Source organism: Drosophila grimshawi, unplaced genomic scaffold (assembly GCF_018153295.1).
Source record: "Drosophila grimshawi isolate 15287-2541.00 unplaced genomic scaffold, ASM1815329v1 contig_848, whole genome shotgun sequence".
Taxonomy (NCBI): Eukaryota; Metazoa; Arthropoda; class Insecta; order Diptera; family Drosophilidae; genus Drosophila; species Drosophila grimshawi.
In genome coordinates, this window is record NW_025063692.1 from 7,831,937 (window position 1) to 7,973,623 (window position 141,687).

General features: G+C 39.7%; 17 protein-coding genes across 24 annotated transcripts; 9 read left to right on the forward strand and 8 right to left on the reverse strand.

The window, feature by feature from the left end:
- Positions 1-9,416: 9,416 nt before the first annotated feature.
- LOC6565619 (open rectifier potassium channel protein 1) lies at positions 9,417-17,582 on the forward strand. The gene is given in 7 exon segments (XM_032738669.2): positions 9,417-9,804; positions 12,968-13,269; positions 13,680-13,931; positions 13,998-14,101; positions 14,250-14,376; positions 14,378-14,398; positions 15,350-17,582. Coding segments are annotated over 7 exon segments (3,069 nt in total). The 5' UTR covers positions 9,417-9,611; the 3' UTR covers positions 17,420-17,582.
- Positions 17,583-18,674: 1,092 nt separating this feature from the next.
- LOC6565621 (acid phosphatase type 7) lies at positions 18,675-29,205 on the forward strand. Of its 7 annotated transcripts, none has more exons than XM_001992234.3 (5): positions 18,675-18,817; positions 18,900-19,088; positions 19,954-20,129; positions 20,258-20,604; positions 20,677-21,941. In XM_001992234.3, the coding sequence occupies exons 2-5, from the start codon at positions 18,923-18,925 to the stop codon at positions 21,374-21,376; spliced, it is 1,389 nt and encodes a 462-aa protein (XP_001992270.2). In that variant the 5' UTR covers positions 18,675-18,817; positions 18,900-18,922; the 3' UTR covers positions 21,377-21,941. The 7 variants fall into 7 exon arrangements, with proteins under 7 accessions (XP_001992270.2, XP_032594753.1, XP_032594754.1 ...); XM_032738862.1 differs by lacking the exons at positions 19,954-20,129; positions 20,258-20,604; positions 20,677-21,941 and adding exons at positions 26,871-27,381; positions 27,456-28,017; positions 28,115-28,333 and having other exon boundaries at positions 18,678-18,817; positions 18,897-19,088; XM_032738863.1 differs by lacking the exons at positions 19,954-20,129; positions 20,258-20,604; positions 20,677-21,941 and adding exons at positions 26,871-27,381; positions 27,456-28,017; positions 28,115-28,333 and having other exon boundaries at positions 18,678-18,817.
- Positions 21,871-23,716, reverse strand: LOC6565622 (G2/mitotic-specific cyclin-B3). Its single transcript, XM_001992235.3, has one exon. It carries the CDS (start codon positions 23,519-23,521, stop codon positions 22,037-22,039), a length of 1,485 nt encoding a protein of 494 aa, XP_001992271.1. The 5' UTR covers positions 23,522-23,716; the 3' UTR covers positions 21,871-22,036.
- LOC6565624 (G2/mitotic-specific cyclin-B3) lies at positions 25,705-26,205 on the reverse strand. Its single transcript, XM_043216189.1, has one exon. The coding sequence runs from the start codon at positions 26,203-26,205 to the stop codon at positions 25,705-25,707; it is 501 nt and encodes a 166-aa protein (XP_043072124.1).
- Positions 29,206-32,441: 3,236 nt separating the features above from the next.
- LOC6565547 (glycine-rich protein DOT1) lies at positions 32,442-33,610 on the reverse strand. The gene is made up of 3 exons (XM_032738763.2): positions 33,510-33,610; positions 33,067-33,448; positions 32,442-32,936 (listed from the first exon to the last, which is right to left on the reverse strand). Exons 1-3 carry the CDS (start codon positions 33,519-33,521, stop codon positions 32,497-32,499), a joined length of 834 nt encoding a protein of 277 aa, XP_032594654.1. The 5' UTR covers positions 33,522-33,610; the 3' UTR covers positions 32,442-32,496.
- Positions 33,611-41,963: 8,353 nt separating this feature from the next.
- LOC6565548 (neurogenic protein mastermind) lies at positions 41,964-47,998 on the reverse strand. The gene is made up of 7 exons (XM_043216006.1): positions 47,657-47,998; positions 46,574-46,665; positions 45,870-46,505; positions 45,365-45,711; positions 43,607-45,298; positions 43,410-43,538; positions 41,964-43,164 (listed from the first exon to the last, which is right to left on the reverse strand). The coding sequence occupies exons 1-7, from the start codon at positions 47,668-47,670 to the stop codon at positions 42,193-42,195; spliced, it is 3,882 nt and encodes a 1,293-aa protein (XP_043071941.1). The 5' UTR covers positions 47,671-47,998; the 3' UTR covers positions 41,964-42,192.
- Positions 47,999-48,200: 202 nt separating this feature from the next.
- LOC6565549 (copper-transporting ATPase 2) lies at positions 48,201-58,490 on the forward strand. The gene is made up of 4 exons (XM_001992244.2): positions 48,201-49,642; positions 54,844-56,090; positions 56,147-56,929; positions 56,993-58,490. The coding sequence occupies exons 1-4, from the start codon at positions 48,658-48,660 to the stop codon at positions 57,746-57,748; spliced, it is 3,771 nt and encodes a 1,256-aa protein (XP_001992280.2). The 5' UTR covers positions 48,201-48,657; the 3' UTR covers positions 57,749-58,490.
- A 278-nt stretch (positions 58,491-58,768) lies between these two features.
- LOC6565550 (nardilysin) lies at positions 58,769-64,509 on the reverse strand. The gene is made up of 6 exons (XM_001992245.2): positions 64,454-64,509; positions 63,692-63,741; positions 63,367-63,627; positions 61,051-62,841; positions 60,658-60,942; positions 58,769-60,428 (listed from the first exon to the last, which is right to left on the reverse strand). The coding sequence occupies exons 3-6, from the start codon at positions 63,618-63,620 to the stop codon at positions 59,240-59,242; spliced, it is 3,519 nt and encodes a 1,172-aa protein (XP_001992281.2). The 5' UTR covers positions 63,621-63,627; positions 63,692-63,741; positions 64,454-64,509; the 3' UTR covers positions 58,769-59,239.
- LOC6565551 (myotubularin-related protein 10-B) lies at positions 64,190-68,228 on the forward strand. The gene is made up of 2 exons (XM_001992246.3): positions 64,190-64,333; positions 64,831-68,228. Exon 2 carries the CDS (start codon positions 65,105-65,107, stop codon positions 67,664-67,666), a length of 2,562 nt encoding a protein of 853 aa, XP_001992282.1. The 5' UTR covers positions 64,190-64,333; positions 64,831-65,104; the 3' UTR covers positions 67,667-68,228.
- A 248-nt stretch (positions 68,229-68,476) lies between these two features.
- Positions 68,477-68,973, forward strand: LOC6565552. Its single transcript, XM_001992247.3, has one exon. It carries the CDS (start codon positions 68,530-68,532, stop codon positions 68,860-68,862), a length of 333 nt encoding a protein of 110 aa, XP_001992283.1. The 5' UTR covers positions 68,477-68,529; the 3' UTR covers positions 68,863-68,973.
- On the reverse strand, positions 68,923-69,696 carry LOC6565553 (glutaredoxin-related protein 5, mitochondrial). The gene is made up of 2 exons (XM_001992248.3): positions 69,266-69,696; positions 68,923-69,182 (listed from the first exon to the last, which is right to left on the reverse strand). Exons 1-2 carry the CDS (start codon positions 69,585-69,587, stop codon positions 68,998-69,000), a joined length of 507 nt encoding a protein of 168 aa, XP_001992284.2. The 5' UTR covers positions 69,588-69,696; the 3' UTR covers positions 68,923-68,997.
- Positions 69,697-73,365: 3,669 nt separating this feature from the next.
- On the reverse strand, positions 73,366-88,904 carry LOC6565597 (1-phosphatidylinositol 4,5-bisphosphate phosphodiesterase). Of its 2 annotated transcripts, none has more exons than XM_032739051.2 (13): positions 88,595-88,904; positions 88,415-88,474; positions 82,625-82,771; positions 82,402-82,481; positions 78,939-79,175; positions 78,491-78,657; positions 78,110-78,414; positions 77,870-78,034; positions 77,449-77,812; positions 75,854-77,117; positions 75,631-75,787; positions 75,432-75,521; positions 73,366-74,173 (listed from the first exon to the last, which is right to left on the reverse strand). In XM_032739051.2, the coding sequence occupies exons 1-13, from the start codon at positions 88,772-88,774 to the stop codon at positions 74,105-74,107; spliced, it is 3,285 nt and encodes a 1,094-aa protein (XP_032594942.1). In that variant the 5' UTR covers positions 88,775-88,904; the 3' UTR covers positions 73,366-74,104. The 2 variants fall into 2 exon arrangements, with proteins under 2 accessions (XP_032594942.1, XP_001992285.1); XM_001992249.3 differs by lacking the exon at positions 82,402-82,481 and adding an exon at positions 81,895-81,974 and having other exon boundaries at positions 88,595-88,903.
- A 27,178-nt stretch (positions 88,905-116,082) lies between these two features.
- LOC6565598 (coiled-coil domain-containing protein 18) lies at positions 116,083-118,653 on the forward strand. Its single transcript, XM_001992250.2, has 5 exons — positions 116,083-116,118; positions 116,279-116,491; positions 116,879-117,235; positions 117,579-117,712; positions 118,095-118,653. Exons 2-5 carry the CDS (start codon positions 116,279-116,281, stop codon positions 118,360-118,362), a joined length of 972 nt encoding a protein of 323 aa, XP_001992286.2. The 5' UTR covers positions 116,083-116,118; the 3' UTR covers positions 118,363-118,653.
- A 6,631-nt stretch (positions 118,654-125,284) lies between these two features.
- On the forward strand, positions 125,285-125,755 carry LOC6565599 (39S ribosomal protein L33, mitochondrial). Its single transcript, XM_001992251.3, has 3 exons — positions 125,285-125,368; positions 125,427-125,530; positions 125,589-125,755. Exons 1-3 carry the CDS (start codon positions 125,328-125,330, stop codon positions 125,636-125,638), a joined length of 195 nt encoding a protein of 64 aa, XP_001992287.1. The 5' UTR covers positions 125,285-125,327; the 3' UTR covers positions 125,639-125,755.
- Positions 125,756-126,089: 334 nt separating this feature from the next.
- On the reverse strand, positions 126,090-128,582 carry LOC6565600 (bifunctional lysine-specific demethylase and histidyl-hydroxylase NO66). Its single transcript, XM_001992252.2, has one exon. The coding sequence runs from the start codon at positions 128,475-128,477 to the stop codon at positions 126,306-126,308; it is 2,172 nt and encodes a 723-aa protein (XP_001992288.1). The 5' UTR covers positions 128,478-128,582; the 3' UTR covers positions 126,090-126,305.
- Positions 128,583-128,774: 192 nt separating this feature from the next.
- On the forward strand, positions 128,775-133,280 carry LOC6565601 (DNA repair endonuclease XPF). The gene is made up of 7 exons (XM_001992253.2): positions 128,775-129,063; positions 129,122-129,283; positions 129,357-129,953; positions 130,028-130,182; positions 130,311-131,155; positions 131,453-132,441; positions 132,545-133,280. The coding sequence occupies exons 1-6, from the start codon at positions 128,822-128,824 to the stop codon at positions 132,416-132,418; spliced, it is 2,967 nt and encodes a 988-aa protein (XP_001992289.1). The 5' UTR covers positions 128,775-128,821; the 3' UTR covers positions 132,419-132,441; positions 132,545-133,280.
- A 4,313-nt stretch (positions 133,281-137,593) lies between these two features.
- On the forward strand, positions 137,594-137,989 carry LOC6565602. The gene has a single exon (XM_001992254.2). The coding sequence runs from the start codon at positions 137,610-137,612 to the stop codon at positions 137,859-137,861; it is 252 nt and encodes an 83-aa protein (XP_001992290.1). The 5' UTR covers positions 137,594-137,609; the 3' UTR covers positions 137,862-137,989.
- The last annotated feature ends 3,698 nt before the right edge of the window (positions 137,990-141,687 follow it).

The following is a 141,687-nucleotide window of genomic DNA, read 5'->3' on the forward strand; positions in this document are numbered from 1 at the left end:
TTGTGCAATTCTATTTTCGTCCTTTGGAAACTTCTTAATTAAAAAGTAAAAAGTATCTTACGATGCTTGAGGTAAAGGTTAATATTTACTGATTTATCACTGATCATATTCATGGTTTATTTGCCATCCATACGTCAAATGATTTTGATAACTTTTTGATTCGCCTACATTTGGGGGAAGTTCATCAATCAAAATAGAATATTTATCATATTATTGCGTTGGCCTGAAGGTTGTTCAAACAAGAACTAAATATGTATGCAAGTACTAAATGAATATGAAACACTGCCGCCTGGCGACCATCACGTTCTCGATCCCTCGATCGATCTATAAATCAGGTAAGTGACGCAGGTAACACTGAGTTGACATTTGTTCGTGGACATCAATTACAATTAATTTGAATTTATTTAAATACACTTGATTCGCTCTGGCAAGCTGGTTTTATTTGTTTATGTTTCTCTTTATTTTTTTTCATAACTGTTGATATCAACATCGATACATCAAAGTATCAAATGCACCTAATTCGATAGTAATTAATTAAACTTATCAATGATAAGACGAAAGAAATATGCGCGTAGTGCAAATGAATCACAATCCAAATCAGAATCGGATGTGAATATTTAAATTGAACCGAGTAATAAATATAAGCAGTTCGTCTCTCTTTCAAGATCACTGAAAATGTAAAGAGAGAACTGATCGCTATATTTATTTATCAGCTGATAATCGCATTCGAATTTTGATTGTTAATATTTCTGTTGAGCATTACAAAATTCTGAACTGTTTTAGTTCCATTTCAAGCTCTTCTCTTTTGTAATTTCTGTCTCTCTATAAATATATATATATATATATATATGTATATATCTCGCTCAATTTACTTATCTCCGTTTTGTTCTCAATGAAATTTCGCACTTCTTTTGTTGGCTGCACTGCATCTTTTAGCACCTAGATGAGTTATTTGCACGCTCTGATTTTGGCTTATCGGTTTTGTGCCCTCTTCTAAAACTAATACCGGACTACACACTACACGATCTGAATGTGAAGCTTGTAACACATATGTATATATGTACATACATATTATATACAACAATGCAGAACAAGCACGCATAAATATATATTTTTTCATTCGAGGATTTAGTATTTAAAAACATATTTTCAAGATTTCATTGGTTTATCTAAGAAAATTAAAAAAAAAAAGTACTTGTATGAATAAAAAACCAAATTAAAAAAAAACTGCGTAAAATTTTTGTTATTATTTCTAACACACTCTAGCGTTAATTACAAAAATCTCCGGATGAAAACCATAATGTTTGTTTTCAAAAATAGATACTACTTATTATTAGTTAATCATCTTTCTCTTATCATCTTCTGGGAGGGGACTTACAAAACTCGTATGTCAAATTCGTTGCCAAGCTGAAACTTTAAAGGCAACGGACAAAATTTCGTGGCATGCGTCAGATGGCACGTGATTTAAGTTTTTCAATTTAAATTTTGTTTCGGAATTACATTCATAGAAAGTACTTTTTTCTTAGGACTCATTTGACATAGATGTGGATTGCATTTAAAGGCCCGCTTCGCTTTCGTAGGGCATTTCTTGACTCCAGCTGACCAATTGCCATTGTCATGGTCGGCAACGGCGGTCGTTTGCTCCACATTATTATGTATTTTGTATTTTTTTTTTTTGTTTGTGTGTGGTGGCTACCACTTAAGCGTGAGTTTTGTTTGTGATCACTAAGCTGAAGCTGGCGTCGCTGCAGGTGTTGGCAGCGACAGAAACGGCGGCAGCAGCAACGGCATCTCTTATCCAGTGCGAAAATGTGAATGCGTATGTAGGAATGATTTTCTCGAGTGTTTGTCATCAACACTATCTTTTGCTGTAGAAGTGCTGTTTGCTGTTGTTCTTGTTGTGGATATTGTAGTGATGCCAACAGCCGTGCTTGGAAAAATATAAATGGGACATATAAATATAAAATAAATTTGTAATAATACAAACAAGAAGATTTTGCAAAGTAAAGGGGATAGTGGGATTCAAAGCTGAGATCCTAACTTATTTTGAGCATTTACATTTCTCTTACAATTTGGAACTAAGGTTTTGGTATTTGCTCGAACTTTTTCTCTCCGTGTAAATTTATTTGTATATTGCTTACATTTAAAAGCTGACTCAACTGATTAGAGTCCTAAGTGGGGGGAGCAAAAAGGAAAAACAATGCGATAATTTAGCTCGAATAATCAGTGCCATCATATTATTGTAAGATGCACAGAGCAACAGGCACAGTGTCCGCAGATCTCAAAGAAATCAAGTGAATCCTGCAACATTACGCATGCGCCAGTCCTGCCAGATCATAGGAATCAGAAATACAATATCATGTGATATATGTTGACAAGGTGGGTTGCGTTGCTGTTTTGGGTGGGTCTTTAAAGTTTTGCGCCTCCGTCGTAAAGCACTAAATCCGCAGACAAAACATTTGTTGGTATTGTTGTGGGTGTGTTTGGGTTTGGCGTCAGCAACGGCAACGGCATCGGCCCCATTTGGGCGGGGGAGGCACCACATTGCCCCGTTGTACATTAATTTTGTATTGTGGCAGTAGTATTGGGTTTGAACGGAGACTCGTCTGTGTGTAAATGCGCTCACAAATTTGCTGCTACGCCAGTTAAAATACCAACAACAACAAAAACAGCAGCAACAACATCTAAAGAGCATAAGAACAATACACAGCCGAAATCAATGCTTTCCCGGGCACAGTGGTTATCTAGTTGTACGAAATGTAAACATTCATTTCAGCCCAAGTCTAAGGGAAAATGACAAACATAGATGGGTAAGAAAATTGATGGGTAAGAAAATTGCTCGATTCCACATCCTGCAGAGCTAAAACAATTGCATATTTGGGTTGATGATCACGAATTTTCGTTTAGGCTCACGAGTATTATACCACTGTGCGATCGTTGTACGGTGCCGTTCGTTGGTAGCAAAAACGTAAGCAATACTCTGCTGTCGATATTAATATGGGCCCAAGGGGGGTAAAGGAGATGGCTAAATAAAACGGTTCGCGATTTTCGTAGTTGTCTTTTGTCGATTGACGAATTTTTTTTATTTTTATTTTTTTAATGTATATGTGTAATAGTTAGTCGCAGTAGACACTGTAGACGAGTGCGCTAACTGAGTATGTTGAGTGGTTGTGTGTCTGTGTGTGTGTGTAGGAGGAGTGGGGGTAAAGGGAGATGTGGTGTCAGGTCGGCGTTCAGCTCATCGTCGCCGCTTTTGACACAAACCACTCACTCACTCAAAAGCGATTCGTCCCTCTTCTCACGAATCGCAGTTGTCGCATTCCCCAATCGAACGTCGAGCGAGTCGACGGAAAGACTCCGATCGGGGGTCTTGAGTTATTTCGGCTCAAAAGTGAGTGAGCTGCTTGGATTAACAATAAAATTTACAAAAAAATCAAAGACAGCAAAACAAAAATAGGCAACAAAATTTAAAAAATACGAAACTAACACATTTTTCTGAAAAGCGAGCGTGCGAGAGAGAGGGAAAGAGAGAGAGAGAGAGAAAGAGAGCAAGCAAGTGTGAGCGAGCTAAACGAAAACGAAAAATATCAAAGACGAAGACGATCGGCTTCGTCAAAGGAGTTGTGTGATGTGTTTTAGTCGGACTCGAGCTTTAGCTCCCCAGTCTTGTGATGAACGTATCGCGTATTGTAGCGGCATAGCGTGCGTCTGAGACCCGTATAACCGTAGCCGTTACCTTACAGTTTTACCGTTAAGCGCGCAATCGAAATTCTAATTTGTCATTTCGCTGGGCTGCGCAGCTGGCGCGAGCAGTGGCTGTGGAAGCAGAGACGTGAGCTTCCAAGCATTTTAATTTACAAATCAACGTCACCACACACATACACACACACAAACAAATACGCAAACACCTAGACACACACCCACACTTAAGCACTCAACAAAAAGTGTCAACACGTCGCCTGCAGCGCTTCAATTTCAATTCAATGCGCGCCGTGTAACGGTAACCGTCCTGATCGTCGCGTGATCACCGGCTCTGTGCATTTTATTTTTTATTTTTGGTCTCTCCTGCATCGCATCTTTCTTTTCATCTTCGCTTCGCGTGTGATTGTTCCTGTTTTGCAGCAGGCTCAAAGCCAAAAGGAAATTTTGTCAAAGTGCAGTGCGAATAATTTTTTTTTTTTGTTAGTTATTGGATTTGCTTAAAAGTTGGTATCGTACTATAATATTATTATTTATGCCAAAGCCGAACCGCACGTAAATTGTTTGTCCATCAGAAGAAACAAGTTAATTGTGTCAAGCGTATTAGATTTGAGTTCCTGTGCTTAAGGATCTGTTTTGCCAGTGTCAAGAACAAAATAAATAAATCAGTATTTATTATTAATCACAAAATCATAGATCTTGTGTTTAGGGATCTATATTTTCGTTAGACTTCTTACCTGTGCTGATAATACACAAAAGAAAAAAAAAAAAATAATAATTCACATCCAGTGAACGATTATTATTATTATTATTATTATTATTGTTAAACGCTTCACTATCAGATTTATGGTGAGGCTACCGAACTGTGATCCAGTACTGCAGTAAAGGCATAATTACGCAAATACATAAACATGCGCATAAGCAAGATCTATTGGATTCCTCCCTTGTTGACCGATACGAGTGTCGAAATTATATATGTATGTAGGTGTATTATCATCATTACTTACTTATATAAGTATAAGATTAAGTCTGCCTGTGTTTATGGTCACTTTCACCGGCTTATCAGAGGAACCGCTCCAGATCGCATACATACATACGTATGTATTTATGTATATGTATATACAAAAGTATATAGACTTACATTTGTAGATATTTGCGATTTTGATATTGCTGTCCCAAGAAAAAACCACAATCAGAGCGAATAATAACGTGGATCAATAAGGAAAGTTAATGCTTAAGGATATCATTTTGAAATTGGTTATTGACAGACTATGTGTTATCAATATTTCTTTCTAAAATTGCTAAAATTTCTTATCCTTCAAGCTGACTTCCAAGTGGAAAACAAACCATACTAAAATTATGCGGCTTGGCATTTTTTTTAAACTATAAATATATAATTAAATATATTTTTATGCATCTCGAAAAATAAATGGCCTCAAGAAACTCTTAAGATTCTATAAATGCAACAATAAATGTGTAAAACAAAATTAATAGTTCAATACATTTTGTCTTTTATAATTTCTAAAGAACTTAATGTCAACAAATTATTTTTATTTATTTTGATAATTGTCTTTTTAAAGATCCTCGCGCTTAGACTACAATTACGTATTGTTCCCTCACAATCGAAACGAAAGTGTATAGTCTGGACAATTCCATTATAATACAACAATTCTGCTAATTAAGCGCATTCTTCATTCACAAAATATCAGTCGATGTATAGAATGTATGAGTCTACGGAGGCTAAAGGCCTCAGCAGATTGATTACAGCTATATACATATGTATATAGATGCATATATATATATATATATAAATGCAGGTATATAATACATTCAAGCTGCACATAGACGTGCTGTCTGAACTAGAGCACAGTTCCACTTTAAAGATCGTTAAGATTGTTAAAAGAAAATAAAGAAAAAAAATCGAACTTGTCAGGAAATGAAACGTGCTAATAATGCAAATCAAGATTACTTGACGTAACATCAAGTCAAAAGTTTAGCTAAATTTTAAAGTCAAGTGGTTACGCTGACATTTATATTATTTAAGATTAGTTCTTATAGTATATATTTAAATCAGAGATGTTCAACTGTCATATTCTAATAAATATATTTCACAATTTACTTTTCAGAAATTCGAATATTTACATAATTTAAATTAGTTACTTTAACTTTTCGTCTTATCGCCTGTTTTTTGGCGCATTAGTTTGTCACCTGCTGCTGTTGCCATCTATCATGTTGCTAGCCATAAATATTGCCAGCCACAAATGTTGCCAACCACAAGTGTTGCCAGCCAGAAATGTTGCCAGCCAGAAATGTTGCTAGTCACAAATGTTGCCAGGAACATGTATGTATAAATGGGTTGCAATCCTTCAGCGATACAAACATATATACTATATATAATGTTGTAGTAGCAGACTCATTTATTAGATATTTAGGTCGATCGCTGTACTATATTATCGACATTCGATTGTCGTTGTCAGTTGGCGTTATTAATTGTCGTGTAACCTGGCTCTACGTCAGCTGACAGGCGGCATCAAAAGTTAAGCGTCGCTGGATTGTTTCTTATCACTGAAAGCAAAAGACAAACAACATGTGCGAGAAGACAGAAGGCAGAAGGCAGAAGACACGACTCGACTCGACTCCACTCGACTCAGAACGAGACATTGATAGATCGAAATGCAATTAATCATGCATGTGAAATGGTTTGTTCCATAATGTCAACATAATTAGCATTATTACGTATCTTCCCAGTAGCGGTGGTACAATGCATGCCATTTATTCCTCTACACGGATTCGGGGGCTAGTCACATCTTTCTTCCAAGCCAACTGGGTACGCCATGAGAACATGCTTTGGTATAACAACAAAACACTCTCTCGACATACTGGCAACGTCGTGATTATTTACTAAACGTGTTCATTTGCAATTTGTTGCTATTTATTATTGATTATGCGACTGTTTAGCGTACAGTATATGTAAATATTTTTTTATTCATTCATTTCTTTCTACACAATATACAAAAAAAGATATATATATAAAGTAAATACAACTAATAAGTGGGGTTATTTGGGTGTAAGTGAATACAAGTTACTACTCATCCAGGACACCTCGACAGGGGCTGTCAAAAGAGTAAAGCTATTTATGACTTACAACCAGTGTATTTGTATATCATTTATAGAGTTCAAGTTTGGGTCTGGCTGCAGGCGACACAGATAAGTCCAACGATATGATACCCTTACTCGCAATCTGTACGAATATAACCGTACATCTTTTGTTTCTAGTCAAAAACTGTACTTAAGTAGGTTGGCAAACTGAGGTCAGACAGCTCTAATCATTTGATACGATCGGTTTGATTGTTTTAGCTTGATCTTGTTTACATTTTTTTATGGGGAAGCGATTGCTTTGTTCTACAATGTACGTTGGCTATTAATTAGTAATCTTTATATGGCTATATTAAATGTTCTGTTGTTTTTCGCACTTAACAAATAAAATATTGTGTAAATTAATTTACATGATCATAGATTTGATCTTTGATTCTATTCGTCTTGGGTCGATTGAGGCCACTTGCTGTCATTTATTGCCGAAACAAATTTGTCCATCACAAGTGTTGGTAATATTCTTTTATGCTTAGTTTTCGAGACTTTAAATATTGCTTGCACAATTTTCCATTCCATAGAAAATGCGGCAAGCCCAAAAAAAAGAAAAAATCAAAGCATGGCAACAAATAGGGGTAATTAAAAGGTTTATTTGCTTAGACATACATTTGTATATATAAAATTAAAAAGTCAAATCAAATCAAAGTCGCGTCATACACAGAAACAAAAAAAGCAGCCAGTAAATGGCAAAATATAATCGTTTATTTATTTTTATTATTTTATTGTTAACAAAAATGCTTAGCCCAGTTTGTTGGCCATACGCAGTGGGCTTTTGACTTTCAACCAAAAACAACTACAGCAACAATAACAAACACAAACATGACGCGTAGATAATTTCAGAAAACATTCAAAACGCTCTTCCACTAATATAAAATTGATAATTATAATTGAAGAAATGATATTGTATTCACTGAAATATTATCAGTTCCAAACACTTGACTTCGCTGGAAACAAATACAACAATGGGGCACAATACAATAACATAAACTGTTGACTTTGTAGATGTCGCATGTAATACTTAAGTGTTAAGTTGTAAATAGCTGCAATTTTATTTATAAACACACACACACACACACAGAATAATGATATCAACCAGATATTTATGGAAAAAAAAATAGTACTTAAGAATTTAATTATAGTTTTTTAAAGTGGGGTTACCCTGAACCCTTTAAAAATGCATAACTCTGATCAACTGTATACATTTCTGGAAGATCAGTTATGAGACATGGGTTCATATTATAATACCAGACTTTAATTATTTATTATTTATGACTGAGTTCAAATAAAAAATAAAAAACTGAACTATGATTTAGATTATATTAAGCAGAACTACCTCAACATGATTTAATGATGGTGCAATTATCTTTATAGTTTAGCAAGAAGTATATTTGGCCATTATCATTATCGCCGCCCATATAAAAATAGTATTTCACAAAATAACCCAAATCGAAGTAAAAGTAACAAAGCGAGAATTAGTGACGTCCGATCCGGGGCCAAGCAGAGTTAGCTACCATCCATCTGCTAATTAGACCCGTTCGCTGTACATTTCCAAGAAGGCTGCCTTCGTTTGTCACCCAAGCAACCTAATCCCAAGCAGATAACAAGCCATGCCCATCGTCAGATGACAATTGTTTTCTACTGTTGTTGTTGCTGTTGGTGTTGCTGTAACCATTTGTTAACCGAAACACCGAAGAGAAGTACTACGTACAAATTAGCGGCAATACTCGGGCATTTACGCCTTGGGCGATATGATTAGATGTGTCAATATGTAAAGCCGACTGGCGCTTCTCTGTGCGTTCAAATGACGTCGCCTCTCCAAATTCTGAGCAATGCCCATAATGACGTCGCTAGACCCAATGAATTTTGGTGCTTGATCATAATCATAAAGCAACCATAACCCAAAGCAGCGCAAACATTCACAGGTTTCTTCCCGTACACTGTTACAAACATAGATTTTAATTGAAAATGGAATTGAATTGAAAATGTCTTTGAATTGAAACATATGTGATATATACGTTAATAGCAATAAAGAGAATTACTATATATACAGAATCAATAACTTTTCGATCATGTTTGCAATGAAATAAGACTGATAGACTTAAGAGAACTAAACCCATTTATGTTCGATTATTTACGCGTTTATATTTGTATTTTTGCCAATATTTGTATGCAACAAGAATTCTTAAATTCGAACAATACCTTTAGAAAATAAATTATGGTTCACATGTTTTTTTTTTTAGTGTGTAATGCCCATGCAGATGTATCTTTTTGATGGTTAGATGATCTAGGGTAACATGCTTCGAGCACTACCGCACTTATTACGGTACCCATGCTAGTAGCTAGTAGTCCGTTACTTATTGCCTAAGACCCACTGATTCACCTGTCCCATACTAAGGCCGAAGACAACGTGACTGACTTTACTGGTTAATACCCGAGACGACGAGCCCATAAGACTAACGACTTAGTGCGTAGCGTACTGCTGCCCCTAAAGAATTTCATAAGAGTATCTACATATATACATATGAACATATATATATATATATATATATATATACATATAAGACAGTTGGGCAATCGTAATCAAGCGCCGATTAACGTTGATACAACCATAGAGAACAACAATAACAAAACGGTCAAGATTCTGAAGTGCTTGCAGTTTCAACTAATCGAATGTGAGCAAACAATTTACAAGGTGTTGCGGCGGTAATCGAAACAAATCAACCGGCTCATTTGTTTGTTTGTTCGTTTTGTGTGTCTTTGCTATGTGTGCTTGCAGCCTATTTCTTAGTGTCAAAGGAAGCGACAGGAGGAGCATGTCGCCAAACCGTTGGATACTTTTGCTCCTCTTCTATATATCATACTTGTTATTTGGCGCCGCCATCTACTATCATATCGAGCATGGCGAGGAGAGAGAGACCCGCGCCGAACAACTCAAGGAACGCAATGAAATCTATGGTGGGTATTCCTTAATCTAAATCTATAACACTAACTAAGATCCCTAGCGGCAACCGGCATAAGAAAAACAATCAAAATACAAATCTATCACCTTATATTAATAAACCATTCATCTTAAAATATCATAGATATGAGTTCTTTTTATGATGTATTTATTGTAGGAGCAAAATATAAAACGAAACCACAGTTTTTTATATGGGGAGCACGTTATATCACACAACTAAACTGTCTGCCACGATTTTAACGCTACTTGCGTAGACCCAACCGCCCCCAACTTGGAACTAAAGATAGCTCAGCACATCATAGTCTACAGCTGCTCTTTTTCTTTTAAATGAGCTATCACAACTTTGTGATTGAATTAGTTACGATTCTTGGACTAAGTCTTGAACTGTATGAATACAGTCAACAACCATTCAAAGTAGAGCCAGCAACTTGCAAAATTTTAATAAGAATTTGTACATTTATTTTATTAATATTAAAGCACAACAATTTTGATTGATGAAATTTAAAAACAAAAACTACAAATTGTAAATTGTCTGTTGCAGTTCATAAATTTCGTCTGATGTGATATTTATATATACTTGGTTAGCCCCGATAGTGTAGAGCATACTTAGGTCGGTATGTGAGACATCGTCAATATTTACGTTGCTTTATTTCACTTTTGCAAAACGTGCGTAAATGTCGAGAAATGTGAGCTTTATGAGTTAGCAAGTGTGAGAATCTGATTTTGTGATTAATTGCATTAAGGCGAATGTGATTTACATACCTGTACGTGTCCGTCTATTCGTCTGTCTGTCTGTTTGTGGATATCATATCGCATAAATCTTTAGCGTATTTATTTTGAGGGTTATTCCACTATAATTGCAATAAAATGAACATTTAAATAGCACATCAAATGTGCTAATTATACAGATAAATAAACTATAAGCTCAAATCAGACACCGACAAACCAAGACATAAACATACAAATATGTACTAAACGATATGTGCGCCTGTGTGCTCAACACCAACAAATCAAAAGGGAAACAAGCATCGAGATAATCTCAAAAACCGATTCCATAAGTCGTACTAGTTCGTTTTGTTGTGTAAATGACATAAAAGAAAATCGCTGTTGAATGACTTTCTGGGTTAAATTAGTTAGCAGTGTTCATGAGTAACGTGCTCAAATGGGGATATACCCTCGGCTATGAGATACTTAACCGGTCAACTAGATAGCTTAACACACAGTGCCCTTGTGTTTGGAGGTCTTACCCCAACGTCTTAATTTTGAATCCTTCTCGCTCTTATCACAAAATAGAGCCTTGTTAAGGTAGTGATATTATTGCGAAATACCAATCAATATCAATATTAATCTATTGGGCTTCAAAAGCACTTCAATTGTGCATTCATAACACCATATGACTATAGATCATTTTCCACATTCTACACTCTGTGTGTGTGTGTGTGTGTTGTGTGCGCTGACAAACATGTGATTATAACATTTGTTGGTAATCACCGAAACAGCGCTCCCTGATAACAGGCAAAAACAACAATTACTTTGATCATCTTGTCTAGCCATCTAATGACTCTCTTTCGCTACATTCCCTTCCATTCCAACAGTTGAACTTCTCTAAATCGCTTCTGCTCAGCTTTTTAATCAACACTCAACTCTCTTAACCAATCGCTGTCTTTAAAAGATGTTGGTTAATTTTTCAATTGTTCCACGTTTTCTTTTATTTATAGTTTGGTTCGGGCTGGAGCTGAGACGCCTGGTTAACATTATAATTAAATAAACGTATCAATTTGTTTTGCCCCAAAACATTTCCGGCACACTTTAGATAAACCAAATTAACGACCAGAGCGGCAAATACTCTATAGCTAACTTGATTCAAGATTTACAAGAATTTGTGCTAATGATCGACGTCTATGAACAAATTGCCGCAATCAAAATCACAATCAGGGGAGACGAACAACAACAACAACAATAACAATAACAATATCATTTCTATGTTGTCCCGTTTATCAAGTGTTGTTGTCAGAGCAAATGGAGAGATTACGATTAGATCTATGCACACATTGTATATAGTGCAGTCTGGGATCGTTTAATATGGGAATTGTCGGCAATTGCGCACCACCCCCCATTATCCACACTCACCCGCTGAGTTCCTCTGCCGGGTCTCTGACGCTTTGGGGCCCCTTTTGGGATGCTCCGGACGCTTGAGCATTTATTGAATTATGCAATTCGTTAAAAGATTAGTGCTAAATAAAAACTGTCGTTCTCATTTTTGCACTTGATTGCCCATGCTTTAAGGTTTATTGAATGATTGCACTTCTTGTTAATCTCAATGAACGATGCACGCCAAAACTTAATTATAGACACTACAAAGTCAGCAATCACATTGTGAGTGGAGCTTAATCGTCAGATAAAACGCTGAATTTGCATTGTTTATTGTATACATTGTAATGACATTAGTTACTGAAGTGCTTATCAAAAGTAATGTTAGATTTAACAAGAAGTTCACATACAATTTACATATTCACATATATATATTAAAAAATCTACAAACATAAATAATCTGATTTATTAGTTAGGAAAACAGGCCTGATTAAAATTAGCTCATGGCAATCTTTTAGGATCTACAACGATAGGCTCTATATTCTTTAGACATTTATACTGCTCCATAAAACATATCTCAAGAGCTGTACATGTATGTCTATGTATATATATCACAGCACGAGTTTTCTGGCTGGCTAGTTTTCGTTACGATACACAATGTGGAGCGAATGTTAATCAGAGACGTAACCGGATCTTGATTGCGATCAGCAGATCCGATTGGTTGCAGTTCAACGTTCAACGTTCAACAATTGTCGGTCCGCTTGATCAGATGGCTCGAGCCAGGGTCAGGTCCCCTCAATGTTTTCCGCCCTGGATGTAGCCATCGTGTCACGTCACATCACGTTGACAGTTTACGGTTTCGTTAATGGCTTGTTGTTAATCGGAAAAGCGGAAGGTTAAACGGCGTTTGTAATGCGATCGGTTTGCTTCCGGAACACGTGTAATAGAACTAATTAAATTTGATTTGACTTTACGCTTCAATGAGCTTTTATCTCTCTATTCAGGTTGATTGTTTTTTATTTTTACCGTTGCTATATCTAATTTACTGTTGTTTGGCTTGTGTTGCAGAGTATCTAATAGATGAGTTGTCGGACAAGAATGCGAGCACACAGAATGAAATTCTGGAGAAGATCTCTGATTACTGTGGCAAGCCGGTGACAGATCATACGCAGGATGAGTATGAAATACCGTATACCTGGACATTCTATCACTCCTTCTTCTTTGCCTTCACCGTCTGCTCAACGGTGGGTTATGGCAACATATCGCCAACAACTTTTGCGGGTCGCATGATAATGATTGTCTATTCAGTAATCGGCATACCGGTCAATGGTATACTCTTTGCCGGCTTGGGAGAGTATTTTGGACGTACGGTATGTATTTTTTAGAATTACACATGGGCACTTCTCAATTCTCTTAATTCTTCACAAAATTACTTTTTTTTCGAATGTATTTTAAAATTTTCTTAAAAGTGTGTGCTGGCAAACAGATTAATCTATATTTTTACATTGTAAAAATCCCCTTTTTCTCAATTATTATATGCTTCAATGAAATCATTAAGGATAAATATGCCACACAAGGTTTGTTACGTCACTTGCCTTTCTGGTTTGATTTTATTAAAGATATTAAACTATTAGTATTCCAAATCATATATCAAATTCAAGTTAAATAAATTTATAATGACTTATAAAAGTCAAAATAAAATGAACAAACTGAAATCTCGGTGAAAAAAATATACCTATTAAAAGCTATAAAAATCTGAAATTGAACTTTCATCCCGCAGTTCAGTGCGATATATCGACGATATAAAAAGCACAAAATGTCCTCGAACGATCATTATGTGCCACCGCAGTTGGGTCTGATAACCATAGTGGTTATAGCACTGATACCGGGCATCGCATTGTTTCTACTGCTGCCGTCCTGGGTGTTTACCTACTTTGAGAGCTGGGACTATTCTATTTCGTTGTACTACAGCTATGTGACGATGTCGACAATTGGTTTCGGTGACTTTGTACCCACCTTTGGTCCCAATCAGGTGATTAACATTATTAACTTTTCGTTTCTTTTAAATAATCATTTGCTTTCTTGTTATGGAGCACAGCCTCGTGAATTTGGCGGCTGGTTTGTGGTTTATCAAATCTTTATCATTGTCTGGTTTATATTCTCCTTGGGCTATCTGGTCATGATAATGACATTTATCACCCGGTAAGCTTTAATTTTCGAAATTAATTGCATGATTTTTGGGTGTGTTTTGTTTGCATGAAAGCATGTCGCCCTAATACTTTCCGCAATTAAAACTTACATATTCTTCTAATTCCATCTCATAAATACATATAAACATCTAAACACACAGAGGATTGCAGAGCAAGAGACTGGCGCATCTGGAACAGCAGCTGTCATCGAATCTGAAGGCAACCCAAAATCGCATCTGGACGGGTGTTACCAAAGATGTTGGCTATCTGCGACGTCTTCTCAACGAAGCTCTACATACTCAAAGTGAAGGTAATGGCCAACAATCATATCATATTTGGGCCTATTGCAACGTAAAGTCCATAATAATCTAGAGTGGGGAATATTATTTGTGATATTACTTTGTATATAGTATTTATAACATTTGAGTTAGGCTGCCTTTATACGTATATTTAATATGCCAAAGTTATTAATTCAATAACCATAATACATAATCTGTTTAACCAAAAAAATGGAGCATTCCCAAATAAGAGTTGAATTTACCCACCTGAAGTGGTTCTTCCAGTAATAAAACATCATGAAATAACAAAATCGTACTAAAGTTCTGAAATAACAATAGAATAATGCTTAAAATAATTAAAAAAAAAGCGAAAAATTCTTCAAACATTCTTCTTAAAGGCATAATTCTTTTTGATCACCTATTGAAAGAAGCGTTGTGAGCAGAAATTATGAATAAATAATATCCAAACTAACAGTATGCACTAATACGGATCGAATATAGTGAGAAACAGCATTTTTGTATTTATTTATGTGTACATTTAAGTTTAATACAAAAAACAAACAATAATTTTGGGATACACATATTAACTAAATGTTTCGACTAAGCGGGCAACTATTAATCTCTCTGGTCCCGATAAGTGATCAAATTTTCTTTTTGTAGTTTTTTCGAAAGGAGAATAGAAAGTGCTCGAAGATTAAGGTTAAGAAGCGGCAGAAGAAGAGCAGGCGTAAGTAAATTGATAAGCACCAGGATAATACAAAGCAATAACAACAAAAAACAACAAGAACCACAACAACAACAACAGCAAAAACAACAGTTAACAACTTAAACTAATTCAATGCATTTCATGCGTTTTCTTTACATGTACAACAACCACAACAACAACAAAAAACAATAAACACACACGCACTCGATAACGATAACGATAACGATAACTGCACACGCGATATACATCGATTGCTTCCATTTTAAAAACCAATCAGCCCGTCTACACCGATACAGAATATGGGTATACGATGCCCCGGTCCGCCTCCTGCCCAGAGCTGAGCATGTACCGTGTGGAACCAGCTCCGATACCCAGTCGAAAACGTGCCTACTCCATTTGTGCCGATCTGGCAGCCGCCCAGCAGATGGTGCACGCCAACTCCGATACGGAACTGAGCAAATTCGATCGCGAGAAAACATTCGAAACAGCGGAAGCCTATCGCCAGACAACGGATTTGCTGGCCAAGGTGGTGACAGCACTGGCGACAGTACAACCACCGCCGCCGGAGGCTGAAGATCCGACGCTCTATGGTGGCTATCATGGGTTGTCGGACTCGCAAATCCTTGCCAGCGAGTGGTCGTTCTCCTCGCTCAACGAGTACTCGACGACGCCCCGACGTCCGCGTGGACGAGCCTGCTCCGATTTCAACATACAACCACCACGACGATCAGCGCCCAATGATTGGACCTGGAGTGGTGATAACGAACAGATCCAGGAGGCATTTAATAATCGTTACAAACGTCAAATTAATGGCGCCGTCAGCGACTCGCACGTGGTCCAGTTGGAGCAGGAACGTGAACAGGAGGAGCAGTTGAAGAAGAATGGGGGTCGCGTAAAGAAATTCTCGATGCCGGATGGACTCCGGAAGCTCTTCCATCGCAAGCGACCCTCACAGGATTTGGAACGGAAGCTATCGGTTGTGTCGGTGCCGGAGGGAATTACAGCGTTGCCTCGCTCCACGCTGGACTACTATAATAATACGGTGACAGAGGGTGCCAGTCAATCATATGTGCGAAATGGACGCATTCCACCGCCAGCTTTCGACTCCAATACGAGCCTGGCTTCTGGCAATGGCATGGGCAATGGTGGCGTCTCCAATCCGGCCTTCCAGCTGGATGACTCCGAGCAGGCGACCTTCAACTCCACGACGGCCTATCAGCGCAAATCTGCGGCTGGAGCTGCCGCCGCTGGCAGGCGACGTCGGGAGTCAATTTATACGCAGAATCCGGCGCTGGCCGCCAGACGTGGCAGCATGTATCCACCAACGACAGCTGCATCTCTCCAGATGCAGATGCAGCGACGCGGCTCCGGTTCGGCGGCAATGGCAGCTGTTGCCGCCCGAAGGGGTAGCCTTTTCCCTGCGATGGGTGGACAATCATCTAACTCGATGACGCCGCGTCGCTCAAGCATATTTTCGGTGACATCCGATAAAGATATGGATGTGCTGGAACAGACCACAATTGCGGATCTCATACGTGCGCTGGAGGTGGTGCACACCCATGCCGCACTCGATGAGCACCAACAGCAGACGGCGTCATCAAACTCCTCAAAGCTGAGCAAGAAGCAGCGCAAGTTGGGCAACGCTGGCCTGGATCCGCCCCAGCTGCCACCGATTCTGTCGCTCTTTGCGGGCGATCAAACGCGTTACTTGCAGGCAACGGCTGCGAATCGCTTATACGCCCGTCGCTCCACCATTGTGGGAACGATGTCGCCAACGGGCAGGCGGGGATCGGGTCTGCAAGTGCTGGAGCCGCCGCCCAGCTACACGGAGAGAGCGGTGCCCACTGGCACTGGTACCGGCCCCAGCACTGCCAGCGGTAGCAGCACAGCCGCGCCCACCACCAGCTCAACGCCAATTATGGCCCAGTCGAAGTTCAGGCGCCGTTTCAGCGTGCGTCCAACAGCGCTGCAGATCCCACCGGGAAAGGCGCCTCCCCCTGGTGTCTGTCTCAACGAGGAGCCCGTCTCGCTGCTGTCCAGCTCACAGACAGCGCTGCAGCGTCGCCTCTCACTGCGTCCCTCGCCCCTGGCACGCGAACAGCCGCCACCCACCTCACCACTAGCAGCAAGCGGCTCGAGTTCTGGCCAAGATGAGGCGGGCAACTCTGCAGCCAGATTGCTGCCCTCATCGCTGATGCGTCCGAGCACCAGCAGCACTCATTCCCCATTGTCGCGCATTGTGCAAATCTCACAGGCGCAGCGCAAGAGCAGCATGCCCGAAGGATTTCCGGGACGGAAGCAGAGCAGCAATACCGGAAGCGGAAGTGGTGCTGGCGCTGAAAACTAATGTCTCTCAAGTGTTTTCTAGTTTGTAGCTTCGTCTATATTATTGCCACTAAATTTGTATATTTATAATAGCCTCTACCTATTAACTATAGTTATATTATTATACAAATTATAATACAGTTATCGGTCAAAAATTGGCATCGCCAAAAATTCAAAACAAATATTTTTAATTATCATACAATGATTTTTTAAAAATTTGTTTTCCTTTTTTTTTTGTATGAAAAATTATCATTATCGACCGACTACTGTAAATATTTTATATATTTACGTTTAAAGCTAAGTACGCAATGTATTCCACTTAGTAAAGTGTGGCTAGATCTTAATATTTGCCAAATTGTTTGCCATCCAACAAATTGCATTAGTCCTTCCAAATTCCGAGCTATGCTTCACCTATATATATATATATATATATATATATATATATATATATATATATATATATATATATATATATATATATATATATATATTATTGATAATGTTGCTATTTTGATTTAATAGCAACTCGAGCGAGTATGAACAAAGATTCAACAACTGTCATAAACTATTTAAATGCAGTACAATTCCGTAGAAATTACCGTTAATATACGAATATAAAATAAATGCAAAGTATTACGAGCAGTATTCAATTTGGTTTATTAGTTGGTTACAATTTGTAAGAGATTTGATCGTCCTTTAGGATGCCGTTATTAGAACCTCGTCATTTGAGTGTTGTTCCATCAGAGCTGGTTCATTAATATTCGGCAAGGGGAACTCGTGGCGTTCCACAATTGGTACATCGAAAATGTTGGATGTTTCATAGGTCATTGCCACCTCTTCTATTTCGTCATTTTGTGTTTCCCCATCTTTGGCCTCCAGTCCCGCCAAGTAACTACGGTAGGAACGATAAATGAGAACACCGCAGTAAAGGCCCAATAATGTGGCGGCCGTTAAATAATTTCGCGGCTTCGGACTCTGCAATAGTGCACTGCATTGCTGAACACAATTCAACTGTGTCAATGTTACGAAGTCGTCAGAAAAACTGGCCATACCAAATCTATTTTTTAAATTTCACAAATAATGTTTTCTTATGTTGAGCCGAAAAAATGTTTAAAGATAATAATAAGCCACAGACAAATAACAATAAAGGCGACACAAGCTTGCTTGGTTTCTGCTTTTTTTAAATTTTGAAAGCAGATCAAGGTGCCCACTGCGTGCATGGTCACTCTACTAACTATCGTCTAAAAGTTCGGAATATCGAAACATCGATAAGAAGCAACAGCTCCTCTGCTTTACTAGTGGTTTGTTGTTCTATAAATTGCTGAACAATTCAATTTTTTCCACTCATAATTTTTTGCAGCTATCAGCCATAATTTGTATACAATCTTATTAAACGTGAAACACAACGAAGCGAAGCGATGTGAGTTAACTGTAGACTTTTTGTACTTCATACACAGATTTTTTAATGTCATTTCTCGTATCTAAAAATATATAAAAAGTAGTAGAAATACAAACAACAACAGCAATGTTAAATTTGACATTGTTGTTCCTCGGGCTGTCGCTCTACGTCGCCAGCTCATTTCAATGGAACCAGGCACAGGACAACGCTGTACAGCAGAAAATGCTGCAGGATAAACATGATGTAAACATTGTGCACTATCAGCCGGAGCAGGTGCACCTATCATTTGGAGGTATGTGCAACGCCATTTTATATTCATTTATTTTTGCACTTATTTTATATGTGTATGTGGTATATCTATGCAAGTATATGGGTTGTGAATTCAATTCTGTAACTACAAACATAAAGGTCAAACTGCACAAATGCAAGTTTGTTCACCTTTTAAACCCGTAAAAAAAAAATGTAAATAAAAAAAAGTGTATCTTTAAACCGGCATTTTTGCTTTAATAACTGTAAATTATCTGCATCAGCGCTTTGTTCAATTTATTTATTTATTTTTTTGTTTGATTTGTCATTGTCCCAAAGTGCTGCGCAATAGATATCGTGTGTCAATTCCTTTCCGCCCCCCATTTGTTTTTTTCTCTCTTTTGCCCACACATAGAAATTGCAGTTACAGTTGCAGTTATTCACACTGGGCCATAAAACCGCCAACGAAACACACACAAAACAACAATAACAACAACCAGTTATAAAATAATCATTGTACAAAGTCAGCCTCAAATTAGAGCAAAGGCTGATTTGCTGATAAATGTGGCGTACTATATATATGCGTCATATACATATATATATATATATATATATATATATATAAAACATATGCTAATAAGGCCACACAAACTAGAGTCTAATTAGAGCTTGTGTGTGTGTGTGTATGTGGATGTGCTAGAAGAGCGTGATAAGCAAACAAGGAGCAAAAAACAACAAATCGAAAAACATGCCATTAAATTTGACAAAAACTATTTGCATTCTTCTTTACATGCGATTTGCATTTGAAATTTGTACACTGATTATTTTTTTGTGTTTGGCTTTTAAACTCAAGAATTGTTTTTCTCTTTTGTATTTGTTTGTTTCTCTTCCTTTGCTGCCTGTTAATTTAGAACGCACCGCCAGCGAAATTGTTGTCACTTGGTCAACGCGCGGCTTGCCACCAACATCTGCCGACAGCGTTGTCGAATATGGACTGAGCGAAGATCTGACGCAGCGCGCCACAGGACAGCAGGCCATCAAGTTTGTCGATGGCGGTCGCAAGCAGATGACCCAATATATCCACAGGGTACGCAATACACAGACATTCGACACACACGCAAACGCACACACACACTCGCAAAAAAACACACACTAACAGCTATATATATATGAACAAAGATAACAGCTTCAAGGCACTCTACTTTTGGAATTTAGGTTACGCTTAGGGAGCTGAAAGCGAATAGTAGCTATATTTATCACTGCGGCAGTGAACTTGGCTGGTCAGCGAAATATGAATTCCGTACGGTGCCCAGCCCCGATGCCAACTGGTCACCGACTCTTGCCATCTATGGCGATATGGGTAATGAGAATGCTCAATCTTTGGCCCGACTGCAGCAGGAGACACAACTGGGCATGTACGATGCGATCATCCATGTGGGAGACTTTGCATACGATATGAATTCGAAGAATGCTCAAGTCGGGGATGAGTTTATGCGTCAAATTGAAACGGTCGCCGCTTATGTCCCCTATATGGTTGTGCCGGGCAATCACGAGGAGAAGTTGTAAGTTGTTTGTTGGCCACAGATTAGAAAAACAAAAAAAAAAACAGAAGATTTAATCAAGCTGCCTTGCAGCAACTTCTCAAATTATCGGGCCCGCTTCAGCATGCCGGGTGGCACAGAGAATCTGTTCTACAGCTTCGATTTGGGGCCGGTGCACTTCATTGGCATCTCCACGGAGGTCTACTACTTCCTCAACTATGGCATAAAGACGCTCATCTTTCAGTTCGAGTGGCTTCGGCGGGATCTGGAGGCGGCCAATCTGCCAGAGAATCGTGCGCAACGACCTTGGATTGTCCTCTATGGCCATCGGCCGATGTACTGCAGCAATGAGAACGACAACGATTGCACCCACTCGGAGACGCTGACGCGCGTCGGTTGGCCATTTTTGCACTTGTTTGGCCTGGAGCCGCTGCTCTATAAGTATGGAGTGGATGTGGCAATATGGGCGCATGAGCACTCCTACGAGCGCCTCTGGCCCATTTACGACTACAAGGTGCGCAACGGAACATTCGCCTCACCCTATGAGAATCCCCGGGCACCGGTGCATATAATCACTGGCTCCGCCGGTTGCAAGGAGGGTCGGGAGCCGTTCAAGGGCAAAATACCCGAGTGGAGCGCATTCCACAGCCAGGACTATGGCTATACGCGCTTGAAGGCCCACAATCGAACGCATTTGTACTTTGAGCAAGTGTCCGATGATAAGCAGGGCGCCATTATCGATCAATTCTGGCTTATTAAATCACAGCATGGCGCCTACAGTGATCCTTCATAGTAGCGTAGCTGGACAAAACCGAACAACAACAACAAATAGGCACAAACACACACACACAGACAGAAACACAAAGAAATATCCACAGTGATGCAACTAGCAGTATTACAAGCGCACATTCTATTAGCTCGTAAAGTATATAATTCCACACAGCAACTGTAACTGCAACTGTAACTGCAACTGTGACTGCAACTGCAACTGTAACTGCAACCCCAGTATATCTGATAACTGTAAACACTCCTTAAATTAGCAAATTTTATTATATGTAAGTGTTATCTGTTAACGAGCACAACACACACCCATTGGTGTGCCCCTGTGCCGACATCTCCAGCATGTATGCATATACATGCATTTTATAAGCAGTCTGCAACTGCAAAATCTTGCATTTTGTAACGCTTACAATTTTCCATATCAAATGGGATTGATTTTCACTTAAGACGCTGCTAACTTATCAAACATAAGAAACGATTAACTGAATTGAGGTGTGTAAAATTGATTGTTATTTTTATTTTTATTTTTTTTTTTTGCTAAGTTTAGAAATATAGCAAAGCATAGCATTTAATAATGATTGATATAGTTTTATTTATGGTTGGGTGTCAGTTGTAAATGGAATGAAATGAAATTAATTATTAATTGTAAATCAGCGTTATTCTTGATATATTCTCATTCAGTGCTTTTGTTGCCAACGTTCAGATCGAGATTGGCGTGGAACATGTCCCGATTGCTGAGCAGCGGCACTTTGGTCACCCGAAGAAATTTCTTTCGTGAATACTTGTTGCGTATCGTCAGGGTTGGGGCCAGTGTCTTGCGATGCAGTCCCGCATTCAGCAAGGGAATAATCCCGGCAAAATCCACCAACTGATAGGTCGTATAGTAGATCAGCGTTGGGCTCCAGATCTTTTGATTCAACTTTGCGATGCCGTCATGCATGCGCAACGCCATATATAGAGCAGCCGATGCCATCTTTGAGTCACTAAATCCGATCGTTACATATTCCGTCAACGATAGCTCCAATATATAACGAGCCAATTTCACAATGGGCAACGGCACCTTGGCACACCGGGCAAAGCGGCTGAGGAAGCGGAACGAGACTGGTATGCCAAGATTAAAATTGATGGTGCTTAACGTTTCCAACTCCATTTTAAGCAGATCATTTTTAGTGTACGCTCCATCGCAAACGATCATGAAATCCTTAACTGAGGGCGGATCAAGGTCACCATATTTGCTGGCAATAAGGATGGCAGCGTCGCCCAACAACACCAGGTTCTCCTCCTTGATCTCTTTGCGGCACAAATAGAGATCGACGATTTTCACAGCCAAATAGAGCGTCTCATGGTTGAGTTTAAATAACTCGTGGATGTCGACCATTGCGTCGACGAGCAGTGCTCGACGGTAGACGGTCAAATGTGCTTGCTTCGGCATATAATCGCCTATACGGAACTCTGACTCACGATGCTTGAGATAGTTGAATATATCCTGGGCATAGTGGGAGACCTGAAGCGGATCATCCCAATTCTTGAGATCAAAGTCCTCCACATCCGAGGGCACAGGCGGCACTGGCGGCAATTGCTGTACTGCCGTTGGCTGTTCAGTCTTTTGTTGCAAGTTGTCCGAGAGAACCATCGATTCGCCGGAGGCGTTGTCCTCCTCAGTTTTGTTAACGACATCCGCTGCTGCTGGCAGTTTTGGTGGCGACGATGCCGGCACCTTGAACAACGGCTGCGGCACTGCATCCGGCATCGATATGGGCACGGCCATTGGTTGCTCGGCGGCCACTGGTGACTTAAGCGTCTCTGGACGCGTCAGTGCCTTCTCGACCTTGTCGAGCATCGAGGGGGCTGCTGAGGCTGCGCCAACGACGGCCACGGTCACATTGTCATTGTCCTTAGCATCCCAGGCCGCTTGTACTTGCTGCTGTTCATGCTGATCCAATTCCATAAAATTCATTATATTCGACAGCGGCTTGCGCTTTTTCTTATCATTTTTCATGAGGCTGTTGTCCACTTTGCGCTTGCGGCTGATCTGCATATTCTCCTTGTTTGATTCGATGTTGTCGTCGCCATCACGACCTGGTAAAACTGAATTGTTGACCGCTGTTTCATTGCCAGCAGCCTCTGCTTGAGCTGTGCCCTTCTTAATTGCCTCCATTGTTGTCCTGTTGTTCTTCTTGTTGTAGTTGCTGCCGCTTTGATAATTTACTCCTTTTCGTCAAACCTTTTTCTAATCGTGAGTCGACTAATTTTCTCAAGTCAGTATCTGTCAACCAACTCACTGACAAGTGACTTAACTTTGACGTGTGGCGCTAGGGCTGCTCTGTTCACAAAGGCGATTGGAAATATTGTTCCTATCTGGAACATATTTGAATAGAAGTAATCTGAAGCTGGTGAACCGGTTCACTATATTGTATATTTATCTGGTAAAGATTAGATTTATTTAAAAAAAATGTCGATAAAATTCGTTAAGATTTAAAAAATTCAAATTCCAGTCCAATAGCCCAGTTATTCTTCGATTCTTCTTTTATGCATTTCATTTATTTTAAGGTGAATTGTGTTTAGTTGCTAGTAATTAATTACCGCAAATTATTAAATATTTGTACAAAATTTGACAATGTAAATATTTAGTTATAAATGTGCTCAAACAGAATACAGAAAGTGAATAATGCCAACACGTGCGCCGTGTACTTCTCCCAGAAACTGTGCTGGACATTGTCGTCACCTGGAATACGCGCAACAATACAAATGATTCGATATGCGAATATGGCATCGATGCCATCGATGAGCACATTGCTAAATCGCCCCAAGGACCCAACAAATTTGTTGATGGCGGCGCCCAGAAGGCCACACAATACATCCATCGCGTAAGTAGACCAGTTGCGATGTCAAATATAGCATTTTTGTATACTTATAATCGAGGCACTGTGGATCCGCAGGTGACGCTGGCACAGCTGCAAGCAAATACAACATATCGTTATCATTGTGGCAGCCAATTGGGCTGGTCGGCCATCTACTGGTTCCGCACAACATTCAACCATAGCAACTGGTCACCATCGCTGGCCATTTACGGCGATATGGGCGTGGTGAATGCCGCCTCTCTCCCAGCACTGCAACGGGAGACACAGTTGGGTAAATACGATGCCATTCTCCATGTGGGTGACTTTGCCTACGATATGTGCCATGAGAATGGCGAAGTTGGAAATGAGTTTATGCGTCAAGTGGAAACGATTGCCGCCTATGTCCCCTATATGGTCTGCGTGGGCAATCACGAGGAGAAGTAGTAAGTGTGTCATAACTGGCGAATAGAGATGGGAATGGGAAGCGGGAAGAGAAAAGGAGATGAAGAAGAAGAAGAAGAACTACTGTTTCGATCCCATCTCTAGTTGCTATATAGTTGCACATAGTGCATTGTTTAATCTTGGTTTCCAATCCAATCGCAGCAATTTCTCGCACTACACAAATCGCTTCAGCATGCCGGGCGGGAATGATAATCTCTTCTATAGCTTTGATCTGGGGCCGGTACACTTTATCGGCTTCAGCACGGAGGTCTACTATTTTACGCAGTTCGGCCTTAAGCCAATTGTCATGCAATACGACTGGCTGGAGCGCGATCTGATAGAGGCCAGCAAACTAGAGAATCGGGCAAAGCGACCCTGGATTATTACCTTTGGACATCGGCCAATGTATTGCAGCAATAACAATGGCGACGATTGTGCCAAACATGAAACTGTCGTCCGCAAGGGATTGCCTGGACTCAATTTCTTTGGCCTGGAGCCGCTCTTCTACAAATATGGCGTGGATGTGGAGCTCTGGGCCCACGAGCATTGCTACGAGCGCATGTGGCCCATGTACAATTATACCGTTTACAATGGTTCTCTTGCGGAACCGTATGTGAATCCGGGCGCACCTGTTCACATCATCTCGGGTGCGGCTGGCAATCAGGAGGGTCGCGAGCCATTCTTCAAGAAAATGCCCCCGTGGAGCGCATTTCACAGCCAGGACTATGGCTATCTGCGACTCAAGGCGCACAATGCGACCCATTTGTACTTCGAGCAGGTGTCGGATGATAAAGGAGGCAAAGTCATCGACAACTTCTGGGTGATCAAGCACACCCATGGACCCTATAAGGACTCCCACAAAGCATTCCACGAATTGTGATACATGAAATGCAACCAAGCATATATACATATATATTTATACATATATACACTCACTTATTATATACACAAGTATTATATACACACATGTTATTTACTCGCATATATTTTATACCGTTGGCTGTTCAGTCTTTTGTTGCAAGTTGTCCGATCCATCGATTCGCCGGAGCAGTTGTCCTCCTCAGTCTTGTTGACGACGTCGGCTTTTCCTAGCAGCTTTTGGTGGCGGCGGTGCCGGCACCTTGAACAACGGCTGCGGCACTGCATCCAGCATCGATATGGGCACGGCCATTGGTTGCTCGGCGGCCACTGGTGACTTAAGCGTCTCTGGACGCGTCAGTGCCGTCTCGACCTTGTCGAGCATCGAGGGGGCTGCTGGGGCTGCGCCAACGACGGCCACGGTCACATTGTCATTGTCCTTAGCGTCGCAGGCCGCTTGTACTTGCTGCTGTTCATGCTGATCCTCTTCCATAGAATTCATTATATTCGGAAGCGGCTTGCGCTTTTTCTTATCATTTTTCATGAGGCTGTTGTCCACTTTGCGCTTGCGGCTGATCTGCATATTCTCCTTGTTTGATTCGATGTTGTCGTCGCCATCACGACCTGGTAAAACTGAATTGTTGACCGCTGTTTCATTGCCAGCAGCCTCTGCTTGAGCTGTGTCCTTCTTAATTGCCTCCATTGTTGTCCTGTTGTTCTTCTTGTTGTAGTTGCTGCCGCTTTGATAATTTACTCCTTTTCGTCAAACCTTTTTCTAATCGTGAGTCGACTAATTTTCTCAAGTCAGTATCTGTCAACCAACTCACTGACAAGTGACTTAACTTTGACGTGTGGCGCTAGGGCTGCTCTGTTCACAAAGGCGATTGGAAATATTGTTCCTATCTGGAACATATTTGAATCGAAGTAATCTGAAGCTGGTGAACCGGTTCACTATATTGTATATTTACCTGGTAAACAGGTAGATTTATTTAAAAAAAAATGTCGATAAAATTCGTTAAGATTCAAAAAATTCAAATTCCAGTCCAATAGCCCAGTTATTCTTCGATTCTTCTTTTATGCATTTCATTTATTTTAAGGTGAATTGTGTTTAAATGCTAGTAATTAATTACCGAAAATTATTAAATATTTGTACAAAATTTGACAATGGAAATATTTAGTTATAAATGTGCTCAGACAAACAGAATACAGAAGGTGAATAATGCCAACACGTATTATGTACACAAGTATTATATACACACATGTTATTTACTCGCATATATTTTATACGATACCTATATATATATATATATATATTGTTATTCATTTTTATTGCATCCTATCAAAAAACAACTACAACAACCACAACAGACAGCCTGCAGGACATTGTGGTGACTTGGTCAACACGCAGCTCCACAAATCAATCGGTGGTCAACTTCGCCGAGCACTATATCCACGACAAGCTGATCATCGTTAGTGGCATATGGCAGCGTTTCCAGGATGGCGGCAAACAGGCTCGCACTCAATATATTCACAAGGTGACGCTGACCTCTTTGAAGCCGGACACCCGCTACGAGTACAGCTGTGGCAGCAATCTTGGCTGGTCAGCCGTCTATAACTTCAAGACGCCACCGGCAGGCGATAAGTGGTCGCCTTCCTTAGCCATTTACGGAGATATGGGCAATGAGAATGCCCAATCCTTGGCCCGTTTGCAACAGGACACGCAGCACGGCATGTACGATGCGATAATCCATGTGGGCGACTTTGCATATGATATGGACACCAACGATGCCCGAGTCGGCGATGAGTTTATGCGTCAAATTGAAACGGTCGCCGCCTATGTCCCCTATATGGTCTGTCCAGGCAATCATGAGGAGAAGTAGTAAGTGATTCAGTTTGATTTTGCAATACATCAATTCTTAGCCTGTGCTGTCTTCCTTTTATTGAACAACGCAGCAACTTCTCCAATTATCGCACACGCTTCAATATGCCTGGGGAGGGGGACAGTTTGTGGTATAGCTTCAATATGGGTCCGGTGCACTTTGTGTCCTTCTCGACGGAGGTCTACTACTTTCTAGACTATGGCATGAAGTTACTGACCAAGCAGTTCGAGTGGCTGGAACAGGATCTAGCTGAAGCGAATCTGCCAGAGAATCGGGCAAAGCGTCCATGGATTATCACATATGGACATCGGCCGATGTACTGCAGCGATGACAAGGAATACGACTGCGATGGGAATCTGGAGACGTACATACGCCAGGGATTGCCACTGTTAAAATGGTTTGGATTGGAGGATTTGTTCTACAAGCATGGCGTCGATGTAGAGTTCTTTGCTCACGAGCATTTCTATACGCGCCTGTGGCCCATTTATGATTTTAAGGTCTATAATGGCAGCACCGATGCACCATACACAAATCCCAAAGCACCCATTCAGATCATAACAGGCTCGGCCGGCTGCAATGAGAATCGCGAGCCCTTCTCAACCAATCTGCCCGATTGGAATGCGTTCCATAGCAATGTAAGTAAATTGAATTGCATCTGGAAAGATTTAGTAATTGAATTTTCAATCTGTTAAATTACTGCGACTCAATGTCTGCTTTATGGATTACTTCCAGGACTATGGCTACACCCGGCTTAAGGCCCACAATGCGACGCATCTGTATTTCGAGCAGGTCTCCGATGACAAAGATGGCCAAATAGTCGACTCCTTCTGGGTAATCAAAGATAAACACGGTGCCTATTCCTAAAAATCTCTTGCCTCAAAGTTGTTTGTGAATTTGTTGTTGTTTAAGTATATGCAGTAAAGTCTAAATAAAACGCATTACAAATAAAAACTGTGCTACATGCAACATATTCATATTAGGAAGCGGGAAGAGGAAAGGAGTAGAAGAAGAACTACTGTTTCGATCCCATCTCTAGTTGCTATATAGTTGCACATAGTGCATTGTTTAATCTTGGTTTCCAATCCAATCGCAGCAATTTCTCGCACTACACAAATCGATTCAGCATGCCGGGCGGGAATGATAATCTCTTCTATAGCTTTGATCTGGGGCCAGTACACTTTATCGGCTTCAGCACGGAGGTCTACTATTTTACGCAGTTCGGCCTTAAGCCAATTGTCATGCAATACGACTGGCTGGAGCGCGATCTGATAGAGGCCAGCAAACCAGAGAATCGGGCAAAGCGACCCTGGATTATTACCTTTGGACATCGGCCAATGTATTGCAGCAATAACAATGGCGACGATTGTGCCAAACATGAAACTGTCGTCCGCAAGGGATTACCTGGACTCAATTTCTTTGGCCTGGAGCCGCTCTTCTACAAATATGGCGTGGATGTGGAGCTCTGGGCCCACGAGCATTGCTACGAGCGCATGTGGCCCATGTACAATTATACCGTTTACAATGGTTCTCTTGCGGAACCGTATGTGAATCCGGGCGCACCTGTTCACATCATCTCGGGTGCGGCTGGCAATCAGGAGGGTCGCGAGCCATTCTTCAAGAAAATGCCCCCGTGGAGCGCATTTCACAGCCAGGACTATGGCTATCTGCGACTCAAGGCGCACAATGCGACCCATTTGTACTTCGAGCAGGTGTCGGATGATAAAGGAGGCAAAGTCATCGACAACTTCTGGGTGATCAAGCACACCCATGGACCCTATAAGGACTCCCACAAAGCATTCCACGAATTGTGATACATGAAATGCAACCAATCATATATACATATATATTTATACATATATACACTCACTTATTATATACACAAGTATTATATACACACATGTTATTTACTCGCATATATTTTATACCGTTGGCTGTTCAGTGTTTTGTTGCAGTTGTCCGAGAGACCCATCGAATCGCCGGAGGAGTTGTCCTCCTCAGTCTTGTCGACGTCGGCTTTTCCTGGCAGCTTTTGGTGGCGGCGGTGCCGGCACCTTGAACAACGGCTGCGGCACTGCATCCGGCATCGATATGGGCACGGCCATTGGTTGCTCGGCGGCCACTGGTGACTTAAGCGTCTCTGGACGCGTCAGTGCGTTCTCGACCTTGTCGAGCATCGAGGGGGCTGCTGGGGCTGCGCCAACGACGGCCACGGCCACATTGTCATTGTCCTTAGCATCCCTGGGCGCTTGTACTTGCTGCTGTTCATGCTGATCCTCTTCCATAAAATTCATTATATTCGACAGCGGCTTGCGCTTTTTCTTATCGTTTTTCATGAGGCTGTTGTCCACTTTGCGCTTGCGGCTGATCTGCATATTCTCCTTGTTTGATTCGATGTTGTCGTCGCCATCACGACCTGGTAAAACTGAATTGTTGACCGCTGTTTCATTGCCAGCAGCCTCTGCTTGAGCTGTGCCCTTCTTAATTGCCTCCATTGTTGTCCTGTTGTTCTTCTTGTTGTAGTTGCTGCCGCTTTGATAATTTACTCCTTTTCGTCAAACCTTTTTCTAATCGTGAGTCGACTAATTTTCTCAAGTCAGTATCTGTCAACCAACTCACTGACAAGTGACTTAACTTTGACGTGTGGCGCTAGGGCTGCTCTGCGCTTGGAAATATTGTTCCTATCTGGAACATATTTGAATCGAAGTAATCTGAAGCTGGTGAACCGGTTCACTATATTGTATATTTACCTGGTAAACAGCTAGATTTATTTTAAAAAAATGTCCATAAAATTCGTTAAGATTTAAGAAATTCAAATTCCAGTCCAATAGCCCAGTTATTCTTCGATTCTTCTTTTATGCATTTCATTTATTTTAAGGTGAATTGTGTTTAAATGCTAGTAATTAATTACCGCAAATTATTAAATATTTGTGTAAAATTTGACAATGTAAATATTTATTTATAAATGAGCTCAGACAAACAGAATACAGAAGGTGAATAATGCCAACAAGTATTATATACACACATGTTATTTACTCGCATATATTTTATACCGTTGGCTGTTCAGTCTTTTGTTGCAAGTTGTCTGATCCATCGATTCGTCGGAGGAGTTGTCCTCCTCAGTCTTGTCGACGTCGGCTTTTCCTGGCAGCTTTTGGTGGCGGCGGTGCCGGCACCTTGAACAACGGCTGCGGCACTGCATCCGGCATCGATATGGGCACGGCCATTGGTTGCTCGGCGGCCACTGGTGACTTGAGCGTCTCTGGACGCGTCAGTGCGTTCTCGACCTTGTCGAGCATCGAGGGGGCTGCTGGGGCTGCGCCAACGACGGCCACGGTCACATTGTCATTGTCCTTAGCATCCCTGGGCGCTTGTACTTGCTGCTGTTCATGCTGATCCTCTTCCATAAAATTCATTATATTCGACAGCGGCTTGCGCTTTTTCTTATCATTTTTCATGAGGCTGTTGTCCACTTTGCGCTTGCGGCTGATCTGCATATTCTCCTTGTTTGATTCGATGTTGTCGTCGCCATCACGACCTGGTAAAACTGAATTGTTGACCGCTGTTTCATTGCCAGCAGCCTCTGCTTGAGCTGTGCCCTTCTTAATTGCCTCCATTGTTGTCCTGTTGTTCTTCTTGTTGTAGTTGCTGCCGCTTTGATAATTTACTCCTTTTCGTCAAACCTTTTTCTAATCGTGAGTCGACTAATTTTCTCAAGTCAGTATCTGTCAACCAACTCACTGACAAGTGACTTAACTTTGACGTGAGGCGCTAGGGCTGCTCTGTTCACAAAGGCGATTGGAAATATTGTTCCTATCTGGAACATATTTGAATCGAAGTAATCTGAAGCTGGTGAACCGGTTCACTATATTGTATATTTACCTGGTAAGCAGCTAGATTTATTTTAAAAAAATGTCGATAAAATTCGTTAAGATTTAAAAAATTCAAATTCCAGTCCAATAGCCCAGTTATTCTTCGATTCTTCTTTTATGCATGTTGCATTTGCAGACATATCGATACTCAATTATCGTATGCCACAACCAAAAGTGAGATTTGAAGGGCCACATTGCTGAAAAGCGGGAGCAAGTTGGCAGGGTCAGCAACGCCAGCGTTGCATGTGAGGACATTCTCCGCAAGGTGGGGGTTAGGGACAAGAACACATGTGGAAAAGAAAAAACGCAGTGAGGCAGGTCGTGGTCAGATCCACGCCCTGTCGAGTGCGAGTCGACTGCGCGCATGTGAGCAATGCTCCAGCACACCCACCCCTCCTCCAGTATATTTATGTAAATGTTGAATGTTAGGTTAAGCAAATTTGTTGAACGTTATTTTAAGCTATTCGTTATTTGTGTTAATGTATTTATTTATTCACGCATCTAATATTAATTTAAATTTCTAAGTTAACCGTGTTCGTCAACAAAATCCGGCGTCCGGATTTTTGCCAAATTGCGGAATCCATTTTTTTGCACTTTTCTTGATGCTCGTTTACCCAATGCAACAACCACATGTCTGTTCCTAGGCACATTTTATCCTAAGCAGCACAGCAGCCTGCAAGGAACACAATGATAAAAAAGAGCTGCAGAGAAATAGCCTATTTACAAACCTTTCCTTTATGGCGTTGTCCCATAAGAAGTATGCAGCATATTTTTCTTGATGCTCGTTTAGCCAATGCAACAACCACATTTATGTTCCTAGGCACATTTTATCCTATGCAGCACAGCAGCCTGAAAGGAACCCAATGATGAGTGATTATATTTCCCAACCGATATAGAAATGAGACTTTTGAGCCCCAAGGTGTTTCTTTATTTGTAAGTCTCTATATATTCCATATTTATAATTGCATCATCCTTGCCTTGGTTGACCTCGATTCTGGCTTTTGTTTTGCAGCAAAATCGCCTAATGTAATATATCTACTACTACCTAATGTAAATATATCTATCTGTATCTAAAATGGTAATTCATCGTGAATGCATAATGCCATTAAATGAAAAACAGTTTTTGTTTGCTTATTTCGTTTTACATACATTTAAATATACAATATTAAGTTAAAAAAAAATATATGGGTGGAAAAAAAATGTAAATTGCACTATGCTTAAGTGTGGTTCGATCTGATGCTGTTCCTAGTAGATGGTGCCCGACACGCCGGCTCCGTAATTATAGCCAGCTGCACCGCCAGACCCCAGCGCAGGAACGCCACCCAACGCTCCCAATCCACCGCCCACAACGCTGTTGCCATAGTTGCTGGTGTAATAGCTGGAAGGATATCCGCCAGCGCCGAAGCGTGTGTTGTAATAAGGATAACCGGTGCCAGCGCCAAGTCGAGAATTGTAATAGGATAATGCATAGGGATTGGAGCCGTAGCCTCCAGCGCCATAATATCCACCTCCACCCAAGGAGGAACCATAGCCGCCCAAGGATGAGCCATAGCCGCCCAGGCTGGAACCATAGCCGCCCAGGGAAGAGCCATAGCCGCCCAGGGAAGAGCCATAGCCTCCTAAAGTGGAGCCATAACCTCCTAACGTTGAGCCATAACCATATCCTCCATAACCAGCCCCGCCATCTAGCGTTGGGAAAATGTATTTAAAAAAAATTAAAGTCTAGTTCCGTTTGAGGATGGGATCTGAACGAAAATCAAATTGTCTTTGCCGTTCAAATCTCCAGTTCAGTTAAAAGTTTGCTGCAGGACTTACCTAATCCTCCATAGCCACGTGAGCCATAGGGGTTGTAGTAGCTATCGCTGCCATAACCGCCAGCGCCCAGCGACGAACCATATGCTCCATAGTTGCCATAGTGGCTACCGTAACCACTACCATAACCAGCTCCATAACCACCTCCATAACCACCTCCATAACCACTTCCGTATGCACCTCCTCCATAACCACCGTATCCACCGACATAGCGCTTCTCTTGCTTCTTCTCCTGCAGCGGTGCATAGCTGCTGGCGGCGCTAACCTGATCCGATACCGCCGCCGACGACGGTGCTGCCACTGATGCCACCTGCTCCTGATCCTCTGCCTGATCCTGGACTTGCGCCTGGACGCTCATGAGCAGCGTGGCTGCAACAAATACAAACTGCAAAGATTGTGATTGGGTATTAATCCATTTGGCAGAGTGCTTATCGCTTGGCCCTTACAAAGCACTTCATGTGGTGGCCGCCTGGGTGGTTGGTGGATTCAACTGTGGATGATTTGGAACCGAAACCTGGAAGTCTTGGCTACTGCGCACGCGCCGAGAGACACTTGTATATTGATTCTGCTGCCATCTCAACACTCGCTTTTATACACCACAAATTTCCACACACACAACGAGTGGAAGTGGAGAGAGCAAGCAAGAGCAAGCGAGAGAGAGAAGGCTGCTTAGAGTTGGAGCGGCGCTTGCGACTTATTTGTGGGTGGCTTCACTCAAGTACAATGCAGTAAGTATGACACATGCCACGAGCTATAAGCCACTCACTGTGGTCAAAATCAATTTAAGCTAGGAAACGATGTTGGGTTTTTGATTTTTTCCCCAGAATCAAACAAAAATTCACATCATCCAAGGAAAAAAATATGCCAGAAAGAGATACTCTCAACTTATGTTCTTTTAAGGAAACTTCATTCAATTTTAAGCAAATATAGGTATTTGTAATCTTTTCACTTCTGCAAATGTCTGTTTTATCATAAAAGTGACAAGTGAAAACACTCCAAACTTTACCATAATCTGGAAAGTGCAAGTAACTCAACAAGATAAAGATATTTGTCGAACAATTTTTATTTTTTTTAATACAAAGGGATAATAAATGTTGCAAAATGATTATGCGATTGATGTGAATTTACAACATATCTTTTTTTTATATATATTTTTATATTTTTACTTGTAAAAGATCTGCTGCGATGAGTTATCACAAACAAATGAGGCTGTCAACTAAAATCAGTCCTTTTCTCGATAATTTTATAACAATAGAAGGGAGAGGGTAAGCTTGAAAGAAATAGAGATATAATAAGACTAGACTAGACTAGATATAATATATATATATATAAGAGTAATAAATCTTACCCTTCTCGCTTTCAACTACTCTCAGCTGCCCAGTTTTCTGTATATTTTTCGCTTTTATTGCTTGATTTGATTTTCACATATCTGTTGACGATCGCCCGATTGCAAAGCGCATTTAATGACAGTGTCATGTCATGGAACCGACGACGAGTGAGTATTATCAATATTCCCACGATCTACGACAATTACCAACTATTGCCAACAAGTGCAGGCAACAACAAAAATAGCTAAAAAAAAAAAAAAAGCTTAAAAAAACAGCAACTGTGGCGATGACAAATGCTAATTGAATCATTAACTTGACCCTGGCTATACTAATTGCCCAACATAAAACAAAAACAATAACAATAACAATAACACACGGCAATAATCAGAGTCTTTAAAAATGAAATCGGTGCCAGAAGATAAATACAAATATTGCGTCTAGAAACGAAACGGATACGATAAGTTTTGTGTTTTGTATTTTGTGTTTCAAGTGAATCATCTTACGTGCTTTTTCACTTTTCAAAATAAAAGCTGCAACAAAGTAAAATTGAAACATGAGCGAATTTGTATTTGCTTTACTAATTTGTAATTCTTTTTTTGGCTGTGTACTTTTTTCTTTTTTGGCAAATGTCATACAATGCACTCAATTGTGAAGATGAGTTCCAATTCGGAATTGGCCCACTGGCCAGCTGTTGAGCTGTTGTTGAGCCTACAAATTGAAATTACCTTAGCCAAATTCACCAAATTCAATGGAAATGTAACAGCAATTACTTGACATATGCCCGCACATACACTGCGAAAAAAAAGATGATTTTACGATCATGAAATATCTTATTATAGATCATCGAAGTTTTCTGCTGTGATCGATTCTATAATTTTCTTAAAATCAAAATAATAACACAAAATATATGCAATATGAATAAGTAAGTGAATAAGTAAGATTTGTCAACTTTTTTGTTGAGTGTACTATATTTATTTACATATGAATAAGTGTATATTTAGCTTAGCTTGTGTAGAAATCGTAATTGTCATAGATGACAGGCTTTGAAAATGAGTGCCGTACATTGTTCGATAGATGTGAAATGTGTTAACTTGGCCTGGCAACATCTTGGCCAACTATCTATCTATCCAATGACATGGCTGGCCCTGGGATGCGTGCTCTGTGAGTTTATTTCTTCTGTGTGTGTGTGATTTTTACTTGCTGCCACACAATGATTCTTTAATGCCACGTGAATGAATCAACAACCTCAACGCGGGCAGCGCGACATAATTTTTTGGGCACACACACGCACCCCCAGTCGTACCACGCAATATGTACTGAGAGAATGTGTTGCAAGAAACTATACACTTAAGCATTTTGGCCATTTTTCGGTCTAAATTCAAAAATTGAACAGACATATAAAATCGCATAAGAAATGGGCCCAAAAAACTGCAGTTGCTCTTCGGAAAAAAGGCACATCGATGATTTTCAAATTAATTCAAAATACATTTTGAAGAAATTTTACATGAAATCTATTGAAAATATTTTGGCAAGTGTAGTTTACACCTTAAAGTTGGTCAATGGCTGACGGTACCGTTAGTGTTTTTTTCTTATTTTGTCGGCTAAAACCTTTTGTGTGTCTTGTTGCTGTTAGCTAAGTGCAAAAGTTAGAAGAGTTTAAATTGGGCGTCGACTTGTCTGACTGACTAACACAGCCAAACAACAATTGCGTTGTTCTAATTCACTGAACAAATCGCGAACAACAACAACAACAGCAACAACAGCAACAACAACAGCAAATATTGCCTCATTCGCTGTCACATTTCGCACGCCCACCAATTATATTTACAAACCCATTTTTAATTATAATTCAAGAAATCGAAAAAAAAAATATAACAAACAAACAAACAAACAAAAACTGTGCAATCTGAAACCGCAGTCAATTTTTACAGCGAATAGCAAATGAAGCGGCTAACAAGGGCGTGTCTGGGGTTGGGCGGGGAGTATTTGATTAAACACAAAGTAATATTTTGAATGTAAAAACTTGTACTTGGATGTTTTGGCGTTGAACTTGCACTTTGCATAATTGCATAGTTTATTTGATTTTTTGTTTTCAGTTTCAAGAAGTTTCCCACAATTATCTATCCATTTATGTGGGCATAATTCTTGTGCGAAAAACCTCAGAGACAACTCACACACTTGGACTTGGCCCTGAGATTTGGCGATGACTGCAAACCTTAGCTCCAACCTGAAACTGCAACTGCAACGGGCCATGGAAATGCAATTTCTGAAAACAGAATCAATTTTTAGCGAAACTCACAACAATTTGTCGGATAAAATGAGTGTGTGTGTGTGCGTGTGTGTATGGGTGTAAATAGTAGCAGTAGCTGCACACCACGCCCACTCATCACATTTCAAGATTCACTTAAGTCAAAAGAGCGCTCAAATTGCAGTTACTCTCTAAAAGGGCTTCATAGATGGAAACTGGGACTATATCCCATTTAAAAGTTTTGATATATTATCTCTTCCGTTGTACGCCAAATAATCGAATCGAAATTCCAATTTAGTTGAAGTTGACCTGCTTTGTATTTTATAGTTTCTTATTTTTATTAGTGTTGGTTTATAAATGAATTCAGGTTTCCATTGAGTCCACCAACAACCACCCACCCAATGTTAAGTGCTACTCATTTTAGCAGTTGAGCGAATTTCAATAGATCGTTACAAGCTCAAACAATGCACAGGTTCTGTCTGGGGTTAAGAGCCCATATATATATATATATATATATGACATTTTCATAAATCTTTTTGTTGTGCCTGTAATGGAACCTGCCCGATGTGACGAGATGTGATGTGATGTGATGTGTGTTGTTGTGCTTTGAATGGGGGGTTGGGAATGGGAATGGGAATGAGAAGAGCGAAGCGAAGCGAGCATAAATTGTTTGTCATGGCATGCATTGTCTGTGTTGACGACAGTGATCGAATGTCAAGTTCGCAGCGCTATCATAATTCACAGTTTTGGCGTTTTACAACATAACCCAAGCATTGCAACAAGTCACCAAGTTTATATCTGTTGAAATTGTGGGTCAAAATGCAAGTCCTAATTAACAAAAATAAGCTTTGTCTTAGAAAAATCGGTAGTCCAAATTAATGCAAAGTAATAATGAATAATGATGAACTTCCAACTCACATAACTTGGCCGAAACCGAATAAAATGGTTAACAATTAAATACTTATTTGAAATATTATGCACTTTTGCAGATACACATTACAAATTCCTGATGAAAACGTTGACATGACGGAGAAGTTGATTCAAGCAGCCCACAAAATGAACCCAAAACTAAAGTGAATAAATGAAAAATGCAATGTTTCAATTTGAATGCTGTAAAATATATACATGTACACATATACATAAGTATTTATGTGTTGTTGTATATATCAAATTTATTAAGTCTTCTTCTTTAGCAAGCTGCACGCCGGAGTCCTTCGAATGACACTCATTCAACTAATGGAATGTTTTAGTGTCTTTGTATTTGTTTTTACGCTTTTCATTTTCAATTGTTTTTTTTTTAATTTTTTTTTTTTAATTTGCATATTTATGCAATTTAGCTCTTTTGTCTCTTAATTTGTTTTCTTTTTTTTTTTTGTTTTTTGTACGTTTTTTTTCACCGCATTTTGTACAGAATTTAGTGCTGAAAGAAAATTAGTTTATGTCAAATATTTTTTTGTTTTCTTTTGTTGGTCTAAGTTTAGTTTGCTTAAAAATTAACTTAATGGCTGTGCTCACCAGCTGCAGCAATAACTGGGCAAATGAGAGACAGCGCTATACGCCCCTAACATAGACTAGACTAGCTAAGCGATACAGCCAAGCCGCTAGCAGAGCGACAGAGAGAGGCAGCGAAAGAAGCTGTCGCACTCGAGACCCACTCCGCTTGGCTGGCCAGGCTGAAATATATGTTTGTGTGAGTGAGGTTGGCTGGATGAATCTCTCTTTTCTTTTGCACATGAGTTAAATAAAAATAAAAAAAATTGTATATGCGAATGCGTGGGGGTATGTGGTATGTGGGGTAGTAACGGGGCTACGGCGGGGGTTGTACAGCAATTAAACGTAAACCGTGTTACAAAAGATAACAAATCAAAAATAAATAAGACTAGGTACTAAGCTAGACTAGTTAGGCTCTAAAAAATGTTTCATACATCGGCTTAAATGACAATAATTTCGTGCACACAACGAATTTGCTAGCTTAGAACAATTTCTTGTTTTTGTTTTTTCTTATATGTATATAAAAATTGGAATTTTGCAAAAAAAAAAAAAAAAAGATCAAAAAAAGTTGTCTACTTTTGTGGTTATGCACATGTACTTTAAGGTTGTATCACTCGAAAGCCAATCAAAATTAAATTCAAGATGAGTCTCAATTACAAAACTCGAAATGGGATTTGATACGACAAACTGGCATAGTTGTTAAAAAAAAAAAACACTTATATAAAAATAAATAATTACATCTACTTACATATAATTTCAACTAGGTTTCAGTTTCTTTATCACATTTATGTGTGCACGATGAATTTGTAACTATAGACACATAATTTACCGTTTATATATATATATATATACATAGTAAAGATATATATATGTGTGTATATATATTTAAATATATATCCAGTTTCTAGATGTTTCTCTGTGAGTGTGTGTGTGTGTGTGTGCGTGAGAGAGAGTGTAGGTGTATGTGTGTGTTTGTGTGTGTGTGCTAATCTGATTCTTAAAAAGCAACTTATTTGATTTTATATATTACTTAATTGCTAACGTTGTGTTTTTGTTGCTTTCATATTTTTTACACGCTTAATAAATAATAATAAAAAATATATAGAAAACGTGTGCGGCTTAAACAATTATAACTAAGAGGCAATGGAATTGTAATCGTAATAATAATCATAAAAATAATTCGAATATGTATATATATATATATATATATATATAAATATATATATAAATTAATCACAGACTCGTTTTGTAGCTTGGATTCTCAATTCCACTTCGACTTGAACGAGTATTTTGGAATTCGTTTGATGTTTTCTATTTTTCTTTTTTAAATCTTAATGATTACTTTTGTTTTGTAAATGAATTATTATGCATAGAGTTATATATATACAGGTTGGTTTTAAGGTAATATAAGGTATATTATATAATATGCAATATACTTTCGATTTATTAGTCCATAAATTATATATTTTTATATAATGTTAATTGTATTATTATTGAATATATAAGAATTGTTTTATGCGCTTTTGTCTGTTTTTTTTTTCTTCTTCCGTTTTTAAGACGTTTGACTATTGTGTGTGGTGTTTTACAAAGCATATTTTACACACCCCACATATACGTGTACATTTATTGTAGCTGTTGATATATATATATATATATATGTATATATATATATTGACATTTAAGATTTGCATTTTGTGAACTCACATAGCTTATAACTTACAGATACATTCACATAGAGCACATGCTGTATGTTTATTGCATTACATCAGTATAGAATATATGTATCTGGGCAAATGAAAACTGTCGCTTATCTTTTAAATCGACTAAAGCAAAACAAAAGCATTTCAAAATTGTTATGACATACTTTTGAGAATGGACCTCACAGCTATATATTTATATGTATATATATTGATTATTAATTAAGATTTGCTTCGGATTTGTTCTTTGATTCCCTTTCTCTAAGCTTTTACAAATCTCATTGTTTTTGTTTTAATATTTAAGATCTTATGCTGTGGTTTAACTATATAATGTAAGGTTTGTTTGTGTTGGTTTATAATTAGAATTGTTTTTTTTTTTTTTTTTTTTTTTAACTTTGCGCTTAAGACTATGCCTAAATTTGATGAATAGTTTTCTCTTTTATAGTTGTTCTTTTTTGTTAAATACTATACAGCTTAATTATGCTTAGTTGGTTGCAATAAAATTGAAAATATGCTTTTTGAAATAAAATGTGCTTTTTTTCTTCTACCATTCTTTTTGAATTAAATTTGTAATAATTTAACAATTTGTATGTCTTGTTGCATACAAATATGTGGATATATGCAACGAATGATTCTAAACGATTTCAGTGTGTATTTGTTTATGGCTTTCGCAGGCGCTACACACACACACACACACACACACACACACTATTGTTAGTAACATATCAATATATGTATGTACAATCACTTATTATTAGTTATGTATATATATATATGTGTATATATATCTGTCTATATATATGTTAAATAAAAATAATAAATTTATATTTATGTAGATATATAGCAATATATGTGTTTTATGTATGACTATTTTATTTGTATTTATTGATTTTGCTTATTTGGATGTTTTTCAGGAAACGGAAAAAACTGCGTTATTTTGCGGTTCTAACGGATTCCCCTAATTATTAACAGGCCATTATGGTATTGCTTCTGTGTGCTTTGTATTTAAAGTCACATCTTATTATTCATTTATCTATATATTTTTTGGTTTTTTTTATTTTTATGGATAGCTATGGAGGCCGAATTCATAAATTCAAAACATGGGAGACTGAACTGGTGGGGGAGCACGTTAAAAAAAAAATAAAACAAAACAAAAAGAAAGAAAAAAACTAACATAAAAAATAACTACACACATAGGCAAACAGAATTACAATGCAGGCAAACTAAAAGATATTTACTTAAAAAAAAAGTAAAGTGTAAAAAGTATCTAATATAATATTCGCTCAATGCGTCTGGTCATATACAAATATTACGCGACTTAAGACTAGCTATATATATATATATTTTTTTTTTTTTTATGGTCTTACATTATTAATTAATCTACATTAATAGTTGCATTATATTCATTTGACGTGCAACTACATTTTTACTGTTCTATTTTTTGTATGCATGTGTGTGTTTGAGTGTGTGTGTGTGTTTGGCTGTGTGCATTTGCGGCGCTTAAAGCGCACGATTTAATCAATTATGTGTCAAAAAAAAAAAAGAGTCTAATACATCGAAATTAAATTAGATACAGATACAAATACAGGTTTCGTGGCATGGGTGAGTGGCTATCAAGCTTGGGCGATTAGGGGACAAATGGTGTGTGTGTGTGTATATGAGGGGGTATCTGAAAACTATCAGAAAACACAACAATTAAAAAAAAAAATGTTTCATGTTATATATATGGTGTATGGTGTACATTTATATGTATATAATATAGAGATGCGCATCATTAAGACTTTTCGTTTGTACAATTACTGTTAAGCTTATGCTATATATATATATATATATATATATATATATATATATATTTATATATATCTATATATGTTTGTTAAACACTATCATTATTAACTTCGTCATCGAACATTTTTTTTTTTTTTTAATTTGTATCTCATACAACTTAAGATTAAAATTTCTTCTGTTTACGGTTTCTATGGTCAAATTGGGTTTTCTCTTCCGACTTTCATTTGTTGGATTTGCTTGTTTGCATGTGTTTTGGGTGCGTGTGCGTGTGTGTGTTAAAGTTGCATATAATTATATCATTTTAAATTACAAAGTACGTTTTGCTAACTTTATGTTTGTTTTGTTTCGTTTTCTTCTTTTTTCTTTTTTTGTGAGGATTAAACAATTACAAAATCTGCGACAGCTGCAGCAGCCTCTGCCCGGCAGTCGCCTTTGCTACAGTTTACAACATATATACTTCTTCCTATATATATATATATATATATGAGTATATACATATATATATATCTAGGTATGCTTATGATTTAAGGATTAGTTTTCCGTGGCGCCTTCGTCTGCTGCTTTTCCTGCTGTGGCCTTAAACATGCTTGAGGATAATCCGCGTTGGCACCTTGCCGCGCTGCTTGCCGCTATTGCTACCGCCTCCTCCGCTGGTGCTGCTTCCACCCGAGGATTGCTGCCGCTTCTCCAAACGATCAAATATCCCAGATGCTCCAGCTCGCTCCTCTCGCTGACGACGCTCCCGATGACGGTGTGATTGCTGTTCCGAGGAGCTGGCGTTGCCGCTGCCGCCACCACCCCCACCACTGCTGCTGCCATTGCTGGTTGAGGGCTTCAGCACCACACGGCGTTGGCCAGACAACGGTACTGTTGCGGAACTACGCACAATCTTTGTGTGATTTCGCTTTACAGCGTGCATTTCCGGAGTCGCGGAACGCTTGATGGCCTGACGCGTCGGCTGCGGTGGCGGCGGCGATGGTGTTGCCAACAGACGATCCTCCTCATCGAGGAGCAGATCATCATCGTCGTAATCGAGCTCGACCTCATCGTCACTGGGCGTGCCCAGACGCAACATGCCTATTTGCATTGTATCACGCCCCTTATTGCCGCTACTGCTGATTGGGGGCGGTGTGCCGCCAGCGGCTCGACCGGGCTGCGCTGATCCTCCACCTCCACCTCCTCCTCCTCCTGTAGCATGCAGCGGCTGCTGCGCCTGCTGATGATGCTGTTTGCTGGAGGGTGACAAATGATCGGCAATGCTGCGCTTTGCCTCGGGCGCTATTTTCGCAGCGGTCAACTGCTTGCGTCCAGCTCCTGGCTGCAGCTGTTGCTGTTGCAACTTTTGCTGCAAATGTTGCTGCAACTGTTGCTGCTGCCTGCTGCGGGCATCCAAGTCATCGCGACGGTTCAGTGAAATGACCTTGCGCTCATTGCTCAGCGCTTGTCGCTGCTTTTGTGCGTTGCCAGGCGCTGCTGAGCCCCCTGAATGACCGCTGCCCTGATCCTGATCCTCGCGCTGCACCGGGCTATGTTGCTCGGCGCGCTTGTCCTGAAACAAGGAGCATGAAATTCGAAAAGGATTTAAGAGCGGTGTCTTTCGTAGAAATTATTGCAACTCATTCAAATACCAATTATCATGAAAATTCACAGTGCTGAGCAAAAAAAAAGATTATTTTATTGTATCTTGAATTTCATATGCAGAGTTTGCTTTCATAGATTGTTAAATGTGTACGTAAAGCATAAAGCATAAAGCAAATCAATTTTAGATATGAGAACAATTTGTAAGGGACTCACCTCATGTAGTTTCTCCTCGGCGGCGCGTCGCCGTTTCAGCTCCTTGTCGCGCAGGATTCTCTCGCGCAGCTGCTTTTGCTTTTCAATCCCTAGGCGATAGGCGCGCGTCTCCTCATCCTCGTCGCTGGGCTGCAGACGAAACAACCAAGCAATGAGCGATTGGAACCAGAGAGCATTGAAACGAATTGAACACTTACCGCAGTGCGACTGCTGCTGGCGCTGCTGTCCAGCGGTCGGTTGCGCGGTTCGCCAGAGAAAGGATTGCGCGGCCCATTTGGGGAGCCACTGCGTCGTCGCTTTGGCACCGCAGCGGCACTGGAGCCACCTCCACTATTGATGCCAGTTCCTCCACCGCCACCACCACCACTGCGATTCTCATCACGTTCCCTGCTGGTGACGCGACGATAGCTACGATTGCTACTGCCGGCTGTGGGACGTGCAACGGCTCCTCCACCTCCTCTTTCTCCTCCGCTGGCACTGCCGCCGCCTCCTACACCATATCGCTCACGTTCACGATCTCGTTCGCGTTCACGTTCACGCTCCCGATCCCGCTCCCTGTCCCGATCCCTGTCACGCTCCCGTTCGCGATCCGTGCGCTTCAGCGGTGAGTAACTGCGTCCGCGGGAGCGACTGCGTGTCCGACTGCGCCGCCCTCCCTCCCCCTGCGCCATAGATGAGAGCGCTGCGGAGCCGGAACTGGGCGGCGGTGGTGAGCGTTCCATGCGACGCTTCTCAAAGTACTGGCGATTCTTATTGATGAACTCCTCCTGCTGACGCAACAGCTCTGCTTCGCTATTGATCGCCGGCACAAAGTGCGTCTCCTTGATGAATTTGTTAGTGGCGGCCTCGACGCCACCTTTAAAATTGGGATTAATGAGTACCTTGCTGACGTGACGTTGAACATTGGTTGTCACCGCGGCAACGGCCGATTGCTGCAACTGGATCTGCTGCTGCTGCTGCTGTTGTTGTTGTTGTTGCTGCTGCTGCTGCTGCTGCTGCTGTTGAAGCTGCAGCTGGGAGGCTGAAGGAGCTGATGGCGTTGAGATCTGTGCTGCGGTTTGCTGCAATTGCTGCTGTTGGAGCTGCTGCTGATGCTGAAGCTGCTGCAGCTGATGGGCCTGGCTAGCAGCGCTTGACTGCTGTTGCTGCTGTATATGCTGATGTGGAGCGCGCATATTCATGCCGTTCATATAGCCTGGTCCCGCGCCCATCAGATGTTGGGGCAGCGGTGGGCATGGCATGCGCGAACCGGGCGCATCGCCGCCCTGTGGCCGCCACCCATTGTGTGGTCGCATATATTGACCCGGATGCGGCTCGTATCCAGACAACGGACCGTGGCCCGCTGCAACATTGGCTCCCGGTCCAGGACCATATCCCTGCGGTCCATTGCGAAAGGGCAGCGGTGGTCGCATTCCAGGTGAATGTGGTGCCACTGGCGGCGGATGTTGTTGTCCGGGTCCCTGGCCCAGCAAGGCGCCATTACGATAAGCGGCATTTCCGTATGGCAGCTGTTGCATTTGTTGCAACGGCGGCTGCAGCAGACCAACGCGCACCGGATCGTGTGGATGCTGATGCGTATGCGAATGCGGATGCGGCAAAAGATGCGGCTGATGCGATAGGACACCATTTGGATTCACATTGCTCCCATTGTTGTTGTTGTTGTTGTTCGTATTATTATTATTATTGTTTTTGTTGTTATTGGTATTGTTGTTATTGTTGTTGTTCTTGTGGTGCAGCATGTGGGGATTATGTAGATGCGGGGAGGATGTGGGAACACCGGGACCAGGACCTGGACCACCAGAATTGGCCAGAGGAATTGTATTGTTGTTTGTATTGTAGGGCGACTGTTGTGTGGCTTGTTGTTGTAGTGTTTGTTGTTGTTGTTGTTGCTGTTGTGGTGTATATTGGCCTGGAATGAATGCAGTTTTGTTCAGTGTTAGTGCTTGTTGTTGTTGTTGTTGCTGCTGCTGTTGCTGCTGCAGCTGTTGATGCTGCTGCTGTTGGGACGACAGTATGCAGGCTGCCAAGGGGGTTGCCACAACGCCCGGCGGTGCCATCAAACTGGCCAAATGATGATGAGTATGAAGTGCATTATTATTACCCGGCGGCATCAGGAAACGCTGCGGCTGCTGCATCGACATTCCACCCATCATTCGCTGCGGACTGAATATGTGTGGACTGGGATTACGCAGCAGATGATGACGTACACCCATTAGGCGCTTATTGTTTGGGTTGTTTGGATTGTTATTGTTGTTGGCGAATGGCATAAAGCGACCGCCCATGCGCGGTTTGTCTGTAAGAACTAAGATAGTAAATGGTATTTATAACAATCAATAACAACGTGCGTCGAGTCGACGAGCAAATGCACTCTCCACAATAAAACTTCGAATGGCATTGGATATTCACTACTGTCTACCCGTGCACAACTGGGAAACTAATGAAGAGAGATCAGATGCTCACCTGTGTGATGTCGCCTTTGCATTTGTTGTTGTTGCAGCAAGTGTTGCTGCTGTGGCTGCTTGTGATTGTCCGCACGTTCGCTGGCTGTTTTGAAATTGGTGCGCTCTTCGCGCTCCTCATCGTCCTCTTGTAGATCAGAGACGGCACTGGTTAAGCTCTCCTGCGAGGAGGCCAACACGGTGGAAAGCCCACTCACAGCCCCATCAGCAGATCCATCCGTATCTACATCCGGCTCTGGTTGCAACTGTTGTTCATTATTTCCACTGCTTTGACTGTTGCTGTCCGTTGCGGGCTCTGCGGGGCCGATGTGATCCTTAATCTCCTCGTTCAGTGTTCCCGTTGCTGTTGTTGTTGAGGTGGCAGCCGCCAGTTCGGTGATTTGCGTCGCCGTTTCACTGGCATTGGGCGCCGTAGTAGTTTCGGCTGCTGCCACCACAGTGGCGCCGGGTGACTCCCGACTAGCTGCTGGTGGATCGACAACGGCATCGTCTGCAGCGGGCGTCACTGGTCTTGTTGTAGCTGTTGCTGTTGCAGCTTTTGCTGTTGCCGCCAGTTGCTCCTTGTGCTTACGTACCTGCTCCCGAGCCCATACCTCGGCCTCGGCGCGCATCTGTAGTTTCACATCGTTCTCTAGCTCTGCAGAGGATAAGTCACATATTACACATGTCCACACATTAACCATAAACAGTTTCTCAAGCACTTACCCTCATCGGAGAGCAGTAGCTCATCCTCGTCGGCGCCAAGCAGCGCCTGATCGTCAATGTCATCGCCTAACTCATAGATGAGCAGATCGTCGCTGCAAAAACAACAATAAACCCAAATAATAAATAAACTGACAAATCACGGGCCACTTTTCTTGTATTCCGTTTTCTAAATTGCATGAATTTAACGTGAAGATTTCAGGGAAAAATGCGGACAAACAAACTAGTTACAATTTACACATTGAAATTGTTGGGGCTAATTTCAACAACTTTATGTGCATACCCATGTCCGATAATGGATTTGAAATTTATACAATAGAATATACAAACGATACAAATATTCACTTCACAGCCTGCGGTGAAACAGAGAACATCTAAATACAATGTGCAAAAACATAACAATATTTTTGACTGCGGTCTAAAATCCGCTCCACAAGGGTAGGGTATCTAATCCTCGGTATCTTTTTAAGCAAACTTGCATCTGAAGTGGAAATATTTGTATCGAGGACACATGGCACACATGGAATGAGAATATCACTTCAATTACAATTGTAATAGAAGACTGTGTATCCAGTTGCTGATACAAATAATAATCAATACCTGATTGATATGATATGCTCGATACGATTGACAGATGTCAATAGCTTATTACCAAAACATAAAACAAAAAACATTGGGAATAGATGAGTTCTATGGTACAAGTGCCTGTGATTCTATGACTCTGGCTATGCATGGAGCAGGTCTTTGACTATCTGGCGGATGTTGTTTTCTATATGTTTTTCATAACTCGCATATTATGCGGCGCTCTGCGCCCACCTACACACACACATACACTCACACAGGCGCATGCAAAATATTGAAAATATGCAAGCGCCTCCTAGGTGTATGTGTGTATTGTGTGTGTTTGCATGTTATATGCACACAAATATTTAGGTACATCAAAATGCTGCAAATACATACAGATACTTTACAATTGTTACCCATTTGCGACAAGAATGATGAATGTTGCTAGCAACATTGGTGACTATTCAATGTTTGTGCTTTTTTTATGTTTGCTATTTGCATTTTGCAGGCGAGGCGACTTACTTAATGTCCGACATTTTGACTGCGGCAACACCACCGCCACAAAGGCAGAGGCAGAGCGAAAGAGAGGCAGCGGCAGCTGTTGACACTCAGCGGCAGCGCAACTGAACGAGCGTGTGTGTAAGTGTGTTGTGTTGTGTTGGTGTGCGTGTGTGCGCGTTATGTGGATATAATAGAGTAGAACATAACGTTTTGTCTACTTCACTTTGACCGTTTATAACATCTTTGTTAGTTGATTTCAATTCGGCACTTTTATCAGCGTACGCATAAGCACTTTTCGCGTTTTTTAACAATTACAATCGTAAATATTGCACCAAAAATCAACTGAAACGCTTTGCTGCCAGCGTTTTCCACACGCAGTTTTTTCTTCATTACTTCTTACCACTTTAGCTAAATACATTGGTCAACACTGAAAAGTGACAGTGCTGCAAGGTAAGTTTAATTCAAGTACGCACTGGATTACAAATCGATACATCGATAAGACGATACATCGAGAAGCGTTTCGGCTCGGATATTTCGATGTATTGCTGACATCGCTAGGCAGTCCCCAATTGGCACACGGTACACAATGTCGAGCGCCAGCAGCTGTGCGCATTAATTAGAAAAATAAATAGTTCGTTTCGTGCGGAAAAATAATAAATTGAGCTAAAATCAAAAGTCAACAGATCCGGATGTGGAGTTCATCATTAAACCTGGATATGAGCACAATTAGCTAACAGTCTCTTACACAGAGCTCGCGTTCAAGTGACTTCAAATCATTTGAATGAAAGCAGCGAGGAAAAAATATATCACAAATTTATTGTGCTACAATTAGCCAAGTTACGATATACACACACAAACACAAATTATTTCGGCTTATTTTTTACTTAATACAAGTGCATACAAAACAAACAAAAAAACAACATAGAAAATAAAAATTCCAATTCAAAGAAGGCAACACAAATAAGGCAACGGATCAGTGAAATGCGAATGCAAATTTGAAACTGAAAAAAAAAAAACAAAAAATGCCAGACGACCAACACTTAAATGCGAAAAATGCCCCAGGCGAACAAGAACAGCTGACAGAGCCTGTTGCTGCTGCGATGGCCAGCGTACGTCTGCCCATTGTGGGCATGACCTGTCAGTCGTGCGTGCGCAATATTGAAGGAAAACTGGGTCAGCAGTCTGGTGTGCTGCAGGCGCGCGTCCAATTGGATGAGCATGCCGGTTACTTTGACTATGATCCCAATCGGATAAGCGCCACACGCATTGCATACGAAATCGATGAAATGGGATTCGAGTGCAGTTATCAGCCGGAGGTGAGTGCAGCCAGGGCCAGTGTTGATATACGCGTACTGGGGATGACCTGTCAGTCGTGTGTGCGCAACATCGAGGGACATTTAACGGGCACAGCTGGGCTGCATCACATTCAAGTGCAGTTGGAGGGAAAAAAAGCGCGCGTTCAATATGATCCGGAGCAGCTGACAGCGGCGAGTATTGCTGAAATGATTGACGACATGGGCTTCGAGGCGAGTGTCGCACAGGACACACCTGTCAAGGACACCTCGACACCTGTACTGAAATCCACCTCCACCTCATCGCCTGCCAAGCAGGCAACAAATGGGTCTGCCACCCTGGTTCCCGTCGAACAGGAGCTGCTGACAAAGTGCTTCCTTCACATACGCGGCATGACCTGCGCTTCCTGTGTGGCAGCGATTGAGAAACATTGCCGCAAGATCTACGGCTTGGATAGCATACTGGTTGCGCTGCTCGCTGCGAAGGCAGAAGTCAAGTTCAATGCGAATGTTCTGACGGCCGAGAATATTGCCAAATCGATAACGGAGCTCGGCTTTCCCACGGAGCTCATCGATGAGCCCGATAACGGGGAGGCCGAGGTGGAGCTCGAAATAATGGGCATGACTTGCGCATCCTGCGTCCATAAAATTGAGACCCATGTGCTCAAGCTGCCCGGCGTCACGGCCTCCTCGGTGACGCTGCTCACCAAACGCGGTGAGTATGCACAAGATACCCAATTACATACCCTGTATTTAGCCAACAATTCAATTGGCTCTGTCTATAAGCGACTTAATTTAATATTTCTTAAGCGATTTAATTGTATGGGATCTACAATAATGAGACTTCATATCGCCTTGTCATTGTTGCGTAATCCATCTAAAATTTCAACAACTCCACAATTGAACAACAGAGAACAATATGTCAATATTTGCATTATATTAACTGGAATCGAGCATTTGCACCATATGTCATCATTGGCACGTCTTTATACATTTATGTGCATACACCTGTCGTTCATATTGTTAATGAAAACACGTGCTAAGATTCCCAGCCAATGTATTATTTTGGAATATATTTGAGTGAAACAATCAATTTGTGAAAACAATATTTAAATCAAATACAAATACTTCAAAGTTTGGGAGTTTTGTATGTATACTAAGCATACATAGATATGTATATATATATTTATATATATATATATATATACATATTTGATAAGAATTCTCCACAGGGCAATGCTCACAAAAACAACAACAAAGAATAATAACAGCAACAACAGCACATGCGATTAAATCCGAGTGTGTATTTCTCAAATACGGGCGACTGGCTTTATCTGGGTTATTTTCTACAGAGTCCCAATAGTGGGGTAGGAAAAGCGATACACAGAGAAGAGTTTACACTTCGATGTACAAGTTTTCGAAGAAGTGCTTAAAACATTTCGATATTTCAAATATTCCGTAAGAAAGTATATGATGAAAGCAGATCTACAAAAAAAGAGAGGTTTTTGTTTTGCTTCGAAGTTGGCAAATACTTTATGCTATAGAATATTTATTATTACTATTATGATTACAATGGAAATGTCGTGAAAGCTCCATAATATTATTAAAGCACTTTTATTTTATTTATTCAACAGCATTATTGGTCTCAAAAATGAAATTTTAACTAGATCCCTCTTACAAAATGTCTTTTTACTTGTAAGCGAGTGCTTTAGAAACTGGGAGCACCTTTTGTTTGATTTTTGTTGTTGTTTTTTTTTTTTTTTTGAGATCATTGCTTTATCACTGAATCATTGCATTGATGTTTTTATACATGCATAAGGTCAATGTATATATACGGAAACACATATGTATATATAGATATAATTTATGGATATCGTATGCACCCTGAAAACCATATGCATACATATATAAATGCACAAAGGCGCTTTTGTTTTGTGTACTTTCGATTGCAGATTTGATGTGCCACAAATACAAAAATCATTTACAAACATATGCTTATGTTGTATATCAAAGATATTTTCATGTATATATATATAATAATAATAATAATGTGTGCTTATACCAAACGATATTTACAACAACAATTGCAGTTTGATTTCGTTAAAGCATTCGTTTTTTTAGCTATACAATTTTCATTGTTAATCAGCTTTAATCTAAAAGTGAAAGAGCCTTGCCCTCTCTTTCTCTCTCGGTCTGTCTCTTTTGCTCATTCTCTCTCTCTCTCTCTGATTTTCGTTTGGATTTCGATTGCTCTTTTGTGTTCGTGTCGGTTCGCTGCGCCTGCGCAACGTTCACATTCACCTTCACTCGGTTTCCATTTCAACTTGAGTTTCGCATATTTGTGTTGTTGCCATTATGGTTAGATATAAAGATATTAACTACAAAATATATGGACTGAAATGTTATGCAAGACCAAGCGCTCTACCTGGAAATTGTCAAAAATTGTATAAACTTGTGAAAAATCTGAAATATGAAGAATGAAATATTTAGATACATGATTATGAATAAATATCATTTTATGATTTGTTGTAACTGGAATATAATGAAACAGATCATGCAAAAGAAAAAGATTTAGTGTTATATTTATGTAATATTCCATAATCTTGCTTGTGCTAAGAAAAATGGAGACTATTCTATCTCCAGTCAATAACAGTCGTTTGGCCAATCAGATCTTAGTACTGACTATGAAAATCTGTAATCTTCAATGTGAATTGTTTATTAGTTTTTTTGTGTATTGTTCAGTTGTGTATCTATGATAGTTGCACTAAAACTGGTTTTACTTTATAGTATACACATTTTAGTTATGTTTAACTACCAAGCAAACTGGCAGCGCAGCTTTCATTTTGGCCTGCAATTATAATCCGTGGCATAAACGCACTGAAATTCCAAAAAGGGAAAGAAAACCGATTCTCAATGTGATGAATTAATAAAAATTTTACATGAATCTGATATCTCAGATATATGAGCTCTGAAATTAATATGATTGAAAAAATTCAATCAAATTGTTGTTTCAAGTACAACGCGCATTAGAAGTGAGAGCTGAACTCGTTTGCAGCTGAATGTGTAAGCTTGTTTGTTGGCTTACTTTCAAATTTGTAAAGATTGCTCTAATCTTAATTGAAGATTGCAGATCCGAATGGTAGTTTCCTAATTCCACGATAAAGTGAGAAATGATTGAACTATGATTCGATGCAGTTCTTGTATTTTCGTGGAAACTATATACGCTTTGTGGAATCAAACCTGTATCGCCAATCAAACACATTTTCATTACATGCATCTGTAACCATGTACTTTGGATGCCTAGTGAAAACTATGTGAAGTACCAAGAATGTAAACTCATTTCCCTTTCACTATATATATCTTTACACATTAGAGCAGAAAACTTATCAGTCAACTTGTGGCATTTGTGCAATCATTTTTCATTAAACTTGGTTAACAAGTGCAAAATAATTCCGAGTTTCTCGATTAATTGCCAAGCTCTTTCAATGATTTATGGTCAATTAGCCACAGTTTTTAATTCTGTATCGAAATCGGCAAGCACGACGACAAGTTGTGAAATTAGTCAAATAAAAACTAAACCAAACCAAACCAACAAAGATTGTGAGTTACAGTTAGCTAGGGTTGTCCGAGTTGAGAGGAACATATGTTTTGACTGCCGATGCTTATCAGATAAGTGACGCTGACTACCGCTTCGCTTGTTCATTGCAAATGACACAACAACACCAACAACACCAACAACAGTAGCAAATACAACAATGAGAAATGTTCTAAAAATGAAAACGAATCGAAGCGATAAGATGCAAACAGCAACAATAACAATAACAACAACAACAACAACGAACAAGGCTCTATGAAAACAGAAATTGAAATAATGTCGGGCATCTAAAAGAGCAAGAGAAAAAGAGAGATTGTAGCATTTGTTATTGTGGGTGTACTAGATAGTAGAAGTGTATACATATGTTTTGTTTATACATACATATATATACTATGTATAGAGGAAAAATGTTGAGCGATTTGGTAGCTGTGTGCTGTGCTTCAAATTGAGGACAGAGATTCGATCGATTCGCTTTGTTGCGCTTTGATTTGCTCGATCGATCGATTTTTCTTTGATAATGAGCATTAAAATTTGAACGAAGCGGATGATATTGTAATCCTTCATAGTTATCTGAATTTTGCACACGCTTCGGCAGACATTCAGTTCAAATACAAAGCTCGACTGGGTCATACCCAGTAATCAGCTATTGAGTCTCCTAGTGCTTGAGTACTGCTTCGAGACCTTTTTGGAATGAATGTATTTGAACTTTATGCTTTCTGCTTCTGCCTGTATACCCTATGCTTTAATTGCCTACAGGGTATTTACAAACAATATAAAATAAACCTACCACATGATAGTCTGCGTGCTATTGTCGAATGTCGAGTTTGCACACGATATCACAAAACAAATGGATGCATAAATAAAAATATAAACCCCCGCCCCCTGATAAGGCACCCCTCCCCACCCGTCCTGCCCTTTGGCTGTAGTTGTGATGAAGCACATTATCTGCTATGATTCAGTCCGTGAGCTTGAGAGTCTGGAAATGCAGGGGGTTTTCTTCGTTTACTTATCTCCATTCACAAATGCAAATAAAAGTGTACTTTTTTTCTCATAACTGTACCCACCCAGTTAACAGCTACGATATATGTCTATATATCTAATAACAATATTTGTTGAAATGGGTCGACTCATTCAGGGGCTTGCTATCCGATTTGATTTTGGGCTCAACATCTTAATCAACGTCACAAAAAAAAAAAATTGAGACAATTTTCATATCTTATCGTTCGTTATGTGGTATCTTGGGTCACAGCAACAACGAAACGAAATGAAATGGTAATAACTACCAGAACTTAAGAGGTAAGTCCTCTTCTTTTTTTTCCATTCGTTGGCCAAGTTCAGCAGGCCATTTTAGCCCAGACACAACGACTTAAGCACAAACAAACAAATGCACACACGCACACAAATATTTAGTTAGATATACAAATGCGAATGCGAATGCGAATGCGATACGAGAGAGATACAAATACTCTTTGAAATTGGAGCTTATTGTTCAAGTGATTAATGCATGTAGCATACGGATACATCCAGGGACTGTGGCAGCAGTGGTGCTGAGGGGGGTCGACTGGAATCCAGTTTGTAGACAGCTACAACAGCTTCAGTTTTGCAATCAAATCCGGCAATGTTGTTGTCCGAACCGGTTGTCTTTAGGTTAATAGCAAATTAAAACTTTAGCTCCAAGCCAGCCAAAATAAAATAAAAGCGCTCCAATTTCAATTTCCATTCCAATTGCAAGACATGGACAGCTCATGGCAAAAAGCCTTTTAAACTTTTAAGACTTCAGGGACAGACATGACCATATCAATGAGAACACCTGTCTATGCCAATAAGAAATTATTTCTAGGTCTACTAAAGAATTTCTTCATTGTCTTCATATGTATAATTAGTCTTATAATGATGAGCAGTAATATATTACAAAAATACTATATAATATAATACTATAACTATATATATATATATATATCAATGAACTGTTCTGAACACCTCTTTTAATATATTTTGCATCTCTGATAATGATGACATCCATAATGAACTCAATGATATGTTGAAAAATTATCTCTTATCGCGCAGTCAAATAGAAAATTACTTAATCTCTTTTGCCACTAGCCAAGTTGCATTTCACTTGGAAACAGCATTTACTACTTTGTTAGAATTTTATGACTTTTTTGTTTTTTTTTGTTTGTTTTTTTTTTTGCATGTTAATCTAATCTAATTATAATGGTGGCCGTAGTTTGCTGGCATAAAGTTGCATATGATATGAATAATGTATATATAATAATAATATATATTTATATTCATAATTTCTGGTCTCTTCGCCAATGCAGGTAAATTCCGATATATTACTGAGACGACGGGGCCGCGGAGCATATGCGAGGCAATTGAGGCGCTTGGATTTCAGGCGAAGCTGCTCAGCGGGCGCGATAAGATGACACACAATTATCTGGAGCACAAGGAGGAGATACGAAAGTGGCGGAACGCCTTTATGATATCCTTAATCTTTGGCGGTCCGTGCATGGTGGCCATGATCTACTTCATGCTGGAGATGAACGACAAGGGTCATAAGAATATGTGCTGCCTGGTGCCCGGACTCTCCATGGAGAATCTTGTCATGTTTCTGCTCTCAACACCGGTGCAATTCTTTGGTGGTTATCATTTCTATGTGCAGTCCTATCGAGCTATCAAACATGGCACCACAAATATGGATGTGCTCATCTCGATGGTGACGACCATCTCATATGTGTACTCCGTCGCAGTGGTCATTGCCGCTGTGCTCATGGAGCAGAATAGCTCACCGCTGACATTCTTTGATACGCCGCCAATGCTGCTGATTTTCATCTCGCTGGGTCGCTGGCTGGAGCACATAGCCAAGGGCAAAACATCGGAGGCGCTCTCCAAGCTGCTCTCATTGAAAGCCGCCGATGCGCTGCTCGTGGAGATCTCCGATGACTTTGACATCATTAGCGAAAAGACCATCTCGGTGGATTATGTGCAGCGTGGCGACATCCTCAAGGTTATACCCGGCGCCAAAGTGCCCGTCGATGGGAAAGTTCTCTACGGTCATTCCAGTTGCGATGAATCCCTCATCACCGGTGAATCCATGCCAGTTGCTAAGCGCAAGGGTGCTGTCGTTATTGGTGGCTCGATCAATCGCAATGGTGTGCTCCTTGTCGAGGCAACGCACACGGGGGAGAACACAACGCTTGCCCAGATTGTCCGCCTCGTGGAGGAGGCACAAACATCGAAGGCGCCCATCCAACAACTTGCCGATCGCATTGCCGGCTATTTTGTGCCCTTTGTGGTGGCCATATCGACCATTACGCTCATCGGTTGGATTATTGCAGGCTTTGTCAATCCCGATCTCGTCCCTGTTGCCATGGAGCACAAGATGCACATGGATCGTAATACGATTGTCATAAGCTACGCCTTCAAGTGTGCGTTGAGTGTCCTTGCCATTGCCTGCCCCTGTGCTTTGGGTCTGGCCACGCCCACAGCGGTCATGGTAGCTACCGGAACGGGAGCGACAAATGGACTGCTTGTCAAGGGTGCCACAGCACTGGAAAATGCCCACAAGGTGAGTTCTAATTCGTCGAATCTCATCTAGCTATTAATCCTCTCGTGCTTTTACAGGTTAAGACTGTTGTGTTTGACAAGACGGGCACCATCACACATGGCACTCCCATGACCAGTCGGGTGACGATCTTTGTGCCGCCCCAGGTATGCAGTTTGGCACGCGCCCTAACCATCATTGGAGCCGCCGAGCAGAATAGCGAGCATCCGATTGCCTCGGCCATCGTACACTTTGCCAAGGATATGCTGAATGTGCATCAGAGCTTTGGCAAGAGTTCGGGTTTCCAGTCGGTGCCCGGCTGTGGCATACGCGCCACCGTCTCGAACTATGAGCAGTCCCTCCGACAATCGTGCAATGCGGAACGCATCATCAACTATGAGAATCTGTGGCGCACGAATCCCAGCAGCGCCATTAATGTCGACAATGGCGCCAGCATTGAACAGCTTCAGCTGCAGCATAAGTTCATTGAGCATCAGCTGCTTGCGTTGGATGGTGCACTCGAAGAACAGCAAGAAAAACAGGAACAGGGAAGACAAGAGGAGCAACAGCAACCGTTGATTGATGGTCCCGAGATTCATGTGCTCATTGGCAATCGTGAGTGGATGCAGCGCAATGCAATTGAGGTGCCACTGGAGATTAGCGATTGTATGACGCGCGAGGAGCACAAAGGACACACAGCTGTCTTATGCGCACTTAATGGTCAACTGGTGTGCATGTTTGCCGTCGCCGACATGGTCAAACCGGAAGCCCATCTGGCCGTCTACACGCTCAAGCGCATGGGTATCGATGTCGTCCTCCTCACCGGCGACAACAAGAACACCGCAGCGAGCATAGCACGTGAGGTATTTATTCATCGCTTTTCAAAAATAATGTCTTACTCTGATTATGATCATATCAAATTACAGGTGGGCATTCGCACAGTTTACGCTGAGGTGCTGCCCTCGCATAAGGTGGCAAAAATCCAGCGGATCCAGCAGCGTGGCGTGCGCGTTGCTATGGTCGGAGATGGTGTCAACGACAGTCCGGCGCTGGCCCAAGCAGATGTGGGCATAACCATTGCGGCTGGAACGGATGTTGCCGCCGAGGCGGCAGATATTGTGCTGATGCGAAATGATCTGCTGGATGTGGTCGCCTGTTTAGATCTCTCGCGCTGCACAGTGCGCCGCATCCGTTATAATTTCCTGTTTGCCAGCATGTACAACCTGTTGGGCATACCGCTGGCCAGCGGACTCTTTGCGCCCTTTGGCTTTACGCTCCAACCGTGGATGGCATCGGTGGCGATGGCCGCCAGTTCGGTGAGCGTTGTCTGCTCCTCGCTGCTGCTTAAAATGTATCGCAAGCCAACGGCGAAAACGCTACGAACTGCCGAATATGAGTCACAGCTGGCATTGGAGCGGGCCCAACGCAATGGCTCCGAATCGGAGCTTGACAAACTTTCGCTGCATCGCGGGCTCGATGATCTGCCCGAGCTCATGAATGGCAAGCGGATGGCTGCCTTTAAGCGCTCCAACACGTCACTTATTTCGCGCATCTTCAGCAGTTCAGCGAATTTAAACGGGAAGCAGGAGGAGGGTCTACTCCAGGACTCGAACAGCGAACGAACGCCACGCATTCTGCAGTCCCGCTATCTGGGCGACACCACCGAGCTGCAAAAGCTCTAAACGACAAACTACAAATTTACCGTAAACATTTTATAATTTAGATTCATATACAATACATATATCTAACTATAATACAAAATCTGTATATATGCAATAATCAAAAACAAAAAAAAAAGAACAAACATTCATTTTATATAGCATTTTTTTTTTTGTTCATTGTTAATAATTCATGTGTGCGAATTGAGTTCTGTTTATTCCTTATTTAAACATAAGATCAACTGTGAGATAGAAAGAAAGAAAAAAGAACTTAAACAAGACAAGACAAGATCATATGAGCAGTATAAACTAATAAACTATTGACCATATTGTTACTTACTATTAAATACACAACAAATACAAACGAAAATATCGAGATTTTCTCTATGCTTACATATATACATAGCATACATTTAGCATATATATATATATATATTTACATCTGGCATATAATGCGGGTAAGATCCCCAATTGGTGTACTAAATTGTTAAGCAAAAGCGCGCATTGTTGTATAAATATTCATGATAATGATAATCATAAGTCATAATTGGGAGCACAACTGCAAAATATATAACGAAATGAAACTGATTTTTGTATATATATATACATACATACATATATAAGTACGCTTATCGCTATTTGTACAGTTTATACAAACATACACATCATGTTTATATACATGTGTGTATAAATCCAATAAAGTTGATCCCATACCAGCAAATAACAGATCAAGTTACAAATAAACAAAAAGTTTGTGAACCTAAAACGCTTTTGTTAATCGAAATAATGGCAAATAGGATCGTTTGCGATCGATTGCCGGATTCAGGCTGCCACGAAAATTGCAACATATTTTTTAGGAGTAAAGTGGCGACGAGAAAGGGTCGAACTCACCCATATCCTGACAGATAAAACCGAACTGCTTTGTACAAAAGTAGTTATATTCTGCTTGAACCAGGACTTCTACTAACCCATCCGTTCGCCTCTTGCCTGCTCCCTTCTCCCGCTCCCACCACTTCAGCTGTTGATATAATTAACCAATTTAGCTTTGCATTATTATTTATAAGTTGTGTTTATTTAATTAACTGACAAAGTTACAGGTTTGTCAATATCGTCACTTATAATTTTCGCTGAAAAAAAAGAAATGCAAATTTCTTTACTTTTACAATGTGAAATGATTGCTGCTCCTCGTGTGTGTGTGTGTGTGTGTATGTGTATGTGTGTGTGTGTATGTGTGTGTGTGTGTATGTGTGTGTGTGTGTACGTGTGTGTGTGTGTCTGTGTGTGAGTTTTGCTTGGCTTAAAAAGGCGGCTTGCATTTTGGAAATGAGACTTGCCCCTTTTTGGCTGGCGCAAAAGGTTCTTAATGCTAAATACTAAATATTATGAACATTTTTGATGTGGCTGATTTTTGCTTGTTTTTTTTTTGTTGTTTGTTGTGTTTGGTGGTTAAGTGAGTTTTGTGGGTTGTGTTGGTTGTGTTGGTTTGTTGTTTGTCGCTTGTCGTTGGAAGAGTGTTCAACTTTTCATCATCGCATCCTCGATGAAGTTGCTCGGTGTGAGATCATCGGGAATGTCCGGTACCATGGGATATAGATCCAGATTCGCTTTGAACTCGTCAATGTCCGTAATTGTGCTTGCATCGCCCTCTTTGGGTAGAAAGGTAACGTTCAATTTGTTGGCCAGCGCCTGGAAAAGCTCATCCTCATCCTCCTCTGAGCTAGTCTCCATTTCCACATCCTCCTCCATGTCATCGTCATCGTCATCATCATCACTATCATCAACATCATCATCATCGCCATCACCAATGATCTCGACGGAACGCTTGGCCCTCGCTTTGGATTTCGCTGCCAATTTGCAGCAAGTTGTTTTATCCGGTTTGTTGCCAATGATCTGTATGGACAACTTGCGCATATTGCTGATCTCGTTCTCCAGCAGAAAAGCGATGATTTCACGAGCGGTCAAAGTGCGCAGCACTTCGATCTGCTGGCGACGACGATCGAACATGTACTTCTCGTTGACAATCTCGGTCCAGTTGCGCAGGAACTCCGTTCCGAGGGCCATATCGGCGACCATCTTTAGCTTGATGAGTGAATCGCGAGTGTGATCGTAGTCCCCCTGTGGCATATTCTCAAGTATTGTCAACATATTGGCACGGAACACCTCGATGCGTTGCTCCACATGGCTAGCGGTTGTATTCGTCTCTTGTGAATTGACCATTATTGAGTAGCCGATGATGCTGTAATTCAGACGCACTGTGGCACCCACATGGTAGCCCAACTGCTCCTTGGTGCGCAGCTGATCGAACAGCGGCTCTTCTACGAACATCATCAGCAAATCCAGAATGCACTCCAGCCGCACACTATTTGGCCCAATTTGATAGTAATTCGTGGTCACCGTATTCGTATCCTGTTCGTTTAACGCATGACAGCGTATATAGTGTGCGCCCTGAGGCAATTGCACAGTGCGATCCTCAACAAAGCTATGCTCCTTGATGGGCCGGCAGCCGAGGCGCGTCAGCAGCGTGTTCATCACATTGTGCGCCTGCTCCTCCCTATAGTTGCCCTGTATCAAACCCTGCACGTACAAATGCTGCGGGAATAAATGTGAAAACTCCTGCAGATCCTTGAGCGTTATCTCATTCAAACTCTTGTACTTGTCGATCATCAAGAAACGCATGTGCTCCACAACGCATAGACGCACATCCCTAAAAAAAAAAAACACACACACACGAGAGAGACAAAAAAAAGAAAGAAAATAGTTAGAATCTTGAAATATGTGGCATATATATAGTAATTAATTTAAATCCAGTTTTGCAAATAGCTGAATGCATTATTGATTTGGTGGATCGATGGATGTTTGATTCTACTTTGAAAATTGAGGGAAAGGACGATAGACACAATTCAGAGTAAACAACTCGGATTATCGGGACTGACCTGTTAAGAGCACGCGGTTTGATCAGCGTGTTGAAATATGTCTTGCGCTTATCCTTAACAAATGTGGCGAGCATCTCCTCGGTGAGCATGGACTCGACGTTAATCATTGCCTGGGCTATCGTCTCGATGATCAGATGCAGCTTCTCATTGTAGCCGTGCACCTGCAAAAGTATACCCTTCTCGCTCACACCGAATGTATAGTCCAAGCCGGCATTGGTTGCCGGATAAAGTTCCTCGCCAACATGGAACTTGACTAGCTCCTCGTACAGAGCACACATGGCATCACTGCAAGACAGATAGATTAGAGTATGGATTAGTTTACAAGAGAGACACTATTAATGAGTGAAACAAGTTTTCTAAATCAATTTTTGCATTTTATTTCGCTTTACTTACTTTTTGGCGCTCTTGCGCTGAAGGGGCGAGATTAGGTAGAAGGACATGTAAACCCCGGGCAGATCGAATTTATCGTCTGGACGGAACCACAGCTCACAGGTTTCGTTTTGTATTAGTTTCTTGGGCACGTCGGGTATCTCGGGTTTACCATCGGCATGCCAGAAGATTGTAAAATCTTGGGGGACAAAGCGATTGGGCCCAGGCAAAAAGAGGTGCGGCATCGATGAAGCATCCGTTTCCTTCCACAGCTGTTGCCACTTAGGTGGCATGGGAGTGCTGGTGTATTCGGTTCCGAACCACTTCTCCGTCTTATCGAATATCAGATCTCCGTATTTGCGTGCCGTCAGCATCAAATTGAACTTGAACTCATTCAAATGGCCAATTAGTTCTTTTAGATGCGGTTCGTTGTACTCAAAATAGAGCTCATTGCCAGTGAGGATATCCTTGGGCGGAAAGTATTTGGTATTCTGAACCAACTGCTGTACATTATCCATGGCGGGACGCTGTGGCTGGAAGCGGAATGCGGTTGCTTCAATGCCCTGCTGCTCATCGAAGATGACGCGCAAGGCTTTGGGATCGGCATTGGCCAGAACCTTGATATAACCGAATGTGGCCGCGAGGACGTCATCAATATTCTTGAAACCCTCATCGGTGAGATAGATGCACACATTGAATAGACTATATATCGAATTGAGATCGAAGCCATCGTTATCGATGCCAGCGACGAGCTCCAGAGCCCACAGGCGACGCCGGAGATAGGCGCAAAGGCTGCCCGCGCCCTCGTGGCCGATAATATAGGCGAGAAATTGATCCGGCTTGCTGCGATAATACTGACGCACATTGGGCAGCACCCAGGTCAGCTCCAGCTTGCACACATTCTCTACGGGCTTTACGAAGAACGCATGCTGGTGGAACTCATCGCGGAACGCGTTGCGGTAATTGAATCCACTCAGATCAGGTGCCTGTACGCCGGGATTGGCTGGTATATCGGTAAAGTGGCGCAAAACGAGCGCTTCCAGCTCATCGATGGGTAGACGAGCCTGCATGCACAAATACATGCGATTGGAGGTATAATGTTCGCGACGGATCTTGTGCAACAGTTTGTACATCACTTGATCATCGACATTATCCTTTAAAGTTTTCAGATTGCCCCAGGAGAAGGTGCCGTGGGGAAAACCCTCGGATGCCAGGCTGGCCAGCAGCTGGTCACGACGCAACTCATCCTCCTGGACGATCTGCTGGAATTCTGAGTCCACCGAGCAGCGTTCGCGTTGCATTGCCTCCTGTTTCATTAGAGGATGCTTCATCAGAGCCGTGAAATAATCGAGACTCGAATCGAGATGCTTCTCAGCCACCTCAAAATAAAACACTGTATCCTCGCTATCGGTGAGGGCATTGGCGAATCCGCCACATTTAGTGATGTGCGCATCAAATATGTTTTCCTCCGGATACTTTTCCGATCCCATGAATATCATGTGCTCCAGAAAATGCGCCAGTCCCTGATAATCACGTGGCTCCGCAAACGAGCCGTAATCCATGAGCACGGCACAGGCTGCCAGCTTCTCGTCGCCCTCCTCGCTGTCCGAGTCGGAGTCATGCTGACTGCTTCCCGACGAGGATGATGATGTTGTGTCGTCGCTGGAGTCAGGCGTGCTCTCAGTCTCCGCAGATGTCTCCTCGCCAATCTCGCCCTCGCAAATTGACGACTCTGATGTGGTAAAGCCATCATGTGGAATCGGACTTGGATCCGAGATGATCAGAGCATGCAAGCCATTTGGCAAGAGCAGTGTCCTGGAAAAGAATAAGTTAAAAACGCATCTTAATTTCTATTGCAGCTAGGTTGAGCCAATGAATTGCGCTACACAACAACATATGCCACAAACTCAGCTGCTGAAGTCCCACAAGATATTTCAACACTGAGCGAAATACGATATTAAAAGAAAATGAAAGACATTTCAATTCTCCAGCGGTCGCGCACCTTTCAGCTATTGACATTGTATGAACTATCCACTATCTTCTGTTGGAACATTTGCACAGCTGCATTCGGCGCTTGCGCAGCTGTCTACACATGCTGTAGCCAGGCTCATTGAAATTAAATAATAATAAACCAAGCAGATCGAATACAAATGGAAAACGTTTAAGCTATTGATCTTTTTATACTCTTCAAAGCCGGGCTACCTATGTAAATATATATGCAAGCAACTATCATCTCATCTATCATCTATCAAATATAGAAGAAAAGGAAACTGCAGCTGTGAGTGCAGATGCATAAGCACATGCACATGTATGCGTTAGTTAGATGGGTGCGCTACTTACTTGTAGAGTTTTTTGTCCATTTCCGACTTGTCGGGTGACTCCAAATATTTGACTTGGGTAGACATACTGAGCTGTGCTTGTTGGTATCTCTGTGTGGTTAGTAATTGTAATTGCAGATTCTTACGGCAGTTTCGGTAGTGTAAGAAATTGAATTTCGTCCGAATTATTACTAACGTCGATACGCACGATGAAAATAATGTTGTTTGTGAAAGGCAAAGTTTGAAGCACCGACTGCTGTGGTGTAGCCAAAGCATACACAGTCTATATACAGAAAAATCGAAGTCGTAATCGCTATTTAATATTTAATTTACTGTGCTTAACTCACCTTTCGCCGCGTGGTGGCCGACCAAGTGTATTTTTGCTGGCGTTAACAAGCTGCAACGATGTCGATATTAAAACTGCGATTAAAGCACGAATCGATTATTCGACTATTGTTTGCCCGTTCGTACCTTTGCCGGTAAGCCTTTCGTGTTCAGTATCAAGTGACAAGTTATTTAAATATCGCACAATATAATATCTTCTCAAATCGAAATATAATATGTAGTTGAAAAAACGCAGGCTTAGTATTGTTATCTTAAAAATTTAAAAAAGTTCTCCCAAGCTCATGTCACAGGTTAGACAAAAAACCTATCGATACTGACAAGTGTTGTTTAATGATCAAAATGACAGCACGGCGAAACAGCTGTTTTCAGCCCAGCACTTTGCCGATAACGATAGTTTCTTTTTTGACATGCAATGAGGGTACATGTGTGCGTGCGTAAGTAAGTAGCATATATACGCATGTGCATGTGTATATTTATGGCGACAACGAAAATAATAAATAAATAAATGCTATATATACGTGCATTAGTGTGTTTGTTGGATGATGCATAAGGATGACAAGTAAATAAACACGTTCGCTCGCCAAGTAACAACCTACTCACAGCGCAGCAACAACAGCAGAATTAAAACAAAAACTAAAAATACGGTAGGCGCAACTGATAAACTTATCAAAAAAACGACAATAATTCTAATTTTGCCTATGCTTAAGCGCCTCTATGTGTGTGTGTGTGTGTGTGTGTGTGAGTGAGTGAATAAATATATTTACCTGCTGGAGTTGGGCGCGTGTTATGTTTTTTTGCACGGCACGACGAAACACGTTTAAATTAGATTTACACGAATTAGTCAAAAAAAATATATGATAAGTTACGCTTTTAGAATTCACAAATTAAATAAAGAAACTAAATTTTTGAAGTAAAATTCAAAATAAACGTATATCTTGAAAATCTACTAAAATGAATGCAAAACGGAAGAGGAAAACTGCCGGATCTAATCATTTGTGGTTCGTGCCGTGAAAAATGCAATTCGCGCTCATCTCTAATACATTACATTTAACTACTTACCTATTGTTGTTTTATTTTTTTAATTTCTTATTCTTTTTTTTTTGTGTTTTGTTTCATGTGTTTATGTTGCGGCCACACACAGTTTTCCAATCATTGGAGGCGGCTGATTCGGCTAACTTACAAAAGCCAGTTGCAGTAAAGCAAAAAAAAAAAACACAAAACAATCAGCAACAACAGCAGCGCTCACAAAGTGACAGCGCAGAGAAGCAGACACAGGAAATAGACAATAATTAAATATTCCAAGTGCGTGCTGGGCAAAGAGACAAACAAGAGTCAGAGCTAAACCAATATTGGGACTCGACTCGACTCGACTGTAATAAAATATAATAGGAGCGATAAACAGTTGCTGAGGGAGGATGGCCACTGGCCACAGCAGCAACATCAGCAGCGATATGCCCGATCATCGCAAGCGGAACACCTTTACCAGCTACGTGGCGCCAATGGTGGGGGATATACGCGTCACTGCGGATACGAACGAATGGTGCCTGCCCAGCGATTTGCGTGATGTGCATTTGGCCAAGCCTCGTCTACTGTCGGGGGAGCAAATTGTTGCCAGTGCACCCGCCTACATGTACTCACCCATTGCACCCATGGAGGAGAGCAGCAACAGCAGCAGCAGCGGCGGCGGCGGCGGTGGCGGCAGCAGCAGCAGCACCTTCACTGGCGGTGGCAACAGCAACAATAGTTATAACACTAACAGTAGCAATGGCAACAATAGCAACAATGGCAGTCGATCCACCTACAAAGATTCCACGTTTGGCCTGCTGAGTGTTACCAATTTCAAGTTGGCCTTTGTGCCGTTGCATGCGAGATCAACATTGTCTACGGTGGCCAGTGATCTCTATCAAGAGAATGCATATCTTGGACGCAACGAGATCACACTGAATAACATCGATCAGATCTATACGATTGCGGAGCAGGGACGTGCAGCGAGTGCCCTGCAAGCGGCACGGATGGCCAGCAGTCGACGCAAGAAACTGGAGCCAGCCAAGCAGCATAATATCAATGGCCGCATTGTTGCGCTGCATATAATCTGTGCAAATTTCCGTCTGCTCAAGTTTGCGTTTCAGCAACAGGACTCCAAGTTGAGTGACTATGGTAAACTAATTGCCTCCGCTCTGGCCCGCTTCGCCTATCCGATGCGGCATGATCTGAGCTTTGCCTATGCCTATCGGGAGCCCTACTATTCCACATTAACCGGCGTCAGCATGTACGCCAGCAAGAATGACTGGGCGAGGGAGCTGATTCGATGCGGTGCCACCGAATGGCAAGTGATTAGTGCTAGCAGTGTTCCTCAACTCCAGAATCGGCTGCAATCTTGCAAATATCAACTGCCACCGCACTTTGTCATCCCCAAGTGCTGTGATGTGGAGCGTTTCCTACAGCTTTCGCTGGCATTTTGCGACTCGCGTGCGGCCTTTTGGGTATATAGTTATGGGAGTGGTGCCGCCTCCCTTGTGCGTCTGGCAGAGTTGCAGCCGGCGTCACAGCAGGATACCAAAATGGAGAACATTATGTTGGAGCTGGTGCGCAAGTGTGATGAGCGTAAGCAATTGAAGTTGCTCCAATTAACAGATGAGCTGCCCAGTACACAGGATGTGCAGCGGGCCTATCAAAAGTTGAGGCGTCTCTGCACCCCAGAGTCACCGGAGAAGTTTATGATGCAGGACGACAAGTACCTGGGACTGCTGGAGAAGACCAATTGGCTGTTTTATGTGTCGCTCTGTTTGCGCAATGCCTCCGAGGCAGCGGCCACATTGCGTGCGAACATCACTTGCGTTCTGCAGGAGTCCAATGGTCGCGATCTGTGCTGTGTCATTAGCAGCCTCACGCAACTCCTTCTCGATCCGCATTTTCGCACCATCGATGGATTTCAGTCACTGGTGCAGAAGGATTGGGTTGCGTTGGAGCATCCGTTTCAGCGTCGATTGGGTCATGTCTATGTGTCTCGAGGCGGTACCGAGCAGGCACCGGATAGCGAACAGAGCCCCGTCTTTCTGCTCTATCTGGACTGCGTGTGGCAGTTGCTGCAACAGTTTCCCGACGAGTTTGAATTCTCGCAAACGTATCTCACGACGCTGTGGGATGCGTGCTTTATGCCCATCTTTGATACGTTCCAATTTGACAGTCAGGCCCAGCGGACGCGTGCCGTCAACGAGGGACGACTCGTGCTGCGCCCCGTGTGGGATTGGGGCGAACAGTTCTCCGACAAAGACAAGATGTTCTTCAGCAACCCGTTGTATCAGCGACAGCGTGGCGATCTCGGCACCGCACAAAATTATCGACGCTCCCTCGCAGTGGGTCAAAGTAAGATGAGCCAGTTGCCAACGCAGGTGCAAGCGCTGGGGCAATCTTCACCCTCTCGTTACACCATCAATCCGCAGCTGTTTGCAACGCAATCGACGGTGCCACAGGATCGCTATCTGCAGCCGCGGCATCGAATTATTGATCTGGCTGTGTGGGATCAGTGCTATTATCGCTGGTTGCCCGTCTTGGATATTCGCGGTGGTGGTCAGCCACAGGTGGATCTCTTTCATCGCCTGCTGCTGAGTAACATTGCGAAAATGCAGCGCTGCATCGAGTTACAAAGTCTTGAGGAGTTGCCCGATGCCTTCTACGAGGCGATCGGTGAGACGAGACCCAAACAGCAGCAGGAGGAGCCCGTTGAGTATGTGGACGGTGTGGAAAGACGACGCAAATCGCTGCCAACTACTGCATCGGGTGGCGGATCTTCGGCAAATGGTTTGGCTGTGGTGAATGGTGGCCCCTTGCAGCTATCGACGCTATCATCGTTCTTTCCTTTTGGCAGTCCTATTGCTGGCGATGCGCCACATGAGCTCTACGACATATTATTGAGCAGCAGCACTGAGTTGCTGCTGGACACCTCTTCCTTTCTGGACAAATCATCCATTGTATGAGACGCGCTGCAAGCGTGCGCAAATTCAAGCTGCTCGCTACTTTTGCTACACGTTGTTAAATGCGCTACTCGTTACTCGTTACTGGTATTCGTCATCGTCGTAGTCGTTGTCGAGTGTTCCAATCTTCGCTACAACTGCTGGTTTATTTTAGAAAGTATTACAAATTATATATTTTTTTTTATATATACATATAAATATTTTTATATATATGGCATATCGCGTTTAACACACTTTTTATTATTGTTTACTAATAGGGCAACTTGTCTATCGCATAAGTACTTTTTTGTTTATTTGATGTTATGTATACAGCTATTTTTGATGATAAAATGAACAACTTATTACCTACAAAATAGGAAAGCAACAAAACAACAATAATTATTGTAATAGTTAACAATCAAAACGAAGAAATTAAACAAATGTTATGTGCAAGCAATTTTTAAATACTACATACATGTATGTAAACAAATCAAAAACAAAAGAAGAGAAAAACACCAACTAAATCAAACATGTATTATATTCTTATATTGTAATATTTAAACAACAAAATAAATTAAAAAATGTAAAAAACTAACTGACTCGCAGTGCCTCAAACTAGATCGCGGCCCTCAAGCAACGACTGCAGCAAACTGCGACATTCTTTTAGGCGCAAACAGGCCGCTCTAACTCGGCCATATCCATATAGATAACAATTACCAACTCTCATTGTATTCAATAATTATATGGTCATACAAAGAGCCAAACATTGGTTTGAACGACATTGAATGACCATCAAAGGGTTAAGCACAAAAAAAGCTGCTTCGAACAACTGTAAATGGCACAAATTGAAAGCTTAGTTTTGCACGCAGCTTACAATTACTGAAGAGATGGCCGACGAGCAGCAGCAGCAGCAGCAACAGCAGCAGAAGGTGCAACAGGAACAGTCCTGCCCCGCTGAAAGAAGACGGCGCCGAGCCCAGCCGATGCCTCCGGACAACATGATACGCAACTCCATTGCAAGCAGTCTGACGCAGATTATAGTAAATATGCAAGATGAGGACAGTAAGCAAAAGTGCCGCGAGCTTTTGCAGGTTGACGATTTGATTCAGGGTGCCCATATTAAAATTCTAACTGTGCTGGAGCAGATCGATCTGGAACGTGAGCAACGCGAACGTGCTATCAGCGAGCGCAGGCATCGCCGCAGTAATCAAGAGAATTAAAATAACAATTTAGCAGATAACGAGTACTTAGTGGAGCATTGAGACACAACTTTGTATACGTAACTCATTAATTAAAGATTTAATAATAAAACATAGCGTTTAGACCACTCATATGTAGGTATTTTGTTTTTTGGCCTACTTTTTCGCCGTGTCTTTGGCCTCTTCGGCCTTCAGCAACTCCGACACGATGCCCACCTTTTTGAGCTCCTCGATTAGATCGCCACTCTGATGCAACTGCAGCAGGATATCACAGCCGCCCACAAATTCACCATCGATAAAGACCTGTGGTATGGTTGGCCAATCGGTGTAGTCCTTAATGCCTGGTTAAGAGATCCAAAATAATCGATTTAAGCATCTACAGTTATCAATTTTGTTTTCTACATTTTTTTTGTAGCTAACTTACCCTGACGCAGTGCCTCGTTCTGGAGAACATCGTGTGCATCGTATTGAACGCCATGCATGCGCATTATTTGAACGACAGCGTTACTGAAGCCGCAGCGTGGTGCTTGTGGATTTCCCTTCATGAATACGACCACCTTGTTGGTGCGCACCAGTTTGTCAAGTGTGGCTTTGTCCAATGCCGCCGGTGGCGGAGCAGATGTGTCTGCGCTGTACCAACGTGGTGTGGCGGATGCCAGCACTTGTGGCATTGTTGTTTTTGCTGCTGTCATCGCCAAATTGCTGGCATAGCTCGGGCGCAATAGAATTTGGCAAATTCTGTTCATCCTTTCGTTTGTTTTTATTTGATCTACTCAACAATTTGTCAATTGGAACTTGTGTTGTTTTATAATGTGCTTTCTATGTTATGTCGACGCAAAAGGCGCTTACATCTGTGCTGTTAACGCAACTTTGAGCTGTCGTCAACGCAAATATGCGCTGCTTAACATATGTGTACGATAAGTTATGTGCCTCTTACGTTCATTACGTATTCGCTGTTAACGTTGCACATATTGAACGTTTATTTCAAATTCAAAATTGATGAAAAGTACTTCTTTTTATTTCTCAAACTTATCCAAGTCCAACAAAAATGCTTATTAGCATTTTAAAAATTCTTAGCTCTTGCACTAAATAATAAAACACAATGAGACCAGGTTTCATCTGAAAATTTTTATTTCCAACTGTTTTTATGACCTTAACACCAAACTTCATAAATATCTTTTACAGTTTTTAATTTATTTTCTGTGTTGATCTTTTTTGTCAGCCAAAGATTCTGCTGTTTTGTTTTAATATGTGATTTAGTTAATTTTTCTTTTTTGCTTAACTCTTATGCCCTCGTGCGGTTCACAAAATCAGGAAGAAAGTAACAACATATTCATACATACTTCATTTACAAACCAAAGAAAGAAATAGACAAATCAATACCATTCAGTTGTTATCCAGTTATACTTACATACATATATATATATATATATATATATGTACCCCATATGTGAGTACGTTTGTTTTTCGATTTTGTTTTTTATGTGGGGGAATTGCTTTTCAAAAAATGCTTATTAAAACTAAAGTATTCGTAATATAGTGGTTAATATCTATTATATAGAAAATAAATCGAATCACACACCTATAGTTACAGTTTTTGTTTATACTTTGTTTTGTGTTTTTGTAGGTAAATCAAAAATAGAATGCCTTGCAAGCTTTTAGATCTAGAATTAAGATCAAAATAATTGCATTAATTGAGGGAGTTTCAATTTCGTTTCTTGCGACGCAAATGATCAAATAAAACCCTGAAAGAATAGCATGAAAAACATAATAAAGTGTGAACAATAGGAACGTTTATTTTTTAATTTATTTGATATATATATATATTTATATATATATATTACCGTGAAATAAATAAATTGTGATTGGGATGTGTACATGTATATTTTGTTTTGGTTGAGCAATCGATGTGCACATATTAATAAATGATAATAATTCTTTGTGAAAATAATAGCAATCATATTGATAATAGCAATAATGATACAATCATAATAATAGTGTAATACATAGTTATATAGTATGTATATAATCATAAGTTCATACGCAGCATTGTTAAATAGAAGTTAAATTTCATTACTTTCATTGTTTCTTTGCCTTCTCTCATTTAATGGGTTTCTTTATGCTTTAAAGCATTTTCTAAATATATACTTTTTTTTCGTTTTATTTATTTATTTAATTATTTTTTGTTTAAAAATATAATTGTAATTATGTAGTAGTAATAATATTTATACAGTTGCTTGCTGTTTAATTTTGTTTTTGTTTTTTCTTTCGTTTGTTTAGGGTGCATAATAATATGTAATTACAAATAAAAATGCACACATCATTTTGTGTGCATGCATTGCACACTCCTACAGGGTATTTTTACCCCGTATTTATATGACAAACAATATTGTATATTAATTAGTGTGGGTTTTCTCCAAAATATATTTGTAGTTGTAGTACAAACTATATCAAATATGGCCCCTAGTGTGGGTTTACTTCGTAACATTTTCATCGCTAAACTAAAAACAAAATGAATGACAAAAAATTGACACATTTCACTACACACAGGCAACATTTGAGGGTAAAAGAGTTTTTGGTCTTTTTTGCTCCATTCCTTTTCATTGAGAGTTTCCAATACAATTGCAAAGATTGTCGCCCCAAAAAAAAATGTTGCCTGACAAATAAATAAATGTATGTGCCTTCAGTGAGGACGTTTTTCTTTTTTGATTTCTTTTTCCACTAAGAGGCTATGCCTCTATCTAATTTATACAACAAATAAATCAATTTATATATATGTAGTTGTACAATTTTCACGATTTTGGTTGGGATTGGCACATTATATTACATATAATACAAAGGGGTAACGGATGTTGATTTATTTTATTTTTCTTCTCTTTTTCGTAAGTGCACACAATGATATATTTGATGAAATACAAACACGTCGTACTTTAACTTATATATCGCATATTCAACATATTAAATTGGGGGTTTTGTGGGGTTGCGTGGTGTGGTTGGGGGAGAGCAACAGCAACTTAGACAAACATCATGCAAATTTATTCTTTGATATGGGGAACTAAAAATTTGAAATCTCAGCAACGATTAGATGTTGTTCCATTTGCAAACAAATGTTTTTGATTTCGTTTTTGTTTTATATATCGTTCTTATCACATTTATAAAACGTTCGCAATTGTTCTAAATAAATTATATTTATAGTACATGATCATAGGATAATTGATTAAATATGTAAATATATGCGCATGTATGTATATTATATAGTACATTCATACAGTTATCTAATAAATTATTAGCATTACCTGGTAGATGTTAACTAAATGTCCGTTTCTTCGTTAATAATTGTGATTTTTTTCTTTTCTCTTATAGGGCACATTCAAGTGAAATAAACGTAATTGGATTGTTCTAATCGTTCTTTTTTTTCTTCAATATAGATTCATTTTTCGGCATAACCTTTTTGTTGTTGTATATTTTATTAAATAGTATTTTTTGTATTTTTCCGTTGGTTTTTTTTTTTTTGTTTTGTTTTGATTTGTTTTTTTTTTGTTTTTTTTTTTGTTTTTGCAACATCTACAATACATGCAGAACCGAAACGAGAACGGCAATAAAAGAGAAGTGCAAACTCTAATGAACTCAACTCAAAACTTATAAGTAAATAGCATTAAATTCTGTTTTAATATGTGACTCTCTGTCGTTATTAATAAACCCGGTATATTTTCTTTGGTATCTTCTTTTTCATTTTCTTTATCTTTTGGCTTGACTTGACTTGACTTGTAAAATTCGCGACGTAACAAAGTGTTTTTCCTTTTCTGCAAAAGAAAACAAAAAGCTGAACGCTTCGCTAGTTTCTTGTTTGTTTTCGATATAAAGCTTAACAACTTGTTGTTTTGTTCTTAGTTATACATTGACGGTACTGTTGCAATCGGGTCCATATAAATTACATATATGGGGTATATATAACTGCCGGTAGGGGTGTTTCATTTGAATTACTCATTCTAAAAAGAGTTATGACATTTATAAACGCTTACAATTATTTTTGTCTTCTTTATTTTCTGTTTTGTTTTGTTTTATTTTATTTTAATTATTTTTATTTTTTTTTTTTGTTTTGTTTTTTTTTTTTTTTAGCAGCAATTAACATGTATTTTTAATTGATTTGGTATTTCTTATTTTGATGTTATCTTTGCAGTAAATGGGATGTACATATATTTATTTTCTCCTCTTTTCTGAACATAAGCATTTTTTTTGTTGAAGATTTTACGCATTTATTTTCAAAATAAATGCTTTTGGTTTATGTTATATTTCTGGTGTTTGTTTTTTCTGCGATTTAAATATTCATTTACAAACATTTAACTGGTAGCTCGGTAGAAGCTCAGTGTATATAATGCCTGTCAAAAGTTCAGATGCTATTTATTCACTTGCTTATATAATTTATGTTCATTTTTTGTTGTATGTGGGTATTTTTGTATTATATAATTGGTTTTGTTGGATAGTCAGTTTTTGGTTTCAGTTATTATACGTAATAGTATTGTGTTGTTTTTGTTTTTTTAGTTTATGTTTTTATTTGCTAAGCTGTTAGGTGGAAAATCGGAAACACATATGTATATTTTAAGTATTCTTTCTTGAAACATACGTATAAGTAATTTATATATACTGTGGTTGGTAGTTGAAATTGTTCTCTCTCCCCTCAATAAACAGTACAAAAAAAAAAAAAAAAAAAAAAAAACTAGTACGAATAGTAAAGAAAAACATTAGCGCTATGCGCTTAAATTTCTGTGCCCAATGCATTTGAGAACTAAAAAAACAAATTTTGGGTACTTATGGCATTGTCTAAGCATAAATACCAAATGGGGTTTTGCTATTTCCTTTTTTAATTGGGGCTTTCAGTTTTGTATCCTTTTCTATAATTTTATTTTTGTTTTGTAATTAAATATAACTTGATTAGTAATTTGCAGTTTTACAGCAAATAATTAAATGTGGTTTTCCAAGTGTTTTTTTTTTTGGAAATTGAATAAATAGTTTGCTTTTCTTGAAAGTTCATTCAACAATTGAATGCAATATCTATGCATAGATATTCTCGCGGTACAACTTCTTAAATAAGTATAAAGCACAAAGTGTTGACTTTCTTTTCATTCCAGTTTTCAGATATACAATTTCTAAGGTAAACGCGTACACTTAAAGACGTCTAGATATTTTGTTTCTTAAAAGAATCTCATTGAAAATGATTTTGTTTTTTTTTTTTCGGCTATGTTGCTGTTTTTGTTGTTGTGGCTTAAGCATAAAATTCCGTTTTTCCTTGGGTCTTATAGGCCTCCTCCTCGATTTTGTACATATCCATTAGCTGTTAATGTCGATTGTTGTTGTTAGGTTAGGATTATTTAGTGCGATGACAGCGGCAGCATGATATTTGTGTAAATGCAAGAGAAAGAGAGAGAGAGAGAGAGAGAGAAAGAGAGACAGAGGGAGAGGGAGAAATGGAGAAAAAAGAGAGAGAAAAACGAGATTTTGGTTAAGTTTTGACATGAGTGTTCGGGCACACAGCAAAAGCGGTGAATGTTAAATGTTTATGTTAAAAAATATATATTGGAAATATCGCATATATGTTCGTATATACAAGATGTAAATTCTATGCACGTGTAATGGGTGTATAAAAGCGAGCGAGCGAGCGAGAGAGAGAGAGAGACAGAGAGTTAGAGTAGTTAAAGAGCAAATAGTACATATATTGTATTTTTATAAAGTTGAGCTGCTTTTGCTGGGGTTCATGTTAACTGCCAAGTACTGTACTAGATTTTAGATTGGAAACAGAAAAACATTGGTAATTGGTGGTAATTACAAAATGAAAAACAAAACATAGAGATTCAAAACACCAAGAAAATGAACAACAAAAATGATTGATAAAAAGCATGTTTGGCAACGAGAGCAAACTTTTGGTGAATATTACATTAAAACGAAGAAGTGACATTTGTGACCCATTAAAAACGACAAAAGTTCGATTGGGTACTATAAGATAGATAAAAATAGGATACAATGTTAGCAAATAAGAATAATAATCTATATATACATATAGAATAAAATTGATATAGATAATTACATCTTAGCAGTTAGTTAAAATTTAGCAGCTACACATTACTTTCTCAATAAATTTTCGATTATTGGGTTTTGTGTATTATTATTATTTTGTTTTAGCTTGTTTTGCCAAAGGTTTCGTTCAAACTAAAATTGTTTTCTTTTCCTTTGTTTTTTTTTTTTTTTTTTTTTTTTTTTTTTTGCACCGACTAGAAAACACTGGGCGTGTGTGTGTTATTCTTTTTGGAAGAAAAGTACTCTTCCCTCGGTACTGGCTTCCACTGGTTACTCGTTACTCGTTACGGGTTACTCGTTACTGGTTACTGGTTACTGGTAACTGAACTCTTTGCTACTCAGCTACTATTAACTAGCACATGGATATTGATACGTTTCATCGGTTGACAGCTAACGGTTAACGGTTCAACAGTTAACAGTTAACAGCTGGTATTTTTGGTATCGGTTTGTTTGGTTGTCTAAAGTACAGTCTCAATACTGGTTATAGTGTCGGTTTGCGGCCGTATTTCATTTAGTACCTTTTGCACATCGGTACTAAATTCCTCAACTTGTTTCGCATGGGCCAATTTCAATTTCTCCATGGCGCGACCCTGTTTAACGCCGATTTGCTGTGAATAACGATATAATGATACTAATTAGTATTGCATATCAATAAATATAAATATTATATTTCTCTATAATATTTATAATATATATTATATGGTTAAAATATCGCACCTTTTTCTCCTCCATAAAACGTTTGACATTGTTTTGACGCTTCTCGCGCAAGCGACGATCCTTCTCGTTCTTGGTCTTCAGAGTCTTGTCATTTTGCACCTCTTTTGCGGTGTCGGCGGAGGTCTTTGCCTGCTTGGTATTTAGCTCTTTAACATCTCTGTGGGGGGTGGAAGGGTGGAAGATCCCTTATTAGATATATAGCAGGGATGGTGTTGAGCCTTACCTGGCATGACGATCCTCGAGCTGTTTGATCTGGGCCGCCTGCACGGTTAACATGAGCGCCTTCATGGCATCCTGTGAGTCCTGGACATGCTGGCGCAACATATCCCATTCTTCCTTGCGGTGGCGAGCAATCATATCGGTCCACTGCTTGGTTTGATCGTTGATCGCATTCTTTATGTTCGCATCGTTGCGTATATCATCTTTGCTCTTGCCCTTGATCAGCTTATCGATGGCCGCATTTTGGGTCTTCTGCACCGAGGTGCGCTCCTTGGCATGCTTCTTGCGCAACGTGTCCAGCTCCTTGATCTGCTTCTTGCCGACCTTCTGGAAGCCCTTCTCCTGACGCAACGATTCCAAGGTGACCGGCTCAAAAACAAGGGGCGGCTCCTTTTTCTCCTCCTCCTTGGCTTTGCCGGCATCACGCGCAGCACCGCCACTCTGCTCTTCAATGCCCAAGGCCTTCATTTGTTCATTCTGCTGCTTGGCGGCGCCAGCAAAGCCGCGCGGATCCGACAGCATGGCCATGAAATCCTCAAAGCCATCAGGTACATAAATTTTCAATTCGATGTTCACAAACAACATGGGCAATGACATCGGAAAATTGGCCTCCGTGCGCAGGGAGACATGACGGTAGCCAGGCTGTAGGCCGTCCAGCGGTAGAATGCGTTGGCCAATCATCTTGCCACTCTCCTCATAGACGCCAAAACGGAGTACGGCCAGATCGGGTAGCACGACCTTGCGAAAGACGAATGCATCCTCATTGTAGACGGGATTGAGGCCATTGTTGGGCACCAAACGGGTGCGAAACTCCTTTTTCACCGTATCGGAGGGCAGACCAAACATGTCCACCTCAACATAGGTGCCCACTTTCTTATCGGACAAAAACTGACCGGCAATAACCTTGACGGAGCATTGGGCCGCAATAACACCATCGACTGGAGCATCAGCAAATGGATCGAAATCCTTGTCGGCACGTCGCATAAAATCCGGTTTGAGGAGATAGCCACAGCCGCCATTATATTCGAATTTGCCCTGATTAAGCTGCATGGGCAGATCGGAGGTCTGGAAATTGAGTGAGACCATTTGGCAGCCGGCATTCCAGAATACCTGCGGCATATAATTCGAGGAATCGGCTCGGGTGCCCTTCGGATAGATGCGTGACATTTGACGCTTGTTGTAATTGACGAAATCAATGGAGCTCTGCTTCAAATAATTCATACCGGCCGATTCAGCAAACGACGACATATTGTGGGCAATGTTCTTTTCTGTTAATATATAATACAAATTGTACAAATATTATAAACATTTAGCTTTACATTGAAATATTTCTGTGAATATTTCTATCTACTCCAATATCCACATAGACAGCTATTGCGTGAAAGCACAATGGCTCTATATGTGTACATGTGACCAAAAGTGATCTATACTTATATTATTACTTATATGCCATGCCCAACGAGTATATTATTCTTTTAGAGTCATTGCATCTGCTATATTTGTATTCCACTCATTTCACTTTTTACTTTCTCACTACTATCTTCTACAGAATGCGATATATGTTTTGAACTTTGGGTAAACATAAAATGGATCATTTACCAATTGCCTTGTCGAAGCCCTGGAATTTAATGGGCTGCGCATAATTGACCATCGATGAGAGCCACGGATGCACATTTGTGGTAGAGCCACTGTAGTTGGCCGCAGCTGCCTCCGCTTCGGCACCGCCACCGCCTTCCGCGGCACCCTCTGCGGCAGCTGCCTCTGGTGCTGGTGCTGGTGCAGCAGCCGCCTCTGGCGGCTTACCAGCGCTGGCATCCTCCTCGGGATCGTCATCGGTTTTCAGTTCACCTTTGAGCCACAGCTCCAATTCGACCTTCTCCACTTCGGGCTTCATGCGTTTATTCTTGATGAGAATTTTGCGCTTCAGCTTGCACGGCGGCGGTAACGGTAGACCCGGATCCAACTATTAATAATTAAGAATGTCTATAAGGATAGGCAGAGAGATTTATGTTGGCCTTACCGGATGATCCGAGAGTGGCTCTTTTAGCAGTAGCTCGCCAAAGAAGTCATCACAGTATTTAGCTAATTTGTATTGCTGGGCACGATTGCAATGGTTCTCAAAGGAGAGTATTACCGGATACTCTGACGAGACGAAAGCGCAATCCGCAATGGCCTGAATGCAATCCTAAAAAGTATATAAATATACAAAAATAATATAATAAATATATATATATAAATCTGTTATCCGCGTTAAACATACCTTAAATAAAATTTCCGTACAGTAGGCGTGACCGTGGGTAACAATTGGTTCCTCATCCTCACCTTTGCCATTCCAGCAATCTAGTTCGACGCAACGACAGCCGGCGAGCAACGTTTGACGGTACATCTCGACGGAGCTCTTGCCACCAATCTGGCGACCCGACAAATACGTATTATGCGAACTATTGATATAGTAATGAGCCAACGGCTGATCCATCTCCATGTAGAAGTCGAGTCGATCCAAAAAGACGGGCGCATTCTCATCGGACATCAGGTAACGCTTAAAGCCATCCAGCGAGAGTTGACCTAAAAACAATCAACAGAAACGATTATTTATATTTATATATATATATATATTTATTTGATTTCAACACTCGCTTACCGGTCTTCTTCTTCTCCTCATCCAGCTCATAGTCGTTGACAATCTCTGTGCAGCGTTTCTCCTCGTACAGCGGAAAAAGAATCTCGTTCATGCGGGGATCGCGTTGCTTTTCGTTCATAAACTGTATGAACTGCTCCAAATTGATAAAGTCCTGTTTACCCTTGGTGCTGCACACCGAGTGAGAGAGACAGACAGACGGGGGAGAAAGAGATAGAAATATTATGAGGATTATGTGGAAAATAGAGGCACTGCTAGAAATATCGTATCGCTATCAGTGATACGATTTATACACAATACAAACAATTGTGAATCAATTTAGTTTTAAAAAACTAAGTATTATCAAAATTATACAGCACATCTTAAAAATTGAAGATTTTCAATTAAGAAATCAATCAAAATGGTTAATCAATATTGTTAATCGAGTTCATCCCTAAGTTGCGGTACTTACATCGATGTAAAGAGCTCCTCGATGTCATTGCGTGGACAGACCTTGTGGTAGAGCGCATAGAACTTGTCGAAAGTGAACTGCTCCTTGGTCATGGTGGCATTCTTATCATCTGGCAAGCCCGCATCTTTGATGCAAGTGTAGACCAGCTTCTCAGTTTTGCCAGATGCAAATGTTTTGGCCAAAATCTTGACCGGTATTTTGCCACTCTTCTCCACACAGTAACTAAGACGCATCCAACTTGAATGATTCGATAAAGAAAACGCACTCAATTAATTGCGTCAACAATAATGTGACAATTACACCACATTTGTTAAACTAATAAAAATATACATCACGAAAGTCTTACCTTGAAATTAAAGAGGAGGAAATTGACTAATTAACTTAAAAAATAATAACTAACTGTGAAATTATCTGTGTAGTTGAAAGGGAATTTAAATAAACAATCAAGTAAATGAATAAATAAATATATCATAATAATAAATGTAAATTAAAGCAACGATAATATTGAATAAGGATAATGAATATATTTAGATAATCATCACAAAAATACATACAAAAAAGAAGCATAATTAATAACTAAATACACACTGGGAGTTTTGCAACTTGTTTGAATGTAAAATGCAGTTTAAGTGAATTGAAATTAAAATTCATTTGACAATTAGCAAGGACCTAAAAGCAAAGTTAAATTAAAATAATAGCGTTCTATGATAATTCGAGCGAGTAGCGTGCAATTGGGAAACTTAAATGTAATTAAAATAAATATTTAATTTACAATTGCAATTTTGCATTTAATTGCCCAAAGCCCCAAATTGATCGATATGGGCGAAAAGTGCAGTGCACAATTTGCGACATTGAAACAGAGGCAAAAATTCATTAAAAATGCTTGCGATTAAATTAAATTTTCATGCCATGATTGTCAGTTTCCACTTACAAGCCAAACCCCCCAAATGACCCCCCCAGCAGCAGCAAACTGTGTCTGTCTTTCAATTCAGGACACTCATTGGACATTCATTACTTAGTGTTGGATTTGCGTGTTCAACTTGTTTGTGTGCTCAGTTTGTTGATTGTTGCTTTAGTTGTTGGTGAAGCCAAGAGAGCGAAGCATAGTCCAATAACCCCATTCAAACAAAAACAGGTCCAGGTCAAGTAATTGCAGTTAATGGTCGAAGAAGGTTGTGCTATAAAATGCCTCATAAAGAATACAATCAACAATCAAACACAACAAAAAAAAACACATTTCCAAACTGGGTCAACGAATTGCCAATGCAAACATGTAATTGTTGCCTCCGGGACTTTCCACGTTCCACATTTGCTCACCTCACTCAGTATTTGCATTCAATAGATCATTCGGTGTAGATTAAAGCTGACAGCGAGAAGCAAAATGTGTAAGCAAGATACAAATACGAAATAAACCAATTTATAAGCAAATTTAAATAAAAAAATAAGATAAAAATAAAAATGAATAACATGGAAAATATATAGATATAAGAAAAGCACAGAGAGTCAGCCGATAAGTGATAAGAAAGCTCAGTAAAGTCGGGCGTAGAAGCGAGAAGAAATCAAACGCAAAGTGATGAGAGAAGTGAAGTTTGGTCGTTGGAGAAAGGAAAAATGAAGCCTTTGCTTCTCGCTTGAATTATGGCTATAGTTTCTTAGACCTATTCTGATTAGTTGTGCTACTCGATTCGCATTTTATGTTTTTTAAGCGAATAGGTAAATGCCTCTAACACAGAGAGAAGCGACTCGATGGGAGAAGCGAGAAGCAAAATCACCAAAGATCTGTCATATAAGCAATTCTTATATGCAATTTTGACATCTTTTGTGAAGTTTGTTACACACATATTGTTTGTTACAACTGAGAATAGCTGTGGTAACCAAATGCCAGTTGGCTTCACCGCACTTCTATCTCTGTCTTAGCCTTAGACGATTCCTCTTGAGGCGTAATTTATCAAGAAAAGACATTGGCTTAACAGAAACATCAGACGTAAATAGCGAGAAGGAAATTGCTTCATTTCTGCATTTGCTGTTGTTCCATAATGGAAACTAAAGTCGCTGCTGTTTGTCTGCCTGTCTATCTGTCCGTCTGTTGTTGATGTTTTTGTGCGTGGGTAGGCGGGGATACTCAAAAAATATCAGCTGAGAGAAAATGCAAATGAAATGATTTCATTTCGTGTCGAAACAATGCTAACTATTTCGCAGCAAGTGTAGTTGTGAATGTGGTAAACAGCAGAGCGAGGAGTGCAGGGAGGGCGGCAGCAGGGGCAACTGATGATGTTGTTTCCGTTTCCGCTGCCCACCTGCCCAGAATTGATTTGTTTACGCAACTACTCGCAGGCAATATTAATACACACAATTTACAATATTTGCATTGCTCTGCACTGCTCAAAGAATATACTTATATACTTATATATATAGATAAATATCTATATATATCGATTTGCTCTTATGCAGTCTATTATGAAATGCTATAATTGTCATCAATGATTTTATTAGTTGTTTACTCTGATTTAAATACGCATTATTATCGACGGCCTATTTATTTTCGATTACTCTTTTTGTTCTGCTGTTTTCAGTAAATGTAATTCGTTTCCCGTGATATATGCAAGAGTTTTTAAATGGAAACATCGAAAATATTATTATAAATACATATAAGCTTAAACATGATTTTCATAAGTAGCCAAGTTTTTCGATGGGTTCCCCATATATGTAGCAAAATTCCTTTACAACATTTTTTTACTTGTTTTCTTTTGATTTTCTGCCACTTGATTTTTAAGCCAATTCTTAATTAATCTAAATGAATTCTAGAGCCATTGATGTATTATTTTGTTTATCCGACTTATCTACATTTTCCAAAGATATACTTACCCAAACAAAGTTATAATCGTTGATACATGTATTTGTAGTATATATGTTAGTTACCGTGGGTTAATATTTGATTATGTAATCGGGTACTTACTGTTTCATAAGATTGGTGCGTGGACACACGTTCGTGGCGCGATTGTTATGAGTTATTTGGCGCAACATTTTTTGCCAGCTCTGTTTATAACGATAACGATAACGACAACGACAACACGATAACGATAACGATAACACAATAACAACAACGATAAGAACGAAAATAATGCGTAAGACATGCAAATTAGAAAACAAAATGAATATAAAATCGAAAGAAATTATGTTCAGCCCCTCCCCTTTTAGTGGGATTTAGAGATGTTAATGAATTCTGATAGATGATATTTATGTATATAGATATATGTATATTGTATATATATATTTATACATATAATATATGTATGTATGTAGGTAAAGCAACGGCTCATCGTGCTGTGAAGCCGCATAGATGACAATAAAATAGTGTATTGTTTTTTGTTTTTTGTTTTTCATCCTTAATCCACAATTATAGAACAGAGAACATAAAGTGCGTCTATAGAAATTTGTGGGAACTGCTATGGAGTTCACTTACTGTTTTCTCAGACACATCATGGGACAGATATTATTCGCTTTGACATTATGGGTTATTTTTCGTATGCCATCTAGCCAGATCTATAAGTACAGAGAGTGTGCATGATGAATGCATGATGATTCAATGATGAGTTTGTTGTAATTCCCAGTATGTTGTACTCCAATATCCCCGTCCTTTTCAAATGCTCAAATGATCATTTTCAAATCATAATTGGCTCACTCACCTTGGCTGTTGCCGCATCTGGGCAAATAACATGATGATATGTTATATTGATATAGTCCGTGTTCGAGCAGATGGTCAGCGAGCGTTTATCCAATTCTGGTATATTCGTGCCATTCTTTTTGGTTACCTTATCCAATATCTTCGGATCCTATTAATGAGCACAAGTTTGTTTATATGTTTATTATGTAAGTTCAATGGCGCAATATATCATCTGTTTTTACATTAGTATTGTAAACAATTAAATGTTCAAATCATTGACATTGGCATTGGATAAGCGCATTTCGATACATTTTTATTTCTGTAGTATTTTGAGGTGTTTAATTTGTTCTACGATCAACAAACTGTACGAAAAACAAAATCCATTTTAAATATACATATATTTTTTTCTTAATCTATTTTAACTGCACTTTTCAAATAAAAATGTTGTTTTTCTATGATTATAAAGACCTTTCACAGAAAGTTGTTGAAGTCAAATGTTAAGCATACGAACCGTGGACCCATTACGAATTTTACGCTTAACGCATTTCCAATCATAGCCAAGGGCAATGGGGGGAAGATAGGGCGTAGTGGTAAAAGAGCGGTGGGTGGAGTGGAAATAAAGTTTTTGAGGCAACTGCAATTTGGCGTGGCAGCAACAGCAGAAGCCGTAACATTTATCTCGGCTTGCATCATTAATCAAGGCAGGAACAAAGGAAATGTCATGTGGGGTGTGGGATGTGGGGAAGGGTGAAGGAGAAGGGGTGAAGGGGTATGGTGTTATTTTTTTCGAGTAGTCTTTTGTTTGTTGTTAGTTGGGGTGTGTGGCTGATGGCTATTTCAGAAGCATTTATCAACATTTGTACATTGAATTAAAAATATATAAATCTTGCTGCGAAATTCCAATAACAATATAGCATTTCATTTCGCATTCGACCTTCAAATGCCGCATGACTCGAGCGTATAAATAAATATTTCGAATTCCAATGCGGCAACTATCAGCAAATTGACGCAAATTTACTGTTAAATTAATGCCTTAATTTCAAGAAAACCCCAAAAATAGTTTGACAAGCGAATATCCTGGCGGACGAGGCTCAGTTTTAAAATAAAAATTGATGCAACACGAAATCATTGTTTGATGTCTTGATTAAACACAATTTTTGGTTAAAATTAATTAATAATTAATTAATTAATCAAGTCTGAGCCGATTTCGAAAACCGTTGTTAATCCTATTGGAATTATTGGTAAAGAAAAAAATCATGTTAAGATTATACAATTTGAATCGAATTCATAACTAATTAGATGGCTGCTACAAATTATTTGTGTAATTGCTAGTTAAACTATGAATTAAAGATAAATATCGCCCCGGCAGCTGTTTGACTCTTTGTTATTGCGATATACAGCATGCATATGTAAGCACAGTTATTGTTATTGTTGCCAGCAAACAATAGTTAATAGTTGTGCAAATGGGGCTCTTTGTTAGCTGCCGTGCTGCCATTGCATTGCATTGCATTGCTAGAATACAATGGAAAGCAGTTCGGCCACAGTCGCAGTCGCAGTCGCAGTCGCAGCCGCGGATGCGAACGCAGTCGCAGTCGTAGTCGCAATCAAATCAAACTCAAAGGCCGCATTCGCATTTGGAACGGCAATTGAAATTGAATGGCAATCAAATCGAGTGCAATTTGTATATCGAATACAGTTGCTGTACTCTGCGGGAGCTTAAACCAACTGATATTGCATACTTTCAAGTGCTAAATAAGTCAGCGAATAAATAAACGGAAAGCGTTGCCTGCTTCCAGGCGCCAGATCCACACACACACACACACACACACACACACAAACACACACAGCAGTAAATGTGTTGGACAAATGGGTTTGCGTTCTTGTCGCTGGCTTCTTCTTTTATTGTTGTATATACATACATACATAGATACATACCTAGATATATACATACATACAGACGACGTCAGCAATAAAGCTTCGTGCATTATTGAAGAGCAGCAACAACAACGAAAACTGCAACGAAGTTCACATTTGGCGTTTTCAATATTTGTTGGCAGTTTACTTATCGAAATGCCGTAACACAATCAGGCAACACACAACTGGAACAGTAAGCACACACAGCAGTTGATCGACTTATGCAAAAGTTTAACCCGACTTGCTGTTTGCAATTCTTCATCTGCGTGGCCTTCACAAGACTTAAAACTCTAATGCGGAATAAATAAACACAATTTGATATTCTATTGAGTGGCCTTTTGAACGAATTCTGCTTTACATACACATATATTACTTAATTAGTTACCTCAATGCCTAATGTTGTTATAGGGTATCTATAGTTGCGACCTATTCCCCTTCACATTCTGATTCCTTTGACTTTTGCTTTGCCAAACGAAGCAGCTTTTAATGGTTCATTGTGCGCCTAGCACTTACAAGTTCCTTTTTGAGTGTGCATGTTTAGGTGTGTGTGTGAGTGTGAGTGAACATGCTTGGGTGTGTATGTGTGTGTGTGTGTGTATATATATGTTTATTTGTTGGTCTGTGTGGCTGACTGATTTAATATTGATGACCAAACAGTTCAAGTGCTGTCTAGATACACGTACACACTTATACACTCACACACACTCACACACACACACACACATACAAAGAACTAAAAGTATATAAGTACTTCCATTTACGATTTGAAGAGGGTAACTTAAAAATTCTTCAAAATATATTGAATACTCTATGGATATAAATGTGTTTGTATTAAAAACAAAAATGTTATTTTAAATAATGCGATTTTAGTTTAACAAAAATTCAATTCGAAGATAAAAATGAATGAAAATAAATGAGCATATAGAAATGTATTAACAATAATATTGCAACTATTATGAATATCCTTTCTTAGATATCGGACACTTTTTGAACCACTCTCGCTCGCATGCAGCTGCAAGCGGTTCAAATGTGCATAACTGTATTCTACCTATATAAATATGTATTTAGGTACATGTGTGTGTGTGTGTGTATACTTATATGAGTGCCTGTCACTCGCTTACACACACTTGCACACGCACACACACATAGAAGCACAAGCACACAAAGCAAAAGTTTTGCATTTTGTATTATTTTGTTTATTTTTTCTTCGCTGGGTTTTTTTTTCTTAACTTTTTTTTTTTAGCTTTTAGGTTTGCGGCCAAATTTGCGTAGTGGTGAAAAGTTTTGCATGCTCTTTGCTATATAATTTATATAAGGGTATATATATTGTTGTTTTGGTTTTTCTTTGTTGTATTCTTATTTTTATTTTTCTTGAATACATATTTTTCTTTGTGGCCATTATACAAATTTCATGCGGCTTCTGCTGCTTGCCTGCTGATGCCTTCCATTCTTCTTCTTGTTGCCCACATTTTCACTCACACAAACACACACACACACACACACACACACACACACACACACACACACACACTTTCATTCACTCCTCCTTTTGCTTTTCTTCTCATTGCCATTTATTTTGCATTTTAATTGAATTTATTTGGCAGCTGACATGAAAACGGCTTGGATTGAGTGTCGGTGTTTGTGTATGTGTGTGTGTCTGTGTGTATGTGCGTGTTTGTGTGTGTGTGTGTATGTTTTGGACAAAAAGGATTGCAGCCCGCTGGAAGGGCTTTAAGTGAAGGACCCCGAACTTGAGCACTTGAAGCAAAGCAGCATCAAAATGTTCCACTTGACTGGCGTTTTGGGGATTTGTCAAGTGGAGGCACAGGTATTGGGCACTGGAAGAGCAACTGTTTGAGAGATGCCCAAAAACTAAGTGCTACACAACAGACTATTTACCATCTTTCTATTCCTTTCGCACTCTATATTTGTGTGGTGTTGGATTGCTTCTCGCCTGTCTCTTCACTCTTCACTCTTCACTCACTTTCACTCATTTTGATGGAGGACTTAAACGTACATTGTGAATTGCAAAATCTTTGACACTTTTCAATTTGCAAGTGCAACGATGCGCAGCCCTCGTTATTATATTTTGCATACTCTGCGCATTGTGCACTGAGCGAAAATAGCAAGTCAGAAGCAAGTTATTATAGCAGTAATCAGATCTATCGTTGTTAGCACTTGATTCAAAGTTTCTTAATGATTTTTGTGTAAAAATAAAGTGTTAAATCAAAATCTTTACAACTCCAGTGAATGTCTTGAAAATGTAGCTTTAGTTTGTAGTTAATTCCCAATTATTTGCTTGAGCTGTTAGGAATATTCAGAGGCAGGCTGCTTGGCCTGGCTATCAACCACTTCATTGTCCTGATTCAATCCGCTTTATAGGATTCTCTGAGCGCATTTAACTGTGTAAGAGCTCTCATGTGTGTGTGTGTGTGTGTGTGGGTTTGTGTGGGTGTGTGTGGGTGTGTGTTGGGGTGTTTGTCAGTTAACGTGTCAATGTGTCAGTTTGACTCTCAATTGTTTCGACAGGCGATGCGCGCCACTTGTACGCATTTGTCCACGTGAGCTAGATTTATTGGCCAAGGGTTGAGGCTGTGCCACGCCCACATGCTGGCATGAAACTTTGCATTGAGTATTTGTTGTCGCTGTTGCTACTAAATGCAATTTATGGGCTTCAGTTCGCGGTGTGCACTTAAGTCCTGCCCTTCCTTGCTTTGCCCAGCCCTGTCCTGCCCCTTCCACTGCCCACTTCAAAGTCAATTTGCCCCAGCGCTGGGCAAAAGGGCGTGCCCTGCGGCTATACGCTTAGAGAAAAAGGTAAACGTTTATAGATTTACTCTACTTTTAAAATATGACAACTTGTTTCTAGATTTGCTGACAATAAATATTTATTAGGGATTTGCAAGGCTTTATTTTGTTTAGCACAATAGCATAAAGAGCTTAAGTCCATTAGATAGACATATTTAACATACTACACATATTCAGTGGGTACAGGATATACAGAACATGAAGGAAGTGCGGCGGTGTTCCAGTGGCGCAGTGGTGCCATTGCGCCTAATTGAGATTTGCTGTTCGCTTCGACACACATTGTAATTGTGTCAGCACCTGTTCAATCACCAATCCCCATTTCAACTACACCATCCTCACCGATATTGATAGGCACCCATCCGGCTCTTCACTGACACGCCCTTGGCTGAGGGGCGAGGAAGGTGTATGGATGTGTGCCCAGGTGCAGGATGTGGGTTAATGCACATCAATGTGTATATCCTGTCTACCTAAATGGACAAGCGAGTTGCAACTTAATTGACTCTCTCTACGGTGTGTGTGTGTCATATTGTGTTTAATACTATATCTCTATTTATATATATATATATGTACTATGAATGATGATTAAGCCCGTGCAACAAAGTATCCGCTATGTGACAGTTTGTCATTAGGACAACTTTTTAATTTGAAAATTGCATTAAATTGGATATAATTGTGGCACTCGAAGCTCTTTGTCAGGATTATATAATGCTGACATTTCCTCAATCAGCTAATTGTGTGTGTTAAAAGTTGCAATTCGCTTTGCTTACATCAGTTCAACATCTAATTTGATTTCTTCTTCTATGCGAATTATTTTAAAATTTGGTAAAAATGGTATCATGAAGTTGAAGGTAACTGTTGGTAAAAGGCAGAAAGAGGCAAGTGCAACTCCATAAACTGTATATATTCTTGATAAAGTTCGGCATTCTCTCAGATTAAAAGCATTTTTAATGACTCCTGGAATACAGTTGTTGCTATCTTTGCTATTACTGACTGTCTGATTGTTGCTGTTATAGTTATTATATTGCAATTGTCATCGCCAATATTATCCTGACTGCCAACTATATATGTATCTCTATTAATGATAACTCACCTTTGGAGTGCCGCCTGCACGAATATCGCTCACTTGACACAGCTCGATAACATCGCCATCCTGAATGAAACGGAACGAGTTGAAATGATATATGTATGTATGTGTGTATATACATTGAATATTTGTATATATAGTGTTTAGGTGTAGGTGTATGGTTGTTAGTCTGCTCGTCATACATACCCGTCCCTCACTCTTCCAATAGAGAAAGAATCCATACTCATCGACCTTGAAGAGCGCATCTCGCTCGAAATCATTCTCTTTGGTCTCCTTCTCGTTCTCGAACCAGCGATCGAAGGTGGCGCCAGTTGTCAGTTCCGGTGGTACCGGAATGATCCAATCGAATTCGTACTTCTTGGTCATTATAAGTGTATATAGTTGTCGTTAAAGTCTATGTTTGTGTTTGCGGCTATATAGCTATATTGCAAAGCATATATGGACATCTATTTACGGTTTATTGCTATATACATATAAATGTATATATATATATTTATATATATGTATGTTTATTTCTTTTGTATTTTAGTATTGCGTTTTTTTTTTTTTGGGTTAATCGGTGTATCGGTATTTAGTTCTTTTCTTTTTTGTTTTGTTAATTGTTGTTTGTCGGTGCTATTGGAATTGTTGTTTTGGCGTTTTTGGTTTTTTGGTGTTTTGTTGTTACGGTTACGGATTTGGTTTCGGTTTGGCAACTCAGACACATGTTACTCACAACGAGCTAACTGAGTGTTAGACAACGGTTAAATGGTATTTAAGACAAATTTGTTTTACTTCAGTTGATCACATTGTGTTCTTTGTTTCTTTGTGTTGCAAAATTCTGTTCGATTACAATTCTTCTGTTCTATAAAAAATAATGTTTCGTTGTAGTTTAAGTTTTAAACGTATTTGGTTTGGTGTTGTTGTTACTGTAAAGTAAAAATATATAATCAAATATATAATATATAAATAGATAATGTCTTCAATTTATATAATAGCTAAAACAAAAGGAAGAAATGAAAAGAGACAAGACAACTCTGTGAACACGAAGCGACCTCAAAGACAATAAGACACCCTGTACTCATAGATGCAACTAATTGTAAATGTTGCTCTTCAAAATATGTGAATTTATAAAAAATATCATAATGAATTAGTTCAAGTTTCCAAATGAACCATGGAGGAAATCATCATGCAGTATAATTAACGCAACTTTTTACATTGTACATTAAAATCCCATTGGATAACCAAGGACTTAAACAGAACAATAGACAGTCACAGGCATTGTTAAAATCCAAATGAAATTGAAAATTGCATACAAAATGCTTTTGGCTCACGTGCCAACAATAATATTCAGATGTGATGTGTGTGTGTGTGTGTGTGTGTGTATGTGTGACTGCATGTGTGGGTTGCCCCGGTGCAAAATGCATGTTGCATTCTTCAAGGCGCCAATATTGTTGTTGAGTTCTCAAAATATAATTAGCTGAATGCGTCTTCATTTCGTTGGAAATTTGAAAATATGAAAATTTACTTTAAGCTGAATGCACGGCGGAGAGCATTATTTTCAAATAGTAGCGAGGGTCTGGATATTTCTATGGAAACCGAAATTACTTCAAACAGAGCAAAGGTATTTCTGCTCATATTATTATTATTTCTTCGAATTGTAATTGATTAATGGTATGCGGTACATACAAAGGGATATTCAATGCATGCCAGTTATTAATATATTCAAGGTAATTAGCAAGGGATATAATTGCATATCGGTTCAATGCTTAATTTTGTCTTATCCTTGAGTGTAGAGTGAAAACATTGCATACATCAATTTCAAATGCACTGGCTTGAACAATGTGATCAATCCGTTTGCTGGGAGCATAATAGAATTTGGCTAAATGGACTTTATAAACGAAAACTTATATAATAATTTATGAATCAATTAATTAATTTCACAATTTATGACTGCTTCATATAGCTTTGTGCTTGCTTTGCACAAGTCATGACAAACCAAGCGCTTCCAAAACTATACAAATATTACAGCATTAATTTCCTGTTTAGTCAAAAATTCATCTCCGGATATCCAAGCCGGAGCCATTGTTAGACAAATGCAGTGTGCCAGATGCCACACAGATGCACAAATACACAGGACAAAGAGTCGTACAATATTTGCATCGCTCGAAGCGAACACAATGCAAGAGGACACAGAGCAAAAGGAAGAGGAAGAGCAAGAGAAACAGAAACCAGAAGATGAACAACAACAATAAATTCCAAGAAGAAACATTCTGCAAACAATAATAATTACATTAGTTAGACGGTTGCGTTATTGGATATGACTTTGGCATTGCCAATGGCAATGGCAAAGTCAATGGCACATTGCAAATTGGAAGGGTTTCATCCCCTGCATCTGAAGGCATTGTTCTTTGTAACAATGCACCCACAGTGTGTGTGTGTGTGTTTGTGTGTGGGTGGGTGTGCAGCTTGTAACACAAATTAGTATCATATTCCAGGTAGTGAGAAATAGTCACCCCCACAGAGAAAGCGTAAGTATAGAGAAAAGCTCAACTGCGTTGTTGAATAGCAAAACAGTCTATGCAACAACGCCACAACACACACACAGACACACAGGCACACACAGACACACAGGCACACACAGATAGACACATACATATCAAGTCAGAAGCTTTAGCTTTAGGGCAAGTACGAGAAATGAGGAACTCTCTTTAATATCTAGCTGTGCAGTTCATAGGAGATGTGTAAATTCGTTATGAGGAATTGCAGAAGCGTAAACACAGCGCTCTGCTAGTCAATTAGCAGTAGATACATACAAGCAACGCACACACATGGCACACACACACACACACACATATATACACACATCGCACACACACACACGAACTCACATAGACAATCAATGGAATTCAACAGCTTTACGATTTGTCCAATTGGGTCGGCAATTTATTGTGCATATGTCAAATGAGATTTTTGCATTTTTTCTTCATTTTTTTTTCACACTTTTATTTGACAGGCACTCAACATTGTACTTTGCAATGCAATTGTCACGCCTCTTGAAGCAACCACCTCTCCCTCGCCCCCCTCCCCATACCTCCACAAAAAATGAAGAAAAAAATATAAATAAACTTTTTACTGACAGATTGCCTGTGAGTGAGTATGTACATGTATGTGTGTGTGTGTATAGGAGTTGTAAGCGTAAGCATGTGTGTGTGTGTCGAGTTCACATGACTTCAAATTCAATGAGCTGCAAAATGTTCGCTCATTGTTAAACTTGAAGCTCGTTAGAGCCGATGTCAGTAGAGGTACGCGAGTTTCTCTGTGTGTGTGTGTGTTTTTTTTGTTGTTGTTGTGTGTGTGTGTGTGTGTGTGTAAAGCGGATATGAATTCCCAACGTATGTCAAAATACTTTCACGCCCACCGAACGTTTTATGAATTGACGCTCTTTGCGCTTTTGAACTTTACCAAAAATAACCCTAAGAAAAAAAAATAAAAATAAATAAATAAATAAAGAAAATAAAAAGGAAAACAAGGTCGCGATTCACTAAGATCAAATTCAGAGATAGGAAAACTTTGCAACTCAAGTTACGGATAGCTCAATAACGAGTTGATGCCAGAGTTTCAGTTTCCGAGTTTAAACAGCAGTTTGCAAAGTAATCAAGCTAAACATATCTTTAAATAACTTTTTCCTTTTTATGAAAGTATTGAAAAAGATCAATGAATGTCGTATTTATTTAACGATGGTTTTAATATACAGAGTCGCATCTTTTTTTCTTAATTATTGTTTAATAATTACATAGTTTTATGAAAATTATTCACTTATTTGTCTTTTCTTAATTGTGACTGTAAGCATTGCAAAATAGAGTTTTAGTAATACGGGCACTGTGAACCTTTGCGGTGCCAAATGAAAATCAATAAATTTTGGTGAATTCAAAAAGCGAATAATAATAAACGAAATAGTTAAGCATATTGTGAGGCATTTTCAGGATAATAGATGCACTCACTGGGCAGTTATCGATAGCTTAAGGCAGCAGGATAGTATACTTAGGGAGACCTACAAAGCCATGCACTTCGTTAATTACAGGGTATATAATACAACGCAAGTTTTTGGGCGTTGCCAGCTGCTTGAGTTCTGTTTGTGGTTTATCGCCAGGCATTGCCATTTGTAGCATTAAATGCAGATACAACAAACAAAGCAGTGGCTCTCGGGTCTTCACAGCTCCTCCCACCCCCCAAAATCACACCCCCACAACGCCAAGTGCCACGCCCAAGCGCAGCACACCTCGCGAATGCCTCTGGGCACCTGTGTCAATGTATATATACACACACAGAGACATATACGAGTATATATATATATATATAGGTATAGGTATACATATGTATGAGCTGCAAAAGTTTGGCGCCCAACTTGAAAGGTGGGTTAGTTGATATAGGATGGAGTAGGGAGTAGGGTGTAGGATGCAGGGTATAGGGTATTGGGTGTAGTGTAGAACAAGAAATAACTTGCATAAACTTGGCCTCAAAGGACTATCGCACAAATACAACGCACACACACACAAACACACACACACACACACACATACTCACACACGTACGCGCCGAAAGTATGCTACAAATATGCTCATTACGTGCTCGCCAAGTGGCAAAGACAGCCACACAACCAGGCACCCACTGCACAGCCTCCTTCAGCAAGCCATCCACAGCAGCAGCAGTGACAATGGCTCAATTTATTATTGCATACTTTGCGGCCATATTTCAGCTTTTCTTGGTTTTTTTTTTTGGTTTGGAGATATGTCCCTCGAACATGCTTTGATGATTTCGTTGCATACCTGCAGGCGACTAATCGATGATTTTAAATTCAATTAAATTAAAAGTTCTTAATTTATAAAGTTAAATCAATAAATAAATGTATAGCTTGCTGATAAACAATTGAGCAATAAAACCATTGTCGCCCGATGGAAGTTTAAGAGAGATAATACCGATTGAAATACGGATTATGCTGCTATCAAAATTTCAATTAACTTTGTTGCATAAAAAATGAAATTGAAAATATTGCATTCGTAAAACGAATGCATAAAGCGCAGCCAGTCAGTCGTCAATCAGTTGGTCAGTAAGTCAATCAGTTGCGTTGATTGGTCAATCAGCTCCCAGCAAATGCACACTGTCAGGGAATTTAAGTCCTTTGCGTGAATACTAAATTCGTGACAAAAATGAGAGAAAGAAGAAGAGAGAGTGAGCGGCAGAGAGGGAGATAGAGAAAAAGATTGTCGGGTTATATACCAATATATGTTACAAAATTCAACATAATGATAATTCAACATAATGATAATGATGACAAACTTGTCACGATTAAGCAGCAATGATTGTCATTCCGTTGATGTTGTTTTGCTACTGTTGCTGCTGATTATTATGGATAATTTCTCGAGTTGTAGTTGGTATTGTTGTTGTTTGCTCTTGGCCATTACTTAAGCTGCCAAATTGAATTTGCCAACGATGCGTTTGCCGTTGCCGTTTGCTTTTCGTGAGTATCTGTGAAATTGGCATTTCAATATTTGATGAGCTGCCTGCCACACAGAACAGCACTTCACAGCACAGGTAATAAAAATGCTGGACCCCCGAGGGATGAGTGGTGAAGGTTGAAGTGTGCTAACTGGAGGGGAATGGAAAAGGGGATTGCTTCTGCTTTCTGATCGGTTAAAGCCACAATTTCTGGCCTTGTTGCGTGTTGCGTGAAAAGTGAAATTGGAGCATTCATTAGTCGATTGACAGGCAATGCTTGCACATTAAGTGCAGCCAGTCAGCCGTCAATCTGTCAGTCAGTCAATGAGTTGAGTTGATTGCTTAATCAGCAATATCAAATGCAAAATTTGGCAGGCCATTTAAGTCATTTCAGATAGAAAGAGGAGAAGAGAGGGACAGAGAGAGAGAGAGAGAGAGAGAGAGAGAGAGAGAGAGAGAGAGAGAGAGAGAGGTTGTCGGGTTATGCACACATTTTGCTCATCACTTGCAAAAATGTCAGATCGGCATTCAAAGAATCACATAGACCTGCCGTAGATGGAATAACCACCTTTAAATATCCTCGATTTAGCCCGATATGTGACAGAATAGCTGACGTGTTTTGAAACGATATAATTCCAAATTTACAAAATAGATTTTCAAAGATTATTTCTCCAGAAATATTTATTCCAAATATTTTTAAGAATCAAAGTTGAAAAACTTCAGAAAATTCACATAAAATTGGGCAACCTGGTTATTAGAAGGCAATTAAAAGAAAACTAGGCGCTTGCTGTTGTTTATAATGCTCAATGCTGTACCTAAAACAGGGTATACGGAACGCATTTGGCACTCAAAAATGAATGCACGAAATATGCAAAATGACTTTTCAAGTTTCCAGTGCAAACAATGTGTGCGAAAATAGTGTCGGTGTGTGTGTTTAGAGGGTGTGTCTGGTGTGTGTGTGTGTGTGTGTGTGCGTGTGCGTGTGTAGGTGTTGTGTGTGTTTGTGGGTATGGGCGTTACCTAGCACCCACTCAGACTCTCGTTCTCTCTCTCTCTCACTCTCGAACTGTGTTTCTCCCTCAATACAGCTATCTCACTTACTCAGTTTTGCTGCTGCGCAAAATGTCAAAGTTCATAAAATGATTGCATACTTTCTGGATGGCAAATGAAATTTCTCATGAAATTAAAGTAAGCATCAACACACGCACAAACACACACAAACACACACACACACACCCAAGAAGGCGCGCACACTTAACGTTTGCTTTATTATTAAATTTGCAAAAAATATATATATATATATATATAACAAGCGAGCCAGCAGGAAGCCAACAAAAACAAATTTACTGCACGGGTTCAGTTTAACCCGAAGTTGTTGCTGTGTGCGGCAGCAATGCTCACTGTGTGAGTGTGAATGTGTATGTGTATGTGTATGTAAGTGTGTGTGTGTGTGTGCGTGTGTCTGAATAAATTGAAATTACCAAAATTGATAAAAGTTGACCTTGAGAAATTGAAATTGATATCAAAACTAGACAAAATTATAAACTAATTGCAATGCAGTTTAAATTTTTTTATTATGTTAACTTTTTTACCTATTTATTTCAGTTCAACTAAAGTATTCGCTGTTCAATTTTATTGTTTATTGATTGAATTTCCCATTAAATCGTTCTTGGTTTAATCCACAGACTTAATTAAAACTCTTCGGTTGTATGAAAGTCATCAAAATTTGAAAAATGTTGTTGATGTGGAAAAATAAGCCAATCGTTTTTTGTTTTTTTTTTTTTTGTTTTATTATTATTGGATTCTTGCTTTACTACACATTTGTATGCCACAAGTATATTTGAGTTGAAAGAGTTCATATTTAGAGCAGCGGGAGATGCAATCAAAAGATCTACTGCTTATAGCCAAAGTCAATGCAGCTAACACCCAGCACCTATCCAATCCCATGCCATCGTAGCTCCTGCACCTCAACCCTTGGCGTCTGTCAGCTTGCCAGCTGGCAAAATCCAACACCACCCCCAACCCCCCCACGTTGCCTGACAAAGCCAGCAACATTTTGTCACGCATATCCGTCCAGGCACGCAACAGATACTACCAAAAAAAAAAAAAGAAAGAAAAAAAAGGAAATCTCACACAAACAAAAATACACGCCCATTAAGTGTGTGGGTGCGGTGCGGAGGTGGGAGACAAAATCTAAGTCTTGCGCAGAGGGGGGCGTGGCAGGGCATCCTTCAAACAAAACTGTCAGCAACTGTCAAACGAAGTTGAACGAAAATCAACAAAACAAAACAGAACAGAGCAAAAAAAAGCACAACAGACAAAATAAAACAAAAAGATGTACAAAAAAAAGAAGAAAAACGAAAAATTAACAAACGAAAAAGAAAAAACCAAACAAAATGCTGCACACATTCTTGTAAGGCGTTTTGGTCTCCTCGCTCGCCCTCCCTCTCTCTCTCTCTCTCTCTCTCTCCTTCTCTCTCTCTTTCTCTCGCTCACTGTGTGTTTGCCTCTGTTTCAAGTCCTGGTTCCTGTTCGATGTCATCGCGCCAAGGAACTGGGCAAATCTGGGTCGAAGTGGAAAACCTGGCGCCCTTTGTGATTTAGTCGATGGCACGTAGCAGGCGGTTTATTTTTAGCACCTTGGCCTCCAAAAACAGCCACGCCCCCACGTCTCCAATTGCACCATTCAAGCCCAAAGCTCACAAGCTGCGTATCTCACCAATCTCCGTATCAAAACAATACTTTTTCGTGGATGGAGAAAAAGTTTCGTGTTGTTCTTGATGTTGCTGTAATTGTGAATATTAAATAAATGACAATAAGCATGCTCCGCAGCAAAAGGAAAAACGAAGAAAAAACAGCAACAACAAAAACAACAACGAAATCATAATAATAATAATAAAGAAAAGTCAGCACCAAACGTTTTTTTTTTTTTTTGGGGTTTTTTGTTGCTTTTCGAAAACAATTTTTGCTTGCATTTGTTTTTGTTGACCTTTTTTCTATTGTATACCCTGACAATTGATATTACAACTTTTTTAAGAGAATCAAATTTTAATTAAATAGCTTTAGTCGCCAGAGTATCGAAATTTATAACCAAATTGAGATATATTGATGATGTTTGTTTGATTATATAATACTAACGAAAGTTATACGTTTTGTATTAAATACTCATCTCAAATACTTGAAACCTATTTGAATAGCTCGCATTTTTTAAGTTTAAAGAGTATTTGACTGTCGGTACAGCCAGTTTTTTTTTTTATTTTTATTATTTTGACAAGGGTTTGAGCTTTTCCGTTTCGGGCTCGACTTGGGCAGTTGGGACCGAGAGTTCTGTGGTCTGGGGAGATGGATTGGTCGCTAGGTAGCAAAGCATAAAGCATTTATACTAATTTGTCGATAATTTTGTTACGGTCATAAAAAAAAAAGAAAGGAAAAGAAAAAAGTACGAAGGACGAAGGCCAAAGCAGTCACAATCGAGACTGAAGCTGGACTTGGGTGCTGCTTTGTGAGTTAGGTCCTTAATAGAGTTTTTTTTTTATCGATTGTTCAGCACAATTATATTTAATGAACTTTTAATTGAATTGATTTTTTGTTATATAAATACACACAAACACGCACATGCACACTAACACATACATATGTATATACATATCAATAAGGAAGGCCACAAGCGGAGCGCAACTGAAGTAAAGTTCAGTGACAGAATGATGGATAATACTATGGCTAAATGAATGGATTTAACTAGAGTCAAACAGTGAACCGAACCAATTGAGTAGCAGCGAGTAAAACTGAATGAGCAAATGGATGTGAGATAAATAAGTGATTTAATCGAATAAGGGAATCGGGGAGAAGGGGAAACTAAGATTGAAAATGTGTTAGGCCAGAGATGGACAAGCAAAGAGAGAGAGGGGAGAGAGAGAGAGAGATAACTATATGTGTCAAACAAATTGAAGAGCTTAAAGCAAACAGAAGAGAATAAGCTGGTTAAGACCTAAGACTAAGTGCCATTTTTAATATGTTGTCAAACTCGGTTTCATATAAATCTTGTGCACATCAAGCATATATTGTATATATAAAACAAATGCTCACAACGAGTTAACAACGACTTAAACGTTTTGTTACCATCGATATTATTAGCACAAAAATTATTATTATTATCCCTTGTAGACCAGAGTTAATCTAAATTTGAATTTTAACCTGGAGTTCAAAATATTCTTATGCTTCTGAACGTTTTCAACGAATTCAATTTATATGTTTTCTATTTCACAACTGGCGTTGAAATTAATATTCGACATTCGTATATCTGATAGCTATATGGACGCTGCTAGTGTCTCCTCAATGCGCTAGACATGTCAACTCAAAACTACAATAACCTCTTCCATGGCAACAAAACGAAACGATTTTTATTAAATTGAATATTTATAAGAACATAGATTAGAACAGGAGATAATGTAAACCAATCACAATTGAAGTCTGACTTTGCAAGGCTAGTCAGATTATATATACATGCAGCAAAAGTATAAACACAGTAGGCATAAATTATGGAGATGACGGCAAAGAACCTCAAGATTTGATATTGGCCTGTGCATGGTTAACTGAGAAGACCACAGGACATTAATGAGGGGCAGTACTAGTTGCATTTGAGGCGCCACAACAGTTTCATGTTTCGGGTTGCGGCACTCTGGGTCCTTGGGTCCCCTAGCATCCTTGCATATTTGCGACTGAGAAGAATCCTTGGCCATTAGCGCCAGTTGGCCACAATATATATTGTGAGCAGGCTTTAAACGCTTAAGGGTAACACAGCCCTGCAAAGCAGGGTCATTGAGGTAACTGGTACAGTGTAGGGAATTAGAGATCGGGGATTGGAGGTTGGAAGGGGGTAAGGGGGGAAGGGGGAGCGAGGGAGGTGTTGACAGCCTCATTGCCACTAGCCAAGTGAAAGTGCTGTACCGAGGCGGTTGCCGTATTGTGTGTGTAAAATGGCCCGCTTCAGATGGAACACAATGCGCTAAGCTGACAGACCCCTTGCCCTTGTCAGCGGAAATATGGATAGGAGGGGGTGCAGTGATAGGGGTGTGTGTCGGGCACCAGTAGCAGCAGTAGCAGGAGGATGACGATGTCGGGTGACAATAAGCGCACAAATGGGATATAAACAGTAATATTTCTTCTTCATTTTTTTCTTTTCTTGTTTGCACTTTATACAATTTATTGTGTGCGTTCCGTTTGCCTTTTATCATCGGCGGAGAGGGCGGGATCGAGAGATGTGAGAGGGTGTGGCTGGTGTGGCGGGGTGGCCGTGTGGCGTGATAGAAAGGCAGGAAAAATGACGAGTATAGCTAGTAAGGTTCACGACAATAAAATATATAATGCAATTTGATTTTGTTTGCTGCAGAGTTTTGTTCATTTTGTTCTTTCTTTTTTTGTCAATGCATTTCATGTGATTATCCAATTAACTGTGGGGCCAGTGAGGGGCTTGTGTGTGCCGCGGGATGGGAGGGGTTAGTTGGCCAGTGGAAATGCACCGATAAAAATGGAAAATTTTCATTTTTCTATTTTGTTGTGTCAGTGTTTGTGTGTGTGTCGGTGTGTATATGTAATTAATGCGCCTAAAAAGTATAAAACGAATTTATGGTTGCAGCTTACAGCGTTAGACTAGTCTCAAAAAGTGAACGACTAGGAGCTACCCTTGAATTTCTCATAGTGTTTTTACTTATTTATCTCATTGCTAGAGCGCCGAAATTTAAATCAATAAATTGGATATATAGTTTTGAATATATACTTTTTAGTAATGTAATAATATTCATCATATTTCCCATCCTTCATCTACCAGCTAAATGGTCTGCATTTATTATAACTATTTGTTATAAGACCACACAGTTTGTACGAACTTTGCATACTCTGCCATTAGCCATTGGATGTGCACAGGATATATATAAGCCACAATAATTAAGGATAACAACATGTATATGCGTGTATATGTAACGGTATATAAGCAGGAATCGTGCTTGGAATTTAAATTTTCACGTTGCCAACATTTTTGTCAAGATTTGTTTTGTTGTTTTCACTGTTTCACTGTTTCTCTGTTTTCTCATGATTTTTTTATTCGTTCGTCGGAATTGCGTTTTCAATAAGCACTTCATGGCAGAAACAAATGTAAACAAGAAATAAAGAATAATAAAAAAAAGCTAAAATGAAATTAAATATAAATTGATATGAACTCGTTTCTATTTCTGCTTTTTTCATATTCGAATGGCTTTTGCTGCATGGATGGCTTCATTTGAAGGTCGAGGATAATGAAATGAGGCAAGCATATATTTCCGAAGAAGAATATTTTAATGTGGACTTTGCTAGGAAAACTTTTCATTCCAGCACATTTCACAGAATACCCAAAAATGTGTGTGTGTTGCAATTTTGAAATAGTTGTGAGAATTAATTTTCAGTCAAATCCTAAGGAATTCAGTTGAAGTGAAAATCGAAGCACATCCGTTCTATGCCTATTTATTATCCCTAAATTGACTGTATACTCAATCTAAATGTGGTTTTACCTTATTTATGAATATTAAATTTAAAGTAGCATTTCAATTTAGATTGTGCTTGAAAAACGCAAGACAGAAATAGATAATAGAAAAGCTTTCTATCTAATATTAAAGCAAAACCAACTTTTCACACTCAATGCAGATGCTTGTTTTTCCGACCACAGAATAATCCAAACTAATGCAAACTAATCCTTAATTCCCCACACTCGCGAATGCTTTTCACGTAGTTGGCTACTTCAGTTAGTTCAGTTAGTTTGCTGGCCTGGCCTGGATGAGCTAATCAAAAATGCATTTCATTATAGCATTCCCAACTGTGGCTGAGCAGCAACTTTTCCCCTTTACCGACAATCAACCTCCACCCCATCCCCCCCACCCGCCTTCCCCATTAGATCGATAGATAGAGTTGTTTAGCTAATCCTAAAATAGCGTCAGCTGTTAACTTCAACTCACCAACGATGTATTGTGGGACTCGAATAGTGCCATAAATAAGCTCAATATAAAATGCAATAGAATTGCAAATTGCATTAATTAAACATCGCTAAGAGGGGCATTCGACGGGACTCTGGTGACAAAGATGGGCAAATTGTACTGGCGATAGTTAGATAGATAGGTGTAACCTTCACCTGTAAACCGAATGGGTGTACAAGGTGTGGACGGGGCAGTGACGCCAGTGCGACTGCAATTGGAGAAAATGGACAAGTGGCCATGAGAGTGTATCTATGTGTGACTGTGTTTATGTGTGTGTTTATGTTTACGTATGTGTGTGTGTGAGTGTGTGTCTTCCGATTACATTAAGTGGGAGTAATTAGATGACCAATTATTTAATCAAATCATCATTGTCGGACTTTTCAAAGTCACAATTAGAAGGAGTTGTGATCGGTAAAGTCAATAAAAAATGCACAAAAGCAAATTCCTTAAGACTAGAAATCAGAAATATTTCCTTTTTTTTTTAAATAAATTGATGATGTTTGGTGTTTGGTGTTTCTCTGCGACAAATTTTAAGGTTAAGTTGAAAGATTTATATAAAAATGAGCTGCAGTGCCGAGAGTTCCCGTCCTTGCAATACTTATAGGTCAAATGTCAATCGCTCTAACCCTTTCATCTGTATATAACTTAATATATTATATATTCTTCAATTCTGTAATAATACGATTATCAGGGATTTACAACTCATTACTTGTAGCCATGCAAATCCAAACATCCAAAAATAAACAGAATGATAAAAAAGAAAAACGTATAAAAATAAATTGCAAAGATAACTCGAGACTTAAGCGGAGCTTAATATTTGTTGAGCCTAAAACGCGTGAGAGCACAAGAGAATAACATTAAGATACAAAATAAAAGAATATCAGCATTCTAATAAGCTTTTTGAATATAAAACATGGAATGTGAAAAGAAAATAAAAATATATCAACAGGAAATATACATTTGAAAACAATGAAATTTTGATCGACTTTTGTTAACAAGATCAATAAACATATAGATCTATGGTAATTTTTAGCGGAATGCCACAGTAACTATAAACGCATACATCAGCTTATAATTATGCTCCCTAAAATAATAGAATCTATATAGTTCAGATTTGTATATAGTGCTATTTAACTAAGTCAGGCTTAGTCAGGCTTTATTAAAAGTTAGCGCACAAAATAAATGGCATATCGAAACATGATGTGAAACCTAATTACATCTTCAGCTCAAGCAAATGTCAAGTTAATTGGACTCCAAAGCATTTTTGTGTTATAAATTTAGAAATTTATTATTATAATGCGTATACACATGTATTTATATACCTCTAATCCACCATACAACACCACCACCACCACCACCACCATCACCACCATTCATGAGGGTCCTCAGCGGTTTTTTGTTTATCGAGTGTGTTTTGCAAAGTCACTTGAATTGTTCTTAGAATTTAGTTGCAATTGAATTGCCAGTGGTGAGTTATTTGTGCTGTTCGCTATTTATAGCCGCCTGTCTCTTGAATGGCATTCCAGGCGGCCACAGCCCACGCAGCGGTGGGCGGTTTGGTGGTGCTACTTTTCGCTGGTGGTGCCGCGTTCGAGCGCAATCGTAAACACAACATTTTTGCCATTACACGTGCGGACATATTCAAGTTGTTATTGTTGTTGTTCTTGTTATTGTTCTTGTTGTTGTTTAGTTAGTTGGCAATTAGATAATGATTTATTTTTGCATACAACAATTTGGTGGAAATGGCACTGTCTGTCTGTCTGTGTGGGCTTATGCATTGTGTGTGTGTGTTTGTATATGGCATTCGAATTTTGATTTATTTACATGCCATTTAAACAATTTACATGCACAGCTGAGCGCGTGACGTGACACGAACACTATTATAATATATCATAACAAACAAATAGCAAATATTGAAAAATTTAGAAAAAAAAAACATTTGTTTAATTAAATAATATATCTTGTCAAGCCAAATCGAAGTTCGGTTCGGTTTCAGTGCGTCAACTGTAAAGGTTCCAGTAAAGGATACGAATAAGTTCAAACATTTTTTCAGAATTCAATGTCATTTTGATGCTATGTCAACTAATTCGCACGACTTAACTCGTTACCATAACTGAATTTAGGACGATCCTGTGTACAATTTGAGGGAATCTTTAATAGTTAAACACATTATAACAATATAAAAACGTGTCAAGACCCCAACCAGAGGCAAGCACTGCGAATAAATCTATATCGTAATTCGTTCCGTAATCGTTGTAAATTCAACTTAGGGGAAAAGCGGAAAGCGTTTAGGAAACTTGTCGCCTGGGAGATGATATCAAGTGTTGCCTGGAGAATATATATAAGCTTAACGGTGGAATAGAAAGCATTTCAATGTTACATGTCAGTGTTAGACTTACAAAAACAGTGTATATATTATAAAACAAGCAATATGCAATTGTGTTGCTAAATATTTACAAAATATGCTTCTAGTCTTACACACAATACGGTAATGCGAGTCGTGTCGATTCGTGCCTGTCTAGTTGGTTTCATATGCGTGTCACGCTCAATTCACTCACACATACACAGGCATAACGCCAATAGTAAACGCCAGGTGGCGCTATTGCATTCTTTGTGCTCATCGATTGATCTTGACAATGATCGTATTATATATACATATAAGCCAATAGTACGCCTGGCAATACTTCTCCTTATGCTGATTGTTGCTCGCATTTTTTTTTTTTTTGTATTTTGTGTATTGTTGAGCCGCTGAATTAATTTGATTTATTTATTAGCTGTCCATTATTTGTTTATAAACAATAAAAGCGCCCCAGAAGAATGCGCATTTCAGGTTCATGAATATTTCAAGCAGCCACAATAACAAGACGCTAAATAAGAGCAACAGCTATGAAAATCACACAGAAACAAGGAAAAACCAAAATCATTTTTATGGCAAATATTTATCTAACAGCATTTTAGGCGCTCGACTGGCCAAAGAGTGGGGGCAGCAGTGGGTGCGGTGGGTGAGGCGTGAAGGTGCCTCGTTGGTAAAGTCAAACAAAGGCCTCGAGGTCGTTTCATGTTGATATATTAATGTGCGTTAATTAGTGAAGGCCTGCGGGTTAGGAGGAGAGTACAGATAGAATGGAGCTTCCATTTTTCTGATTTCTCTGATTATGTACAACTCGAATGTATATTGCAGATAGATATGATACTAAACAGATAGTTAGTTAGTTAGTAGCCAGTCCGTTAGATAGACGGATAGATAGATAGATAAATACATCAGTCAATCGGCTGTCAATTGATAAACAATAGATAAGCCCATTAATTGTAGCAACAGACTTGTGCTTATTCGTTTAACAACGTAAAACTTAATTAGTCGAATGTCGAGTGGATGTCCTACATAAGCAAAAAGACTCTTAGGTATTATGTTTAATAATCATGTGTTGTATCTTAAGCGTAGTAGTCAATGAATAAGCTAACCATCTTCTTGGATTTTCGGGTCTACAGATAATACCATGCCCAAGCCAGACAATTTTCTATGCCCTAGACCAAAAAATACTATAATATAATTATATTGCTGGCCTTTTAATTTGACTGTAAAAGTACTTAAAGTTGGTATTTCAATATGTACATAGATGTATTATCCATCTGATCAGTTTCATACTGATTTTGCTTTAATTCAATCGCAATTTAAGTTATCTACAAGTTTTTGCAATTTATTGAACAAATGCTTTTGTTAATGCTTTTCTATTTCACGGCTGATGGCTGAGTAGATCACAGCTTCACAAAAACACTGTGAGTGTATTTTATGATTTCCGGTAAAACCCGAGAACCCATAGACATCATAATTTACCCACTTGTTTATTTTTTTGATGAAGTGCTGATTGTTTTTTTTTTGTTTTCTGGCCAAATTGAAAGCTTAAGAAATTGCCCGGGCAACCAGATTATATACAATTATATAGGTATGTATTTGTGTGTATATATACAGAATTGTGTATATGTGTGTGAATAATTTGTGGTGTATTTTGTATTTTTTTTTCACTTATTTTTGGTACTTTGGGCGCTGTCAAAAGGTTAAGCACGTCAAATTACAAGCGATGTTGGGTACTGGACTATTGGTGTGGTGGGGTGGTAGGGTGGGGGTTGCGTAAAAGGTATTCAGGAACTGAGAGCCATGAGCTTTTAGGGACCTGGCTAAAGTTCAGGGTCTGTCTACGGATCCGGGTTCAAGTCCGGGTTCGGGTTCGGGTACAGTGTCTGTTCACTGACCACGCTCTGAAAATTGCGTGAGTTTAATTGCGTATCAAAACACATTTCAGCGAATAGCAAAGGAGAAAATGGGCGACAAGAAAGGAGGGATGGTGAAAGCAAGCACAACAACAAAAAAAAAAACTACAAAAAAAAAATAGAAGAAGAAGCCAAACGAAATGAAAGAGAAAGCAAGTTAAATGATGATAATTGTGAATTTCTTTCGTTTGTCTCGTTTTTCCATTTCTTCTCTTTATTTGATTTTTTCCGTTCTATGCCTTGTTATTTGCGTATGGACTCTGGCATAAACAGAGCGAGAATGAGAACGAGAACGAGAGCGAGAGCGAGCACACAGAAATCAACAAATTTTGAATAAATAGAATCAAATTTGGACGTGCTAAAAGTTAATGAGCTTTCCGGAAATGATTTCCAGTGCAGGCAACAATAGATGATGCCACTGCCCCCCCAAAGTGTAGTCGGATTATTTGCTTACGGATACCAATTTGCAGGACAATGAACCTTACGGCGGAACGCTGGCAATGGACCAAGTGATTTCAATATATTTGAACGAGCAAAACGAAACATATTACAAGCTGAATGCTACAAATTAAAACGATTTATGAGTTGCTCAAAGACTTATTTAATATAAAACAAGTTCGAATTCTCTGGTCAAGGTAGCTCGACTACGATATATCCCGCATACAGCATTCAAATAGCAGGCTTGCTTAAAGAAGTTTATATCAAAATTAAAATTACAATTATGTCTTTTATTGCTATCGAAAATCGATTTATATCCATATTCGCGAAACGGTTTATCGATAACATTAAATCAAATATGCCATACGAGTACCTAATTTTGCCTTTTATACACTTCTGCACAACCTTATTATGCCCCTTCTACCGATTTTCTATGGGTGCCCGGCATAGAAATAGAAACCTTATGCTCTAATAATAACAACGGGGTGCTCTTTTGAGGAATGAAATTAGATTTCCCAATAAAATTAATCCTTGGGCCTGCTGTTAAGTATTATGAGCAAAATAACAATTTCATAACTCTGATAATATTTATTTAAAACACTCTCAGTCATCTATGTGTAGATATATACGCTTGTATATTCGCTTGTACACATAAATTGATTCATTTAGAAAAATGTCAACAGTTAATTGTCGGCGGCACTTGCGACTGAATCGTTCAAGTTTCGAGAGCTTTAAACAGAGATGCGATAATAATAAGTTTCGTAGGCGACCCAAAAAGTGGCATTCGAGAACTTTGCCACGTAATGCGCCTGCTGAAGCACTCTTACACACACGCACACACCCACAATAACACCCACACCCACACACACACACACACACACACACACCCACACACACACACACAGAATTACCAAACGGCGTCAACCAATGACAAATAATTAATTGCGCACAATTTTGGGCCTTGTGGACTGACGCCGTTCCCCTGCTTCCCCCGTTCACTCATCATCATGTTCTCGTCCTGTTTCGTCCTCTCATATAGTGTATAGCGTATCCATTTATAAATGGCACACGCATATTTATGCCAAACCCCTTTCACAGCCCCAATAGCCCCACAGTCGCCTGGCCACAATTGTTGGCTCTTGGCTTTTGAGCCTGTCCCCTGCCCTGGTGCCCGGGTGTCCTCGTAACCCTCTGCTCGACAAACAACTTGAGGCGAATTGTGTAAATAATGCGATAGACTTGGCTGGATAAAAGGACACGTCTCCGTCTCCGTATCCTTCGTGCTGTCGTCCATCTGTCCTTGTGTCGCGTCGCCCCTGTTTGCGTATCTGTCTCTGTCTCTGTTTCCATTTCCATGTATCCGCCATCCGGCATCGGCCATGTCTCGCATCAATGCGATATGATTTGATTGCACTTGTGGAGCAGGACACAGGAGCGGGCAGCTAATTGAAGAGCCTGCCAGGACGCTGATCGGGTCGATTAGACGCCGGTGCTTTGGCGATAATTGGCCTCATATCGAGATAAAGCCAACAAGCAACAAAGTGGGCCAAAAACTGATGCACACGACAAAAAAACAAAAATGAATAAAACAAAGCCAACAGCATGATAAAGTTCGACTAGGAATTACCCTGTTTACAAAAAACAAACAACATATATGTATATATATATATATATCTAAATATATATTGACTGCGATTCTTTTAGTACTTTGTGACCAAATTTAATCTAAATTAAAGAGTATAAATAAATTATTTCAAAATTGGCATATAAAATAAAAACTAAATATAGTAAACAATAGTTTGATTGCCTTAGCTTTTACAGTTGATGATAGGATAAGCGTAGAGCAAGTGACAATTTGATTTGGTTATAAAAAAGGTAGTTGCAGATTACCTATTATCATAATAATATAACAAATAAAACTGCTCCAGGCAATATTTATGTAGATCTGAAAGTAGGTAATTCAATTACTTAGGGTTCGCAGGCACTTAGACGCCAAATTGACTGGTCATAGCCCTTTTATATCCAGAGTTCGTTGAATCTATTAAGTGCTACAGTTAGTATTCAGTTCATTCTGTTGAAGCATCTGATGCAGCAACTAATGTTGTCCATTTGAGGACTACGGGGTATACAGTGAGAAAAAAAAAATGGCAAAGGCAGACAATAAACAAAAAGGCGCCTTTCAACAGTGCATGTGACGGCAATGAAGGCGACGCACAGCTGGAGACTTGTATTTTGTAAATCATTAGTCAACAAAATGCTCTCTCTCTCTCTCTCTATGTGTGTGTGTGTGTATGTGGCCATTATCCTCGTTTTGTCATCAGCAGCAGCTTGCACTAGATTAAGCCAAGTGCAGTGTGCGATGTCATCAGCATTAGTAAAGTGACTCTCAGCTTCATGTCAGACAGCTGCGAGAGAGATCAACTAGAATCGGTTTAGGATCTCTGGAAGGATTTCACACAAGAAAAAACAAAATAATAAAATATATATGCCCTAAAAATTAGAATACTTTTCTTTAATATTCGAATACTTTTCGAGTCGAAAGCCCTAGTAGCCAGTTCTGCTCAACTATTTGGCACTATATTATAAAGGTAAACCGTTAACCTTCTCCTTGGTAAATAAAATATAAAATTGTTAAGCGCGTTATAAAAATCAGCTCGATTTTTAACAAATTTAAAACATAATTTAGGAATTGTTGTGCATTTTAATTTAACGCATTTAAAATTTTGCAAATCAGAATTTCTAAAAGTACTTGTTAAGAGCATTGGTGATTACCATTCGTAAGGGGTTTATACTATTTTATAGTAATATTTACAAATGTTCGAAACTTTCGAAAATGTTAGAAATGATTTAAGTACAACAAAAAATGTCGCTTTGGTTTTTAATTCTACGATAAATAATTTTTACTTCGTGCACGACTGCCGAAAAGCTGAGGAGGAAATAGAGGGCAAAGGGAATATGTTGAGGGATATAGAGGGGGGTAAAAAAAATGTGTCAAGCGGAAAATAAGCGAACAGCAACAGCAACAGCAGCCACAGAGTCGCACACTTGAGTGTCCAACATGCAGGTATATGTGCGTGTGTGTGTGTGTGTGTGTAAAAGATAAGCAGTCGAATGTCTGAGTGTGAATGTCTGTGTATGTGTGACGCAGTGTATGGCAGCAGGTGGAGAGAAAGGACCTCTGCTGCTGGGCTAATGATGCCGACATTAGGCGGCGCGTTTTATGTGTGTGCACGTAACGATGCTTACACAACGCACAGATGTACGCGCACACACAAACACACTTGTATTTGTATGTATGTGTGTGTGTATGTGTGTCTGTGTGTGAACGAGACGAGAGTGAATGTCAAGGCAGCGTGCTGCGTTACATAAGCAACGCACAAATGTATGCTACGCTTCTGCTTCTTCTGCCTCTTTCTGTTTTTTGATGGCCACACAGCTGCCTGCACACTTCTCTCCTGCTGCTCTTCTGCTCCAACTCCTCCTTCCTTCTCTTCGACGTCCCAATGCTCTCAATGTTATTTTTGGGCCTGGCCCAAAGTGTTGCTGCTACTGCTTCTGCTGCTGCTGCTGCTTCTGCTTCTGCTGCTGTTTGCCGCCTCAAAAGCCATAAGCCCCGCCAAATTAACATGACGAAATGATGGCAACAACAACAAGTGAGCGGATGCCATGCCAAAGATAAGGCCTAGAGAGGTAGTGTGAGTGAGAGAGTCGTAGGCGACTGTAAAGGGGGTCCAGGTCTTTCAACTGGCAAAAGCTGGTCGCTCTTGTTTTTCTTCTTTTTTCTTTTTTTTTCTGTATTTATTTTGTTGCTTAGCATGTGACAAGTGATTTGCAGATAAGAAAAAACAACAAAAAATAAATAAAAATAAAAATAAAACACAAAGTGACGTCTTAACAAATGCCAAATAAGATACTAGATGAGCAAGTGATTCAAAAGTGGGTCCGATTAACATCTGCACAAGTACATTAAGGCATGGAAGGAACTGCATTTGATTTAGACATTATGCAGATAGTAATTAAATTGCTAATGTCCATCAAAATAGACTTTTTCCATGACCTTTGGTTAAGCGTTAAACTCATAAGCAACACTAATCACAGGGTATCTGTTGGCTGGGCAAGCTATTTTCACAATTCCTGTTTAGTTGTATTTTGAGCAATTTGAAGTTTCTTTTTTCTTTTTCTTTTTTGGGTTTTCTGTTTGCTTGTGTGTTTGTTTTCAGCTACTTGGCTGTCTGACTGCCTATCTGTGTGTGTGTGTGTGTGTGTGTGTGTGTGTGTGCATATTAACGCATGAAAAGTTAATTTTCTTTGGCATCATTTTAGACGCTGCTCCGTCTGACAATGCAGGCGTTTCACAAAGCCATCTTTTTTTTCTTTCTTTTTTTTTATATTTTTTTTTTTGTGTTCCGTGGTTTTTTGTTTTTATTATTATTTTATTAGAGTTGGCTCGTTAGCTTATGTATATTTCATATTTTATGTTGATTCGCTTTGAATACAACACACACACACGCACACACACACTAAAACACTAAACGTTTTCCTTTTCCCAAAGTGTGTGTGTGTGTGTGTGTGTAAATTTGGCATAGTTTTTGAGGTTTTGCTTGGAATATGTGCACATACATGTACATGTAGGCAACACACTTGTGGCTCATGTTGTATTAATATAATCACTTTGGGGATTTTGTGGCTAAAACAACCACAATAACGGCAACAACAACAATTATCTCGATCCTTGTGATACACCACTGACATGTTAAACAGATATTAAACTATGACTATGAGGGTTAGTTCCAGTTTTCTGTTGGTTTTTAGTAGTAGTTTGTGCTGTTTAACTATCCTCTTGCCCCTGTATGTGTGTGTGTGTGTGTGTGTTCTGTGTGTCTGTCTTGATGGACACTTTTGCTGGCCGCTCCTCGAATATGACAGCTACATGTCGTATTTGGAATATTTCATGCTGCTGTTGCTTCTCTCTCTCTCTCTATCTCTTTCTCTTTCGAACACATACATACTTGTTCTCCTTTCTTTCTGTCTCTCTTTTCTCTTCAAAATCCTACAAAATTGCTTCGCAATTGCTTCTTAAAAGGAAACTCACACACACAATCACATCAAATGAAATTATGTTAATTCGCAGCTATAGAAATAATCTTATAACACATACACACACACACACACACAAACAGATTTCGACAAAAACTCAATGCCATAATCACACTTATGGTAGGAAACCCTCCATTAGTAAGCAACCCAATTATACATAGAGACCTGAACATTAAATCTCTCATTGCCATAATTAATTCAATCCCAAGCAAGCACCTTGATAAACTTTATCAGCACATCAACTCACATACTAGAAAAATAGCACATAATACTTAACACCTTAAGAATTATCCCTTGGCTCACTCCCTTCATGTACCGCTTAAGCCCATAAGCACTCAAGTCACTATCAAAACTGTTGGATACCAATTACAACCAACCAACGTTCAGGAAACCTGACGCTATCCATAATTACCAAAAGCAATCTTGGTAATTTCTAAGAGCTGCAAAGCTCAAACTTTGACAGTCTTTGCTATTTTAAAAAATATAAAATATTAAATAAATTGTTTTTTAGAATGGAAACGCATCGAGATAATTTGCTCAACTCCTATTCAATTCACAAGCGCACAAACTCATTTTTTCTATAGCATAGCTTTGTGGCATCACTGTCGCACAGTTGGTAAAGGCAAGCTGATAGTAAAATGACGACAGGATGAATGTAAAAGCGACTTTGACAATCAGGTAAAGTGTCTGTCAACTTTGGACAGCAAAGATAATTAAGTAAAAACCTTGGAGAAAGAAGCCATTTTCAACGTACCTCAAAGTTTGTGTTGCGTTTACAGTAATCTTTAGATAAATATGGTCAACACTGTAAAGAAAAAAGTTTACATTAAAATAGAAATAACTTATTAAGTAGCACAATATTGTTTACACTAATTTTGTTATTTATCATATATATGTGTGTAAAACATATTTATATATATTATATATATATATATATATCCAGAAAGTTCCCTGAACTCTCTTGTTGTTGTCGCTGTTAACCTTAATTTGGCAAATCAGGCAATGCTATACATACATACATTTGTATATACATATATAAATATATTTTTTGTTCTTTTTTATGATTTTTGTGGACTTGGAAAACGAAAGGTAAAAAAAAAATTAAAAAGGAGACATCGTTCAGGCATCAGAAGTATCTAGCTTGTGTGTGTGTGTGTGTGTGTGTGTAGGTATTCAGTGTTGGCAAGCTGCTGCTGCCGTTCCTGCTGCATTCCAAATGTTGCCAGTTTTCCCACACAAACACAGAGCGAAATATTACCTTCTTGAAGAGAAACGAGTGTTGTTCTTTTTATACCCAGAACCCACCCACAGCCAGAGCTAGGGCTAGAGACTTTACATTTGAAATATAATTTCTCGTATACCACACAAAAATCCAGTTTAATAAATTTTATCGATAATTTCATCCGCTTTCGAGATATCGATGGACATTGATTAACGATGTGAATAAAATACACAATTTTCAAGCTATAGCTATCTAATTGGATATGAATATACCTGTCCGAATTTGCTCAAGATCGTATATACTTTGGTGCTGTGTAGCTTCCAGTCGAGCTCTCTTCATAGATGAATTCTTACTACTAGTTTTTCAGAGTGTAGAAAAAGAAATTGGCCCCATTGCCAGTGCCTAATGAACTAAATTTTCATTTCTTTTGCTCGCTCACGCCTTCCTTTTATCACCATCTCTCCCTCTCGCTTTTGGTCTCTTTACGTTTTCTGGTTGAGCTGATTCTGTGCCGCTGCCAGTGTTGCCAGATCTGGTTGTTAATGCGGCTCAGTTGGCCGCTCCTACTTTGCTGTTTATCTTTTGCCTCACAAAGGGGGGCCACATTAACCTCTTTGTTAATCATTTATAAACAAATGCAAATCAAATAAAATACACAGCCAGCAGCTGCCTGGAGGGATAAGCAGGTAACAGGTAACAGGCAAACCGGCAACCAGGTGAGCCAACTAAACTGAGCTGCTACTGAGCCCAGGCTGAAGCTGAAGGAGAGGCTGAGACTGAGACTGGCACTGTGACTGAGACTGAGGCAAAGCCTGAGCGAACGACTATGCAAATAAACAGTAGCCAACCAAATGAGCAGCGAATGGGAGGAAAGAAAAATATATACACACACCCACACCCACACACACCCGCACAGACAAAATAAACAGCAAAAAAATGGCGGGCAAAATGATTTTCCATAGATGGGACCGAGGAGAGTAAACCAAACTCAGTAAAAATTGTGCTCTACAATTTAAATCAATTTCTTAAAAGAAGAAACGTTTGCGACTTTAACGAAAATTCTGAAAATTTCCTACTTATTCCCACTATTTAGAGAAATGTTCCATCTTAAATATTATTTGAATGCTTGTGAAATATTCCTTAGCTTAAAAATATATCAGATTGAATATAGTATTTATGCCTTTGAAAATAAAACATTTTTTCCAATACTCAACCCACGCAGAGCTGTCCCATTTTTTGCTAGACAATCTCAATATGCTCAAATTCGATAAAAAAAAATTTAATTCAAATAAGTCAAATCAGCATGTAACACAAATTCAATAACTTGACATTTTATCCAAATAAAAGGATGCTACTAAAAATAAAATCAAAGGTGTGCAGAAAGCAAAGGTAGGTGAAATTGAATAGATGTGATCTACTGGCAAGTTGTGCAAAGTGTCGAAAATGTCTTAAAATATTATTCTTCAGCTACGACTTTCGGATATTTATGAGCAATAAAATGTAAATTTTTATGTTAAATTAAAGCTAAAGCAGTTTGTCAAAAATTTAACCAAATTTACAAGAAATTTTTGGCGAAAATAGATGGCACATTAACACTTAAATGAAAGCAATTTATATCCCTTTTCAAATTAAACTCAAATTAAGTCAATATGCGAAAACTTTTGATATTTGACTACCTTAGAGCTCCACCCCTCATTTCCAGTAAGTTTCTTTTTTCCATCGAGAGCTGAGGAGGAAGTGAAACTAAATGGAATTTGCACATAATTTGAAGCAATTTTCCACCCTTTATAATACACAAATCAAATCAGCTCTAGCTATAAAAAGTTGCCAGATATATTTTGAAGAGGTTTTCCATGAATATTTGCGACTCTCGTTTATAAATTTAAATAATCGCACCGACCCCGACCCCGCGTGCTCAACCAGCAGCTACCGTTAACTTTACAGGAGGCATTGCAAATTGCATTTTGAGCTGTCACGCGTAGCAATCTGCTTCCCATCTTCGTGGCTTTGCAGGACAGCAGGACAGCAGGACAGCACGTGGACGTGGACGAGGACGATGAGGAGTACAAGAACATGGACTAGGACATGGACATGGACTTAGACGTAGACATGGACTTGGCTTCCTTTGACTTGTTAAAAACTTTAATCAATGCTGAGAAGTAAATGGCGATAGCAAAGGGAAAAGGTGGGTGGTGGGGGCGTAAGGGGATAGGTGGTAAGGTCGTGGCAATTTCACAACTGCTTTCATATGCAAAAGATTCCAGTGGCGCTGGAGCGCATAATTAGTTTGGCCTATCTGTAAGCGCCTCGGTTTTAGATTCAGCTTTCATGTTGACTCTTCCTCTTCCTCTTTTTTTTTTTGTTACTTTTGTTGCTATCCTGTTGCTATCCCCTGCAACTAACTATTTAGCCCCCTGCTTTATGGATGTGTGGGAGTGGGGGTTGCGCTAGTTAAGTGCGTATTGTCAGGACTTTCGCATTTCCCTGGGCTTATGATATTTTAATTAATTATGTGCGCCAATATAGAAGACACTTGCTTGCTCTTTCCCGCACTCTCTCTCTCTCTCTCTTTCCGTTCTTACTTATTATTTGCTATATTTATATAGAATAAAAAGTAAAAATCATTTGTATTTTTGATCAAGAAAGATTTCATAAACCTTGAGTAGTTTTTAAGTTATTATATTTTTCTAATTACAAATAATTTTAAAGTGTTGAGACTAATTTGATGAATTGTGACAAGCATATAGAAAAGTATATACGCCTAAGTTAATGGTGATTTTATCGAAGTTCGATTCTTAATTCTGGTCAATTCCAATTTGTGCAAATTTTAATTTCCGAGAGGGCCCTGGACGGCATTGCAGATAATTGCCTGCCAGAAGCAAGCATCGTAGCCCGCCACGTTCTGTCACCTTATGCTCCCAATCCGATGGGCGGTCAGCCAGACATCAGCAGCAGCTATGTTTGACGCCTGTCAACGACACCCCTCACCACTCTTCTAACCACTCTTCCCGCACCCTACAGTCGTGCTCCTCGCTCTTGCTCCATGGTTTGTTTGTAAAAGCACTCAAACTGTCAAAATGGTGTGGGGCAACAACAACCTGCAACACAGCAGCAACAACTGTGTCAGTTAGTCAATAATATAATTTCTTATTACATTTTTTCGCTTCACACACACATACACACACACAAGCATACTTACTACACACTTATACATATAGATGAATATATATTTGTGCCCAGAGCCCATTGAAAATTGCTTAAAAAATAGTATAATGAAGTTGCGCAAAAGTATTTTTAACAGGCACAAGGAAGTTACTTCGAACCCATAAGCACATTTCATACCTAGAGAAGTTCTCATATACCACATACAAATCAAGTTTTTTCCACATTTTGTCGATAACTTTCTATCTAGGTCAAACTTGCTAAAAATTAAAAAAATAAAACTAAAAAACTTGAGTGCAGGGCATCTCTGAGTCGAGTTCTCTCGATTCGGGTATTCTATCTTGTTTTTTTTTTGGCATTGCGCTTTTATCACATTACTTTTAGCTGCCTTCCCAAACACTTTTTTTTATAGCTGCTGAAGCATTCGATATTGTTACACTTAAATGGTTAAGAGGTAGCAACAAAGAGAGAAAGAGAGACAGAGACAGAGACAGAGGGACGGAAAAAGATGAAGCGGAGCAGAAGCCAACGTTGTAGAAAGCTGCAAGCAGTGCAAAACTTGTATATATATATATATATATGTATGTATAATGCATAACCATATTGGAACTACAGTAAAAACTTTGCATCACAAAAAACTCTTAACAGCAATTTCTAATCATAAAAAAAATCGGTTTTGAAAATCTTTCAAGCTTGAAAATACGTTCGTTAATCGATTCTTCACAAAATAATCTTATAAAGAACTTCTACACAACTTATTATTAGATTCTTTTATTTTAAAGAATATTTCCCAAACAGTGAGTGATTGCTTAATCGAAATCAACAACAAATATATATAAAGGGTCGTAATAAATAAGATAAGTGCTAAATTTCATTTACTATTTACTCGAATGTGCCTTGCAATTGTAATCGGCACTGTAAAAGCCAAAATTAATCAGATTGAAATGAGTACTGAAAAAACAAAACAAAACAAACGAGTAGACAAAAATTAAAATAATTTTTGTAATTTTGGCCAACAGAATTTTGAAGCAGCTGGCAAAGTGGTAAGTGATAAGCGACAAGTGGCAACTGGCAAGTGGCAAGTGGCAAGGATATGTGAAATGTGACTACTTTCCGTGAACGTGTTAAAGTTCATGCTCATCCACTAACATTCCAGCTTGTCAGTGTATGTTCATACAGTCTTTAAGTTAAATTTTTGGAAAGATGATGCAGCCGGAGGGGAAACAATGCGGCCATACAGTTGCAGCAGCAACAACAAAAATACAACCACTTGCACCCGGATCAGATGGAATAATGGATATGGTTAGCCGTATGAGAGTAATGAAATTTTTCAATGTGATCCTTGCGCGACTCTGGCGACGACGTTGTTCTGAAGTTTGCGAGCTGAACGAACTGGTTCGCAAATATGAATCAAAGGTAAGCAAGAATCCCAAGTACGCCATCACAGATTATATACCCTTGCAGAATATAGACTTTGAATTTGCTCATACATATAAGCTATATGATATAGTAAAATCGGACATGTTGTTGCTGTTGCTGTTATTGTTATTGTCTTTGTCAAGTCTTGTGATTTTTGTTTGTAAATGTCCTAGTGTCTCATAGAGAGTGACACTGGGATAAGAATTCAAATTAAAGTAAGTTCTGTGTGCAATCTCGAATGCTGTTGAAAATTAGTTCAGTTTAGACTGATCGTTATGGCCCATTCCCAGATGGCACATGTCTCCTCTGCAAGTGTATAAGAAATAAGAAAATAACCAAAGACGAAGAACGAAATTCCGTCAATCCCCTTTTGTGCATTGGCAGATAAATAAAACGCACGACGAACTCATCAAGCGCAACAAGATGATCTGCCATGAGCAGCGACGATGCGGGCATTGGGAAACAGAGCTGCGTCGAGTCCAGGCCGTGTCGGATTTGAATATGCGCCGCTGTGTGACCATTGAGAAGGCGCTGAACGTGGCGTGCGGCCAGAGGTTGCACCTTAGTAAGGAACTGCAGGCCAAGACTCTGGAGTGCAACAATGCCTCAGATCTGCTCAACGAGAGCCGAACTGAGATGTTTCGTGAGCTGTCCAAGCATCGGGAGTGTGCCAAAGCATTGGCTGAGCAACAGCGACTCAATCGCTGGCTAGAGATAAGAAATGTCGAACTGGAGGATGAGGTGAGAAAAATGTGTATATATAATGACTCAATGCAACATACATCATGCCAGGGCTCAGTTTGGTTCGTCAAACCATATTTTTGAAAAGCAGATTATTAAGTTTGGGCTTAGTTTAGGGTCCGTTTCACGGTTTGAAAACAATTAGAATATAATCAGAATATAAACATAATTTTAAGCTTTAAAGGACTAATACCATTCGCAAAGTCTGCTGATAATATAACCTAATGTGGCTAAAACTCCTGAAATATCTAGACATACAATCTACACATCTATATCTATATTTGAGAGAAACTTAACTTAAAAAACATATTAATTCTATTGCATACTTTTACATATTATATAGCTGATGACACTCAAGGATCGGTTTCAGTCGCAGCATGATGATGTTTCCGTCGCTATGCATAAGAGTAAGTTGCAGCTGGATGATACATATGAGAGGCTCAAGGATTTTGAACAGCAACTAACCGAGTTTCAGCTGTAAGTCTTCTAAGCTAGGTACATATTTGAATTCCCCATGAGATGAACGATATGATAGGGGTAGTCCGTCCATTTTTAATGTTGTCTGGTCAAGGGCTCATTTGAGCATTCGAAACTTATATTTAGATTCAAGATGATTTATGAAAACAACGATAATCGTTTCTTGAAAATACAAATTGCTGAAGTGAGCTAAGTCTTAATGAAGAAAAAATATCGATAAAGCAGCGGTAATACAATCATTACATATCAAAAGTACTACTTTGTCGTATTTTTCACTATATATCCATTAATATAAGAAAGCAGTAATGTAAATTTGAAACTCAGTATAGCTGCTTTCTCTTTTTCTCTCTCTATCTCTTTCGCCACCTCTCGCTGCCAACAGCCAACATTTTCAACTGCTGAAGGAGATCCAGGAAGATGGCGTGTTCCAGGAGATGGATGAAATTGAACGCAAAATCGGAATAATGCCTTATGCAATATATTTTATCATCGTCGATCGTTGGCCGAATGCTAAGTTTATTCTGCATGAGATAATGGCCCGATTTTTGGTCTATATACTACATCATAACCCATTGCCCGTATCGACGATGCCAATTACGGTGGTTGGTGTTTTTTGTGGCGTCATTCTACTCTTCGGCGCTATGAAATGATTCGGTATGTGTATGTATCTATATATACATATGTATATGTGTATACATATATTTAAAGGTTCCTGTAAATTGAAATGGATGGCAGAATGTTCTAGTTGTCAGTTTTTTCTTACTTTCGTTTCTAGTTCGATTAAATTAAGTTTTGAAAGTATTTTCAAAATTGGTTTGTCAAATAGAAATTATCTAAATTGTCATCTGGACAAATTCGAATTTAGATGCGTGTGCGAATCCATCCGATAGACATACATTTATATACATATATGTATATAAATTATATTTTATTGTACAATACAGATAAAGCAGTACAATAAATCGAACTGTTGGTATTATTATTATTATTATGTCTTATTATTAATTCAATTTGTCTAATATTAATGATGAGTGGAAATGGGATGGGATGGGAATTAAGCTATATACACACATACATATATACGTTGCCAGCCACAAAAGCAAACACCTTCTGACATTTGCACAGCTCATTTGTCGAATTCAACTGAATCTAAATGAAATTGGCATTCTCATCAGCCTAATGCCAGTAAACAACAACAGCAGCAGCAACAACCATAAAATGTGAAAGGTGGAAAACCGCAGCGCGACTTTAATTAAACAAAATAGTTTGTAATGTAATTCAATATGCCGCATACTTGGTATACACACATATGTACATATATACGCGTGTATGTATGTATGTATGCGAGTAGCTTTATTTGCACACCTTGGGAGTATGCAGCTATCAACAAACAGCTGTCGACTACTGCATACATAGAATTCATTCTAGAGAATTCAATCCATATGCAAGTGGAGCTTATTGATTTATGCTGTATGAGAAGTATTACAACTTGTTGATCCCACTGTCATTATCATTGTCATGAAATGAAAATAATGCCATATCGTAAGAAGAAATGCTGAGTGAATTCTTATAAAATGTAATAATTATAAATCAAATACGTATTTGTGCACATAACTCTGGTCTCGCATCTATCATTGTCAATGATTATAAAAATAATTAATAGGGTATATCAAAGTCGAGCGTTTTCTTACACACATACACATACATACATACAAATATATAACCTGCTAAGCAGCTCGGCAAAAGTGCTTAAAAACCTCCACTCACTCAATTATAGTAAGTAGCTTATTTGCTCGCAGTTTGAGTAGCACTGTGCTAAGCACATACACACAAACACACACACACTTACCTGCGAGGCACACACTCTCTCTCTCTCTCCCTCTCTCTATATATATGTTTTCATATATATGTATATATATATATATATATATATGACGCTTATGCGGCTGGCTGCTTTTTAAGCAATTGACACCTGCTTGTTGTTGTTATTTTTGTAATTGCTATACCAGCGTATTTGTTGCATTTTGGTCTTAGACACAAGCACAAACACGAGAAAAAAAAGTGTATGAAACGCGTTTGGAGATCAGCTCGAACAATGAGCAATTACATGCGCTTGTATGTGTTTCGCGAGTACGCAAGTGTGCGTAACAAATAACCACTAATTCTTCTATGCTATTTTATTTAGCGCTGCCAAACAATCGAAACCGAAACACGTTGCCGTCGTCGCCGTGACGCGGCTTCTTCTTTTTTTGCTTTTTTTTTGTTCTTTTTGTGTTTTTGTTGTGTTTATCAAAGCAATGCGGGCACGAGTGCGAGCAGGCTAACGGGAAAAGCTCAGCCAAACAACTGACCGGCTGAGAGCGCGCCAACGGATATGCACGCTTTGCAGTTGCTGTCGCCGTCGCCGCCACCGTCGCCGTCACCGTCATCATCGCCACCGTTCGTTTATCAAAGCACAAAAAGCAGCACAGCACATCGTAGAGAGTAAAAGTGGGAGTGAGAGTGGTGACTATGCGAGAGGGCATTAACGTTTGCGTGGGTGCTGATCGAGAGCAGAGAGTGCAAATATGTTAATTGTGCTCCCGCTCGCACTCTTCTATGTGCATGTATATTTCGCTGAGATTGTATGGGTGTGTGTGTGTGCAATGAGTGTGCGGTCGCTGTTATAGCGGCAATTGTTTGTTATTGTTGCTTTATTGCACAATCTTCCCATTAAACTGCAAACAAACAAAAAACGAAAAAAAAAAGGAAAATAGAAACCAGAAGGTATTTCCGATCACCCTACAGCATTCTACAAATTGTATTAAATGAATAATTCGACTTAATTTAACTAACTGTTGATGATTTTTCTTAAATAAATGTATGCTTATCTGAAATATATGTGACGTCATTCTAGTATATGCAATACAATTAGTAATAACAATTGATTTAATTAATTTGTTTGATTTAAATAACAAAAATATAAACTACTATTTTTTCGCCACATTCTCCATATTCTCTTCAGGTATCTTAAATTCGAAAGAGTATATCGAAATCAACGATCAATGGGCGTTTTGCCACTGATTTTGGCTGCGTTTGTCGGAGAAAAGGAAACAAGTGGCTGTGATAAACTGCCCAATGCTTCTCAAAGATTACACTTTGAGAATGTAGAGAGAGAGATAGAGAGCGAGAGAGTGAGAAAGCGAGAGAGAGAGAGAGAGAGAGAAAGCGAGAGAGAGAGAGAGAAAGTGTTTGTGATTTTGATACTCTTGTAGAAGATATTTCCACTTTTTTGTGAAATTTGTTACGCATTGATCGAGATGTCTCCGTCTCCATAAAGTAATTATATATATAAACTAATCCTCAGTTTTCAGGTCAAGTTTTGTCAAATGTTGTCATTTAGATGCAATTGGGAACAATTGGTCGGACGATGAGCTTTTGTATGAACAACTTTTTTGTTTTGTTCCGCAACAAAAACCATCGAGATTTTACTACTCTTTCAAAAAGCTTCCATAGAAACAAGTGGTCTGCAAGGGTATGCATATCTCGGCGTGCCTAAATAGCCGTTTCTTATTTTCTGTTTCTGTTATTGTATAATTTACTCTACACATACATACGTATACATATGTACATACATATGTGCTTTGTGCGTTGAGACTTCTCTTCTCTTCTTCGCCAACTTCTCACACTTCTGTTGTGTTTGCGTCGGCCTGCACGTAAATAAATTTCCTCTAATTTAATATTTTGTTTACATTATTTATTCATTTACTTATGTATCTCATGTGTCGCTCGCCCCGACTCCCTTCTCGCACCATGCCTTCTGTCTCAGCCTCTCTCTATGCCTCAGTGCCTCAGACTCTCTGCCGACACATTTGTTTATTTACGTGTTTCACCCCCACGCGGCGCTGTCGCATTCCCTGCTGTCGTCGCTGCTTTCATCTCTGCTCTCTTACTCTCAACCACTCTCTTGAGCAGAGCAATCAGGATGCGACTGATATTGCATAAAAGAGAGAGAGAGAGAGAGAGAGAGGGAGAGAGAGAGAGGGAGAGAGAGAGAGGGAGAGAGAGAGAGAGAGAGAGGGAGAGAGAGAGAGAGAGAGAGAGAGCTAGAGATAAGGAGTGTGAGAAAATTAATAGGAAACCGATCTCAAATAAGTCGTTAGGTTTGGTACAGTTAAAAAAAAACAAGACACCTATCATCAGTTCATTGAACTAATTTATGTGTGCAAGCAGTCTCAAGTAGCTATAAGATCTGCAGAAATTAGTCGAAGCTCGGCCATTTTTTGCACACATTTTGATTCATTATAAACGCTTCATACAAAATATTATTGAGATAATCTGCTACTCTTTTGGGAGGAGCTTCTGAGAATTTGTGGTTACTAAAATAAAAATGAAATAAAGAATTAAATATTTACTTTGTGCATTAAGATGAGTGTAATCTACATATACATTCTTATCTAAATTACTACTCAATTTACTTGTTAATGTTTGCAATTTGAAACCTGAGGCAACCTGCTTCTTTTTTCATAACTCCCTTATGTTTGATGCATCTGAATCATTTTATGGAAGTTGAATCAAATCTGGGGTCTGGTCTACAAATTATTATTAAAAAATTGAAAAATAATTCCGATGTAATCATTCAAAGTCAAATTTTGATTGAAAGAACGGTGTTGTGTTCCAAAATACAGATTTCAAATAGGCAAATCTTCAATTCGAAACGAAACGAGAAAGGTGACGATGTTCAGGACATAACGGGAAATAACATCAAATGTCGAAATTAAAGTCAAAACAAGGTTAGAATCGGAACGCAGCAAATGCAACGGTAAATGTGTGTAAATGTAACTGTGAATTTTGCGTGGGCGCATGGCCAAGGGCGCCGAGTGGTGACGCAGAGGGATGGCAGGGGGAGAAGGGCGAGGGGCGATGTGTTGTTGGCAGTTGCCGAACTGTTTAATTAGTTGTTTTTGCGATGCAGTGTGAAGCGCCCAAAAGCGCGCAGCAAAATCATGAATTGCTGCATTCTTACACACACATACAGACATTGAGCGAGACTTAACACTAACACACTAGACACACACACACACACCGCAGCAGCAGAGAGATTTACAGAGCATGGATAAGATACTGAAAGAGAGAGCGCATAAGCTGGAATTGTATGCAATGCAAATATACATATACATATGTATATATTTTTTTTTTGTGAATGCTTACCGCTGTCGACGCTGACGCTGATGCTGACTTTGGCGTCAGCTGCGCTGCTTCGAAATGTATGTATGAATTCTGTCTGTGATTTGTTGTTGTTCTTTCTGTTTGTTGTTTATATTTTCGTTTGTTTTTGTTTTTCTCTGCACTCAAAAATTTTTCACGTTTAGCATTTTTGTTTTTGTTATTGTTGCTGTAATCACTTGAAAAAATTGCAAACAAAAAAAATACATGTAGAAAAATGCCAGAGTTAGCAAGAAAAAGTTGTTTTATTTACACGCATGTAAAAAGTGTTTCTGCTTTTGTTTTTAATCACAAGAACAGCAACTCTGAGAACGAGCAGCGCCGCTCGTTTGTTATTGTTTATTTTTTCATTCTTTTTTGTTATTACAGGATTAGGCAGGAAAAATGCGCGTGCTTTAAGTTTTTTTGCTGTTGTTGTGCTGTTGTATGTTTTAACTTTTTCTTACTTCTTCTGTCTACTTTACTGTTTACTGGTCACTTTATTGCAAGAGTGCTGCGAGCTCTGCATCCGCCTCGTTTGAGTGTCGTTGGTGAACTGAACTTGCGTTTATTTACACGATGACGTTGTCGTAAGCGAACGAGCTTTAGCTTCAGCTTCAGCCCCATGCGAGCACACAAAAAAGCTCTACAAGTGCGACGACGACAGCAGCAGTGGCAGCAGCTGAACAATTTATGTGTTGTGCTTGCTGCTGCGTCTCACACTCGCGCCCAGCCCATTAAGGCTGCACTACTAATACAAACTTTACATTCAATAATATATTGATAAATTTGATTACAAAAATTCGTTTGTTAATGATCATTTTTTGGGATGGTTTGTTTTTAATTATTGAACATTCATTCAATAATAAAGTAAAAAATTTTAAGAGCAGAGCTAAAAACAAAATAAAATATAAAACAGTTTTCAACCATCGTTCTCTCTACTTCGTCAGACTGCATTGTGGCGTTAGCTTTCATGTCTCTATGTATTTGTGCGTGTGTGGGTGTGTGTGTGTAGAGTTGCTTGTGTTTTTGTTTGGTTTCCAAAGCTGGTGCTGGGCCAAAGCTTGGTTGCGTTCAAGGCATGGCCGGCACAGGTGCGAGCGAGATGCGGCACGTGCTCTTCCGACACATGGTAGTGTTGGGTAACGAGTAAAAGCACGTGAGCTGCTTGCACAGCGCATAACGGCAAAAGTTTACCGCTATTACAGCTGATAGAAGATAATGCCTCATGCTCGCTTATAAAACAGTTATGGATCAACTTCGATTCGTTTATTTTGCTCTTGTTGCTTATGCTCTGTTTGTTGACCTTACACCAAAGCAACGCAACGCAGCGCAAAGCAAAGCGACGCAGGCAAGCATCGTTAATACCGTTAACGTTGCCGTTACAGTTACAGATAGCGTCGGCCGGATTACACATTTAAGCTTTTGTGCCAATTGGCGTCATTGTTTGAGGTTTTGCGTGTGTATGTGTTGCCCGAAGTGTGTGCACGTGTGTCCTTCTGTGTGTCGCTTTTGACCCTGACAATGAGCGCCCTGCTGCGGCATTACTTGCTATGTATTCATTTAATTTAATTTGTATCAGCTTAAGCTATTTAACGAACAGCGCAAAAAAAAAACGGAAACGGAAAGGAAACAAAATACACTGCCAGAATATACATATATATAAATATACCTACATGTGTACTTGTAGATATGTATTTTGGGCTTATTTGTTGTCTAGTCTCAGCCTCATTGCTTAATGGCATTGACAATGGAAGGTACAGGGGTAGGGAATGGGGGACAAAGTCCTCGCTTTTGTTTTGCTTTTGTGGTGCTTTGAGTGTAACGCTAATTTGAGCCTTAAGTGGATTAATTTTGCTTTTCTGAAGGGGCTTCAGGGACACGCGAGTGCACATGGCTTACATCTTTGCAGGAAAGTTCGCCAGATTAATGGTGCAAGCTCAAGGTAACAACAAATCCAAAGCCAGCAATTAAATAGGAAACATTTTTTTTTTGATTTGCGCGCGCAACACTTCGCTATACAGTGCACGTTGTACAATCGATAACACATGCGACCGATTAGTCTCAGATGCGTGTATTATTTCGTAAGCTACTTTCTATTCTGACTTAGAGCTTGACTTGAATTAAAAAGTAATTTATTTACCTAACAGCGCAAAATTAAAGCATATTTATATTTACTCACTGTAGTAATAAGCGCCAACATTTCAAAACAAAGTCAATCATTTTTAAATTACGCGCGCAGTGCGATAACGGCTGTTACACGCAATCAATACAATTGGTTTTTTATTGTGCGGCTTATCGATAACAAGTAAGCTCGATTCTTTTTCGGTATCAGCTGTTATGGCATTTTTTAGTGATTTGTTGCAGTCGGCTTGCACAACCATTTTCAGCAGTTTTACAAAATAACTTTAAAGACATAAGCTGCAAAAAAATGCGCCTAACAAATGTCCTGTTTAAGAAAGTAAAGAGCAAGTAAGTGAATGCTTGTAAATCTAATTAGATTTCCATACACGATAATATTGATTTGCAGACGCATCATGGTTGTGCTGGAAAGCGTGGTCAGCGGCCATAAATTTAATGCATTTCGTGAGCGATTAGCGGAAAAACTGGAAGTAATACGCTTTGATCCATATAGTAAGTAACAAACCCCTTAATAGTTCTCATTAATATTATTATTATTGTACCTTTGCAGTACAACAGGATAGCTTATACCGCGAACGCAAGAGAATTCGCAGCGCTTAAGGAAAACGAGAGAAACAACAACCATTCAGCTATAATCGTTTCCCTCTTGTGGCCCTTTCCTATGCTGTAGTCTATGTCAAATAAATCTTATGTATGCTGCTTATAAGCTAAATGAAATGATGCCCAAATGTTGAGTTCCATTTTTGATGGCAAAATGTATTTTACTATACATTTAAGCTGCAAAAAAGTTGTAACTTTTGTCTTTACTTTATAACATTAGCTGTTTCCAACCAGAAGATTTCTTAGATAATACTTTTTGGCTGGCAACTGGAAGAGAAAGATACTTTCATTCAGACATTGTTAAATAGGAATAGGATAACCTGATTTGTAGGCTAAAGTAAAATGTATGACCATCAGTTATGCATAGATTGGAAGAGATATGTGATTGGTCTGACTTCTTCTGATCGGAAAATGTGACCTGTTCACTCTGAATGTTAATGATAGTCAATTGTTTGGTTTAATAAGTGACCTTAGGCCTAGCTTTATTTGAATATAATTATCGTGTTTTCAACTTTTTTGCTGCAAGTCCCAAAAGGGATCTTAATCACTTAATGGCTGAACAACCGATAGACACACAGACACAGATGATAATGCAAAGGGAATACAGGAATTCATAGAAGAGGTGGATGTGTGTGTGGTGCATGAATGGGAAATATATATATATGAATTAATTCTTTTTAAATGGCTCCTCGGTAATCAGCAGTCCACGCTCCCAGAGACCTGTGGCGGTATCCAAGCAATGCTCCACATTGGGCAGCGGCAATGAACTGATGCTCACATATTTGGGATAGCTGTTAATTAGCATCTTAATGGCATTCGCCTCCACTCGGTCGATCTCCATGAAGTTCGCCTCGTATTTGCAATACTCGAGAGCATTGTCCACGTAGTAGTAGAGACGGAGGCTGTTTTCCTCTTGGGCAACGAGTCGTACGATATTTTGGCGCAATAGACGGATTTTGGTCTGTTCCGTTAGGTCATAGTCGCAACGGCAGTTGCCATGCTTATCCTTTTTGTTGCGCGATCCGAAGACGGTGCGTTTCTTCTCCGAAGATGCAATGCGTGGCGGCAGCGCCTCATGCTGGAAACGAATTGCCAGCTGATCGACAGCGGCATCGATCTGTGACGCAGTGGGTGCTAAATATTTGCTGAATAGACTTTGGGTGTGCGTGATTAGATCGCTGCGTTCCTTCGTCTTTTTGTCGCCATGAACCATTCCCAGATGATGCCACGTTCCTAACGGCAAACCACGACGCATATCCAAATTATGCTTAATGGCGTTCTGGAGGACGGCGGGCATGAGGGCCTCCATAAGATTGGCATACGATTGCTGCTGATAGACGCTCAAGGTGATGTGCAGCGAATGATGCTGCTGCTCCGTCACAGCCTGATGGACACAGCCACGAGGGAAATAGAGTAGGTCCCCGGCCTCCAGTACCTCATCGAAAATGGGCTTGGATAGCTGCTGCTGTTTCAGGTTTCCCGATGAGGTGCGTGCAAGGACATCATTGGGACTGGGCGCATCATATAAGCGCCAACGTTTGCGTCCCTCCACCTGCAAAACGAATGCCTCAATGTCATCATAGTGTGGCGCGAATCCTTGACTATTCGGTGGCGTCAAATATACATTGGCGCCGACCAAGCAATGGAAATGCTCCTGCAGCGCCGCGCAAACGCCACGTAATCCCTTCAAATAGGTGCTGGGATTCAGGATGCGAACGCTGCAACCATCGCTGTAGTGGCCCCAAACAGTGGGCGGCATTGCGCGTCCATCAGGATTATGGGTTTGACGCACCCCATCCTTGTAGCTGGTCACATCAATGTTTGTGGTGAATTCCAGATGATTCTCGATCAGCATCTCATCAATCATTTCAAAGGATACCAGATCGGAGTACAAATCTTTACGCTTGCGCTTCACCTGACAAGCCTTGCTTTCCCAATAGCGACTGAAAAAATCATCGAGACTTAATGGATCGAGGAGCGCGCCTAAAACACATATGCCCCTCTCAACACTGTCCTCAACTCCGCCATTTTGGACTGACTCGACTTTTGCTTTCGGCTCTTGTTTCACCACTGCCACACCTTTGCCAGCGGCGGCCATCTTTTTTGGCAAGGGACAAGATTTGCGTTTCTCAGCTGTTGCTTTGCTGGGCATCGCAGATGACTTGATGGCAGCAGCATTGCCAGAAAGACGCAGCAGTGGGCAAGAAGGAGCTGCTGCTGGTGCTGATTTCCGTGAGCCCTTCTTCGACAGCTCCTTTCCTTCCTTTTGCTCTTGTGGTTGCAACTTTTGCTGTTTGACAGCCGGCGACTTGTTGTTGTTGTCGTCCATATCACCAGTGCTGCGCTTCTTTGGCGTCCGACTGGAAGTAGCAGCGGGTGGAGAATTTTCAGTGTTGCTACTGCCGCTGCTAGCAGAACAGGAGCAGGATCCGGAAGGACTGTTCAAAGTATACTCCTCAAATTCCTCGCCACTGCTCAGTTCGCTACCATAATCATCTTCATTGCTGCTGTGAGAGAGTTCCTCATTATCTTCGTCCTCATCGTAGCTGCTGTCGCTGGAATAGTCGTCAACGCTCTCGTCAGCCATTTTTGCAACTGAATTGGTTGCGCTGTCTTTCGTGGTCTGTGCCTTAGCGTTACCTTTGACGCCATTTGCTTTTGCTTTTCCTTTTGCACCGTTATTTTGCTTAACTGCACTTATTTTTGCTGGTGTACTAGTGGCCAAACTGTAAATGTTTGCCGCTTTCTGCTTTTGGCGATTCTGTTTTGTCGTCTTCTTTGCTGGTTTTTTGGCGGTTTTCTTCATGCCGTAGGCTACATACGCCGACATCTCGTCCATGTTTTTTTGCTTGGCGTGGGCGAAATAAAAGAAAATAAATGACCTAAACTATTTTCTGCGCGAAAGCCCTACACGTGCTCCTTCAACCAGACGGCATAAAAAGATAGAATGTCGCATCGATATCGATAACGCATATCGCAAAGACCAAAAATCGAATTCTACATTTTAGAATGCCCATTATACAAATGTAAACAGGCTGAAGTGCTAATATCGTGTGTGGGCTCCACGATAGTCATCGTTTCATCGATAGATTTCAGTGCTGTGTAGCACTTGCGTATGCACTATCGATAAGCGTTTGCCGGCGTTTCTTGTTTAGTTTTGTTTACTTGTGAAATTGTTGCGCCATGTCGGAGCCAGAGCTGGAGCCCGAAAACACGACGATAACTGAGGAGACAGTGCCCACCGTTGAGACAGGAACAGAGCCAAGCCCATTGCCGGAGTCTAGCAATGGATTGGCGGATGAGGACTTGGCTAACTTGGTGACAGCCGAGGAATATTTACTGCGCAAAGATGTCCAGCTGTTGGAATATGAAAAGCAAATGTTTCTCGATCTCGTGCACACAGATGGACTGCTTGTCTCTGCCAAGTAAGCGACAGAGAGAGTGAGAGAGGAAGCGTTATCTTAATCATCTTAATCTGTGCAGAGGTTTAGGCTATGAGCGCGTCCTGATGCACATTTTGAAGGTGTACAGCGATACTGGGAATCTGCTGCTGGTTGTCAACAGTTCCGATTGGGAGGAGCAGTACTACAAGTCCAAGCTGGATGCCAAATATGTGCACGAGGTGGCAAATACGGCCACCGAACGGTACGGCGATACACCAAGAAAAAGTAAAAACAACAAAAATAAAAACCAAACGAAATTCTTTATCTTCTCACAGTGAACGCGTCTATCTGGAGGGGGGATTGCAGTTTATTAGTACACGGATTTTGGTGGTTGATCTGCTCAAGCAGCGGATACCGATTGAGCTGATAACGGGAATTATTGTGCTGCGATCGCACAGCATCATTGAGAGCTGCCAGGAGGCGTTCGCATTGCGTTTGTTTCGTCAGCGCAATAAGACGGGCTTCATCAAGGCCTTCTCGAGCAGTCCGGAGGCATTCACCATTGGCTATGCGCACATCGAGCGCACCATGCGCAATCTGTTTGTGAAACACTTGTACATTTGGCCGCGTTTCCATGCCACAGTGCGTAGTGCACTGCATCCGTGGCAGGCGCAAACCATTGAGCTTCATGTGCCGCTCACGACACGAATGAGCTCGCTTCAAACCCATATACTGGACATCATGAATTTTCTGGTGCGCGAAATTAAGCGAATCAATCGCACCGTCGACATGGAGGCGGTCACCGTTGAGAATTGTGTGACCAAGAAGTTCCATAAGATCCTGCAGGCGCAGCTCGACTGCATCTGGCATCAGCTTAACTCGCAAACGAAGCTCATTGTGGCCGATTTGAAGATTCTGCGCAGTCTCATGATGTCCGTTGAGTAGAATTCTAAACTAAAATATGTATATATATTTTTGTTCTGTACTTGAATATTGTTTGGTATAGTTCCACGATGTACCATGATGCAGTGAGTTCATATGCTTTGATCAAACGCTATCGCAGCACAGAGTACGCCATCAGCAACTCCGGCTGGACACTGCTCGATGCCGCCGAACAAATCTTTACGCTCTCCAAGCAACGCGTCTACAATGCCCAAAATGGTGAGCAAGCCTAAAGAATCAAGAATCAGTGAGTTCTTCCAAACATATATATGCAACTTGTGTGTTCTCCAAGGTGTTGCTGTATGTTGTTATTTATATATATATAAAGCATAATTTTATTCGCACAGAATTCGAACCGGAACAGTGTCCCAAATGGCAGCCACTCAGCGAGCTGCTTACCAAGGATATACCCGGCGATATGCGACGTCGCCGTGGCGCTGATCATCTGGAGCCACCGAAGGTGTTGATTCTCTGTCAGGATGCGCGCACTTGCTACCAGCTGAAGCAGTATCTGACGCAGGGCAGCGCACGCTATCTGCTGCAGCAGGCAATGCGGCACGAGGTGCTCGTGGGCAAGCTGAGCGAGGCGCTGGCCAAGGACAGTCAAACGACAGCAATGGCAGAGGACACCGGTCACAACCAAACGGATGTGGCGAAAACGGAAGTGAAAACAGAGCCGGATGTAGCACAACATTCTTTGGATGAGCTCTCACAGTTGCTAAGCGAAACGGATGCAGAGGCGCAATTGATGCAACAGCAACAGCAGCATCTCTTCGAGGAGAGCTACATGCTGACAATGACGCAGCCCATATTATTGCCCACAAGCGAACCCGATCCGAATGCCTCAATTTTTGAGATAATACCAGAGTTGGAGCAGTTCGATGTTTCAGCGGCATTGGCTGCACATCGGCAGCCCTGCATTTGTCTGCAGACATTCAAGACGGAGCGTGAGGGCGCCATGGCCCTGGAGCACATGCTCGATCAGCTGCAGCCCCATTATGTTGTCATGTATAATACGAATGTGACGGCCATTCGGCAGCTGGAGGTCTTTGAGGCACGACGCCGTCTGCCACCAGCCGAACGCATGCGAATCTATTTTCTAATCCATGCACGCACCGTCGAGGAGCAATCCTATTTAACCAGTCTGCGTCGCGAGAAGTCCGCCTTCGAACTGATCATCGACACAAAGAGCGTGAGTAAAGCCTAAAATCCATTGTCGGATTAACTGGTGACAAGAGGGGGAAACGGAAGAGTTGCATTTTGAAATCTTTGGAAAGTGGGTAAAAATAAATTAAGCAAAAAATTCAAAATTGAATCCAAAGGACAAATCAAAAACACAATTGTCATTTGAAAGTCCTTGTCAAAATTGTTAGAGCTATAGTCTGGAATAATTGTATTCGAAATTTTAGATATCGAATTTATAGTGAAACGTATTCATATATATATATCTATACCAGATATCTATATTCCAATGTTTATCATTTTCCAGAAAATGGTTATACCCGAGTATCAAGATGGCAAAACGGACGAAGCCTTTGTGCTGTACAAGAGCTACGAGGATGAGGATGCAAATTCCGCAAATGCGAACGCAAAGACTCGGCAGGGCGCCACAATGGGCGTGGCATTGAACGCTGCTCGCGTAACACCCAAAGTGATTGTGGATATGCGTGAATTTCGATCGGATTTGCCATGCCTGATCCATCGTCGTGGATTGGAGGTGCTGCCGGTGACAATAACTATCGGTGACTATATACTAACGCCCGATATATGCGTTGAGCGTAAATCTATATCGGATCTGATTGGTTCACTCAACTCGGGTCGCCTATACAATCAGTGTGTCCAAATGCAACGCTACTATGCGAAGCCCATCCTACTGATTGAATTCGATCAGAATCGTCCGTTCCATTTGCAGGGCAAATTTATGCTCTCACAGCAGACGACGGCGACCAATGCGGATATCGTACAGAAACTGCAGCTGCTCACACTCCATTTTCCCAAGCTGCGTCTGATCTGGTCACCCAGTCCGTATGCGACGGCTCAGCTGTTTGAGGAGCTTAAATTGGGCAAATCAGAACCGGATGCCCAGGTGGCCGCCGCCGTGGGCAGCGAGGAATCTAGTGCGGCCGCTAGCAGCGAACAGCTGCAGTATAACAATGCCATTCATGATTTTTTGCTACGTCTGCCTGGCGTGCATACGAGAAATGTCCATGGAGTGCTCCGCAAGGGCGGCAGTCTGCGTCAGTTGCTGCAGCGCACTCAGGCGGAGCTCTCGGATCTGCTGCAGTCACAGGAGAGCGGCAAGCTGCTCTGGGACATACTGCATGTGGCCCATCTGCCCGAAAAGGATGAGGTTGCCGGCTCTACGGCTTTGCTGGTCGCCAGCAAACAATTTACCAGCGGCTCCCACAATCGCTTCCGCAAAGCCGCCGGCGAAGCCAGACGCGGCAGACGTTGAACGCATGGATGAGGAATGAGCAGGTAAACAAGATAGTTCCTTGCCGCACATTAAATACTCTTACAGACATCTATTCTATATTCATTCGGAACATTTACCAGAAACACCATTTTTTTTTCTTCTTAGCATCAAAGAAGAGTATTTCAAACAAGAAACCAACTTTTGATGTTAACAATATAACGATGATCCTATATGTATATATATGTATATATAAATGTCTCCATGAAAGATGAATGCCACTCTGGCAAGGGTATACAAATTATGAAAACACACAACACAGAAACAACACTTAACGTTTCAATTAACTTTGATGACAGCAGCAAGCAGCAGCAGCAGCAGCAGCCGTATAGAGGAAGGTGGAAGGCAATTGTCTGGCCAATGGGAGCAGCTGCAAATGCTGCTGGACACACTGTTGACCCATGGCAGACAGCCAGTGGGATTGGAACAGCGAGCGACAGTAAAATCAATTCGAATGCATTTTTAATGTCGTTTGGCAGCAACCCCAACATCAGCGACAACTCTACACAAACAACTGAACTGAACCCAACTGACTCATTTCAACGGCTCCCCAGCGTACAGCACATAAATGTTTATAAAGCATTATTTATTGTCCCATTTTAAAGCACAATTCCAGTTAAATTCAACCAATTTTCATATTCATGTTCATATGCGTTTCATATTAATTATCTCATCTATTCGGGTTTTTTTTATTGCTCATAAAATTCCTATATTATATTTATATATATATATATATTGTTATATTGACAAGCAAACTCAATTAGTTGTTGCAGCTTGCTTGTCTCGAAATTGTAATGAAATGATAAATGATTACAAATCCACAATAACAACAAATAACTTGGAATATATTCGTATTTTTACTGTAGACAGCACATGAGTCGATGCCATTCGGATAGGACTATTACATCGGGTTACTATATCATATAGCTACCATAAAAACAATATATCGAAACTGGGGTTCTTAAATGAAAAAACCTTTTCTGTAGAACAAGATACTTAAACGAAAAATACTCAATACAAAATTATCAATACAACTCAATTATTTAAAATAATTTATATACTTACCGGTCTATGGACAGGACACTGTAGACTAAGAATTCGCCTAACTAAATTAGGTATATATTGTAACGATCTGTGCAGGTTTTGTGAAAGAAAGGAGGAGTCCTCAATGCACTTCCCAGCAGAATGTGTCGCGTTAACTAGTAGAAGAAGATGCGGCATTCTAGGGATGCATGCTATGAATTTCAGAGACATGGAAGACCTCAATCCCCTCAACAAAGATTCTCACATGCGTGGGAACTGGGGCTGATGGAAGAGCTAGGAAGAGGGGGGCACAATAGATCGAGTAGGTCGCGGTGCAATCCACCCGCTCCATAATTAGAAATAGTAATAAAAGCTTATAAAACTATTGTGATAGCAATTTTCATATTTGTATATCATATATAGCTATATCATATACAATAAAAATACTTGAAAAATATGGTAAATAGATGTAGAGTTTTCAAAAAGATCAATCTTGTTTGACTTTGTTTAAGTGTGCTTTTGTGAATGTTTTTTTTTGTTGTTTTATTTTGAACTTGCATAAAGGTTTGCTGATGTTGTTGTTGTTGCTGTTGCCATCGATGTTTGTTGTTTTTGATGAATGGCAATGGATTTGGTGCCGTGGGGCGAATATCAAAGCATTTTTGCCAATCGCTGCGCTTTGATGGACACCGTCAAAATCGCTCTCCCCGCCCCCAACTTACATTGAGCGAAATCTGGTGTGGAATAATTAATTATGTGCAATTCGCACTTAAGAAGAAACATAGTGATTTACTTTAAAGAAATAAGAAAAATATGACTAGAATCAAGTACAAAATACTCAGCACAAGTTGGAAATGTTGGGTTGGAAATTGTCGATTTTTGTTCTCAGTGTATATCTGTTTGTGATCCATTCCAGTTACAGTCGAAAAATGGTCGAAACAAACAACTGGCCTGAATTGAGTCGCAATTAACGAACTGATTTCTTGGCTTGTTTTCCTGATGCTTTTGCGAATACGGATGCAGAGACTGATTCCCGTTTCTGATTCGGTTTTTGGTTTGAGCCAACAGCACACCACCCTTCAGTCTCGCCTGCCACACTATGGAACTTGGCTGGTCAGAGTGGGTCCTTTTGTATGGAAACCATTTGCTATCGGGCACAATACGCTTAATTTCGATGCTTGCCCGCTTTGGCCACAACAAACGCCAATTGAGGAGTACCAACAGAGCAGAACGGTTCCACTAGTCAGAGCTGACCCTGCACAGCTGCTCCTCCTCTCATCATAGCCACCTTCATGCCCAGCCAGCACACTGGGCCAGCATGCTCGATTTTTTTGACATAAGTTCAACAATTTTTCTTTGCAAATAAACAATCATTTGAATTAATTACAAATACTTTATTGAAATCAGATGATAAAGTAGGCTGATGTCAACGATTTTTAATCGCATACTTTAAACTTATAAAACAAAAAAGTTTCTTTTAAATAAAAGCAAATCTTTCGAACGATATAACAGCTATTTGATGGTTAGTAGTTCGATATCGATCGTTTCTTTTGGTAATTTTTTATTTATTGATTGATGTAAAAGTTTTCCAATTTATGACAAAATAATGTCGATTGGCCCAGTGTGGCGAGGGCAAGGGCAAATAGAATTTGAATGGGGCCTTTTGATTTTGGCGCATTTTGTTTTAGTCCTTTGAGCGCAAATGCAAAATGCCAGTGTGCATATTTCATTGTTGGCTTCTCGTCCAACTAAAACTCGAGCAGGCTTTTTTTTTTTTTTGAAAATTTTCCGATATATTCAAATGTGGCTTGCATCGATTCCAGTTTGCAAATACCAATGAAGTTATTGGGCAAATATTTTCCTAGTTTTTAAAATACAACACTTTAATACAGGTGAAATAAGCATTGCTTTTTTTTTTTGCATATGTTTTGGAATTAAGAACTGGACGCTTAATCGACTCAAATTAAACTTTTAAAAATGTATGTCGGCTTGATAAAATGCATCAATTGTTATTGATGTCGATGGTCAACTAACAATTCATATTCATAAATTACATGTGATTAAATTTAATTGCAATTATTATGAAATGCAGCGAAATTGTAGCTGTACGCCGAACAATCTAATTGAAAGCATTACTATAGCCTTCAGCTAAGCATTTTATTAAATAAGTTGTAATCCAAAACACAAACAACAAAAAAAACATAGCAAATAAAATAATTGTAATTGGCAGTCGAGCTACAAAATCACAAAAAGCAAACATTGAGACAATGGAAGAGTTGATAATTATGGGCAAATTAATTAGTAAAATATACACAGATATAAATTAAGTAAAAAATCAAATGAATTGAATTAAAATATAGCATTTTGATGCTAGACTTGAATTGATATGATTTCGTGTTATTTTCGTTGGAATGTGATGGAGGAGGGCAGGGTGTGAGGAGGAGGGCAAGGTCTCATTTCCCATTGTAAATTACTGCATGGCATGCAATTATTTTATTGCATATCCTGTGCGCGAATGGAATTCCATTAGTCAAAGTCAAAGCCCCAAATCGAGGCACATTTGTCAGGGCCATCAAGGCGGGCAATCGATTTTTGGCGCAAATTCATTAGATAAACGCAAATTGTTGAGCAATTTGACACATTGCATAGGCCAAAACGCAACGTTTCGATGCGCCCACCATCAGCGAGGTGTCATCGAGTAGTAGTTACAGCAAACGATATGTTCAACTTAAGTTATTCCTGAGCTCTGGCCTTATTTTAATGTTTACTATTTATTTACTATTTTTGTCTATAGCATACACTTTATCGACTTAAAATAATGAAAAATTTATAATTTGTTTAGCTCGATTAGTTATCAAGCTGACCTCGCCAACTCACACACACACACACATACATATCTCGTCTAGGTGAAGTGTCCTGCTTGAAATAAGTTCCAGTTGAGGGCTCAAATATTAGTTACACAACAGAAGCTGGCGTTCAGTTGAATAATATAAAATAATTTATGTACCATTTATATAATTATTCAATAAAGTTAGGGCCCCATAAAAACTGTGATTTACATATTCTATAATCCGAATTAAAAGCAATTTTCAAAACAGTTTAGCATTTAATCAGAGTGTTGTGTTGTGTGTGTGTATCTGTGTGTCACACCGAATTACAAGTGGTCGCTTAAGAAAATTTTCAATTACATGAAAGCGAAGAGGGAAAAGCTGGCAAAAGAGCAGGAACTAAAACTGAAATTCGGAACTTTAAGCTGAAAACTTTAAGCGTATTTTGGCCCCAATCGCAAATGACAAATCTTAAAGTCTGCAAGGCAAACAGCAATCACAGCGCCAAATGGCCAACAACAACAACAACAACAGCAGCAGCAACAACAACAAAACCAAAAACGAGAAGAAGACTAAAAGGAACAAGAACAACAAGACAAATAGGCCAACGGGCAAACATTGTTGAAAATAGCCAAAATGGCGTAAAACGCCAGTTTAACTGCACTCGGTGTAAATGCTAACGAAATAATCGCCGAGCGCCATCTAGCGTCGAGGTGCAGGAGCGTGGGCAAGAGAAAAAGACCCCAAACAAACCGAGGCGCAACAACAACAAATAATAATCATGAGCATAAACATTAGATGTTCACTGGGACCCCTTAATAAAAATAACAACAACAACAAAAATAAATACAAAAAATACAAGTGCTTTTAAGCCTCTGCCCAGGCGACTGACTTTGGAAGTCGGCGTGGTGGATGGGGTGGGAGGGTCTCCGAAATTGGCTGCTTGTCGCTAAGCCAGGACAGGAAGCTGGTAGGTAGCGTCTTGATAACAAACAAAATGCCATTAACCATCTCTTAGAAAATTGAATTTCCCTTACAAACTTTCGAGAATTTAATTTAAGTATTTGAATAATAATTGTATAAGTGATAGGTGTTTATTTTTGTTGGTAACATTTTATTTTTTGTTATATTCCGCAACATATTTATGTGTATAGAAAATATATAAATAAACATAAAACGAGCAAAATGATCTAGATTTCATATAAGCAAGCTACGAACCCCAACTCAACTAGCCACAAAAAAAAGAAGGAAAACCAAACAAAAATAAAACTTTTGACACTCAAAATTCATAAGAATATCGCAGAGCTTTCAAAAATTGGACAATGTCAAGATATGCCTACAGTGATCTTATACTTGAGGCATTTATAGAGTTCCAGCGTTCCATGACCATGGATGAGATAGTCGAATATGTGGCCGAGATGAGCGACAGTTCGGCTTGTGAAGTTCGTTTACAGGTGGATAATACCCTAACAGCTGCATGGCTGCATGGCTTTGTCGAGCGCGACAACGATCTATATTCGTTGGCACAAAAAGTAAAACGTCTCCCGAGTGATTCCAATCTGGCGTACAGATAGCAAACCCTACCTCATATAATGCAGTAATGATTACGTACAAACATTTAACCATTTTGATCAAGCAATATCCCATAGAGTTATTAGAAAAATATCTAATATTTAAACTAATATTAAATGATGACAGAGCTTTGCCGAGTTAAGCATAATGAGTTTTTCAAGTTCGTAAAAGTTTTGTATATTTTTCAGTTGGTGAACATGCGCTGCCAATGCCAATTCCAGTGCGACAGCCAGGTTACAGCAGATTCACATGTCAAATCTCTTTTTGTGTTAATATAGACAGAACAGCAACATTATGTTGTTTGAAGGCGTCATTGTTGTCACTAGATTCCAGCGACTTACTCCTGCTTAAGCAGAGAGAGAGAGAGAGAGAGAGAGAGGGGTCGAGTGTGGGGGGTAGAAATAACAAAACGCAGTAAGTAAGTAAGTAAGTAATATGAACTTAGTAGGCGTGTGAAGTGCACACTTAATGGGCTATTGCCTGCGGGTGGATGGCTAAGGTGTAGCGTTGGCAGTGGGGGGGGGGGGGGAATTTTATTTGCAACTCGTGTCACTCACACCACTTCACTGTGCTACACAGTCAAAGCACATCCCATTCCAGCATCAGCTCCAGTTCCAGCTGCAGTTTGAGTTCCAGTTCCACTCCACGCACACGCCTAAGTGCGGAAGCATGTTCAAGTGTGTTGAAAATGGAAAGCAATGTGTTACTATTTCTCCTCTTCATCTATTCATCTCTCCATCGCTCTCACTCGCCTTGCCATCTCATCTACTCCATTTAAGAATACCCTGTATGCGTACTTATCGTGGATAACATGCATTAAAAAACAAAAAAAAAAAAAAAAACGGTACACAATTGTGCAACATATTAAGCAAATGGACTTGTCGAGAAGTTCGAATTGTTATTTAATAAAAATACATATTGATGATCAAGCTGTGTCGATATTCTTTCATTCAGATATCCATTCACCTTCAGTTACAGATTCATCTTCAAAATTCGCAACGATCGAACTATGGGGCACATTCTCGTATGCTTGATAGTTTCTATTTCTTAATTTTCTGATTTTTTTTTTATTTATATATATGTACATGTGCATGTATGTACATATATATATATATTTAATTTTTATTGTCGCTCGCTGCATGTGCTGCTGCGATGACGTCACTCCCTTGCGTCCCAGTTCAGACATTTGATGACACAAAGCGGCACAAAGTTGCCGGATGGCAAAGGCAACGGCAAAGGCAAAGGAGCAGCAGCCCTGACGTTGACATTAGCTTCTTTTTTTTGTTTGTGCTGTTGCGGGGGGTGTGACGAAATGGCAAAAGGGGTGTCTATTTCTCGAATATGTCAGTACTTGCCATGGAGCCATGGATAACCTGCTGTGTCCTGTTGGCATGTTGTCCTGGGCAGGATGTCAGGACGTTAGCACATCAGGGACTTGGCTGGCAGCGCAGCTGTAACTGTATCTGGGGTAGAGCATTTGGTATCAGCATTTGGCAGCAGGGGCAGCAGCGACTTTAAAATGCAACATTTATGTACATTTATGTATGTCGTTGCACATCGCATGTTTGGACATGATGTTGTATGTACGTGACATTTTGCCAGCCCAAGACTAAGAACCGGATATGCCTCTCGCTCTTTGTCTTTGAACGTTAACGTTTTGCTCATCGTTTCTATCAGCGACAGTAACTAAATGCAAACAGTGCCTAACATAAGTCAGCTGACAAAGCAACGATAATTGGAGGGAATGGAATGGGAATGCATTCAATGCTCGCAACATAAATACAAATGTTGCACACAAAGCAAAAGCAGCGAAACATTAAATCAAGAATATATTATTTATATTTACATTTATCGTATTGATTCAATTTCACGATTGCGCTCGAGCCCACTTGAAAAGCTACCAAATTGCTTTTAGTTGCATTGCAAACATCAGCCACTACCTAAACCCCCCCAAACCCACCGCCTTCACACACACACATACACACCTAACATACACACACACACACACACACACACAAGGGAGGGCCTCGTGCGCTGTCTGGCGCTGTCTGACTTGGCTGACAAGGACAGGGCTACAAGACAAGGACGCATTTTAAGGTTTGTGCTTGCTGCAAAAGTTGTTCGTTGTCTTTTCACGTTGCGTGCTAAAAAATTTACATCAAACCATAATCGATTTAGTTTGTTTTTCTAACGGCACAACACACAGCCACCCCGCATACCTCTTGAGGACTCCAGCCCCCTTCCACTGATGCACCCAGCAACCCCTCGACAAGACATAGACAAAACTCAGTGCTGCAAATTTAATTACGTCACAATGGACAAGGAACGAGAGGCACATAGAAGCCCATCACAGACAAAACAGCAAATGGCAAACAGGGTGTGTGGAGGCGGACGACGAGCGGGTGGAGCGGGGAACAGCATGTGGAGCGGTGGGTGGTGCGTTCCTTAGTTGGCAACAACGGGCGGACAAGGAAAGCGCCACATTTTCGAACATTAACGAAATGCTTTTAATTGTGCACTTAACGCTCGTAAAATGTGATTTAATAGTTTTTTTGTTGTTTTTTGTTTTTTTTTTGGACTTGGGTGGAGCAAATGGTGCAGGCAGCCAGGAAAGGTGAGGCAGGGTTTGGTTTGCTGGGTTTGCTAGTTGTTTGGCGTCCAGAGGAAACGGAAGTGGAGCGCGCTATAAGTGTCCGATTTAAGCTGACACTGACAGCCCAATTCGAACGGAATGAACGAAAACGAATCCCCCTCCATCCCTCTCCAACCCCTTCAAGAGCAACACCTTTGCACACATACAGTGAGAGATATGTTTTTGAAACCCAATCACAGTATTAAGGTATTCATAACAAATGTATTGCGATTTAACATTTCAAAAAAAGAAGTCTTGAAAAATGTCTTCAGTGAAATGTGAAATCATCTTGAATATTTTAAATAAATTTTTCTTATTTCTTATAATAGCAATTACATTATTCTGGATCAGTCGAAATTCATTTGAGTACGACATATTTCTCTTTGTGTAGTTTAACTGCCTGAGTTTTCGCTTTTCGAATAATGCCGTCGTTGAATTTGGGGAATTTGCGGCAAATGTGCAAAAGGGCCAACAACACAAGCGAATTGTTGGCCATTTCTTGCAAATGGCGCAGGTCAACTTTTGATCGTGACATTGCCAACTGACTTGCTGGCATTTTAGTAATACAACTAATTTGTGTTAAAATTCCTCAGGTGTCAAATATGCGGTGCAGAAAATTTGAGTTTGGAGTCACTATGGGACTGATTGGATTGCGGCCAAAAGTGGAAAATCAATCACAAAAATTGCTGCCTTTCTGCCTGCTTCACATAACCGGAAATAAAGCTGCCCATTTACAGAGGGTCATATCCGTGCATGAATAAAATATATAATTATAGATAGAATATGCTCAGAATAATCGTTAATAAAGCAGGCCAAGTTTGTTGATGTAACACTGTCAAAAAGCAGATCGAGAAATATATCGATAATTAAAAAAGGCGAAATACATTTAAATTGGAGACGACAACCACTATGTATACCACTTTCACCTTCCATCACTAATTGTCGTTTTGCATTTAAATTGTATTTAAAAACGAAGACACTAAAAAAGACTCCTCGTGTCTATTGCAGTTCAAAGATAACCATTACAAAACTAAACTCGTTAATGTGCGTAACGAAAGTGAAACATCGGTTAACCGCCCATCTCCAATTCATACGGATACTGACAGACATAAATGTGTTTGTGATCAATGACAAAGCTTCAATCGTTAATTCTGTTGAAATCGTAGAAGCGCACAGATCCTGCTATTTGTCATCTC

Excerpts from the sequence above, each read along its gene's own strand:
- LOC6565621 (XM_032738857.2), top strand. The coding sequence starts at position 18,923 with ATGTTAAATTTGACATTGTTGTTCCTCGGGCTGTCGCTCTACGTCGCC. Across the intron at positions 19,089-24,063 it reads GGTGCACCTATCATTTGGAG|AAACTGTGCTGGACATTGTC; the intron begins GTATGTGCAACG and ends TACTTCTCCCAG. Across the intron at positions 24,647-24,806 it reads GGCAATCACGAGGAGAAGTA|CAATTTCTCGCACTACACAA; the intron begins GTAAGTGTGTCA and ends ATCCAATCGCAG.
- LOC6565622 (XM_001992235.3), bottom strand. The coding sequence starts at position 23,521 with ATGGAGGCAATTAAGAAGGGCACAGCTCAAGCAGAGGCTGCTGGCAAT.
- LOC6565624 (XM_043216189.1), bottom strand. The coding sequence starts at position 26,205 with ATGGAGGCAATTAAGAAGGACACAGCTCAAGCAGAGGCTGCTGGCAAT.
- LOC6565547 (XM_032738763.2), bottom strand. Across the intron at positions 32,937-33,066 it reads ACGTGGCTATGGAGGATTAG|ATGGCGGGGCTGGTTATGGA; the intron begins GTAAGTCCTGCA and ends TCCCAACGCTAG.
- LOC6565548 (XM_043216006.1), bottom strand. Across the intron at positions 45,712-45,869 it reads GCAAAGGCGACATCACACAG|TTCTTACAGACAAACCGCGC; the intron begins GTGAGCATCTGA and ends TTACTATCTTAG. Across the intron at positions 45,299-45,364 it reads AGCAACAGCAGCAGCAACAA|CAACAACAACAACAACAAAC; the intron begins CAACAACAACAA and ends ACACCACAACAG.
- LOC6565549 (XM_001992244.2), top strand. The coding sequence starts at position 48,658 with ATGCCAGACGACCAACACTTAAATGCGAAAAATGCCCCAGGCGAACAA. Across the intron at positions 49,643-54,843 it reads GACGCTGCTCACCAAACGCG|GTAAATTCCGATATATTACT; the intron begins GTGAGTATGCAC and ends TCGCCAATGCAG. Across the intron at positions 56,930-56,992 it reads CAGCGAGCATAGCACGTGAG|GTGGGCATTCGCACAGTTTA; the intron begins GTATTTATTCAT and ends ATCAAATTACAG.
- LOC6565550 (XM_001992245.2), bottom strand. The coding sequence starts at position 63,620 with ATGCTTTGGCTACACCACAGCAGTCGGTGCTTCAAACTTTGCCTTTCA. Across the intron at positions 62,842-63,366 it reads ATGGACAAAAAACTCTACAA|GACACTGCTCTTGCCAAATG; the intron begins GTAAGTAGCGCA and ends ATTCTTTTCCAG. Across the intron at positions 60,429-60,657 it reads AAACCGCGTGCTCTTAACAG|GGATGTGCGTCTATGCGTTG; the intron begins GTCAGTCCCGAT and ends TTTTTTTTTTAG.
- LOC6565551 (XM_001992246.3), top strand. The coding sequence starts at position 65,105 with ATGGCCACTGGCCACAGCAGCAACATCAGCAGCGATATGCCCGATCAT.
- LOC6565552 (XM_001992247.3), top strand. The coding sequence starts at position 68,530 with ATGGCCGACGAGCAGCAGCAGCAGCAGCAACAGCAGCAGAAGGTGCAA.
- LOC6565553 (XM_001992248.3), bottom strand. The coding sequence starts at position 69,587 with ATGAACAGAATTTGCCAAATTCTATTGCGCCCGAGCTATGCCAGCAAT. Across the intron at positions 69,183-69,265 it reads GAACGAGGCACTGCGTCAGG|GCATTAAGGACTACACCGAT; the intron begins GTAAGTTAGCTA and ends TCTCTTAACCAG.
- LOC6565597 (XM_032739051.2), bottom strand. The coding sequence starts at position 88,774 with ATGACCAAGAAGTACGAATTCGATTGGATCATTCCGGTACCACCGGAA. Across the intron at positions 82,772-88,414 it reads GTGCAGGCGGCACTCCAAAG|GATCCGAAGATATTGGATAA; the intron begins GTGAGTTATCAT and ends GCTCATTAATAG. Across the intron at positions 74,174-75,431 it reads TTAGTACCGATGTGCAAAAG|CTAATGGATATGTACAAAAT; the intron begins GTACTAAATGAA and ends CGACATTAACAG.
- LOC6565598 (XM_001992250.2), top strand. The coding sequence starts at position 116,279 with ATGATGCAGCCGGAGGGGAAACAATGCGGCCATACAGTTGCAGCAGCA. Across the intron at positions 116,492-116,878 it reads TTCGCAAATATGAATCAAAG|ATAAATAAAACGCACGACGA; the intron begins GTAAGCAAGAAT and ends GTGCATTGGCAG. Across the intron at positions 117,713-118,094 it reads CAACTAACCGAGTTTCAGCT|CCAACATTTTCAACTGCTGA; the intron begins GTAAGTCTTCTA and ends CGCTGCCAACAG.
- LOC6565599 (XM_001992251.3), top strand. The coding sequence starts at position 125,328 with ATGCGCCTAACAAATGTCCTGTTTAAGAAAGTAAAGAGCAA. Across the intron at positions 125,369-125,426 it reads TTTAAGAAAGTAAAGAGCAA|ACGCATCATGGTTGTGCTGG; the intron begins GTAAGTGAATGC and ends ATTGATTTGCAG. Across the intron at positions 125,531-125,588 it reads AATACGCTTTGATCCATATA|TACAACAGGATAGCTTATAC; the intron begins GTAAGTAACAAA and ends GTACCTTTGCAG.
- LOC6565600 (XM_001992252.2), bottom strand. The coding sequence starts at position 128,477 with ATGGACGAGATGTCGGCGTATGTAGCCTACGGCATGAAGAAAACCGCC.
- LOC6565601 (XM_001992253.2), top strand. The coding sequence starts at position 128,822 with ATGTCGGAGCCAGAGCTGGAGCCCGAAAACACGACGATAACTGAGGAG. Across the intron at positions 129,064-129,121 it reads GGACTGCTTGTCTCTGCCAA|AGGTTTAGGCTATGAGCGCG; the intron begins GTAAGCGACAGA and ends TAATCTGTGCAG. Across the intron at positions 129,284-129,356 it reads GCAAATACGGCCACCGAACG|TGAACGCGTCTATCTGGAGG; the intron begins GTACGGCGATAC and ends ATCTTCTCACAG.
- LOC6565602 (XM_001992254.2), top strand. The coding sequence starts at position 137,610 with ATGTCAAGATATGCCTACAGTGATCTTATACTTGAGGCATTTATAGAG.